A 119,868-nucleotide genomic window follows, 5' to 3' on the forward strand; every position below is an offset into this window, starting at 1 on the left:
GTGTACAGGAACGTGTTGCTGTTGTTAGGATTTGGACCTTCATGGGATCTTTCTCTCATTCACACTTCAAATCAAGCGCGACCATCGACACAAACAGGTGTTTCTTGTCCATTAGCATTGCCCCTTATCTTTTTTGCATCTATGATTGTCTGCTTTGATTGTGATTGGTAGCATAATATCCAACGCATTTGCTTAGTACCAAACATTAAATTCAATGTAATTTTTTGTCATAATCACTTGTCTAGATTTAAAAATCAAGCAGTCCGACTAAGCTAGTTTGACTAAGTTAGGTGTTAGAGATCTTCTCTTAATACCATGGGGAATGCCTTCCTAATAATCAATGGTTACTTAGGTTCTTAATCCGATTTAGGAAGCATTGTGTGAAATGTACTAGGGCTTTCTAGTGGGCTTGACCCTATTGACCTTTAGCTTAAGTATTATAAAGGGAGTTTACTAGTGTGATGAGCCTGGGGAGGTGTAACAGTGTTATATGACCCCCCAAAGTTACAAAATTAAAATGCTGAAAACGAACAAACAAAAACAAATCAAAGTGCCACAATGTAAAATCTTAAGCTGGAAGAGAAATCTCAGCTTGATTGGGTACTTCACTCACATGTATCGCCTATGGTACTAGAGCCCTAGAGGTTCCCAGTGTGGGCGCTTTTCCTTGAAAAGCAAAAAACCAAAGGCATACAAAATAATCACACACATCAAAATTGAATCACTGTGAAAAGACTTTGGGGGGTCAAAGAAAAGGTAATGAGTCAGGCGATGATTTCATGAGAAATTCCTTTTATCGTAGCTTAACTACAAGGTCTTCTAGGTATAGCCTCTAGTCAGCCCTCGAACATGAAATACTTGGCTCTCGCGATTAAACAACTTAATTGACTAGAGAAAATTAAGAAGCTTACCCATGGTATTAATAGTCGATCTCTAGTCCCTTTCGATCGTTAAATTAGCGACCCCAGACTTGTTTAATTTTTTACTTTTACATCTGTTTATGCATTTGGTTACATTGCAATTTAATGTTTATTGCTGACAAATTGTTAAAATTCTGTTACCAATCAATTTTTCTGTCTAAAACTGCATATGCTTTTTAATCGCTCATGAGAATGCAATTACTGTGTCAATGTTGTTTGATTTTGCAGTGACTGAAGAAGGCTAAGGACATTCATCTCAAATGCTCTTCCACCTCGACGAACGAGCTTCAACTCAATAGATTCCGAGGACGGAATCTACATCAGGAAGGGGGGCATGTTAACCCTCACGGCTCACGGACACCCTATCACCTACGACGGACGTTGTAACCTACGACGGACATTGTATTATTTATTTGGTAGAGTCAGGTACCGGGTGTTGGGGTTTAGGCGCCTGTGCCTTGCCCGGCCGCCCAGAGTCTGGGCGCCCACTGACTTGTATACCTTATACATAGCATAAGTGTATAGGGGGCTACTCACTCTTTGGAGTCTCCCCACCCACATCGTGTGTGTGTCTCCTTCTCTCTCTCTCACTCTCCGTCTGTGGTGCTCCCCGATCCCCTTCAATTGGTATCAGAGCGTAGGTGCAGAGGGAGCGCGTGTGTGCACAGTCACGACGACAGCGGAGAGCCAGTTTCATTCCCGAAATCGGGTCCGCGCGCGAGCGCACTTTCAAGAGTGCAAACAGGGTTTCGACTTCGGCATCGGCAAATTCAGCTTTTCGAGAGCGTTTCCACCATGTGTGCTGGCGTTTTACCCCTCTTTTGAAGCCATTCGAGCCATCAAAAACTTCATTCGAGCTACGGTTGAGGAGCTGCATTTTTCAGCCCTCTTTTGACAGTTTATGCTGTGTTTTTGGGTCGAAACTGAGGTTTTTTGGCATAGCTTTCACACCCGGACTCGGATACATGTGATCAAGGAGTCTACCTTGGGGTTTTGGCACGCTCCGGACGCGCTCGTCATATCAGAATTTTAAAATTCTGAACGCTGAATTTTTTGCAGCAGCAGTTGTTTATTGTGTGTCGAGGATTCCACATATGGTTTGCTTTCAGATGTGAGAGTGATATTTGCTGCAAGTTTCCTCACAGGTGGGAGGATACGATGTATGCCTTATGTGGTTTGATGCTCAGGGAGACTAATGTGATTGCATTTTGAGCTCGGCAATGTATGCCTCGAGCATGTTTTTTGGCAGTCACAGGTAGAGCAGATATTTGTGTACTAGATTTGCAAGTGTTTGCAATGATGTATGCAAAGTGTGGAGATTGGTGCATGCAATTGGAGTGCGGTTTGATGCGCTTTGGTTGCTCATGGTTTTGAGCGTGCAGTCAGTTTGGTTACTGGTTTTGTGGCCGTTTTACTGACGAAACTCTGGCGAAATTTTCCCAGGAGTTTTATGCGTATCATTTATGCGATCTAGGTAGAGATTGCGGGTTGCACTCAGCATTTGCGTGCGGTGTTCTCTGCAGGTGGGAGATTTGTGCGTGTGTATGCATCGATACTGCACAATGTGGGCTTGGTGATTAGCTCACAGATGTATGCTTTATGACGGAGTGTGTGCAGGTGATCTTCAGACCGAACAAGTCATAACTTCTTGGAGAAGTTTTGGGCTGATTCTTTATGCGCTACGGTTGGTAGTGTGGGGCTGAATTACGGACTATTTTTGGCCATGCAAGAGGGCTGAGAATTTTGTAATTTTGGGCTGAATTTCAGGGCTGATTCGGTGAAGATTATGCACAAGGTTATGGTCGTCATGAATGCGTCTTGTAAGTAGTGCGTTTGATTGCAGTGTGATACTAGAGCAGGCGAGGCTTGTATTGACATTGCGGGAGCTCTATTTTGGAGTGTGTCTCACAGGTTTTACATTGTGTTTCTGGCCATATTGGTAGACAGTTTCCAGGTGTTGTTGGTGAGGTGGTTTTGCTATCTAGCTTGCTACTTGTGCTCATGGCAGAGGCAGGTGATCGATCAGATTGTGACCTCTCACAGATGCGCGTGTTTGATGGGTCAGACTTTGCGGCATGGAGAGAGTGTATGCTTGATGCATTGACACAGCGAGGGTTGCATCGACCATTGAGTGGTGATGCAGGTAGACCTTAAAACATGTCTGACGATCAGTGGCAGGAGCTAGAGGAGATGGCATTATCTACGCTCTCTTTGCACCTTGTGGAATCTGTATATGCTCTTGTTATGTATGAGGCTACTTCGAGAGAACTTTGGCGCAGATTACATGATATGTATGATAGATCTGAGTCATCAAGGACTCGTGTGAGACATGTACATTCACGAGTATGCCGACAGGTGACATGTTGGTATTGTGGTCATTCTGGACACGTTAGACGGCGTTGTTTTCGTCGTATGCGACATCGTAGGAGACATGGCAGTCTCAGAGATGTATGTAGTGATGCCATGGACTCAGTTGCTTTGACAGTTGAGGCAGATGTAGTGTCGAAGTATACTAGTGACGAGGATGTCACTTTTACCTCGAGCTATGCACGAGATGCTATACATGTGGATAGTGCACTCCCTTCGCAGTGGTTGCTAGACGCAGATGCTATGTTTCATGTCACGCCGCATCGTGCATGGTTTTGTAGCTATTCTAGCGGGATGCTTGGCAGTGTACGTTTGACCGATGGATCGGTGCATGCGATAGCAGGTGCAGGAGATGTGAGACTGTCATTATCGAGTGGTGCATCTTACTTGTTACGACATGTGTGCTATGTACCAGATTTGACAGTGAGTTTGATCTCGATTGGTCAGCTTAGAGATTGTGGATGTCAGATTTCGCTACGAGAGCGAGATTTTGTGATGCATTTGGGTTCGCTAGTGATTGCGAGAGGTGCCAGGAGTGGTACAAGTTACCCATTGCATGTGGATCACGGGAGAGACGGTGTTGTCTCTGTGATCACGCAGCCAGGTAGAGAGCGAGAGAGCAGGTGAGTCTCGTTTGCTCATGGGTTGCAGGGTACTTTGCATGGAGTGCAGAGCAGTGAGCTCGTTGTGCACACAGTTGGGGCACGACTTGAGCCGTCACATAGAGAGGTGACAGAGTCAGACATGCATGCTTAGCAAAGCAGAGAGTTAGTTGTGCGAGATACTTCTATGCAGGATAGACAGGTAGAGAGGTCTTGCTTTAGTGAGTCACGACAGGAGGATGTTGTGCAAGAGTCTATGCATACGGAGTTAGAGCATGAGAGCTCTAGTGAGTCACAACAGATTGAGTGGTCATGTTTACAGTGGATGATTGCAGAGGAGGCTAAGATGTCAGCGATTATGCAGTCATTCCTTTCTATGCTCGACAGTGAGCATGGGGATATAGTTGTGCAGGATATGTCTTCCAGCCGACACCTAGAGCAGCTGGTTTTCTCTGAGGTTGCACGACAGGTTGATGCGTCTTTTGTGGACAGTCAGGAGATGCATGTGGCTGACACACCTTGTCAGTCAGAGATGCCTATTGCCAGGGATATATATGTTGATGCATGCTCCGTAGAGCTAGCAAGGCCCGCTAGCATTGCATCGGCATTCGGTGGTCTCATGTATGAGATGTTGATCTTGAGACTGGATATCGCAGCTGTAGTGGGAGCATTTGCAGTTGGGGTTGTCAGTCGTTTGTTGACTGATGATGGCATAGTGCACGAGGGAGATATGCAAGTATTGCATACATACTTGCAGTACGTGTGCGGTACGTCTGGTGGTGTATGGACTTACACGGGAGCAGGACAGCCGGATGCACACGATCACAGCCAGCCAGTGGGCATCGGTTGAGAGCGGTTTTCTCTCGCCTTTTGTAGTCTTCAGACTAGGTTCTCTTGCTTAAAGGCACAGTCGCCTTTAAGTGGGAGGTTGTTGGGGTATAGGCACCTGTGCCTTGCCCGGCCGCCCAGAGTCTGGGCGCCCACTGATTTGTATACCTTATACATAGCATAAGTGTATAGGAGGCTGCTCACTCTTTAGAGTCTCCCCACCCACATCGTGTGTGTGTCTCCTTCTCTCTCTCTCACTCTCCGTCTGTGGTGCTCCCCGATCCCCTTCACCGGGCTTGTCGGTCCAATAGGAAAAGGGTAAGAGTGATCGCCGATGAGAGGCGCACTCTAACTGGAACATTCAAGGGATTAGTTGGCTAAGCATGGGCACCCAAGTGTGAATGGGGCGAGCTCATATAAAAGTCAACTTAACCTAAAATTCACTGATTCTCTCATTTGTGCAATTGAAGAGTGCTCTTGCTCCATCTCCTTCTTCTTCTTCTTCATCTCTTTGTGTGTGTGTGTGTGAGAGAGAGAGAGAGTGAGAGAGGGAGAGAGAGGGAGTGTGTGGGCGATCGAGCATTACGAAGGCACGACGGCGGTGAAGCGGTTGAGCGCGGCACAACTGCAGCTTCTTCTTCATCGCGGCGAGGAATCCACCACGAAGCAAGCGTAGAGCGGTGAGTGACACACCATCGCCTTCTTTGAGCTTACTAGTTTAGGCTTGTTGTGTGCTTGGAGCCATTTGTGGCTCGCACACGGTGTATCGGCAAGTTCCTTGCATTGACACGTGCGACATACGTGCACAGTCTTTTACTGGGTTTTGTAGAGAGAAGGTTCAAAATTAGCTGGAGAGTGAAGAGAGAGGAGGGCGACGTCCGGGGGGGGGGGGGGGGGTGCTTTTTTTCATTTCAAATATTATCATGTTTATTTTTGCACTCATTACAATGATAGTTATCTCTGTTATTGCTACATAAATTATCGCGTTTATTCTCGAAGCCCAATTTAGCGCCTAAACATTCAAATTTTGACTTAAACATTCCCTCCCTCTTAATAAAAATTAAAGAACATTATATGAAATTTTCAAATAAAAAAAAGATATAAAAACGTGGAACAATAGACTTGATTACAACTAAACTAATCACTATCGCTTGATTAACATAATCTAACATGCTTCACGAAATTAGAGAAAGGAAGAGGGGGGAGAGAGAGATGAATGGATGACACGACCAAAAAAATTCATAACTTAAAGGATACAAAATGTTTATGAATCATCTTTCAAAAGATCCCCACAAAAGCCTCATCCAATTGTAAGCCCATGGCTCCTGAATCAATAAAGAGAGAAATAGAACTGTCGTTTGTGGATGGGTTGGCTTAATCATCTTCGAATTCGTCATCCCCATCTCATCATCATCATCATCATCATCATCACAATCATTTTCACTAAGACTTGCGGCCGCCGAACTTGAATCATTGATCTCCCTCTCCTCTGTCTCCCCCTCATCCAAAATAGGAGGCGGAAGAGGGTCGAAGATGGTCTCCACTTCATTAGTGGAAAAAATGGTTCTCCCCCGAGGTGTGACAACATTGACTATACTTGCAGTACAACTAGCAGGTTCACACTGACCCCCTTGAACATAACATTTCGTTATGTTGTATTTTTCAAGTATGTTTCATAGAACTATCTTATCATTTGAGTGGTGAAGAAGAACAAGTAGATTTCATTATCCATCTTTGTATATTGTCCTCTCTCTGGTGTGTGCATGTGTGCTTGCAAGAGCTCAAGCTCTCTCTTCTTCTCTATCTCATTACATGGAGGGCATCCTCTAGTATCTCATCTATATCTATACTATTATAAAAGGGGGATGGGTTCCCCCCCACCTTCCCTTGACACATGGCGTGAGCTCCTTGATCCGGCCAGTGTGCCATGTAGCTACCGACCACACAGAGCGACACACACACATAGAGACAGCTGAAGGCCACCGGCCAGACTAGTTTATGTAGAAACCAAACAATGTTGGGAGTAGACACCCTTGCTTCACAATGGTGTGAAGCAAGTGGCTATTGAGAGACCACCCGAACATCATACTTGGCTGGTCACCTATTCATATAGGGAGTATGTACCTTCATAATGTTTGATGTGTGTGTGTGTGTGTGTGTGTGTGTGTGTGTGTGAGAGAGAGAGAGAGAGAGAGAGAGAGAGAGAGTCCAACTTTCTGAGTTGCTTTCCTTTACCTCTTTCTCTACTCTTATAAATCAAACTTCCAATGACGTTTAGACCTATTGTTGTAACTTTCTCATATGCCTCCATACCTTGTCTTTCTATGACAACTAGCATAGTGAGCTAGTTGGCCATGTGATGCAATTCCTTGCCTTATTTTCCTTGAACTTGTTTCTCATGCTATCTTACTTCTTCGGTTTCCAGTGCAAATTTGTTGTTTCATCTTGCTTGTTGTGTGAACGGCACGGACGGTTCGTGTGATATGGCCCTATAGAAACGAGCATAAGAAAGAGAGAGACGTGTGTGTGAAGATTCAAATTCAAAATCAACATGTCCTTCTTGAATAGCTTTTTTGCTAATAACTATTTGCCCAGAATTTTACATGGTCGTGTCAATGGCAGTCGGGTTTCTGAGGAAGCTTGCGTCTTCAGGATTTACTTTTGCCATAGCCAACGGTATCTCTAGTCAAGGTTGGGCTGTGTAGCTCTCTTTTTATATGTGCATGGCAATGCAGTTGTACTCTTCTCCACTTCGCCGCCATCTGTAACGCAGCATCGCCATAGCCAATCTTCATCTGTACATATTGTAGTTATCCCGGCGAAAATCTCGATCTTGGTTTCTTCCAGGAGCTCCACCTCCTAAACGGTGTACATCATCGCAGTTGCGGAATTTTTGGCCCTCCTGCCGGCGTTTTGTATCCACCCTTATTGTATATAACTTACCTTCTTCATGGTGAGTCTGCGTATCTCCAGCTTAAAGAACTGGCTATGGAGGAGAGATGCTGTGAGGCAGGGGCAGGAGGGAGAGAAGGAGTCAGATTGCAAGGGCAAGAAATCCTTCAGGCAGGAAACATCTGGCAAAGGCCCTCAGCTAAGCCTAGGGTCTTCAAAGGAGCTTCAAAGGGCTGCGTCAGGTGCCTCTTCTTCGTTAAGCAGGGAATCATCATTGCAGGAGGCTTCTGACTGGTTGATTGGCTGGGAAGAACCCCATGGCCCTGGATTTTGCAGCGAGGGTAGCTTTGCTGTTTTGGTTCCTTGTTATGATTCACCCCCTGCATCACAAATGTCCCCACAGACCCCTCCTAGCATATCAAAATCCCAGCTTTGGGCTGATGTGCTCACAAAGGTAGCCATGGAGACTGAGACTCAAGCAGGTCAGTGTGCTTGGTGTTCTGCATTCATCTTTTGCATTCATGAGTTGTCATGTGTTGAGGTTTTTCACATGGATAGCCAAGGGTGAGTCACCTTGAAAGGGAGGGGGACAATTCAACAGATAACAAATAGATATTTTTTTGTTCCAATACACGTGCCCACAGACACCTTATTGGGGGATTGCCCATTGATTTTTGCTTGCAGAGAATAACAAAAAACCTTCACAGTGATTCTTCCAAGGAAAAGATTACTGCAGATGTTGCGATTTTGTTAGTAGGCGATAAGGTCAAAGTGATTTATTACCTGCAAAGGACTTGCGATGCAGACTCAAAGGTCTCTCTACTTAATATGATTTTTAATCGGCTAACCCATATGATGGGAAGCTTTCAGTTCTATTGGATATACTTGTACATAGGGCGAGTAATTTGTGCAGTGTGTCTAGCTAACTTAAGCCGTTTGCTCAATCATAGAGGTTCCGTGATCCCAATACCTACAAACATATGCTTAACTGATGTGCATTTTTTGCATTGTACTTGACAATGGAGATTCTCTACGTTTGAGGGTTTTTTGTGCTTTGTTGTCATTGTAAATACTTTTTGTTTCTAGTGCGAGGGCTTGCAAACTCATGCAGTTCACGTGTATGCAGAAGCTCCTCCATATATGTTGTCAATGCATGCTCACCTGCTCTTATGGTGTTGCAAGAGATTTGGTCTTGTGTGCTGGTGGTTACGAAGTTGTTGTCTGTAGACTTGGTAGTAGGTAATGCATATGAGTATATGTACAGCACGACTTTGTAAGGTTTAAGGTCTCATTGCCAAGATTCATTGATATTTACTTGTCAAACTTGAAGAGGGAATTTTTCTGTGGTAAATGCTATGAAAATCTCTCCCGCTTTCTCTTGCTCACTCTCTTTAAAAGAAAAATAGAAGTTCAGGAGTCAGTTGCAAGGAAACGGTTGTCAATCAGATGATATCAATGAGTAAGCAAGTTGGTCTTTACATGGAATGATTGAGCATGCGCAAGCTGCTTTGATCAAAGGTTGATCCTGCCTGTGCTTACGCTAAGCCAGCTTGCTTTCTCCCTTGTTTTGCTTCTTTTGCTTTTGGCTATCAATCATCATCACATGATGTAATTAAATTGAAATTAGAGGATGGCTGATGAGAAGATAGATTTGATTAACCAATTATGTGTAATGTCCAACCATGGAAAGTAGAGGAAAAAACAAAATTAAGAAGTGATCTTCGTCTATTTATCTTGTGCGGACAATGGTTTGATCGCTTTTTTTCCCTTTCTTTCTGCTCTGTGACTTTAAAGGTGAAGTGAGAGCAAAGGCAACGGGAGGTCCAAATAAATTCCTGTTCAGTCCATGAGGAAGTATGAATACCTTTGTTTTCTGTCTTGTAATGTTTTTTCAAGCTAGAAGATATCCTTCCTCATGTAGTTCCTGTTTATTGCTTCTTTTTAATATGCTGAACATCGAACATCATATTTAAAATGATTGGTTTCAAAAGTAGCTTGATTTTGTGGTTAGCAATCACATTACTATTTCTTGAGTTGGCTGCCTTTGCTAAGGTGATTAATTGAGTATGTTCTCTTTGATGTGCTGAGTATGTTCGATAGATTGAAAGCTGTCGCATACCTAGTTTTTGCCAATGTAGTGAAAACACTTGTATCCTCCAACAAAAACAAAAAGGTAATCTCGTTGCTACTACAACATATATAAAGGTACATTTTGAGAGAATAGCCATGTAAAGGGTTGTTAATGAACAAAGCTTAAAAAAGGTCATATATAAGAACAATGATGCATGCCTCACGAGCACACTTTGTTTTTATAATTTGTGTTTGATACCTGTTTCTAAATTTTGGAAATGTTTCCATATGTCCATTGAAATACTGTAGATTTGTGATTGCAATTTGTGGCTCTTGTGAAAAAATGTCCTATACAATTTAAATATTGGGTAGAGGCCAATTTGTTTTAAAGTAAAATGCGCTAATGAAGCATGGAAAAGGAAACATCACATCCTTGGGTTTTAAGATTTAATCACAGACATACAAATATCCAAATCCCCAATATTGCAAACCTACCTTCACTTAATTAATTGATCATATATGTTCAAAGTTCAAGGTTCCCACAGGAAGGGGTATAGAAACAACACATTGTCATGTATAATTAAATATTACCAACCTTGTAGATTTGACTGCAAAAAGCTACCATTGAGATTGAGGTGTGAAATAGCATAGAAAATCTGCAAAATACCACCAAATGGCAGAAAATATGATGAGTTATGGTGACATGGAATCAAAATATGTAAATATGTAATGATAATGGTGGTTGTCAAGGCAATTAAAAAAATCACACCACTTTCTAAAATGGCATGAAAAGAAATACAAACTGCAACCATATAACGAGCCCCAAAATGTCAAATGTTTTGGCAAACATTGAACAAAATACTCAATGGCATGATTATTAGTTTTCTTATGTGAAATGTATATTTTTGCATAGCATGGGTGTTAGTAATGTTGGAGTTGACCACTCGTCTACCTTTAGAAATTTTGCTTTAGTTCAAAGTCTATTGAAAGTCCTTCAAGTTATTTGACATCTATTGATTCCACATCCTATAATGTTGAATATCAACCTCAACCATGGTATGCTTAGATGACTTTTTGCCTACATTTATCATTGCACAAGGTAGCATACATGAGGATCATTGCTAGTGATACTATCGTTGGACTTCATAGACTTGTCTATTTACCAAGAGTAACAGCCACTTATCCTCTCATCTCACTCACTAGCGGTTTCACATTGGCCATTGTATATAGGCTCTTTTGTGATTCCACATCCTATAATGTTGAGATATCAAGCTCAACCATGGTATGCCTGGATGACTTCTCGCCTACATTTATCAATGGCACAAGGTAGCAGACACGAAGATCATTGCTAGTGATACTATCGCTGGACTTTATCAACTTGGTATATCTACCAAGAGCAATGGTCATCTTTCCATCTCTCTCACTAGCAATTTCACATTAACCGTGGTATATAGGCTCTTTTGTATTTCTCTCTTCTCTTTCAAAGACCTTATCATCATTTTGAGTAGTGAAAAAGAAGATGTAGGTTTCAATCTCCATCTCCATTGTGTGCTCTCTTGTTCATGTTTTTGCAAGAATTCAAGCTCTCCTTCTCTATTTCTTTACATAGTATCAAAGCTTGGTTGTGGCTAAGGAGATGTGAGTAACAAGCAACAGTAGTGAAAGAAGAGGTCCCTCATTCCATAGGATGTCATATTTGTCCAAAGCCATACAATCCCTTGCCACAAGCCTCTTTCTTAAAATAAACAAAGCATCTTTATCTTTTTCCAACTATTCAAGTTTTTGTAGCACTATCATGATCCTCCAACTCTTCCGATCTTTGAAGTATGTACCTACTTTCTATAGACTACAACACAAAGGTCACTTGAGGATGTTCCTCGATGACGGGCAACAAAATACTATTGAGAAAACAAGAAACTAGTGCACCTCTGTAGCTATTGTCAGGACAAGGGCAAGGGTGGATTAGGCAGTGTGGAAAGGGAGTCCAACTAAGGCAAAGGGCTAGGCGCTTGCTATATAGTGGGAGGTTGGGAGGTGGACTCCAATGCACTAGTTCCCCTAGTCTTGCACTCGTATCAAGAGCCACAGGTTGCCTTTTTGGGGAAAAAAAGGGCGTGGTGCTTTTTAGCCACACAAGGCCCTTGCATGAGTTGCATGCCGTGGAGCTTGTCTCTTGCAAAGGGAGGATGACAAAGTCAAACCCCGTGTGCAGGCGGGCTTGGCAAGGGGAGACACCGGGTGAGGGTGCACCAAAACGGCCGCTTGCACGCTCAACAAGAGCGCCCCGGGCTGCTGACAAAAATCCAACACAGCAGTGGTGCCCGCCTCGCATCACATCGACCCCCCTCAACCTTCCCATGCTCTCGCGCTGCCTGCTCACGGCTATGGCGTTTTTGAAGTTCTGTGTTCACATACAAACGCCTAAGGCCTAAAATTGACATTAAGGGTGATTACACACCCCGCAACAAGCAATAAGCTTCGTACCCGGATTTTGTGAGCACATATTCAAGTTGGATCGGAGATGGGGCCGGCAAGTACATGGCAATGACATAATTTTCCTGTGCGCTTGCTATAGAAAATGAGCAATTTGATAAGCTTCTCAAAGGGATTCATTGGCGACGGCATTTCTCAAATTAATTGCGGTTGAAAGCAATATCAGTCACACTCGATTCGGCTACGACATGTTCAAATAGAGTACCTGCACGGCTAGAATTTCGGATCGATTTCAACTTGCACACTCGACGTATTATCACAGCTAATTAACCTTGGCGGTGCCAATTACAACTACGGGATTTATTTTCCTCGACTCAAGGTATTTTTTCTTTTGCTCCTTCCATTGCACGGTGTTGCCATGGATCCAGATATTAATATGACTTTTGATTTTGAGCATAAAACGCCTGATCCTGCCCGTGATGGCTTGCGGCCGTATGCTCTCACGGAGAGTGCCCGCGACGCTACGGCGGGTGACGACGCTTATGAACTGCTTGATATTCAAGAATTTCGTACACTTCAGACACGAATACCAGTCATGGAAGGAAATTTTGCATCTTTAAATAAAAACGTCACTAAATTATCCACGTTAGTGATACAATTAATGCAATAGCAGTCCAAGGGTCCTGCTGACACACACATGCATGAGCACGTTGCTACACAGGGGCAAGGCCCTTCTGATCATAGACAAGGTCCATCTGCCGATGCTTTGCACACTCTCACTGCAAAAGAGGTGGATGAGTTGTTGAAAAACACCAAACCACTGACTTTTAAGGGAGAAGACTGAGATCGCAATAACGATGCAGTGAATATCTTTCTCAGCAAGTGGGATGGAATTCACGCCTTACGACGTACTCCGGACGTAGTCAAAGCACTACAAACAAGTTTAACTCTGGAAGGCAAGGCCTACAAATGGTGGATGTCTCTAAAGGAGAAGAATATCATATCAAAGAGTTGGACAGCTTTTGAAACTATGTTTCGCAAAGAATTCTTGCCAACAAATGAGGCAGATTGAATTGGATGGCTTGGGACATGTGTTCCATGCGCCAATACCCATTATATATCTCACTATCGGGATGTTATCCTCAAGTCGGAAGGCCTAGACACCTTTCAGCAAGTACGTGGGTTTATCCGTGGTCTGACGCCAGAGCTTAAGAAGCACATCAAGACTCAAGACCCTAAAACACTTGAGGAAGCCATAGTGAAAGCACATATTCACGATGATCCAGATGAAAAGAAATCACATCATAATCACGTGCCTGCTAATAGACATGGTAATATATGCACACAGTACGGGCACATTAAAAGGAAATTTATAATAGCCAATTCTGAAGCATCTAAAAAACCCAAGGGGTCCAGAGGTCCTCTCTCTCCTGAGGACTTTGATAAAGCTAAGAAAGAGAAATTATGTTTCCAATGCTTGGGAAGTGGTCATGGCAAAAAGGATTGTCCCAAGGGGAAATCTACTGCTCATGGCAACGAGAAAGCAGTGCACATGGTGCAACTGCTGCCTCTTGAGTCTTCCTCACGATTCTCTACATTGGAAGTAACACACACACCGAGGTGGTGCATGAATGCTGTCTCACAGCTTCCATGTGGCAACAGACCTTTGGACCACATGAGTTAGTACGTATGCATGGATCACTGCAAGGAAACAAGGTGCGCATCTTGGTAGATGACGGTGCTACTCACAATTTTATCAATTATGGATTGGTGAAAAAACTCAAATTGCCTCAAACTCCGAGTACCCACCGCTACAAGGTAGCAATGATGAATGGATATGGTGCCAAAATCTGAGATACTCAAGTCCGAGCTGTTCCGTTGGAAGTACAAGGCTACTCCACACCCTTGGATTTTCAGGTTATGAACATGGAGAGGGCAGACGTGGTCCTTGGTAGGGAATGGCTACATAGCTTAGGACCATCACTGAAGCGTAGCTATGAGCACAATAGCTGGATGTTTGAATCCCATGGCGCACATGTGTTGTTGTTAGGAGAGAAGGACGTACCTTCTTCACCATTGATATGTACAACTGAGCTTATGCAGCTCGTTTCTGATAATGAAATAGATCAAGTTTTATTGTGTTACTCATTGTCTCATTTTCTCTCTAACATTGAATCTGTTGAATATTCATCAACACCGCATGCTTCTCTCTCATCTCTTCCACCAATGGCTACTTCCCAACAAGCAAAAGTTGATAGTGAGTTAAAAATTTTATTAACGGAATTTCACGATGTTTTTCATAATGATTGGCCACCAGGATTACCACCGACACGATCGGTGCAACATACCATCGATGTGGTTGCAGATAGTAAACCTGTCAGTAAACCACCCTACCGCATGAGTTACTCTGAAGCTACTGAGGTGGAATGTCAGCTTGCTGACTACCTTAGCAGAGGGTTTATCCAACCTAATTCTTTACCATGGGTAGTATGCGCATGTGCGTAGACTATCGTGGCTTAAATGTGGTTATTGTTAAGAACAAGTACCCATTGCCACGCGTGGATGAGTTGTTTGACAAACTCACTCATGCTCGTATTTTTACGAAAATAGACTTGCGGTCAGGATATCATCAAGTACGTATTCGACTGGTTGATATACCCAAAACTGCATTCTAAACAAGGTTTGGACACTACGAGTTTTTGGTTATGCCTTTTGGGTTAACCAATGCGCCACAACATTCATGACACTTATGGATAGTGTTTTGAAGCCGTACTTGGGCAAATTTGTCATCGTTTTTCTCGATGACATTCTAGTATACAGTGCTTCTGAAGAAGAACACTTACAACATCTGAGACAGGTGTTCGAATTGTTACGAACAAATAAATTATATGCCAAGGAATCTAAATTTGATTTTTTGAAAGACGAAATTCACTATCTTGGGCATGTTATTTCAGCTACGGGCCTACATATGGATCAATCCAAAGTGGATACAATCCGGCAGTGGCCTTCTCCTAAAAATCTGGAAGAGTTACATATTTTTTTAGGATTTGCAGGTTTTTATCGAAGGTTCGTTAAAAACTATGCTAATATTGTCGTTCCCATGATGGACCAATTGAAAGAAAAAGGCAAAGCTTTTCAGTGGGGATCCGCTCAATAGCATAGTTTCGATACGCTCAAGGATGCATTAGCTACACCTCTAATACTAGCTATTGTGGATCCTTTGAAACCATTCATTTTGGAAATGGATGCCAGCGACCGTGCTATTGGAGCAGTCGTGTTACAAGACGGACGGCCATTGCATTTGAAAGCAAGAAGCTTAATGCAGCACAGCATAACTACTCTGCTTATGAACGTGAACTCTATGCAATAGTGTCTGCCTTTGTATGGTGCTCACTTTGAGATTGTGTTTGACCATGAAAGCATCAAATGGTTTACACAACAAAATGATTTGAAGGGTCGAAAAGCCAGGTGGACTGAGATTCTTCAGGAATATGATGCCAAGCTCCGGTATCGTAAAGAACGATACAATGTGGTGGCTGACGCTCTGAGTCATATGTCGGAGATCAATTCTCTCTTCTTCATGGAACTTCGTAGTGAATTTTTGGATTCTCTAAAGGGCAAATATGAGCATGATGACGCATATTCCAAAGTGTGGAGCTATGTACAAATGAGGGATCCTTCTCACTCGAATGATGGTAGTGTAGCGTTAACCTCCACACATAGTTCTCCTCTATCGAGTGATGAACTACAGCGATGGAAGTATTTCACCATCGACAATGGGTACCTACTCCATAAGGAGAGAGTTTGTGTACCGACGGACACAAACATTCGACACCAAATTCTTTATGAATGTCATGATAATCCAAGTGCAGGGCACCTGGGTATTAGAAAGACTTATGCTCTCGTACGACGACAATTTTACTGGCTAGGTTTACATGGCTTTGTTCAAGATTATGTCTTGCATTGCCAAAAATGTCAAGTTAACAAAGCGGAGCGCTTGAAAGTAGGAGGACTCTTACATCCTTTGGAAATTCCCAATGGTAAATGGGAAAGTATCTCCATGGATTTTATTGTGGGTTTGCCAACCATTGTACGAGGTCATGACTCAGTATGGGTGGTTGTAGACCGGTTGACTAAACTATGTAAGTTTATTCCAACCAAATCAACGATTAAGACTCCTAAACTAGCCATGTTATTTGTGGACAACCTAAATAATTTGTATGGTTTGCCAAGTAACATTGTGAGTGATCATGATCCCAAGTTTAACAGTCATTTTTGGAGGGCTGTGTTCAAACGATTGGGTACACAACTAAAACTCAGTACAGCCGATCATCCACAAACAGGTGGTCAGACTGAACGAGTTAACCAAGTGCTAGAGGATATGCTACGTGCATACGTTAGCAAGAAATAGCCAGACTGGGAAGAATATTTACCTATTCTGAAGTTTGCCTATAATATTGCTAAGCATGTCACAACTGGATTTAGTCCTTTCATGCTCATGTATGGTTTTCAATCTAGGTCACCTGTTACGGTGGGGTTGGCAACCCAACAGGTTAAGGATTTTCTCCAAGACCACATGGATATGCTGAAACTCGCTCGTTAGAATGTCCCGACAAGCGCACAATCGGTATAAGAAGTACGCTGATGGGAAATGTCAGCAAGTTACCTTTGAGGAAGGGGAGGAAGTATTTTTACGTGTGCCAGAACATTCAGAAAGTCTGAAAACTGGGCCAACACCTAAATTATCTCCACGATATTGTGGGCCTTTCAAAATACTCAAGCGAGTAGGTGATCGTGCCTACAAATTATCGCTACCTACACATTCTCGTATTCATCCGGTGTTTCATGTAAGCCATTTACGTAAGCGGTTACATGGGGACGACAATGTCATTGGCCAACAAATTTTGGTTGATTTCGTTGAACCTCCTACCTTACCGCATGAACCTGAACAAGTTCTTGACTATCATGATTTACGTACGTGTTATCATGTACGTCAACAAGCCTTAAGCAAGTGGAAAGATCGACCTGAGGAAGGCGCTACTTGGGAAAACATTAATGTTCTTAAAAAGAAAATTTCCCTCTTTTGTTTTCGAGGACGAAAACTCTTCTTTAAGGGGGGAGTAACGTCAGGACAAGGGCAAGGCCGGACTAAACAAGGGCAAGGCCGGACTAGGCAGTGTGGAAAGGGAGTCCAACTAGGGTAAAGGGCTAGGAGCTTGCTATATAGTGGGAGGTTGGGAGGTGGACTTCAAAGCACTAGTTCCCCTAGTCTTATAGCAATGTTATCCAAAAGCGTCAAAAGTTAAATATGAGAAAAGAAAAAAATCATCAAATATCCCTACAATAACCATAGTTCAAACAAGAACGACCTCTTGGAAATTTATTAGCCGTCACCCACCCAAGAGACCACCATGGAAGCTAGGAAACACCTTCCTTGCATGAAGTTACAAGACACAAAGACCAATGCAATGGAGGGGAAAAGATTCCCTTTTCACAAATTCCCTTTTCAAAACCACGATTTCAAAACATAGACCTTCCACAAAAGATATTGGCTACACAACTCTCTCTATGTAGAATTTTTTATAAGCTGCCATACCCTACACACTGCAAAAAATAGAATGTATCTTCAAACCATGACTCCCATTGGAATCTTTAAATATTCAAAATTTCTCTGCAATATCTACAACAAAAGGTCTTGCAATAGATGGAGTGTAGCAGTGTCAGGGAGTGATTGTATCATAGACAAATAACATAGCCCTTAACCAACAAAATTGTCAATGCAAATATTATGAGCCAGCTAGGGCTTGGAGGTATCACACATCAAAATGTGAGAGCTTTATTGGATACAATGAGTAAGAGAATTCAAGGGATCACTCAACACAAATAAAGAGAAGTCATGGATTATGATTTCTCTAATCATGATCACAAACCTACTTACAAAACTACCTTGCACACATCATGCCCATTGAAACTTGCATCTTCTTAATCTTCTCATTTACCACTCTACACAAGAAATATGTTTCACACGTTTCACATCACATTATCATTGGCATGGCAGTCAAATCACTCAATGCTAATCAACATGCAGGAACACTAACCACACACACATCGTGGAAGAGAAATCAAGAGTAAGACGACACAGCCTTCACACACCACAACCAAGTGGCATGAATGGAAGAAAAAACATTAGAGGGTGATTCAAAGATTTAATCAAGAGTAAGAAGAAATAGCCTTCACAAATCACAAATGTAATGGAAATGGCCTATGAACTTTGAGAATAGCAGAATTAAGAGAATTTGAGTGAGCATTTTTGTGAGATTACTTTGAGAACATGGAGGGTGAACTTAATTGATGGTAGCAACATAAACATAGTACTTACTTAACTTGGCATGAACAATACTTTTTCAAGAGAGAAAGTATTAGAGAACATGACAATAGTTGAGAACCGGATTTACTTGAATCCGGTCCCCCCTCCTAAAGGCGTTTGTATTATAGATTCTCCCATCAAGAGAGACTTGATACAATACAATCTTCGTGTTCTTTGTGACCTAGGTGATGCAATGAACATGGAAAGATTCATGCATCACAAGCATACCATAGAACTATCCCAAGCCTCAGTTCCAAGGCCTCAAACACCTTCGAAGGTGGAGAGAGCTAGCATGGAATGAGGGTAGGGAAGAGGAAGAAGAATCATCCATAGGAGAAAGAAATAGTTCCTCACTTATCATCACTCTTCTTGCTTAGCATAGTAGAATAGCATAGTAATGAAGATGAAGAAGATGGCATGCTTAAGCATTGAAGCATGGCTCTTGGTTGGATTTGCATTCCATAGCCAAGATTGTTGGTGTAGGCTCTCCACTTCTCAACAAGTTTGGGAGAAGGAGATGGAGCTCTTGTACTTTGCACTCCACATAATGAGAGAATGTGTGTGTTTGTGTGTGGGAGAGTATACCTCCCTATCATGCTTGGTCCACACCTCTCTCTCGCTCTCTCTCTCTATAGTAATATTTAATTATATCATTTGGGACATGTGTCCTCTTTTTCCTCTTCGAGAGAAAGAACTTAATTATTTATTTTTATGCATCCAAATTCTCACTGGACCCCTTTAAAGCCTATCCAATAGGATTCAAGCACATCATGAGAGCCACATGTGAAGAATTTTTTGAACATGTGTCTTTTGTGCTTCTTAAGTCATTTGGTTTGAATTGAACACTTCAAGCACTTAGTCAATCAAGCATGTGTCTTTTATGCTTCTTAAGTCATTTGGTTTGAATTGAATACTTCAAGCACTTAGTCAATCAAGCATGGAAATGTTGATGCCGCTTGAGAGTTTATCTTTGAATTGAACATTTCAAGAACCTTAGTCATTTTAAACATAAAAATCACCTCAAGCTTTGGGCAAGGTTCCCACAAACATTTTAAGCACTTTAGTTAGCAAACCGACAAGCACCTCATGCTTGGGTAAGGTTCGCACCTCAAGGTCAACCCTAGCTTGCCTAAGGTCAAATGACTTTTCAACACTAACTTTTGGAGGTCTTTAATGAAGCTAACCCTAAGGTCTTTAAGTTCCATTAGGTAGCATTGCTTTTTAACATACCATCTCTCATTTGGACCCCTTTAACCTTGGCCCCGTGTTGAGATAGATCCATAAGCAATGTCTATATTCTAACCCTTGTTCCCATTTATTCTCCCACATTAAATGATCAGTTTAACATGAGAAAATCATTTGGGTTGGATAGATATTAGATTTTATGACAACAACCAAGTGGCATGGTTGGAAGCAAAATTAATTAGAGGGTGATTAAAAGATTTAAAATGTGATTCACTTCAAAATATAAACAATCACAACCAAGTGCCATGGATGGAAGCAAAATTAGTTAAAGGGTGATTAAAAGGTTTAAATGTAATTCACTTCCATCCAAGTGCCAAGGATGGAAGAAAAATTAATTAAAGCGTGATTAAAAGGTTTAAATGTAATTCACTTCAAAATATAAACAATCAATGCAAAGTAAACTAATAAGAAGATATTGTGGTGTGTGGCCGGATGTCCTTGGTGTGAACCCTACTTGGGTGTGCCAAGAAGCCGGATAGGTCGTGGTGTGAATGCCCATATGTAACTACTTAAGCATAATATAAGGAGGTGCCCTCTCGTGGAAGGGATAGGCTCAATTCGGTCCTCACTCTTAAGGTAGAGACACATTGAGTTTGGTCCTCCTCTCTCTCTTGTAACGATATAGTTACATTGGTGAAGATGATGGGCACGTAGGAGGGTTTCTTGGCTCTCTTTTTATTGCTCTTGCGCTTCCTAGCTAAAACATTGGCATAGCTATGGCGAGCTTCGTTATTAACCCTGGGTAGTGGCTATCGTTTTGCTCACCAATCCCATCACTGCTCCCTTTCTTGATATGTCCCACCATCACTTCAAGTAGTGCTCGTGGCTCTCCGTGCACTTTTGCTGCCACCATGTCCAGTCAATGGTTCTCTTGTCACTCCTCACACACAGAACACTGATCATCCAGTTCTTGCTTCAACACAAACAAAGCCTGTGCCTCGGCATCAAGGATCCACCGCCAGACAACCTTATGCCCATATGTTGCTTGTCAAAGAAAATCCCTGTGGTTGCGTTCTTCTATTTTGTTGTTCATATTTGTCTAATAAGCATCACCACACTGGGCCTCTTTTGATGAGGGAAATCACGTCGAAGCATTGCGACAAATAGAGTTCCTGTAACATTCTTGCAAAGGTGCCTTTTGTCAGTGAGAGAATTTTTGAGGTGCAGATCTTAATGAAACCTGTCTTTTCAGTCTCCAATTTCATAGCAGGAGTTCGCGGAGCCATGTCTACTCCAGCCCGATGACCCCAACTGGGTTCACTCGGTGATCTCGATGCAGTGGGGCCTTTCAGTGTGTATCTACGAGGGAACATTCAGCAAGAGCATTCATCACACATCACCTTCAACTTCAGCTTCCAAGATTCAACAAGGAGTAGCAAGTTATTGCAATTTCTAAGCTTTGTTTATGTCTATTTTCTTCAGCACAATTTTCTTAGTATAAATAAAGAGCCACTAACCCAAAACCCCTTCGATGAGATTTGATGTATGTCGCAAAAAGATCACATCCTTGTTGTTATGATGCAGCCCCTAGTTGTGTTCTTGCCTTGTCCATTACATTGGGACATCAACCTAGTGTTTGCATAAGTGAGATGTACAAGTTCCATGCTTTGATGATGCTCGGCATGATGTTGAGTCTAGCCCCCAAGTTCAGTCCCTAGCCCTTAAGCCGTTGTATGATCACTCCCCTTGGATGAGGCGTCGGAGTCGATCCCTCTTGTCGAGTCCATTCTTAGCCCAAAATTCTAAACAGATGTCCATATTTTTCTCCCTAAGGGGGAAGGTGTGGTGTGTGGCTGGACGGCCTTGGTGTAAACCCATGTTGTGTGTGCCAAGAAGCCGGATAGGTCGTGGTGTGAATGCCCATATGTAACTACCTAAGCATAATATAAGGAGGTGCCCTCTTGTGGAAGGGACAGGCTCAATTCGGTCCTATCTTGCCTCACTCTCAAGGTAGAGACACACTGAGTTTGGTCCTTCTCTCTCTCATGTAACTATAAGTTACAATATGATATGAGAGTTGATTAGTCAAATCAAGAGTTACAAATGCATTGTAATCCCAAGAACATCCATGACCACCATATCTACAAGAGCTTTGCTCACCCAAGAATGCTAATCTCCTAGATTGAGCATTTTTTAACAAGCATGGACTCCAAGCCGCTGTACATTCGAATTAAATTAAGTCCATTGCCCTTAATCTTATACCAATTGGAACTCCAAATAAGTCAAAAACCATAGATTATACAGGGGAAATATTATGGCACATCCTTTGCTTGGTGTATGTTTGATGTAGATGCTCTCCCGCTAACAAGCAATTCTGCAAAATACAAGAAAATCACATGTAAGAGAGCAAACAAAGAATATCATACCATACAACATGAGAGCTACACCACATTCATGAAGACATATATAATCACGAGAGAGGAAAAGAGCAAGTAGGTATAAGTAAGGTGGATCTATGGTAGTCCATGTTTATATTTTATGGCCAACCTATTATTAAAGTTCCAAGCACCGCGCCATGGGTAGTCTACAAAAAAACCCCATCAAAAGAGATCACAAGGGGTCTATAACCATCAACTAACTTACATAGCTTCCATTAGTACACTCACTAAAGAGAGAGGCTTAATTTGACCACTATGTTTTAAAAAATCTATCATCAAATGTATGCAACTTTATAAGTGTATATGAGGAAAAATTGTGTGTGTGTGTGTGAGAGAGAGTGAGAGAGAGAGAGAGAGAGAGAGAGAGAGATTTAACGTCGTAGGAAACTATCCCAAGAGACCTTAAAGATCTATCCGACCGATGAGGAGAGTCGAACTCAAGACATGTTATTCAAGAGGAAAATGGCCTAACCAATCTTCCACACTTGGGTGATGAATTATACCATTTTCCTCCTTTTATTAGCACACACACACACACACACACACACCCGAAAAGAAGAGAATTTTAACGTCGTAGGAAACTATCTCAAGTGACCTTAAATATCTATCTGACGAGGAGAGTTAAACTCAAGACCCATGTTGTGTGTGTGTGTGTGTGTGTGTGTGTGTGTGTGTGTGTGTGTGTGTGTGAGAGAGAGAGAGAGAGAGAGAGAGAGAGAGAGAGAGAGAGAGAGAGAGATGGTGACCTCAAGGATGCACACACTATTTGGTGGGGCCAAGACATACCAAGTAGTGTGTCTACCCACAACCATGTTTGAATGCATGAGGAAGCTCTCTTTCACTGTTAAGCTAAGTCTAATACTAGGAAAGTTATCATTTCTATAAATTCTTGAAATAAACTAAGGAAATATTATGATGTTTGGAATGTAGAATCTCAAATAGGTGATGCAATTCCAGTAGAATTACCGCTACACGAGAAATAGCATAAATATTAGACAAGAATTGTGAATGCAATTGTTATAACAAAATTGTCAATGTGAATGAAGAGGCACTCTTAATAGGAAGCTTATCTCTTTTCCAAGAATTGATGAGTAGTAAGACCCCATGATGGGCAAGAAAGAATGTAGTTTGAAGTAACCCATTGTACTCAAAGGTGGGTTTAAGCTAATGGCACCAAGCGGACAAGTCCATTCATAGTGGGATGAGTGAGGATCAAGCCTTTTCATACTCTACATGTTATTAGAAAAATAGAGATATAATCATGAAGGGATAAGTAAATCAAAACATATTATAGACAATGAAAAATGATTATTGACGCAATCCAATTTACTTTTTATGAAAGAAATGACTTGGTCTAAAGAGAGAAAAAACTTTAGTAAATTTAGAGGACGATAATTGATTCAATGCTAATTGATGAGTTGATGATATGCAAATGAAAACGCATATTGCTAGATGTATCCACACTCGTAATAAAAAGATGACTTCATCCAAAATAGAGAAATTGAAAAACCATTGTGCTTGGTCTTTTTTATCTTATGATGAAATCTTTTTACGAAATGTCGCATTGGCGAACTATTAGCGGGTAAAGGAGACACATTTATCGATGGCAACTAAGGGATTGGTGGGGAAGGAGGAACTTGATTAAGCCCTTTACCAAGGATCTCTTTTAACAAGCGTAATGAAATATGTACGTGTCAATAGTGGACATGAGAGCCATAAGCCTACCACAACGGGAGCAAGCCCTTTCGATGAAGAACAAATGCAACTATCAAGAGCATCAAAATCATCATAAAATCAATCTTTTGCATTGAAGAAATAGAAGCCAATGGTAGGAGAAAATTTCCATTTAAATACAAATAAAACGAGTTTATAGGAAAAGAATTTATGCATAAAAGCAAAAAAAGAAAAAGAAAAAAAGAGGTGAGACAAAATCGAAAGGTTTGTTACAATAAAAGACATAAAAACAGACTCGAGAGAATTTCCTAGTAATGGTAAGTTTATAAAAACCAAATCTATCGGTAAAAATAGGTTTTACCACTTAAGAATTCTTTTGCATTAAAGAATAGGAGTCAATGGTAGGAGAAAATTTCCCTGTAAATGCAAATAAAACCAGTTTATAGGGAAAGAATTTATGCATGTAAGCAAAATAAGATTGAGATGAGACAAAATCGAAAGCTTTGTTACAATAAAAGACATAAAAATAGATTTTAAAGAATTTCCTAATTATAGTAAGCTTATAAAAACCAAATCCATCAGTAGAAATAGATTTTAGTCACTTTAGGAACCTCACATTTGGAACATCTTTTGTTCCTTGTTGAAATGTAGATGCACCATTGATTCTTCTGATAAATGTCGTGCGTTAATTATTAGGCTTGATAAGCTTATTTCGTTTGTTCTTAATAATTTTTTCGATCTCTTTTTTTGTCTTTCTTTCAGGACATTTCGATTTTATGCTTTCTTAACTTGGCTACCTTCCTTTTCTCTTGAAGCTTGCATGAATTTGGTCACCTTCTATCATTTTAAGGATCTATTTCTAGATGCTGCCAAGAATTTTGCCTCTGGAAAACCACTTCTTCCACAACACATGAGCTCTCTTGTTGCGGCTAACCTTATTGAAGGTATCCTAAAGTCTTCTATATCTTTAAAGGGAAACCCTTGCCAAAAGATTCTCCAACCAAGGTACTTCTACCTCGACAAAGGAATCGGTGGACCCAAGAAACCTTTGTAGCTTTGTCCATCACTTTAGTCTTTTGGAGATACTATCAAAGAAATGGATTTTAGTGGTGAATCATCCTGCCTTGACTAGGTATCAAGGTTGGGTGCCTTAGTACGGAAATAAACAAAATGATTATAATAATTGGTTCACTTGGTGGCTCTCCTTTGTAGGGCTTAAGTAGGCTCACATGAAAGGCATTGTGTATGAGCCAATGGTTGGGCAACTTGAGTTGGTAAGCTGTCTCATTGATAGGTTTCAAGATTTGGAAAGGACCATAGTATCTTTTTGCTAGCTTAGCATAATACTTTTGATGGCTTGTAGGATTTTTGCCGGTCGTTTGCCTTAATTGAGCCTTAGGAAACTTCAGTAAGACCCGATCATTTTCTTTGAACGTTAAGGCCCTTATGTGCTTGTCAGCAGCAGTTTTTTTGCCTTTGTTGAGATATGGATATAGCCTCCTTAATCTTTTGAAAAGATTCTTGTAGGTCACGGCTATACTCATCGAACAGTGTGTAAGCTAGGGAGGCTATAAGATAGCACAGTTAGGTGGAGACTAGCATACACACTACCACCGATTTTGAAGGGTCAATAGCTTTCAAAAGAAAAGAAGGGAGATCAAACTTAAGATTTTCACTAATGTAGTGACTAGCTTGGATAGCAGCAAGTCTACGTTGGTTAGCAATAGAAAGGTTGAAATTACAAAGAAGGATAAGAGATTCAATAGATAAAGAAGCATGGTGCTTTTTCATATCCTTTATCCAAAGCTTATGATCGAGCCTCTCACAATCCAATTCAAGAGAAGGATGAGATAAAGAGGAGAAAAAAGGACAAAAGTAGCTACAAAATCAAGAGCACTAACAAGTACTTTCTGATTGGAATTAAGTGTGAAAGAAGAAAGACATTTATTTTCTTCTTTGGAATGCGAATCAAAATCAGCTAAGAGATTTCAAGGAAGTTCAACTTTAGTAAAGGCTAGAGGAAGAGGGGGGAAACCAAAGGATTTACATAGAAGGTTAACTGAATTAGCAAGAGTGTTAACCAAAGATTTTAAGTCAATACGGTCTTGGGCATCCAAGCCTACTAGTAATGCTAAAAAGAATGGTCCAAGATAGAAGTAATGTTCAAACAAGCATTATAAAATCCTAGTTGCTAATAGGGGCAAATTCAAAAAGAGAAAAATCTTTCTCTCTTCCCTTTGTAGCTCCTTGGCTAGTCTCTCATGGAAGGTCTGATTTTTGAAGAATGAGAGCGCTATTGAAGTAAGGTCACTTAAACTGTAGTTCTACTACTTATAATAAAGCTTTGAGAATTGCATAGTGTGAGAGGGTGGAGTAGTCTCTAATTTTTCAAAATGATTTACAATTGAAAGAATCCTTTACAAAATACCCAATCAAAAAAAGTTAATAGTTAAAAGTGAATCTTCATGAACCATTAAAGAGAGCTAGTAAAATGTAGATAGGTCCAAGTAAAAAGGTATCGATAAGGAAATAATTAAGAAAACAATCAAAGAGAAGAGGGCAAAAAAGGATTAGTTAGTAGAATCTGAGATAATCCTAAGGTTTGAAGAGGATGTGAAATACCGAAGACAAGAAAACCTAAGAAAAATAACAAATAAAAAGGGGTATAAGGAGGTTACACCCTTATCATAGGATGAGGGATGATAATGTGTACCTTCTAAGATTTAGTATCCCATACACCTCAGCTTATACACAAGTCAAAATACATTAATAAGATTTAGACAATACTAAAATAAGTGAGACCAAGGTTGACAAAACCTGAGAATGATACATCAATTCATCACTTAGAGTACAATGAAGTCTAAGAGAAATTATAGCAATTGAAGGAGAAATCCAACCAATCTTGAAGTTGAACAAGGTAGAATATTTAGTGAAGAGACCATCATCATGATGCCATCCAAAGGGAAAAAGCTATACTTGCAACCATTTGCCAACACACAGAACAATATATTAAAAATTGTGAAGGTAGGTGTCACCACCGTTTCCCACTTGTCATTGATGTCATGTCTAACATCTCAGCTAGATATTTTGAAAATCTCATTAGCAAGGATAAAAGACGAGACATATGGGAATACACTTGCGGGCAAGTTAGCAAGCTATGATTACAGCTTGATCACATATTAAATTACAAATCTAGTGGGCAACGACATGTCACATGAGTAGTAAAACTTACTCAAAAATTTTAAATCATTAGCTTTATGGAGTGGAAAATCTAAATTTCATGAAGCATATCCATTAAGAGTGAGTGTGTGTGTGCACGCACGTGTGCATGTGCATACATAAGCAATAGATTGCAACTAACCAGGCTTGAGAATATGATTACCTTGGCAAAGAGTAGCAGGTATGTGTTTGTGCTTATGTACATATATATGTGGATGTGTGTATGTAAAAGCAAAAGTGTGAGGCACTTATTAATTCAAAGTGTGTAGATAATATTGCAAATAGTCATACAATCTATCACTCTCAAAATAAGCAGGCAAGCACTGAGCTAGCTTATTGTTAGTACCTTGTGCTCAAAAAGAACTTAACTACAATATTTATCAATAAAAAAGCAATAATATTGAGTTTGGTCTACTTGTGTTGGGAAGCCACTATCAAAGCCATGGTCTCCTCATTTACATAAAAGAACACCTTCACACTTCCCCTCGATGATGTGAAGGCGGTAGGGTATGCATCGAACGCCCAAGAAGTGTATATGAAGAAATTTATTTCTAAAGTATACGTTTATGTGTATGTGTGTATGTGAAATAAACATAGAAAAGGTGTGTGTGTGTGTGTGTGTGTGTGTGTGTGTGTGCACGCTCTTTTTTTATATATATACAAGAGCTAAAGCTCTCCTTCTCTATCTCTTTGTTACCATATATATGGTAGTAGTGCATGAACACACCTAGGATCCATCATCGCAATTTCTTCCCTCTCTAGGGAAAGTCTTATTTTTGTATTGGCATACTTAATAATACTATCTCTTGTGTTGTGTGCTCTTGAGATTCTCCTTCATCTTCTCCATTTTTTGATGTATTCTTGCGGCCGTATTTCCACAAATGGATATCAAAACAAGCTTCAACATTTAGGGAGCACAGCGATCAACCCTCTAGCTCATGCTCTCCGATTGAGGTGATTTTTGGTGAGTGTTTGCAACATAAACTTAGGGCAAATCTTTGACCTTGGGACTGTCACAATTTTGATTCAAGCTCATTTCGACCTCCATTTGCACTATGCTATTTCATCCTTTTGTGCATGGTTTTTGATAGTGCAACGTTTTTCCTATTGTGAGTTGTGATATATATAGCAGAGGTTGGTTTTGTGCATGTTTTTTTGAATATTGGTGGTCCTTGCATTAGGTGGAGTCATCACAATGATGTTTTCCGCATGCTACCTAGGGACAACTACCCAATTTGGACATATATGATGCAACATGTATTTGTTGCAAAGGGCGTTTGGAGCATTGTGTAGAGTTATGATGTAAAATCGGGTTATGTGGATGCACGTTCTATGGGTGACGATGCAAGTTCAAACAGTTCTACTGCTAGAGTTGTGTTGCATCTTGATAAGTAGGCAAGTTGGGATGCTAAGAAATCATGGGCTCATTATTAATTTTGTTTTTTTATAAGGGTTCCATTACTCCACATGTTCGCTCAACAGGAACAACAAAATAGACATGGGATAGGCTAGCTTCGTTGTATGTGGGTACAAATTTTGTGGAAGTTACTTGCTTGCATAAGGGTGTAAACTCCACGGCTATGCGTGAAGATTATGATATGGATGTATTTCTTATGAAGATCAAAGATACCAATGAGCAATGAATTATGATTGATGCGATTTATATCTCTGCAATACTCTTGTACAAACAATTCTTGGCGCTTTGTTAAACACTTATCAGACATTTGTCTCCATCGCTTGTGAAAGAGAGTAAAGATGATATGAAATTTCATGGACTTATCTTTGTATTCTTACAAGAAGCTCAATCCAAAAAAAAGGACTAAATAGCGTGCTACTGAAGAGGCATTCATTGACATAAAGTAAAAGAAGAATGACAATGTTGCAGGTTCCCATGTACAGGTAGTAAGTTTTCCCCCATAGCTATTGCTTCTTCAAACATAAATAGATTTGAAAGGTCTAATGATAAAGGAAACAAGAAGCTAAAATAAAGTATTATAAGGCGAATGATCATCTCATCAAACAATGCCCTCAACTTAAGGCTAAAGAGGCTCAAAAGAAAGAGACACTTGTAGACATTGTAGATGCTTCTTTCAATGCATATTTGGTTACTATTGTGCACAGCATATTACGTCTCATCTTCATTTGTTAACTTCTCTTGTGATTGTCCCTCACGAGAATATTGTCACGTGCACCAACAATGCCTCTTATTTAGTTCAAGGCCTTGGGAAGATTGTGCTTACTACTACATGCGGCAGCTCTTTCACTCACTTGGATGCTTTATATATACACCTAGGACCAAGAAGAATCTTTTGTTTATGTTTGCACTTGCAAAATTTGGTCTTGTAATCAAGTTTGTGGGTGAAAGATTTATTGTGCATGATTTCAATTTTGATGGGGGCAACATGGTTGGGAAGGGTGATGATGGGGCTTGGCCATGGCAAGAGATGAATGTGCATAGAGAGAGAGAGAGAGAGAGAGAGAGAGAGAGAGAGAGAGAGAGAGAGAGAGAGAGAGAGAGAGAGAGAGCATATTAACTTCTTTTCTCCTCTTTCTGCAATGAATTAATAATTCCATCCAAAAAGACAGTAGATTTTTCTCCTTTAAGATAGTGACAATTTGATAAAATTCAACAGCATGTAAGCTATTAAGTAAAGCAACTATGAGATCTTCATCAACTATTGGAGCTTAAACTTATGCGAGCTGAGTTCTGATGCTCTTCAATCTAATAGCTAATGATGCTATATTTTCATTAACACACCTGGTTAGAGAGTATAATTTTGTTTTTAGTCTTATCATGGAATATTTGGCTTTGACACCAAAAAGAGTTTATGATTCTATCCAAGTAGCACTAGAAGATGTGATATCATCTAAATAATGAATAAAAATGTATTCCAATGTAGTCAGAATAATACCCAATGCTTGCTCGTCTTTCCTTTGTTGTTCAGCAAATAAGGCTATAGTGACTGCAATCGTTGTACCTGCTTCATCCGTCGAAAGATTGCAACAAGGCAATAATATCTCTACCCTAGCATTTAAAACTATTGATGTGGAGCAATTGTTTGAGCTTTGGTGACAATTGAGCTTTGGCAACTTGAAGAGGGTTGCAAAATGCCATATCAAGAGCTAGGCTAACAAGCTCAACAGGGAGCTTTTTGAAACATTATAGTGGCCACGGTTTGACGTGACGACAAGGATCCCATGTAGATAATGCTGCTACATCGCTTACAACATTATAGTGGCCACGGTTTGACGTGACGACAAGGATCCCATGTAGATAATGCTGCTACATCGCTTACAACCGACAAGGGGTTTTCTTTCCCGAAACGTTGTCTAGACAGAGTAAGCAAGCTTTGCATGCTTGACAACAATTAGGCGATGGTGCTTGTTTAGCTTCCTACAACATATCAAAACACATTCAATTCTACGTGGTATCAAGCGATGATTGTATGAAACAACATGGCATCCAAATTCGACAATTTTGACAGATCTTGTTTTCATACTTGGAAAAGCAAAGTTAAGGGTTATTCGATGTGAAAAAAACTTTGGATGGTTGTCAAAATTCGTCGTTGGCTTCTCCACCTAGCCCCCACTTCAGGATGCACAGACTCAATTTGAGAACGTGTCCACACCATATTCTTCACCGCTGCTTCTCCTGCATTTTGAGATGCACGCCTAGTCACCTGTAGTGATGTTGCATTTTAGAATGCGTCCCGCCTAGGGATTGACGATGCTTGTGCTCTAGCACTAGTGTTGGGATAACATGGTTAGGAAGGGTGACAATGCGGCTTGGCCATCGCAAGAGATGAGCATGCATAGCAAAATCGAGATAGAGATAGAGATAGAGAGAGAACTTCTTCGACCAAGCAAAAACAATACGCTATATCTGATCAAAATCTCTTACACACACACACACACACACACACACACACACACACACACACACACACACATACTATACAAAAAGGGTGGTCTACAACTGTTTGTACCATAGGTATGTTTTTCACACGATCAAACACGACGACTTGGACTTGAAACCCAACAATATTGTGACATCTAGTACTTTGTTTCATGGGCTATATCAGCTCAATGCGTATAAGAAATGTGTGGACGATTCAACCTGCACAATTTTTTACTCGAAGGTTATTTCAGATGCAAAACTTTAGCATACTCATTGCGGTCATCTAAATTTTCCATGTTCATTGCATTTGCAAAATTTGATATCGTTGCTTCTCGTTGTCCCCTCTTGAGGTAGCATTGAAACATGCATATGAAAATTATATTTAAGGCAGAATACAACGCTCTAAGCATTCAAAGGATGATTCTATGTGGGTTACTCGCACATTGCAACTTGCACACAATAATGTTTGTGGTCCAATGTACACTCCGCCTTTCGGGATCCTTTATAATCTGTGATTTTCAGTGATGATTACTTGAGGCATGCATGAGTGTACGTGCTTAAGAAAGACCCTGAAGGATTTATGTACTTCAAGCAAACGTATCTTATATATGGTTGTTCTGAGCAAGGAGGGAGAGTTTATATCGAAAGTGTGCAATGTATTTCTAGCTAGTCATGAGATAAAACATCGATGTACAATGCCATATACCTCGCATCAAAATTGCATTGGAAAGAGGTAAAACATACATCAATGAAGATGGCACAATGTATAGCTTTTCCACATGTGTTGTAGATTCAAATTGTCATGTATGTCGCGTATGTATGATACAGGTATCCCACTAAAGCATTATAGTCTTGACATCGCAAGAAGCCGCTATTGGTCCCTTGCGTGTGTTTGGTTGCTTATCTTATAATTTAGTACCTAAGCAAAAACAAGAAAATTGGATGATAAGGCCTATGACATAAATTTTTGTTGATCACAATTTAGAAAGCAAAGGTTACAGGTTCTATTTGCAAACAAAGCGTACCTTGATTAGCAGAGATGTCTTTGTGGAAGATGCCATTGAATCTTATAAGCATGCACCAAGGAGACAAATACAAGCTCACAAAATATATATCATACGTTTTTGGCTTTATCTAGTGGTAGAAGTACAAACGTAAATCCTAATGAAGCAAATGTGCACCCTACGTAGGTTTCCAATGACATTTCATATCAACCATTTTCTAATGTAGATTTACAAGATGTAATATACTAAGAGCAAGGAGAATCTGCATAGATTTCGAGGTAATATACTATGAAAGCTGCAAATATGTATGTAGTAGTATGTGCCTTTGATTTTGAATTTGTCCTTCATGGAAGATTTTTAGCGCTCTTGCAATTTGTCTCCTTGACCCTGCATTCAACTCTCCTAAAAATCTCATGTGGCCTTTTCTTCTCCCTAGAGCCTCCTTGTATTGATTATATTTCTTTTATTTTACGACTGGTAAGGGGTATGTGCCTATGGTTTTGAATTTGTCCTTCATTAGGGGGTATCTTGGAAGAGACCCTCTTGAGATGAGACGGAAAAGTCGAATGGGAGCCAACAACAAAAGGACAACTATCGGTGCCAACAACAAAGGGTGCTTGTGGGCGGCAACCACAGTGGCATGCAGTAAAAGCAACCTCCTTGTATTGAAGTTATTTCTTGGAAAAATTACCAAAATACCTCTCTAATTTGTGGAAATTCCCAATATACCCCTCAAATTTCAAAAAACCCTTGTATCTATTTTCGTTGGATACTTCAAGATTTTCTAGTCTTTATTCTTGTTTGACAGTTGAGATCGCTTTTTGAGTGCTTAGCATGTAAATTGTCGCAAATTACCTTCGCAAAAATAAGGCAAGTATGTCTAAAATAAATGAAGCAATTCATCTCAAAGGCCTACATAACCAACTCAAATGTTAGTTGTAGCGTCCTATATGGTAGACAATCACTCTTCTTATGAAAAACTACAAAAAAAAATTATTTTTGGAGAAATTTACTCTCACAACCAAGGGTATTTTGGGGATTTTCAAAATTTGAGGGGTATTTTGGTAATTTTCCCTTATTTCTTTTGTTTTACCGACCAATCACGACACACCTATTGTGCCTTTCGTTAGGGGGTATCTAGGAAGATACTCTCTTTGAGATGAGAAGGAAAAGTCGAATGGGTGGGTCGGTCGGGTGGTTGGCGGAGCATGGCTACGTGAAGCAAGTTCCTGCAAAACATTGACTGGCTGGATTCGATGCATTGCATTCGCACTCAACGGGCTGAAGGTTTTAGGTGGCTAAGTAACAAAACGAATCTCGTAAGATTCCACCTCTTCCCTTCACCTATGCAAGAGCGAGGTGCTCCTTTGTCCATGGCAAGGGCTTAGAGCCTACACGACCGAACACACTCACTCACTGGGCTATGCTAACAAGGACCTGATTTGCTAAAGACAGGAAGCATGAGACGAAGAAGGTGGAGGTTTATCATGTGGGATCTGGGAATGGCTGGGAAAGGGATGTTATTTAGCTTACCAGAAAGATAGCTCTGCGTTACAGGAAAGGTGAAGACAGTTAACTTCACCACCAAGACAAAGATATAAGGTGCATTTTCCAAGGTGGTTATAGGTGAGTTGGTATTCTGCGAGCTCTGCCAATTTCCAAAGACTTGTAAGTCCTAAGAAATGAAAAACAACAAAAGGAGAAAATTAAGACACTATAACCATTCATCTCAGCTGTGCTCAAAATAGTTGTTTTCATTGAACTAATTGCCACTCCAACTATAGTGTTACATAGACGTAGACGTGCATCAAAAGTCCATATGGCCAGAATGCAAAGTGGCACAAGCAAATAGCGCAGCTGCAGAGAACTCTTCCAAAGTGATGATCCAAGAATGTGAGGAGTGACAAAGAACCCTTGGAATCCATACAGCGTGGACTCTCAGAGGAACTTGGTTGCATAGAGGTTTCAGACACGTGCCCTGCAATTTGTAGGCCTTAAAAAACCAGGCATTGGGTTCATCCCACTCAGACTCTGATGCGAAATGATTTGAAGAGTCGTCATATCAGCAAATTTCACAGTCTATATTTAGACCAGAGCATGCATGAAATAATCTCACTAGCCATGTCTATTTTATGACAAGGAGCACGCATGACGAACAAGACCTTGCCATGTGGTGACTTGTCAAGGCTAACTTCTAATCTACTTTGTAGTGTACAGACATATCACTCAATAATGCTTTGAAAAGAGCACTATGCAGTCCTGCAGCTGCTAATTAACATGAAAACCCAACATCATAACACGCCAGTAACATAACCACGACCGCCTGTCTAAAGCCAATCCTCATTGCAAGAATAAATGCAGCACACCTTATTTGTCCAACGTTCTAGTCTATCAATGATTAATTGTCCAAATGATCGATAGTGAGCTCAAAAAGGAGACTATACCAACTTCAAATAATGTGGTAATACATCTTCAAGATCGTGCCACTCTTAACCTGCTCACTGTTGCTTTACTAACTTAACACACCTCAAACAAGCCTGATCTTACAACTTAATGACGGAAATACCTACGAGGAAACTAAATCTTGTAAGAAATATAGCCATCTTCTTCCGAAGTCATGCCTTCATCCCAATCACCTAAGCGTTTTCCACCAAAGGTGAGCTCCTTGATTCCTACATGTCTGCATAACACAACTCTCTCTCTCTCTCTCTCTCTCTCTCTCTCTCTCTCTCTCTCTCTCTCTCTCTCTCTCTCTCTCTCTATAAAATTGGGGCTTGTGACCTTCCTTTCAATGTGTTTTGAACTGTGTTTTAGACCGAAACGTTTTTTATCATGCTAAACTAAGTTTGTAAAATTACTGTTTTCTATCAACACCATAAAATCATGCGCTATTGGTTTCGGATGATCCTATTACAATGAACTCCACACGCAGTAGAAGGGTAAGAAGAAAAGTAACACTTCAAAGAAGAGTGATGCTGAAAGGAAGCTTTGAAAGCAGATCGGCATTGGCAATCATTGTGGGGAAAAGTCCATTATTGGTGTAAGTGTCCAAAGCGAGTTGGCAATGCTTCGACTTCTTCAACAACGGTACAATCACCAGCCTTTGTCCATTTGGAAACGCTACCTTCAGAGGATTCTCTAGGAACATCGGAGGTTGAGACGACTCGAGATGCTCAGAATTGGATTCCTGATGGTGGTGCTTCACGGCACATGACACCTTCGAAGGATCAGTTATCCAACATGCGACAACACTGTGGTTCCATTTTCATTGACGGCAAATCGGAGGTTCCTCTTCACAACAAGGGTACCATGAAATTGATTCCAGATGGCAGAGGGGGTATGCACACCTCCAAGGTTCTTTATGCTCCAAAGCGGGTTTTCATCTCATATCTATGCACGAAGTGTGCTAGTTAGTCATGGAGGTGATTTTCATAGAGGATGCAGTGTCCATTCGGGATCGAGACTCCAGCAAGGAGGTCAAAGGGGGCACGGTCGCTACAGGCTCCTTGCTCTCTTCTTCAATGACTCGTACTCCCACAGGTGATTTATGGCATTATCAGTTTGGCCATTTGAGCATTGATGCTCTTCGTCGTGCTTTTCGTGAACAGTTGATTGAAGGCTTACCAGAACATCTTCATTCTGCGCTGCCTCATTGATGAGGCAAAGGTGCGGAAGAAGAAGCTTTGTTTTTTCGAGAAAAAGATCCTTCTATTAGTTAATGAAACTACCCATAGGGCTACAACCACCTCTACTAGAGAGGGCTACAACAATCATAAGGGGAGACTTTCCCAACGAAAAAACATCATATGTACAATGAAGGCTAAATCAGGAGATGGGAGGAGGGAAAAGCCATACAGGTGGACGGTAGTGCCATCTAAGCACACTCGGGACCATGGTGAAGAAAGGCAGAGGGCGCCAGAGTCGACAAAACGCCTCTCTACGCTCCTGCATGCAGTCGGAGTTGCCCTGAAGTCTCTCAACTGTCCCTTGAGAGTATGGATCAGCTCCAGCCAAAAATCTCGAACAGTCTCTGCTAGTGGCACAAGGCGAGCCTCAAAGATGCGGCAGCAGTGGGCCCGCTAGATGAACCAAAGTGTCAGGCCATAGACGAGCTCCCAACACACCTCTCTCTCACTGCAGCACTCCTGTGGAGTAAGCTCTGTAGCAGGTTGGAGTGAGGTCCCACCCCTGAGTGGCTCGCTCCTCCGAGATAGATTCACTCCTCCCACTCTGCGGTCCGAGTGAGAGAAGGCCAAGCTGCCTGGGGGCCTCACAAAGCGAGAGTGCTGCCAAACATCTGAAACCCTCAAAGTCATACATAGCCTCTCCCGGGCTGCCAACTCAGCTCCGTGCACGGTAGCATGGCTACCACCAATCCTATCTGAGGGGTCCTCCAACATGTTGAAGTCACCTCCAATGCACCATTGCTCTGCATGCAGCAGAGACTCTACAATGTGAGACCAAAACTTTGCACGTGCACTTGCCACATTGGGCGCATACATGTTCAGAAAACCCAAGAGGGAACCTTGAACCAGCATAGTAATCCACTGAGCCCTGCCAGGCACAATAATACCTCTGCCCACAATGACCTGCTGCCAAGAGTCCGCAATAGTCATACATACCCCTCCATGTATACCACCAGGTCCAAATGTCATAGAAACAGGGGATGGGGGACACAGCCCTAAATAGGCGAGACGTGACGGGGGACGCGGGAACAGGGGGCGGGACGCCGTTTTGAGACGCAAGGACGTCCCTCACAAGGGACGGCGGCGGGACGCGTCCCGGGACGCGGGTCCCTGGTGACGGGGCAGCATGGGACACGGGAAGGACGAGTGGCAAGTTTTGAAATTCAATTCAAACTTTTTCAAACGCCTCTTAACGGCCAGTTTTGGGGGCAATAGGTTGCTATTTAAGGGCACACAAGGGAAGGCCTTGGCAAGCCTACCCTTCTGAATTCAAAGTGCTCCCGAGTCCCATGGGCGGCGGGCCATCATCCATGCCACATGGGCCATCTCTCTCTCTCTCTCTCTCTCTCTCTCTCCCATCTCTCCTCCGAGCTTGAAGGCTTGAGCCTTGAGGCTTGGGCCCTTACCTACTACCTAGTAGCCCTTTCTCCTTCTCTCCGAGCTTTCACTAATATCTATCATCTATGGCATCTCAAGATGGATCTGAAGCTTCTCTAAGCACTCCTCCCCCTCCTTCCTCCGGCCTAGTGTTTTTTAAAGCGCGTCCCCCGTCCCAGGTTTTGCCACGTCCCCGTCCCCAGGACCCGCTACGTCCCCGTCCCCATGTGACTATGTCAAATGTAGCTAACCAAAATGTCTCAAATCGCCCACGCAAAAGCTGGCCACCTCTCACATAGATGATGCTCCTACAGCATTAGAATATCAATCTCTCCGTCCACAAGGCATCGTTGATGCTCCTGACAAAATCGACCCCGCTGGCGTTGAAACTAGGGCCCACCTAATCCCTGCACATTCCATGAGACAATCCTCATGGGGAACGAGAGAGAACTGATGTTGTAGCAGCAACTAACCGTGCTGTCTTCAAGACTAGTGTCACGAGGACGTGGCAAATGCTAACTCGAGATATTGATTTCTTTCCGATGATTTTTGTTTAATTTTTGGGACCCTCTTTTTGAAGTTGCAAATGGTCAGATATTATATGGACAATGTGAACAATAGTTTCACCCTCAAATGGGAAGTTGGTCGGCACAGGAATTCCGGTAGTAAAAGCATGTCTAGGCTCAGTTCAAAGTCATCTAGGTCCCCTCGCCGCAATTAATAAGTTGGTGGATACTAGGAAACTAACTCAATGGAGGCACAGTGCCAAGGTGGGGTCACCAGGAGAAAATCATCTGAGAACTGGGCTACCTTGCATTTTTGGACGTGGTCCCAACGGTGAGAGATGGTCAGATGACCAGTGAGAGTCCAATGGAAGCATCTCCCAAAATTTAGGGAACTACTATTTTGGGCCATGAAATCTGTTCGCGTCATTAGCTCCGTAATGACAAGAGGAACATTTCATTACTTCGCCGCTAACTCAACTGATGCACCAATTCAGAGATTTTTAAGTGGGAAGCTCAATGCGGGGAAATTGCACGCATGAGTGCCAAGTGGCACTTTTTGGCCAATTTACCAAGTCTAGGAGAACAGAACTCGCAAATGACTTTTTGGAGCAGTTTTGGAGGCTGACAACTCTGATTTTCAGCCATTTCTCTGCATTTTTGAGCTTCCCATGACTTTACCTAGGACCAAGGATCCCATATAAGATGCAACGGAAGTGAATGTTGAACTTTGCTCAAGATGAGTGCTCTAAACTGTGCTCAAGGTTCTTTTTACTTACGGAGGGAGAGCCTTCCGTTCCTTTAATGAGAGACTGCAAGTGATCACAAACAAGTGGATAAACACTGTGAATGAAGGTGCATGAGATTGAGAGATAGAGAGAGAAGAATACGACACTAGAATGTTGTCAAAACCTCCTCCGAAGGCCCCACTCTCTATGGCGAGAGCGGTCTACTATTGATTGCACAAATCTCTACAATGCTTTGGACTTGCCGACGATGTCGACGACGAGACGGGCTGAAATCTGAAAACGCTATGGGTTGAAATCTGCAAATCTTTTATCTATTGAATTCTGACTCTATGTCGATGACGATGATACAGCGACGACGCGCTAAAAACGCAGATGCTGAAATCTGTGTTAGATGTGCACATGACAGCTCATTTTCAGCATTGGAAGGAATCAGATGCGTGTTTACAAGGCTGTTTTGCTACGTTTTCAGTGATATGCAGGTTCTGGTAGCCATGTAACTCTTCCTCTTTTGCATCTATTTGTTCACAGATGCATTACAGGTCAAGCACAGAAGAGGGGGCACTCGATTTATGCTGGGGGGATGCTTCATAGAGAACCTGTCACAGGTTAAGAGCTATTGTGTGCAAGCTTTCCCTCTCATGTACAACGTAGTGCAAGAAGTGATGTCCTGCACACTCTACATTGCTCTCTCTCTCCCCCCTACATGCAGTAACGTGATGCCCCACAAGAGGGCTCTTCATTTGACCTATGCACAGTTGTGTGGTCTTATGCTTCTGTGCTGAGGCAAGAGCCTCTTTGAGCAGGAACAGGAGTAGCTAACTACTACTCCAATAGTAGGCACCAGTGACGGTGATAACCTCACCTTACAGGTGCATTTTCAGCACTAGTTATGTGCTGTTTTGAACTGTTTTGCAGCCGTATGGATGTCAGCCCCACTGTTAGAGGACACTACCAGGACTGTTTAGGGCTGAAAACAGGGTAAAAACCAGAAAATACAGCGAGCTGTAATTGCTGTTTTTGGGCTAAAAACAGAGAGTTTAAGTCCTTGGAAGTGAGTTGCAGCAGGGGGATTTGTTCAGGGCGCGTTTTGGGGCAGTTATGCTGTCGAAATTTTGCCAAAACAGGTGTAATCTAGTTGGATACAGATGAAGATCCCCAGGACTCTAGTTTTGTAACTTTACCCTCTTAAGGAATAAATAAATACCGAAAGGGACGCCAGTCTTTGGGGCCAACAGCATGTCGGCGTCTGCTCGGAGCATTCTAGCTTTCGAGCTGTGTGCGCTTTGAAGTGTTCATTCCCGTTACAGGTTCCTTCTGCAAGGTTTCTCTGTGTGTTAAATCTTAAAGTAAAGTTTCGGGTGAAAGCCACAATCCACCGCCCTACGGACTGGTATCATGGTTCCGTTGCCGGGACAAATCACTTTTTCCTCAAGAAGTGAACCTCGGTTGGTTTGGTGAAGACACAGAGTATAGGAACCTGGCATTACACTATGGCCGACAAAGGGAAGGGCATTATGGAAGAGGGTTTCTCTTCACAAGACACACAAGAAATTCCGCATGTTCCTACAAAACCTTTTCAGCGTTCGCCCTGCCAAAAAGTGGTCAAATAACGGCGAATTGCTTGGATTCTTTGACGCATTGGTAAATCATCTTGAAATTTGACCTTACTTGGTCATGGATAGTACGCTACACTGTTGTGAATTATGCTCGTTTGCAGATGCATACGTAAAAGTTAAGGGACAGGTTGCAAGATGCTATTGGGTGACGTTCAAGAACTATCCACCTATGGATGCAAAGTGGATGGAAAGAGTATGTACTGTCAGAGTCACGAAATGTATTGCAGCTTTATCTTGAGGCCTTTGGGTTACAGCCTACGTATGCCCCAACCCAACGTCTGCAAAGGAGGGGTAATGATAGAACTAGCACATCAAATGTACTCATGGATTCAGTGCAATAGTAGTATACATTGTTTGACAAAAGTATGATGGTCTCATTAAGTCATTTCTACACATGTTTTGACAGTCTTTCTTGCGGATACATGCGATGATAAAAGGATGCTTACCACACTAAATCATCTATGGCATGTATATATGGCACGCAATCGGTTTGCGATTTTAAAAGGGCCTAGTGTCACGAGGACGTTGCAATTGCTAACTCGAGTTATTGATTTCTTTCCGATGATTTTTGTTTAATTTTTGGGACCCTCTTTTTAGAGTTGTAAATCGTCGGACATTGTATGGCCAGTGTGAAACAATAGTTTCAGTTGCAGATGGAAAGTTAGTCGGCACTGGAATTCCAGTAGTAAAAGGGTGTCTAGGCTTAGTTCAAAGTTATCTAGGTCCCCTCGCCGCACTTACTAAGTTGGTGGATACTAGGAAACTAACTCAATGGACGCACAGTGCCAAGGTGGGGTCACCAAGAGAAAATCACCCGATAACTGGGCTACATTCCATTTTTAGACGTGGTCCCAGTGGTGAAAGATGGTCAGATGACCAGTGAGAGTCCAATGGAAGCATCTCCTAAAATGTAGGGAACTGCTATTTTGGGCCATGAAATCTGTTCGCGTCATTAGCTCCGGAATGACAAGAGGAACATTTCATTACTTTGCCGCTAAGTCAACTGATGCACCAATTGAGAGATTTTTAAGCGGGAAGCCCAATGCGGGAAAATTGCATGCAAGAGGGTCAAGTGGCACTTTCCGGCCAACTTACCAAGTCTGCGAGAATAAAACTCGTAACTGACTGTTTGGAGCAGTTTTGAAGACTGATAACTGTGATTTTCAACCGTTTCTCTGCATTTTTGAGCTTCCCATGACTTCGCCTAGGACCAAGGAGCTCATTTTCAGCATTGGAAGGCATCAGATGCATGTTAACAGGGCTGTTTCGCTGCATTTTCCGCGATACGCAGGTTTTGGCAGCCATGGAACTCTTCCCCTTTTTCATTTATTTGTTCATAGATGCATTAGAGGTCAAGTGCAGAAGAGGGGTCGCTCGATTTATGCTGGGGGGATGCTTCATTGAGAACCTGTCAGGTTAAGACCTGTTGTGTGCAAGCTTTCCCTCTCATGTACAGTGCAGTGCCAGAAGTGATGTCCTGCACACTCTACACTGCTCTCTCTCTCTCTCCCCTACGTGCAGTAACGTGATGCCCCACGAGAGGGCTCTTCAATTGACCTATGTACAGTTGTGTGGGCTTATGCTTCTCTGCCGAGGCAAGAGCCTTTTTGAGCAAGAACAGGAGTAGTTAACTGCTATTCCAAAAGCAAGCACCGGTGAGGGTGATAACCTCACCTTACAGGTGCATTTTCAGCGCTGGTTATGCGCTGTTTTTGGACTGTTTTGCAGCCGTATGGATGCCATAAGCATTGGGAACAGTGCCCCACTGTTAGAGGACAGTTCCGGGACTTTTTAGGGCTGAAAACAGGGTAAAAACCAGTAAATACAGCAAGCTGTAATTGCTGTTTTTGGGCTGAAAACAGAGGGTTTAAGTCCTTGGAAGTGAGTTCCAGCAGGGGGATTTGTTCAAGGCGAGTTTTGGGGCCGTTATGCTGTCAAAATTTTGCCAAAACAGGTGTAATCTAGTTGGATACAGGTGAAGATCCCCAGGACTCTAGTTTTGTAACTCTACCCTCTAAAGGAATAAAGAAATACCGAAAGGGCGCCAGTCTTTGGGGCCAAAAGGGTGTCGGGTCTGCTCGAAGCATTCTAGCTTCCAAGCTGTGTGCGCTTTGAATAGTTAATTCCCGTTACAGGTTTCTTCTACAAGGTTTTTCTGTGTGTTAAAGCTTAAAGTAAAGTTTCGGGTGAAAGCCACAGTCCACCACCCTACGGGCCAACCAGCTGGCTTGGATGGGGAGTAATCCGCATCTGAGCGTCTTCAAGATAGGCGTGATGCAAAGACTGTCTAGCCCAGGCCCAAGAAAAGTGTGCCATATGCAGGGCAACCTCCTCTCTCCAAGAGTCCTCATGTATGTATACATAGCATGATGGGCTCTGCGTGTCAGCAAAGAAGTGTACCACAATGTGTCTACATCCTGCCGAGTCTGGAGGGGTCACTGAAAACTTGGTCAACGGCCACAAGGTTTGTACCAGGTATGTAACCCCCAGGTCTCCCGTGTGGTGAGAGAACTCGAGGGCCTGTGCTTGCAACCACTCCATCACTGAGTCCAGCGTCCACTCAACCTCATCCCTGCCACATAAGAGAAAAGAGAAGCCAACCGCTGAGTCCAGGGCCTCTATCCCTCTAGCTGCAAGGAACAGTACATGAACTTTGAAACAAGCTCCCTCAAAGTCTCGTGAAGGGTCACCGAGAAACCACGTGAAGTCGTAGGCAAAGAAATCCCACCTACGACAAATGTCGAAGCACGTCAGTCCACAAGGAACTGCTGCAAAGGGAAATGTCTGCACCCACAGGGGGGTACGCAAGAAGGGATGTCCCTCTCTCGCCAAGCGACTCGTGGCAAAAGCGCTGCCAAGAGATCTCCTAGCAACCGAGGAAGGTCCTACCCCATGGGTCGGCTGCGAGGTAGGAACAGGAGGACATGTGGAAGCACGGGGACTGGGGAAGGAGGAGTGGGGGGGGGGGGGGGGGGGGGGGGCGGGGAGCGGCACTAGGAGAGGGGCAAGGTGGGGAGGGGGAGGGGGAGGAGGCGGAGGAAAACTCGGGGGGAGGGAAAGGGGAGGGCTGTCGAAGGTGAGGCTGAAGTGGAGGGTGGAGCTGGGACCTCATCCTCCTAAAGAGTGTCGAAGCGATTCCCTGTGGGAACCCACTCCTGCTGGAGCCTGGAGTCCACCCGACGCGCCAGGCTGGCGTGGTGGCCCCTGTTGACGTCGACCACGAACCTGTTGCCATCCCTCCTCTAGGCTCGGAGAGAGTCTGCCTGAGTATTATGTGACTCTGTCTGCTGTTGATGGCTAGCCGTAGGAGGCTGGGGCTGAGCCTGAGGTAAAGGTCGAGGCCTCCTCCGTGGACACGCCTTCGCAAGATGGCCCATCTGATGACAAATGAAACACTGATTCGGGGGGCCCGAATACTCTACGCTTTGGCGGAGCCAACCACCACTCACCCTAGGTCCGAGGAAGCAGACTGAGATGGGAAGGTCTACCTCCTCGACAAGCACGTTGGTAGCTGGGTCGAAACCATGACGCCACTGTTGAAAATAAGCTCGAACTGCTCGGATGGCCAGGGGACTCATCACAATGACCATGGACGCCATCTCGAGAGCCTCAAACTCTATCTGGTAAAAGCCACGTCCGAGAAGTTGAACGTCAAGTATCTTGCCACCTTTGCTAAAAGGCGGGCCTCGAGAAGATAACGCACCTCTCTGATAAAGCGGGTGCCAATGATCTTGCAAATGACGGAGGTCGCCTGGAGGCGCTCCACCTCTGTTGCGAGGCTCGCTTGCTTTGTCGGCGAAAGAGCAAGTCGGATGGTGGGCTCTGCAGGGTCCGACGAGAGGGCTTCTTGAGAGTCCCTCTCGGGTGGAGCATGAGCCTCCATCTATATCTACTGCTGTGATGGAACGCGAGAGGGAAGGAGACGGCCCTCTGAGGAAATCCCAACAAGCGATGTCAGGCGGTCAATCCCTTCGGAGCAAGTCGAGAGGTGCCTTCAGGAGATGGGAGCCAGCGAACGGAACAAGGAGGGATGGAAACGAGCGGGGAGGGGCAGTGAGAGGAGGGAGGAGGAAGCAAGCGGGAGGGGCAACACGAGGGGGGAGGAGGCGAGGGAGCAGCACGGCAAGGAGGAGGGTTGGAGGGAGGGTGGTGGAGCACGAGAGCGCGAGGGGAAGGGCTGGGGCGAGGGGCAACGCGTAGGCTGGTTGTAACGCACACAGCATGTTAACAACGGCGGGCAGTAGTGCACAACGCGAGGGAGAAATGGGGGGGGGGGGGGGGGGGGGGGGGGGGGGGGGGGGGGGGGGGGGGGGGGGGTTCCGCGCCGCGCTCACATAGGGGGCGTGAGCAGCAGCAGCGAGCGTGCAACCTGGATACCTCACGGAAAAGGAAGCTTTAATGCTGCTTTGTGGATTTCCGCAAAGCGTTTGACAAAATTACACGGGAGAGGCTCTTTCGACGACTTCAGAGTTTGGGGGTACCATCAGAGATGATATGGGCCATCTATGCTCTCTATGATAGAGTGATTGGGAGAGTTCGTTGTCCAGGTGGCCTGTTAGAGTCTATTGCTAGCACCATTGGTGTTAAGCAAGGATGCCCCCTCTCCTCGATGCTCTTTGGCTTCTACACCGACGAGATCTTCGACTACATCCTGCGAGCGGGAGGGGCAAGAGTTGACCTAGCAGGCCAATCCATGTTATGCTATATGCTGATGGCATTGTATTGATTTCAAATTCACCAGAGGGTCTACAGAGCCATTTGAGCGCCTTGGATGAGTTTTGTACAGACACAAGACTGACAGCAGTGAACCTTGGGAAGACCAAGGTCATGATCTTTCACATCTCCAAAACAGTCCCACAAGCAACCACATTTACAGCAGTAGAAGGACCAATAGAGGTGGTCACCTCCTACGTCTATCTGGGAGTCGCATTTACTAGCAGACAGGGACCCTTCTCCATGGCACAAGCCGCCACTGACAGACTCACCAGAGGATATGCAGCATTGGCCATGCTAGAGAGGAGATACCATCAGGCATACTTTCAAGAGCCCAACACGAAGGGGTGGCTATTTGATACATTAGTCACTCCGGCCCTGATGTATGCAACACTAGTGTGAGCACCCGGATTGACAAATAGCCAATGGGCACGAATTGAGAGACCACATATCCATATGATTTCTCGCTTGTTTCGAGGCAAGCACAAAGTGCCACAAGAGATCATGAGGGCAGAGCTTGTTACCCCCCCCCCCCCCCCCCCCCCCCCCCCCCCCCCCCCCCCCCCCCCCCCCCCCCCCCCCCCCGAAATGGTAGTGGAGGCACTCTTTTAGACAGTTTGTTTTATCCAGAGAGTGAAAAATCTCCCGACTAACTCACACGGCAAGCATTTCATTCAGTTATACAAATAGCAGAGTTTGCTACAACAGAGCATCGTAAACACAAGTTAGAGCATGGTTTGGAGCACATGGCCTTGATCTTGAGAGTTTGCCACCTTTTTAGTACAACCCCGACTCACCCTAGCTTCATCTCTCACGTAGTGAGAGAAACAGTGCTCCGACAAGATCTCTGGCAGCTCTATATCAGACAGACTTGAATCACATCTCCCCTTCAGCAGAAGATGTCACGCTACAGAGATAATTTTCTTAGGACGGGTTCATACAGCGACCACGCTATATGGACACCTACATGCCTCACAGCTCCCGGGTGGTGACTGGTCAACTCAGAGTATCATCACCGAGATCGAGGTGGAGAGAGCTCATGACATCCCCAAGGAGGAGAGAGTCTGTCACGTATGCAGAGAGGAGGTGGAGAGTGAGGAGCATTTTATTTGCAGATGCAGAGCTTATGCTGATATTCGAGGTCGATACGGGTCACTATTCAAAGGGCAGCCTACCCTCCGAGAGATCATGCACTCTGAAGTACATACTACAGAGACAGCAGGGATGCGGGGTGCTACTTGCTAGAGATACAGAGGCACAAGGATACACTTTTGCAACCACCTACAGAGACCAAGGGGAGGGGGGGACAATCACAGCTTACACATTTCTTCCAGAGGGCTACACCCCCTCCACTCCTCGATCCACCGAGGGGAGTGACTCTTCAGCAGGCTGAGACGAGTTGGGCTAGACGACGCCCGCATGTTACCGAATGCCAGGCCCCACAACTCCACCGGAGACAGATTCAGGAGATCCGGACCCGAGCGCGTCGAGCTGCTGAGGAGAGACGAGCCCAAATGATGGCTCACCCAACTGCGTTCATTAGGGCAGCCCTTGCTCTCGACCCTCCCATGTACCACATTTTACATCCCCCCATTAGCACAGAATGGAGCTAGCTAGATTGATGCATTTGCATGGTTGTACTACCCTGAGCATATAAACATGCACATATCACTAGTACTAGAGCTCCACCCACCCCCCATAGATCCCATCATCCACCAAAAGTTTTTTTCTTTTATTTTGCACCAGTTTGAATTATTTTGTCTTTTCCGATAGACGGAGGACATACACACATGTATACTTGATTTGTCTCATAGGCCGACTTCCGCCTCACATAGACGTTAAAAAAGCTCTCTCTCACAGAGCTTCACTACATATGCCACTATACAGCATACTATGAGATACGTGGCGGCTCTTGATATACACCTTTTACAACTCTAGTAGTGTTTCTCTTAAGTTTAGTTTCTTTCATTCTTTTTATTCAGACCTGTATCACATTCACCATGATGTAACCCTCTGGTCTCATAGGTCAATATGGCCTTTAGAAGACGTTAATATAGCATTTCATCTCATCTCTCTCTCTCTCTCTCTCTCTCTCTCTCTCTCTCTCTCTCTCTCTCTCTCTCTCTCTCTCTCTCTCTCTCCTCTCTCTCTCTCTCTCTCTCTCTCTGCGCACCTAGGGTTCGTGCCTGGCTTTCAACTGCTCCCCTTCACATCGCAGGGCAGCACCTGGTTGGGGGGGTTAGCCCACAACGGGGGGTTAGCCCACAACCCCTACCCTCTTTGCCTCCAACCGTTGAAGCCTCATCACCCTATTGGTGTTACTTGCTCACACAGTGTCCTTCAGCGCCACCAGCAACGCTAGCAGATGGAACCACAAAAAGGCCACTTTGTTGCCGATACATTGCTGCAACTCTAAAGTTTAAAGGTTGCCTCTCAATAAATTGAAGGAGCTTCCCACTGGTGTTATACTGCCCACGTCATCTATCGGCTCTAAGTGTTTAGAAAGGAGCTTCAGGTGTGAAACGCACCCTCAGCCTGCCTTAGCAGATTCGCCATCGGCACACCATCAACTTGCTTGAGTAGATCCAGCCCAACTTGAAACAGGTCCCAACTTGCTTTCTCAGAGGTCTGGTTGAGCTTGTCCCCGCCAGCTCACGGGTGAAAGACCATGTCCACCCCTGGTACACCGACACCTCACACACGAGTTTTCTTACTGTGGCAGCCGCACGCAAGAAGGACCCTACTACCCGCCAAGAAGCAAGAATCACGGCCCTTGAGGCCCAAATCCAAGAGCTCATCAAGGAGAATGCAACACTCAAGGAACGGCTACACAATCTCGAGAACACGAAGGAAGCTAAGAGTCAAAAACTACTTGCAAATGCGAGAGAGATTGAAGCCTTCCTCTCTGAGTACGTTACAGTGGTCCAAAAGAAAGTCCACAAGGTAACACACGGCATCACAATGAATATCGACACCAAAATACAAGCGGCCCTTCAAGAACGCCTACTACAAGAATCACTCAGTCTTAAAGTTAGAATCAACGGACTTCCATCACCATGGTGCACCGATGAGGACACTTGAAGATGCAATCACCAAGCTCAATGACATCCTCCAACCAATTATCGTCAAGCCCAGCACAATCTCATGGATCAACGACACAAAGAGGCACGTGCCACCTGAGCACTGCATCCTCACCTTCAAGAAAAAAGAGGAGTGGATGAAGCTATTACGCCAATCTCGCCTCCTCATGGGAACCACAATTTGGATCGTTGAGGAATTGATTACCAATCAACTCAAACTCAAAGCAAGCGCATGAAGCTCGCAAGCAAGGCAAATGGGCAATCCACCGAGGCGGTAAAGCGGTCGTCCAATAGTTTCGAACTCCCAGACTGACTCCCCTCTCACTTGATCCCCCTTCGGTTAGGTTTTGTATTGTTTCTTCTCTCTTTTACCCTCCCGATGGACCCTCAGTCCTTAACTGATATGTATCTAATACCTTGACCAATAAGGAACTGTTGTAATGTTTTGTTTTTGGTCCCATTCTCTCTCTCTCTCTCTCTCTCTCTCTCTCTCTCTCTCTCTCTCTCTCTCTCTCTCTCTCTCTCTCTCTCTCTCTCTCTCTCTCTCTCATAACAGGTCTTGAGTTCAACTCCTCGTCGGCTAGATCTTTAAGGTCTCTTGGGATAGTTTCCTACGACGTTAAAACTCTCTTCTTCTCGGGTATGTGTGTGTGTGGGTGTGTGTGTGCCAATAAAAAGAGGAAAATGGTATAACCTTTCTATCACCCAAGTGTGGTATTATTGGTTATGCCATTTCCCTCTTGAATAACAAGTCTTGAGTTCAACCCTCGTCGGCTAGATCTTTAAGCCTTAAGGTCTCTTGGGATAGTTTCCTACGACGTTAAAACTCTCTTCTTCTCGGGTGTGTGTGTGTGTGGGTGTGTGTGTGTGCCAATAAAAAGAGGAAAATGGTATAACCTTTCTATCACCCAAGTGTGGTAGATTGGTTATGCCATTTCCCTCTTGAATAACAGGTCTTGAGTTCAACTCCTCGTTGCCTAGATCTTTAAGGTCTCTTGGGATAGTTTCCTACGACGTTAAAACTCTCTTCTTCTCGGGTGTGTGTGTGTGTGGGTGTGTGTGTGTGTGTGCCAATAAAAAGAGGAAAATGGTATAACCTTTCTATCACCCAAGTGTGGTAGATTGGTTATGCCATTTCCCTCTTGAATAACAGGTCTTGAGTTCAACTCCTCGTCGGCTAGATCTTTAAGGTCTCTTGGGATAGTTTCCTACGACGTTAAAACTCTCTTCTTCTTCTTCTTCTTCTCTCTCTCTCTCTCTCTCTCTCTCTCTCTCTCTCTCTCTCTCTCTCTCTCTCTCTCTCTCTCTCTCTCTCTCTCTCTCTCTCTCAGTTATTCAAGTTGTTTTGAAGTACTAAAAGTGTTGCCAAGAGTGTAGATTGCAATTATCTCTGTGTTTCCGACCGATCCCTCGTCGGAAGTGATTACAGATTACTTTTCCCTTGCATATCTTGACTCAAAGAGGGGTTCCCTTTGCTTGGGGACCATCAGAAATTGTAGCAATCAAGACTCTTAAGGAAAAGTTGATGATTGGTCTTGTGTTGATTTTAACAGACTTGTTGTAACAAACTGCTGACGTATCAAAGCCTAAAGAATAGAGCCAACTTACAGATGTGGCCGAGGGGCCTAAACCAGTGCTCGAAAAAAACCTAGGTTCAGTGTAATCCACCTACAATTTTAAAATTTACCTCTAAATTGTATATTTGAAGGTGAGAAAACCTACAAAATTTTGAAAAAAATTGTGTAATTCGGTATAAACCTTCAAATTATGTCAATTTACCTCTATTGTTTCACAAATGTAGGTTTGCCAAGTTTTTGGAAAAAAGTTTTTTTCGAGCATTGGCCTAAACCCTAAGAAGAACAAGTAACAGAAGAAGTCCTACCAACTTATGGGGACCCCGTTCAATGGGGCCCCAAGTGACACAAAGGATTAAAATAAAGCAGGACCCGCACACACACATAAACTGATGACGTGGCAGATTTTTGAAAATTGTACTGACATGATGATGTGGCATGCTGTACGGAATTCCGCGTTTTGCACTGGTTGATGACGTGGCAAGCTGTACGAATTTCCTTAAATTACGCTAGCAGCTTTTGGCATTGCTTTTTGGACGAGAAGCTTTTGAGTTTTAAAGGCTTTTCACTTTAATTGGTTTTTAGGCCAAGGGCCTTTAAATATGAGGTTAGGGCTCATTCTCTGGCATGCTTCCTGGAGAAGGTGCAGAGTCTCGAGTACCGGCTTGTACTGTGTTCATGCAATATAAAGAAATACCGAAAGGGGCGCCAAGGTTTGGGCCAACACTCTCTGGGGTGGAATTCTGCCACTCCGTGTCGCGTGTCGTCTCTCTCTTTCAGTTCAATTGTTATTGAAGTGTTAAAAGTCTGTTCAATCTGTTTTTTTCTATTGGCACGTGGTGCCCGTTTTGTGACAGTGGTATCAAAGCATCAGGCGTGTGCTTTTCTGAAAGCATACCGGTCCTACAAAAGAGCAGACAGAGCTATTGGAATCTTATTTGAGGGATCTTCGGCCTCCAACCCGGACTTATTAGCCACTCCTTATTAGTTCTATTTGAGGGATCTTCGACCTCCAACCCAGACTTATTAGCTACTCCCACCCTTACTTCATCGCGCATCGGGCGCGCTCCGTCTTCACCGCTCATGTCTTACAGGGCATAAGCCAATTAAGATCACTTGCAAGAGAAGGATCCAGATTTGTTTCAAGTCACTGTTTTTCTGAGAAGCAGTGCTATGCAGATGTTGATGTCTACAACTACCAAGTAGCATACTCTAAGGACTTGGCAAGCTTTCAAGAAAATTTTTGCCCGAAGTTATATGATTTCTGACATCTTCCTTCGGAGTGCAACTTCTGGAAGAGTGGGGTATCCTGAAATGCTTGCCATGGAAACCCTAGCAGATTATATCTTGAAATTTCTCAACATCCCTCAACAGATGTCTCTTCTCGAGTTGATAACCTTGGAAGTTCGGTGCGATTGCTGTCTTGGGACTACCATCGCCGCCAAAGAAACACTATCTGTCCAAGAGCTGATGGACCATGCTGTGCTCGGCTACGACCTTACGGAATGAACCTAACCCTAATTCTTGGTGCAGGTTCCAGGATGGAAAGTCAATCGAATTTTCGATCTCGACTGATATCGAGATTGCTTTTTAAGTTTGAAAATTGTTTGAAAACTTGTTTGGTGATCCTGTTTGAAATTTGTTTGAAATGGATGGTATCTGTTTTGAACCTGTTATGGTGCCGATTGAATTGTTTGACTCCGGCTTTAATACTGGTTTCAATGATTGGTGATTTTACTCCCGGGTGGAGTAGTGAGAATGATGTTTGAGAATGCTTGTTCATACTCATGGCCCGGACCCTTGTGGTTATTTGCGGGGGGAGTATTGAATGATTGAAAAGTGTTGTTTTTACTCATGGCCCAAACCCTTGTGGTTAATTACAAGGGGAGTATTGTTGTTGTTACTCATGGCCCAGAGCCTTGTGGTTATTTACGGGGGGAGTATTGTTGTTGTTACTCATGGCCCGGACCTGCATGGTTATTTACGGGGGGAGTATTAAGAAGTCCGAGTAGTGGTTACTCTTAGCACCTCCAAACGACGCAGGCTGCGGTCTGGGGAGCGCTTGGTTGTAAAAGTGTTAGGTGCAGCGGAATGAATGTTTGCGCTTTGCTCAAGATGAGTGCTTCGAAATGTGCTCAAGGTTTCCTTTTGTTCTTATGGAAGGTAGAGCCTTCCGTTCTTAATGAGAGAATGCTATGATCACAAACAAAGTGAATGTACACTGTGCGTGCAAGAGTATGAGACTGAGAGATAGAGAGAGAAGAGAGATACGACACCAGAGACGTTGTAAAACCCTCCTCCGAAGGCCCCACTCTCGTCGGCAAGAGTGCTCTACTATTGATTGCACAAACTGGTACAAACAGTATGCATGAGACTGATGCAAGTCTAGGCTATGTCGGCGATGACAAGACCGACCTAAGGGCTGAAATCTGCAATCTTTCTACTGCTGTCCAAAAACGCTATGGGCTGAAATCTGCGACTAGTCCAAAAATGCTGATTTCAGGGGCTGTTTCTTTGGGTCTTTGTCGCTGAAAATCTGCAGGTCTTAGGCTGAAAACTGAGGTTCTTAAGGCTTGAATCTGCTACTCGTTAGGGCTGAATTTGATGGTCTTTCTACTCCTGAAAATGGCCAGGGCTAAAGACCGCAAAGGCTGAAGTCTGCAAACGATGGGGGATCCAAAAACGCTAGTATGTTGGGTTCTGCTGGTGATGGTAGCCTGATGCTAAAACGCTATCTGATGCACTCCAAAAACGCTAGGTGTTGAAACTTCTTCAAAAACGCTAGGCTTAGGCTGTTGAAGAAAACGCTAGGGGATGCTAATGGTTCTTCTTGCTTGGAGGGGGAAACCACCAAGGGGTCTTGTTGAGAAGTTGCCTGCTAAGCTTGGCTCCTGTTGCCTCTTCTGCCATTTAGTGCTAGTCTAGGTTTGCTTACATACAAACTTACTCAATTTGCCCTACCTACTTTCCAACAAAAGTCACTTAAAAATAATAAGTGAAAAATGTCAAAAATAGGTAAAATAGGCTAAATGTACTAGAAAATTTCCCTGAAGGATTCTGATGGGAATGCTTATGATCATGTTGTGTGCAACCAGAGGACATGCATCTACACTAAGTGACTGGGCATGCACGGTCTACGAATAGACTCACAAAAGTGCCAGATCACTTCTAATCTAGACTGACTCAACTGACTGAACCCTTGTCATGCTGTAGCTTGTCCACGGACACATAGGGTTGGATGTGTCACGTGACAAAAAGGCCTCTATATCTCATGGCACGGACCTTTTAGGTTATTTGCGGGAGGAGTGATGAGGGGGTCGTTGAACAGCTCATGGCCTGGACCTGGATGGTTATTTGCGGGGGGGGGGGGGGGGGGGGGGGGGGGGGGGGGGGGGGGTGTTCATCGACGATTATGTTTCTATGTCTTGTAACATGCATATGTGAGCATTTGTGTTGCATTGTGATGTGCCAATTACTAAATATTCCTAATTGGATGAGATTGCCTGGGTATGTAATTTTAGTACATTAAGACACCTGTGGAAGATCAGTACGGTCTGGGTGTGATGGCTAATTTTACTACGCCGGAATATCAAGAGTTCCGATCTGGACAAAAGAAGAAGTCAACTCCTTGATCAAAACAGCCGAAAGGAGAAGCTAACTCCTTGATCAAAAGAGCAGAAAGGAGAAGCTAACTCCTTGATCAAAACAGCCAAAAGGAGAAGCTAACTCTTTGATCAAAAGAGCAGAAAGGAGAAGCTAACTCCTTAATAAAAAGATCAAATTGATTGTCCCTCGGAATATTTTTGAGCTAACTTGAGTTGTTTTGCAGACATGCTGTAATCGCGGACGATTACTCTCTTTCAAGAAGGGGAGATGTAACAAACTGCTGACATGTCAAAGCCTAAAGAATGGAGCCAACTTACAGATGTGGCCGAGGGGCTTAAATCCTAAGAACAACAAGTAAAAGAAGAAGTCCTACCAACTTATGGGGACCCCGTTCAATGGGGTCCCAAGTGACACAAAGGGTTAAAATAAAGCAAGACCCGCACACACACAAAAATTGATGACATGGCAGATTTCCGAAAATTGCGCTGACATGATGACGTGGCATGCTGTACGGAATTCCACGTTTTGCGCTGGCTGATGACGTGGCAGGCTGTACGGATTTCCTTAAATTACGCTGGCAGCTTTTGGCATTGCTTTTTGGACCAGAAGCTTTTATATTTTAAAGGCTTTTCACTGTAATTGCTTTTTAGGCCAAGGTCCTTTAAATATGACGTTAGGGCTCATTCTCTGGCATGCTTCCTGGAGAAGGTGCAGAGTCTCGAGTACCGGCTTGTACTGTGTTGATGCAATATAAAGAAATACCGAAAGGGACGCCAAGGTTTGGGGCCAATACTCTTTGGGGTGGAATTCCGACACTCCGTGTTGCGTGTCGTCTCTCTCTTTCAGTTCAATTGTTATTGAAGTGTTAAAAGTCTATTCTTTTCTATTGGCACGTGGTGCCCGTCTTGTGACACTTGCAAATGCCAAAAACATTTTGAGGCTTACTGTGATGCATGTGGATGCAATCCGAGGATAGTCTTAATGCAGGAGAGCCATGTTGTAGCCTATGAGAGTAGAATGTTTTCTAGACCGGAGCAAGTTGCACAGATCTACAAGGAGTTGTTCTTGTCTCAAAAACAGCTTCCAGATAAGAAAATGAGATGGGCGAACATTTTGTCGTAGCTCCACTGTCATATTGTTTATGCTATAGGAAAGAAGAATTCAGTGGTAGACACGTTGTCTCGAAAGGCACAGGTATCGGCCATTTCGGCGATACATTATCAGAATTTTGAAGATATGATTCATCACTACCCTACACATCCAGATTTCGGAAACAATGGGGAAGGTTATTTGATGCGTAAGAATTTTGCGTTACACAGAAGTTGGTGTTGACAAAATGCCAAAATCCACCTTTTGTTAGGCATAGAGGCACCGAGAATACCTTGAAAGAAGTGGAAAAGTATTTCTACTTGCCTAGGCTCAGAAAGAATGTCGATGAGTTTCTACGCACTTGTTTGGTATGTCAGAAGGTCAAGTTTGACAGACACAAGGCACCGGGTCTACTCCAACCTTCACCTATTCTCAACGGACCTTTTAAGAGTATAGGAATGAACTTTCTCTTTGATCTTCAGAAGACTCAAAGTGGGCATGATGACATTTGGACAGTCATCAACACACTCAGCAAACAAGCTCACTTCATTCTAGTAAAGAGGACAATGAAAGCTGATCATTTGGCCAAGATGTTTGTCTCAGAGATTTTCAGATTACATGGTATGCTTGAATTTATAGTGTCCGATAGAGATCCCCAATTTATGACGTTGTTTTGGAGAGAAATATGGGAGAATATAGGGACACACAAATTCTCGTCCTCGTTTCATTCACATATAGATGGGCAATCGAAGATAGCCAACTCAGTAGAATGACTTTTGGAAGTTTGATCAGAAGACTCAATGGAAAAAAAATTTGCCCCTGATGAAGTTTTCTTACAACACACTTCATACGTCTATGAGAAGGCGCCATTTGAGATTGCCGAGGGTGTCAGACAGGTTCCACCGATTCTGAGCACCAAGGACAAGAATTTTTGAAGCGGATCAGTATACGCACGACCTGGACACTACATTTGCCAAGGTAAGGGAGGTTTTGCAGAAGTCTAAAGCACGACAAGCATCGACGTGACTTGAAGTTCAAGGAAGATGATTGGGTGCTACTTCGGTTTGAGAAAGCACGCCTGCAAAAGCGGAAGGGTAAGGAGAGACTTTTTCCAAAGCTATGTATGCGATCCTATGGACCCTTCTTGGTCAAAGAAAAGATAAATGATGTATCCTTCACACTGAAGTTGTCTTGAAGATTCATAAAGCATTTCATGTGAGTCTATTGAGACCTCAAAAGTGAAGTGCTAGGTGACAGGGAGCCAGACGAGCAACCAGAAGTGGGAGAGCTGGAGGAGATACTCATTCCAGAACAGGTCCTGGCTTAGAAGAAAAGGAAAGTGAAAGGTAAGTTGACACGACGGTATTTGAACAAGTTCATGAATTATTCGGCTCTTGAACAAGGATCTTCTCTTCACCCGAGTTCTACTCCTTTCCGTGGGCGCACCCCTTGGCGGCCTTGCGCTCACACCAAGGTTGCTTTTTCCCACCTCACGTCGATTGGCTGGCCGCTAAGTGCACGGTCCGCTCTCAATGAGTGAAAAGAGACACAAGGGGAGGCATAACAAGCCCTTCTTTCTTGGGATTCCTGTCACTCTTCAAAAACACGATTAGGAATCGACACGCCCAAGTGAACTTGGGTTCGTGCGACCGCAACAAGCCAAAAAATTCTTGTGATTCTTGTGGTTCTTTCCTTGAGTGATACAGAACTCTCCCAAAGCTCCGATACCAATGCTAGGTGCAGCGGAATGAATGTTTGCGCTTTGCTCAAGATGAGTGCTCCGAACTGTGCTCAAGGTTCCTTTTGTTCCTATGGAAGGGAGAGCCTTCCGTTCTTAATGAGAGTGTGTTATGATCACAAACAAAGTGAATGGACCCTGTGCGTGCAAGTGTATGAGACTGAGAGATAGAGAGAGAAGAGAGATACGACACAAGAGACATTGTAAAACCCTCCTCCGAAGGCCCCACTCTCGTCGACGAGAGTGGTCTACTTATGATTGCACAATCTGGTACAAATGGTAATGCATGAGACTGATGCAAGTCTAGGCTATGTTGACGATGACGACGGGGATGACGAAGTTGACCTACGGGCTGAAATCTGCAATCTTTCTACTGCTGTACAAAAACACTATGGACTAAAATCTGCAAATCTTCCATTTGCTGAATTCTGACTCTATGTCGATGACGATGTCGATGATGACGATGCGACGACGACGTGCTAAAAACGCAGATGCTGAAATCTGCGTTTTCCGGGCTGAAACTGTAAACCTTGCGGAAACTGACTGTGCGGCGAGGAACTGCTGCGGGAAGGTGAGATCTGCGAGGTTCGGGACTTTACCTGCGAGTGCTAACTGCTGAAAACTGAAAACGCTAATGTTCCTTGTTGTTCTGTCGCGGTAAAGCTGCAAAACGCTGGGGCTGATCTGCAAACCAAAAACCCTAGCGCTGAATTTCCGTTGTTGTCGCCAGTTGCTCTGCAAAATGCAAAAAGCTAGGCTACTATGAGGTTCTGCTGTCGCCGGAGTTTGCAAAGCAAATCGCTGGCTGATCTGTGATGAAAACGCTAGGTGATGGCTCTGCTCCAAAAACGCTAGGTCTCCTGGGGGGTTCTGTTGAGAAGGTGCCTGTTGAGCGTGGAGCTCCTGATGCCTCTTCTGCCAAATAGTGCTAGCTGTCACCAGCGTGTGACTACTATCTATCCTTTTTGTTGATTTCTTTCTTATTATTTATTTACTTTCACTTTTTGGAAACACCCCTCGGGAAATCTAACTGCCCTGCATTGCATAGCTAGTGTGCAACTGTTCAGAGGAGTCCAGGCCTGAGGACAAGAGAGCACTAAGGTTGGACAAGGACTATGGTTAGCCAAAGTGGGGTCATTGACTAGCCAAAGTGGAATCCTTTGCTACAGAGGCTACATTTCAATTCTGGGTGTGGTTGCAGTGTACAAAGGGGGTCAGATGACCTAGAAAGATACAATGGCAGCATCTCCTAAAATTTAGGGAACATTTTATTCCTCTGCCGTGAAGTCAACTGAGCAACCGGTTGGGAGATTTTTAGGCGACAACCCCGAAACAGGAAATAGGCTGTAAATGTGCCAAGTGGCACATTTCTGTGCACTTTCCTCATGCAAGAAGAAGTGGCGCTGAATTTATAGCTGGGAGGCTCATTTTGCAAGTTCCTGTCACAGGTTAAGAGCTATGGAGTGCTTCCTTTCCCTCTTATGTACAGTGCGGTGCCAGGAGTGATGCCCTGCACGCTACGCACTGCCCTCTCTCTCCTCTATGGCAGTATGTTATGCCCCTCTAGTGGGCTTTTCAGTTGTGTGGGTTCATGCACGATTGCCGAGGCAAGAGCCTCTTGCACAGACTGGATTAGCTAGCGGCTAATCCCCCGCAGGTACAGGTGAATTCGGAGAGGTTTCACGCCAGAAATCTCGTCCGATTCAAAGGGCAAGTAGCCCTACATTGCTACGGATGCGACCAGCATGCGAAACGGAGCCCGAAACAGTAAATTACAGCCTGCTGTGTATTTTTGCAGGTTTAGGGTTTTGGCCCTAAACGGACCCTAATACTCCCAGGAGGTTCCGGGACGCGAGGGGACCGCTGTACAGGTGATCTGGCGCATTTTCGGGGCTGAAAACAGAGAATTCAGCGTGCTGCAGATTCTCGCCAGGTTTTGCAAAGTGCCCGTATGCGTCAGGAAAGTCATTCAATGCGTTGGAATACTGACTGTGAAGGGTCCTAGTACAGTTATGCTGCCGAAATCGGGCCGGAACAGTTGAAATTCAGCCAAGCTTGTGCGGGGCAGCTTGTAAAGAACCACAATGTTTATTCCCTCTTTAAACAATAAAGAAATACCGAAAGAGGCGCCTAAGTTAGGGGCCAATCTGGTGTCGGTCTTCTCATACAGGTGCATTCTAGCAGCCTGTATCCCTTTCCCCTTTGTTGTGTCTTGAAAGTACAGGTAAAGTGGGCGACAAATTAAATGGGTGAAAGCAAATAAGGTTTAAGTCTAAAGTCTACCGCCCTTTTTGAAGTTAACAGGCCGGTTTCACGGTTCCATCGACGGGATTAAATCACTTTTTCCCATAGAAGTGAGCCTTGGTCAGTTTGGGCTTGAAGACACAAGGGATCATAGACCAGACACAGGGAATTGCAATTATGGCTGACAGACCAGATGATGTGACTGAAGAGGTTTCCTCTTCACAGGGTCAACAGACACATGAAGTGGGTGAGTCTTCAAGACCACTACACACGGATGATGATATATTCAGGACCCAGTTGGCTACTGTTGTGGCTATGTTCACACAAGTAATGCAGAATCCGAGGTTTTTAGCCTTTCTGCAACCTTCTCTTCCGTCTCAGCAAGTTGGGTCATTGGATCATATTCAAAATCCTGTTAAGGCTCGAGCACAGGTGATTCATACTGCAGAGTCAATGGAAACACTTGTACACTTGACGGAGAACATGCAGTCTCCACAACCTGTGCGTAAGGTGCAAGAACAGGTGGCTGAGATGCCAGTCTTTCAAGCTGTACCAGTTCAGCCAGCCACTTTTCAGCAGCCTATAGCTGGTTCTAATGGGCAGGGAAGCAACCTACAGGCTATGCAACAAGTCTTCCCACCACCTTCAGTACACCCTGGCTATTTTGGAGGTGAATCGGTATTCCAGAGCATGGCTGGTCATGCACCTGGAAATCGGTTTTACACGCCAGGAACAGTGTTCGGGGGTGCTCAAACGATGATGCCTAACCCCATGTATGGTGTCACGGGCATGCTACCAAGGTTTCAAAGCACTCACGGCCAATTTGGGATGCCACCGGCAAATTTTGGTATGGCTGGAATTACAAATCAGCAGCCAAATATGGCATTTCCAGGTCAACTTAATTGCGGTCAGGGAACAAAAATGAACCCTAACAGTGTTCCCATGTTTCAGTCACTTCCATATGACAATTTAACGCCGCTACAGAGGCCAGCTCCGTACAAAGAAGGTGGCAAAGGTGTGACATTCACGACCTTTACAAGGTTTGATGACAGGAAGAAGGCTCTCTCATTCCTCCAACAGTTTGACAAGGCCTATGCAGGGGGAAACTTTACAGAGGCTTCAAAGGTCCGCAAGGCAGCCACGTTCTTGACAGAGAATGCGGGACAATGGTGGACAACTTTATTGCTTCAAGGGCAAGCTCCGTCCACATGGATTTACTTCAAGTAGATTTTTGCAGCAACATGGTTATCTGATGACTTTGAAGCAGATGTCATGACAGAATGGCACCAGCTTAATGCTCCTACTTGCAAGAATCTGGGTGACTACAATTGGAAGTTTTGGAAAGCTCTACTTCCAGTAACTTCCTATAGGTTTGTGCCATTGACAGAACAGATTGAAAAATATTGTTGTGGCCTACCCAAAGGATTGAGAAAGTACTGCACGAAGACCAAAGTCACTACTTTGACGCAACTCATCGAGGTAGCAAACACTGGCAATGGTTTGCTCAAGGGAGAAGATTGTGAATTCAATACTAGCGTCAAGGAAGGATCAGCCAAGAAAAATTCAACGAAGAAGTATGTTCCCAAGGAGGTTCCTAAAGTGACTCAGGAGACAGCCAACGCAGGGAAAGACAAAACTACGGCTGAATCAGAAAAGAGACCAGCGAAGAAATGGAAAAGACGTTTTCCTCACAAGTCGGAAGAGCAAAAGAAGGTCCTGAGGTCAGAAAACATATGCTTCATCTGTGAGCAGCCTGGCCACATTGCTTACAATTGTCCTACAAAGAAAAGGACAGCTGATTCTGAAGACAAGGAGAACAAGAAAGGAAAGAAGCCCATGGCTGGTCTAGTGCCAGTGATCTAGTGCCAGATATGGTGGGCGACAAGCCAAATTCAGATACAAGTGAGCTTTGCAGAGCATGGGGAAAGGTCAGGGATCAAACAGTGCTTATCTTCTTTGATCCAGGTGCCAAAGCCAACTTCATTTCCCCAGAATTGGCTTCAAAGTTGGGAATCAGACCTGAAGAGATGGGGTGTACAGCAAAGGCAGGTTTGGCATGTCCTGGCCATACAGAGGCTGTGACACCCATCATCGGAAAGTTGCGCCTACATATCGTGTCCTATGCAGATGCTGACGAATTTTACATCAAGCCACTGGACGGATGTGATGTGTTGTTAGGTATTCCTTGGTTATTTCGTGTACAGGGAATCATGGATGCCTACAACAAAAAGATCATTGTACAGAGCAGGGGAAAGACTCACATTCTGGATGTAAAGCTTAAAGGGGAGTCAATTCCCACTGTATCAGCTTCTGCTATTACTTCTGTAATGAAAAAGCATCTTTCTGCCTACTTGGTTTTTGCACGTGAAGTGTCAGATTGTGATGAATCAAATTTATCTGTGTTAGATAAAGAAAGGTCAATGTTTTTACAACAGTATAGTGATTGTTTTTCCGATTCATTACCGTCTCGATTACCGCCAGAGAGACCCGAGGACCATGCGATAGATTTGGTGCCAAGCAGTAGCCCACCAAATAAGCCTCCGTACAGGGTTAGCACGGCTCAGCAGAAAGAGATAATGAGCCAAGTACAGGAGCTGTTAGACAAGGGGCTGATTCAGCCCAGTTCATCTCCATTCTGTTCTCCAGTGTTATTGGTGCAGAAAAAGGATGGCCCATGGCGTATGTGCATCGACTACCGTGCACTGAACAAGAATACCATCAAGAATAGGTTCCCTATACCTAGAATTGATGATATTCTGGACAAATTAGAAGGAGCCAAGTACAGGAGCTGTTAGACAAGGGGCTCATTCAGCCCAGTTCATCTCCATTCTGTTCTCCAATGTTGTTGGTGCAGAAAAAGGATGGCTCATGGCGTATGTGCATCGACTACCGTGCACTGAACAAGAATACCATCAAGAATAGGTTCCCTATACCTAGAATTGATGATATTCTGGACAAATTAGAAGGAGCAACTATGTTTAGCAGGATAGATCTAAAGAGTGGGTACCATCAAATCCGCATTAGATCAGAGGATGTGCACAAGACTGCTTTTAGAACAACGCTTGGCCTTTACGAATTTTTAGTGATGCCCTTTGGTCTCACAAATGCTCCTGCTACGTTCAATAGGATGATGGACAGAATTTTCCGTCCACACCAGCAGTTTGTTAGTACATTCTTTGATGACATGATAGTCTACTCAAAGAATGAAGAGGAGCATAGGCATCACTTGGCCATTGTGTTCAAAGAGCTACGCAGCCATAGGTTGCTCATCAATGCAAAGAAAAGTGAATTTTTTTCTGGAAGAGATTCATTTTCTCGGACACATTGTCTCAAAGGATGGTGTCAGAATGGATCCTGCTAAAGTTGAAGCGATCAAGTCATGGCCAGATTTGAAGACGGTGCACGATGTCCGAAGTTTCTTGGGACTATGCTCCTATTACAGAAGGTTTATCCGAAATTTTGATGAGATTGCTTCACCTTTACATGCTCTTCAAAAGAAGACAGTCACCTTTAGATGGACACAGAAAGAGATTTTAGCTTTTAATCTCTTAAAGGAAAAGATGACTTCAGATCCAGTCATTGTGTTGCCAGATCTTAGGAAGTCATTTGTGGTCCAGTGTGACGCCTGTGGTAGTAGCATTGGTGCAGTGCTAATGCAAGATAGCAGGGTAGTAGCCTATGAGAGTAGAATCTTGCAAGGGCCAGAAAAGACCATGCAAGTCTATGAAAAAGAACTGCAGGCCGTGATTCATGCGCTCTTAAGTTGGAAACACTACCAGCTAGGTGCAGACTTTGTTGTCCAAACGGACCATCAGACCTTGCGATACTTCTTGACACAGGCAAAGTTATCTGAGAAGCATATGCAATGGGCAAACATCTTGTCCATGTTCCACTTTCACATTGTGCATGTGGAAGGCAAGAAGAACGTTGTGGCTGATGCCTCGTCAAGGAAGTCACAAATTTCAGCTGTGTCAATTCCTTATCATCATGAACTTGATGATATGAGGGAACAGTATGCAAATGATGAAGATTTTGCAAGGGTCTTCGAGCAGCTAATGGATGGACAACGTCATGAACACTATCTTCTCAAAGATGGGTTCATGATGATGCATGGCAGATTGTGTGTCACAAAGCCATTGCGACGCAAAGGTATGGAAGAGAGTCATGTCCCACCGTATACAGGGCATCGTGGTATCGATGCTACAGTTAAAGCGGTTGAGACATTCTTCTACTGGCCTACATTGAGAAGAGATGTGGATGCCTTTGTGCGAGAATGCCTAATATGCCAGAAGGTCAAGTTTGACAGGCAAAAGGCACCAGGGTTATTGCAACCACTACCTATTTCAGATAAACCATGAGAAAGTATTGCTATGGATTTTATCTTTGATCTTCCGTGAACGCAGACAAGAAACGATGGTATTTGGACCATCATTTGCAGATTCACCAAGCAAGCTCATTTTATTCCTGTCAGGAAGAAGATAAAGCCAGATCAGATGGCACGCTTGTTTATGAGCAATATTTTCAAGTATCAAGGCATGCCACAGTCGATTGTTAGCGACCGTGATCCACGCATGACAAGTTTGTTCTGGAGAGGCTTGTTTGAGAATATGGGCACCACGCTCAAATTCTCTTCGTCATTTCATCCTCAAACAAATGGGCAGTCAGAAGAGGCAAATTCTACTGTCCTAGATCTGCTAAAGTGCTACGTGTCGGAGCATACAGGAAAGTGGAGCAGTATTTGCCATTGGTGGAGTATGCATACAATAATACAGTGCATTCATCAACTGGCAAGGCACCTTGTGAGATAGTTGAAGGTGGCAAGAAAGTTCCTCCCATCCTGTATACAAAGGACAAGATATTTGAAGCAGATAAGTATGTTCAGGACATGGATGAAATGTACAAGAAGGTCAAAGTGGCCTTGGAAAAGACTCAGGCAAAGCAAAAGAAAGCAGCTGATCGTCACCGTCGTGAAGTGGTATTTTCACTTGGTGATTGGGTGCTTCTACGCTTTGAAAAGGCAAGGTTAAAGAAGATGAAGGGCAAGGAAAGACTGTTTCCAAAGCTCAGCATGTGTTACAATGGGCCTTTTCAAGTATGCGACATAATCAATGATGTTGCATATAGGCTGAAATTGCCTGAGAGTTGGAAGATTCACAATGCGTTTCATGTGAGTCTTCTCAGACCCTATGTGGGTGATGTGCCAGAGGATATGCCAGCTTAAGATCAGCCGGACGTCAAGGAACTTGACGAGATCTTGGTCCCGGAACAGATTTTGGCACATAAAGAAAGAAAAGTGAAAGGCAAGGTTGCTAGGCATTACTTGGTGAAGTTCAGAAACTATCCACCAATGGATGCTAAGTGGATGGAAGAAGGTGAACTTGCAGAGTCACCAACTGTGTTATCACTTTACCTTGAAGCCTTCGATTTGCAACCTACCTTGACCCCTTGAGTTTCAAAGCTACATGGATTGTCAGTGTGACAATGGCTTTTGAAACAAATGATGTACATGGTATTTAAAGTGAGCTCAAATCAAGTACATGTTACATGAATGTTAGAGTTGTACAGATTGTCAGTTTGGCAATTGCTCTTATGGAATGTCCAAAAGTTTGGTTAGTGCTATAGAAGTGAGTATTTCTTGTCAGTTTGTCAAGGATACAATAATTGCTTCTATTAAAGGGTACATGTGTAACTGCATTCTTAAACTCTCGGTTTGGGTATGCTCGAAAGTGTTACTGGGCCCAACGTGTACTATAAGACAGTGGCAAAATGTGTAGCTACCATTTTGTCATTGGAAAGTTAGTGACTCAAAGCAATGGCAGAGTGCGAAGCTACCACTATGTCATTGGGACAAGGTTCACATGCAAGCAATACATGTATTGACGAGGTGTTGAATACACCAGGGTTGACAATGAGCATGTATGTGTCTTACATGTGTCGACAGGTGTTGAATACATCATTGTTGACTGTGAGCATGTACGACATAGATGCAAACGAGGACGTTTGAGATTTCAAGAGGGGGGTATGTCACCAGCGTGTGACTACTATTTATCCTTTTTGTTGATTTCGTTCTTATTATTTATTTACTTTAACTTTTTGGAAACACCCCTCGGAAAATCTAACTGCCCTGCATTGCATAGCTAGTGTGGAACTGTTCAGAGAAGTCCAGGCTTGAGGGCAAGAGAGCACTAAGGTTGGACAATGACTATGGTTAGCCAAAGTGGGGTCATTGACTAGCCAAAGTGGAATCCTTTGCTACAGAGGCTACATTTCAATTCTGGGTGTGGCTGCAGTGTACAAAGGGGGTCAGATGACCTAGAAAGATACAATAGCAGCATCTCCTAAAATTTTGGGAACTTCTATTTTGGGACCTGAAAATGTGTTTGCGTCATTACCTCCGGAATGACAAGGGGAACATTTTATTACTCTGCCGTGAAGTCAACTGGGCAACCGGTTGGGAGATTTTTAGGCAGCAACCCCGAAACGGGAAATAGGCTGTAAATGTGCCAAGTGGCACATTTCTATGCACTTTCCTCATGCAAGAAGAAGTGGCGCTGAATTTATAGCTGGGAGGCTCATTTTGCAAGTTCGTGTTCACAGGTTAAGAGCTATGGAGTGCTTCCTTTCCCTCTTATGTACAGTGCGGTGCCAGGAGTGATGCCATGCACGCTACGCACTGCCCTCTCTCTCCTCTATGGTAGTATGTTATGCACCTCTAGTGGGCTTTTCAGTTGACCAATGTACAGTTGTGTGGGTTCATGCGCGATTGCCGAGGCAAGAGCCTCTTGCACAGGTACTGGATTAGCTAGCGGCTAATCCCCCACAAGAACAGGTGAATTCAGAGAGGGTTCACGCCAAAAATCTCGTCCAATTCAAAGAGCAAGTAGCCCTACAGTGCGGGAGCTCGAGGACTTGCTACGGATGGGACCGGCATGCGAAACGGAGCCCGAAACAGTAAATTACAGCCTACTGTATTTTTGCAGATTTAGGGTTTTGGAACGGACCCTAATACCCCCAGGAGGTTCGGGGACGCGAGGGGACCGCTGTACAGGTGATCTGGTGCATTTTCGGGGCTGAAAACAGAGAATTCAGCGTGCTGCAGATTCTTGTCAGGTTTTGCAAAGTGCCCGTATGCGTCGGGAAAGTCATTCAATGCGTGGGAATACTGACTGTTAAGGGTCCTAGTACAGTTATGCTGCCAAAATCGGGCCGGAACAGTTGAAATTCAGCCAAGCTTGTGCAAGGCAGCTTGTAAAGAACCACAGCGTTTATTCCCTCTTTTAAACAATAAAGAAATACCGAAAGGGGCGCCTAAGTTAGGGGCCAATCTGGTGTTACACAGGTGCATTCTAGCAGCTTGTATCCCTTTCCCCTTTGTTGTGTCTTGAAAGTACAGGTAAAGTGGGCGACAAATTAAATGGGTGAAAGCAAATAAGGTTTAAGACTAAAGTCTACCGCCCTTTTTGAAGTTAACAGGCCGGTTTCACTAGCTTTGGTTTGCTTATATATTTTCTTACCCAAATTGCCCTACCTACTTTTGTTGGAAAGTCACTTAAATTAATAAGTGAAAAATGTCAAAAATAGGTAAAATAGGCTAAATGCACTGGAAAATTTCCCTGATGGATTCTAAAGGGAATACTGATGATCATGCTGTGTGCAACCAGAGGATATGCATCTACACTAAGTGATTGGGTATGCACGGTCTACGAATAGACTCACAAAGTGCCAGATCACTTCTAATCTAGACTGATTGGACTGACTAAACCCTGGTCATGCTGTAGCTTGTCCACGGACACATAGGGTTGGATGTGTCACGTGACATCTCCTCATTTTCAAAGTGAGGTACTGGTACCGAACTGTATGGCGTCGAGGGAGATCGCCAATAGCATCCGGAATCCTGGAAGGGATACTTCGCCGGCCCACTGTGATGTGTTGGTCGTGCGGTACTTGAACTTCATAAAGGTCTGCAAAGTCTTCTTCTTTGGGCCGCGCCGAAAGCGACACAAAGTCTTCGGAGACTCCTTCGATGCTTCAACTTTGTCGAGAGTCATGTTTCTTTCTTCTTCAAGAATCTCCATGGCTGAAAATTCCTGAAACCATTTCCAACACAAAACCATGAACATACCTATTTCATATAAAGTGAGTGGAAAAAATCTTGTCGTCCTAATAGACTGTGCATGCAATGTAGATGAACAAACAGACGGAGTGCCAAACCGTTCACCACACACACGCAAACAATGAGATCGAATCTTTCTCTTATGATCTAAAGCAATCAACTGTGGCAATTCACAATGGAAATGCCCATGCTTGGTGCTTATACTTTCATGTGCTCTTTCTACAAATGTGTCATGCCAAGGAAGAGACATGGAATGTGACTTTCTTACAAAAATACTTTTCAACTTTTCATGAATAATCCACATACATCCGACGTCCGTGCTCATTCATGAGTGAAACGTGCTCAACGTACAATACGTCATGCCTAGGAAAAGGGATCACATAAGGACGCTGACTAAAATACAGAAAAACGATCACGAATGAAACACTTGAACAATACGTGCGTATCAATCATATGAACACATAATACTTCCTGTGAGGGTTCTTGAGACCTAGGCTCGAGAGCCAAGATCGCTTCTTCTTGAATGGTCGAATCGTCCTGTGGGGGTTCTTTAGACCTCCACTCAAAAGACAAGATCGATTCTTCGTGATTGATCGAATCTACAACGAGGTTAGCTTCGCTAGAAAAAGCATCAACTAACTCATCATCCTTGTGAACAATCACGTCATCTTCATGCAAATCATCATGCTTGTGAGAAATCACATCTTGATCAAGCAAATCATCATGCTTGTCATTGTCATCCAAATCATCATGCAAATCATTATCATTCAAATCATCATCATGCTTGTCATCATGCTCACCATTATCATTCAATTCATCATGCTTCTCATAATCATGCAAATCCTATGTGTCATGCTTTGGAGAAGAAGAGACTGAGAGAGTCTCCTTTTCCCGAATCTCTTACATCTGTGCCGGCACGTGAGAAAAGAGTCGCAAGAACTCCTACATGTGTCGGTCTCTCTGTTCTTGTCTTGCCTTTCTTTTTGCTTCTCTTTCTGCTACTCTTGCCTTTCTTTCTGCTTTGTCTTCTGCGTGTCTGCGTTTCATTTCTACTATTCTTTCTGCATTTCTTGCTTCGCGTTCAAAATTCTGTTCCAGAAACATCAGCTCCAACTCCTCCATTAGAGTCAGTGCAATCTTTGACGTGGATGGGGAAGGGTCAGAAAAACCTCCTGGTGGGGAAAATTCTTCTTCGCCTCTCTCATGCTCATCACCTCCAAGCGAAGTATCCATTCCGCTTCAAGTGATGACCATTCTGAAGTAGTGGGTTCTTGTGGATTCTCGGGTTCTTAAGTTCACGAGGAACTTGGGTTCTTGGTTTCTTGAGGGTCTTGAGGTTCTTGAGGTTTTCTTTCGCTTGCAAACCGCGTTTGAGAAGGATCTTCTGTTCACCAGAGTTCTACTCCTTTCCGTGGACGCACCCCTTGGCGACCTTGCGCTCACACCAAGGTTGCTTTTTCCCACCTCACGTCGATTGGCCGGCCGCTAAGTGCACGGTCCGCTCTCAATGAGTGAAAAGAGACACAAGGGGAGGTTGGACAAGCCCTTCTTTCTTGGGATTCCTATCACTCTTCAAAAACACGATTAGGAATCGACACGCCCAAGTGAACTTGGGTTCGTGCGACCGCAACAAGCAAAAAAATTCTTGTAATTCTTGTGGTTCTTTCCTTGAGTGATACAGAACACTGCCAAAGCTCTGATACCAATTTTAGGTGCAACAGAATGAATGTTTGCGCAATTCTTGTAATTCTTGTGGTTCTTTCCTTGAGTGATACAGAACACTGCCAAAGCTCTGATACCAATTTTAGGTGCAACAGAATGAATGTTTGCGCTTTGCTCAAGATGAGTGCTCCCAACTGTGCTCAACGTTCCTTTTGTTCTTATGGAAGGGAGAGACTTCCGTTCTTAATGAGAAAGTGTTATGATCACAAACAAAGTGAATGGACACTGTGCGTGCAAGTGTCTTAGACTAAGAGATAGAGAGAGAAGAGAGATACGACACAAGAGACATTGTAAAACCCTCCTCCGAAGACCCCACTCTCGTCGGCGAGAGTGGTCTACTTATGATTGCACAATCTGGTACAAATGGTAATGCATGAGACTGATACAAGTCTAGGCTATGTCGACGATGATGACGAAGTCGACCTACGGGCTGAAATCTGCAATCTTTCTACTGCTGTCCAAAAACGCTATGGGCTGAAATCTGCAACTCTTCTATCTGCTGAATTCTGACTCTATGTCGATGACGACGATGCGACGACAACACGCTGAAAACGCAGATGCTGAAATCTGCGTTTTCCGGGCTGAAACTGTAAACCTTGCGGAAACTGACCGTGCGGCGAGGAACTGCTGCGGGAAGGTGAGATCTGCGAGGTTCGAGACTTTATCTGCGGGTGCTAACTGCTGAAAACTGAAAACGCTAATGTTCCTTGCTGTTCCGTCGCGATAAAGCTGCAAAACGCCGGGGCTGATCTGCAAACCAAAAACGCTAGGGCTGAATTTCTGTTGTTGTCGCCAGTTGCTCTACAAAATGCAAAACGCTAGGCTACTCTAAGGTTCTGCTGTCGCCGGAGTCTGCAAAGCAAATCGCTGGCTGATCTGTGATGAAAATGCTAGGTGATGGCTCTGCTCCAAAAACGCTAGGTCTCCTAGGGGGTTCTGCTGAGAAGGTGCCTATTGAGCGTGGAGCTCCTAATGCCTCTTCTGCCAAATAGTGCTAGCTTTGGTTTGCTTATATATTTTCTTACCCAAATTGCCCTACCTACTTTTGTTGGAAAGTCACTTAAATTGATAAGTGAAAAATGTCAAAAATAGGTAAAATAGGCTAAATGCACTGGAAAATTCCCCTGATGGAATCTGATGGATTCTGAAGGGAATACTGATGATCATGATGTGTGCAACCAGAGGATATGCATGCACGGTCTACGAATAGACTCACAAAAGTGCCAGATCACTTCTAATCTAGACTGATTGGACTGACTGAACCCTGGTCATGCTGTAGCTTGTCCACGGACACATAGGGTTGGATGTGTCACGTGACATGAGGGACACGACTATTCACCTACAGACATGTCTCTTGACCTATGGTCATGTCTCCAGTTTCTATATAAGAACGCCCTTGTAACACATTTCAAGCATTCAATCAATCAAACACGGAGTCTTCTGAGTCTTATCTCTAAGTCAAGATTAAGTTTCTTAAGTCTGAATCATGAGTTTAAGTACTTAATTAAGGATTAGTAACTAGAATCCTTACAATGGTATCAGAGCAAATTTTTTTACCAGGACCCGAAGGTTGTGAGCCTCTCACCCTTGCCGCTACCCTCTTCCCCCCTTCCCGGAGTTGCATGGAAGCAAAAGAAAGGTGGTGCACATACGCATACGCGTATAAGGTAACATGAATCCTTCTGTTTCAATCACGTAAATAACAGACAGACTACAGATGTGAGTGTCCGACGTACCCGAAGAAGCCCTGCACCCCTTCATTGGGTTGCACCCTTTCGCGCTTCATTGCTCGTACCCATTCATGTGAAAGGGCACTACCTGGCAACCCTTCTCCTCGCTCGCATCCCTTCCGACAACTACCCTTTGTGCGATTGCTGAGTGCTGGCTGAACACAATCACTGGCTTTCTACGCATGTTGTTCGTTGGCCACCTTGCACCCCTTCAGGCAAAAAGGCACAGTGCAGGCAGCCACTACTCTTTCTTTTCTTCTACGCTCGCACCCTTTCCAGGGGGTATGACCCTTGGTGCATCTTTTCTACCTTTGTTGGCGTGAAGCATCACGAGGATTGAAGCGGCACCTACTGCTCAGCCAGCCAACCCACATGCGCTCCTTCATTTCTCCAGTGCTGAACTTTCTGGAATACTCCGTTTATGCGCAACATGGCTGATGACGGACTTCCGGTACCCAAAAACCACCCTCCACGTGAGGTGATCGTTATGCAAGATACTCCAGAACCCAACGTCATCGTGATTCGAGATTCACCATAGCCGGAACCCGTTCCAGACGTGGGTGGTGTGGCATGTTTACTTGACGTGCGAGCCACTCCATTTGCCGCACTTCGAGTACATCCTTTACCGAGTCACCTCCTATCGACGAGGTCGACGACATTTCCGATTTCGACCTTGGATCAGATTTCTTGGCAGCACTTGGAGACGAGTAGGCATCCGCTTCGCTCGACTAAGTACCACACACGTTGCCAGCCTCCCCTCGTTATTCCCTTTGAGGAGTAACCATGCAGACGTCACAGGAAGGAGAAGGACAAATTTGGAAGACGCCCTCGCTCTTATCAAGGAGCAGATGGCAGCACTTTCCACGAGCCTCGCATCACTTTACACTCGCTTGGAGTAGATGCAGACGCAAACCTCTTCCCGGAGTTATATTACTTCTCGGACTACAAATGCTGCTTCTCCGCCATCTTCTTTTGAAGCTTCAGTCGTCGACCAGGAAGAACCACTCAAACCAAAGGCTTCGGAACTCAAAACTCGCCTCGTCACCACCCTTGCAGAATAAAGTCTCTCTCTCTGAACAGATACCAGATGCTATGGTGAATGATAATTCTTCAAATTTGAAGACTCAAGTCCTTACCTTCATTGGTGCAAAGGATAAAACAAATGCAAACTCTTGCAGCACGACTCTAGTCGCTGCAATTGAATCTTTTGACACAATTTGTTCCTCAGATAAACCTTTACAAATGGATATATCTCCAAACACTACTCTGTTTTAGTCTACGACATCCCTTCAAGAGGATTTTACTGTTCCAGACAAACCAATGGAATACCTTACAGATTTCCATCCAATGGTCATCACTCAACAAAAAACTCAAGTCAGTTTACCAATACTTTCACTCAAAGAAGATAAAGATTCAATCTATTTTTGGACAAAGCTCGAAGTTACAAATGACTTTGACAAAGGCACTAATCAAGTTGCAGATATGATCAGTTTTCAGTTTGGCAAAATAGTTATGGTCAATAACAATGCCATGACATGGGACTTAACAATTAGAGCTTTGGATGCAGAAGCAAGCATGAATACAATTTCCTTCTCCCAAGTTTCTACAACTACCCTTGGTTTTATTTTAAATGGGAGGGATTGTCAAGATTGTGACGTAGTCTTTGCCTTGGTATTACCTTCTTGCTTGATTCTTTTGCAGATACGAAGATGCACCACATCCAAGACCCCCGATTCTCCAAAGGATGCGTCCCTTCGCCCAAGAGTCGCACCTGTTCGGCGAATAGCCATGCCTCTTCAGCGAATGGCTGCACCTTTACACCGAAGGGTCACGACTCTGCAACAGAGGGACACGACTATTGGCCTAGAGTCATGTCTCTTCATCGTGTCTCTTCAGTTTCTATATAAGAACGCCCTTGTAACACATTTCAAGCATTCAATCAATCAAACACAGAGTCTTTTGAGTCTGATCTCTGAGTCAAGTTCAAGTTTCTTAAGTCTTAATCATGAGTTTAAGTATTTAATTAAGGATTAGTAACTAGAATCCTTACAGCTCCGCTCACGACAATCCAGAACAGAGAATTACAGTTTGCTGCGTTTATTTGCAGGTTTAGGGTTTTGCACCTAAACTGCACGTCAATGATCAAAGCAGAAAATTACAGCATGCTGAAATTCAGTTACAGCTCACTGGAAAGCTTCTAAAATGCAAGGGAATCTGTCCTAGACGTGTACTTTTGACCTACAGGGGTTTTTGTGCCGTTATGCTGCCGAAATTGGGTTGAAAACCTGCACTTTCAGCCCTTCATAGGTTTGGACAGCTTGGTGAGAGTCGGATCTAAGTGTTCGGATCATCTATTCTCAATTGAATAAAGAAATACCGAAGGGGGCGGAATAAAGAAATACCGAAGGGGGCCCCAGTCTTTGAGGCAATGTAACATGGAACGGGCGGAACACGGCCCAAACGTTCTGAAACGGCGTTCCAGGCAAGTCCCGTTCTCGAAACGGAGTCGAGAATGGAACGCCGTTCCGCAACGGGGTGTAACCGGAACGGTGTTCCGGAACAGGGGGAACATGAGGCGGAACGGCAAATATGGGACGGAACGGGTAAAAGTAGGCTTTTGGGGGCAGATTTGGGGTTGTTTGGGGAACATATTTGGTGCAATTTGAGGACAAGTTTGGGGGTAGATTTGGGGGCAGTTTTTGGGTTGTTTAGGAGTTTATTTGGGACTAAGCTGAATGGAGGTAGTTCAAGCCTTACTTTAGTCAACCGTTCCGGCCCCCCCTCCTCCCCGTTCCGGACCCTCCCGTTCCAGTTCCCCGTTCCCGTTCCGATAACTATGCTTTGCTGCCTACAAGGTGTCGGTCTTTGTATGCGTAGTGACAATCTAGTTGTTGGACGCATATGTGTTCTCTTCTTTTCTCAGTGCTCTGTGTATAATTAATAGGTATCCGAAGTTATACCACCCTCTACTGTGTAGAGGCTGGTTATACACAAGGCACAGCTTATTGCCAAGGGCTTTTCCTAGAGACATGGTGTGGACTATGACGAGACCTTTGCACCAACTGCAAGGATGGTGACTCTTCGGATAATTTTTGCCCTATGTTTCAGATGGATATCGTGTCGATTTTCCTCAACAATGACTTAGAGGAGGAGGTTTATGTGGAGCAACCTCAAGGATTATTAGATTCAAAATTCAATGACATGGTTTACACGTTATGGAAGACTCTCTATGGCCTGAAGCAAGCCTCTCAAGCGTGGTACCAGAAGATAGTCTCTTTCTTCATATGGCACTCCTTTCGTCGTTCTTCTGTAGACCCATATTTGTATATTTCTAGAGAGGGAGGATCGGTGACTCTTATTATCCTCTATGTGGGCAATCTTGTGATTACAAGTAACACATCCGTAGTACTATGGAGACCTTGGCTGAGGAGTTTGAGATGACACATCTCGGCTTGCTTCACTACTTTCTTGGATTGGAGATATAGCAGACATTATTCTTGGATTGGAGATATAGCAGACATAGGGGGGCATCTTTCTTTCTCAACAACGCTATGTCCAAGAATTGTTCAAAGTATTTGCTATGACCAATGCAAACTTATCTCATCCCTATGGATCCCAATCAAAAGTTGTCAGTGTATGACCCCTCAGATGTAGCAGATGCTACAAAGTATTGGAAGCTAATCGGTTCTCTTATTTGGGTACGAAACACCCGGTTTGATGTCAATTTCCCGGTGGGACTTCTCAGTTCATTTATCCTGCCAAATCACATATAGAGCAGCCTCTTCGGATCTTGTGGTATTTAAAGTAGTCAAAGTTGTTAGGCATTTTCTATGCAACCAAAGGTACAGACTCCAAGGTCATTCTTTGAGGATGGAGTGATTCAGATTGGGGCGGTGATCCAAATGGACAACCTTTTCTTTTGGCTCAAGAGCAATTTCATGGAGCATTAAGAAATAGCCTACAGTTGCCTTATCATCCACAAAGGCAGAGTATAGGGCTATTAGTGTGGTTACAGAGGCTACTTTCGGAGATTGGCTTGCCACAGCCTACATACACAATCTACTATGACAATCAGAATTGTTTAGCCATTGCGAGGAACCTGGTTTTTCATGCCCAAACCAAGCATATAGAGATACGATACCATTTTGTTCGTGAGAAGACCAAGGATGGCTCTATTCCACTAGAGTCTTGTCCTATGTCAGATAGCCCTGCTGATACCTTCACCAAACCGCTACCACAAGCGACCTTATCCTCTCATGCCGCCAACTCCCTTGGATTCACAAAGATTTGAAAAACTTCAACGCCATCACCAACCCAATCAGCCTTGGAATGGCCTAAAAACATCACACGCATGAGACCTTTTGACCAAAAGTGTCGCACAGACTGAAATCATTAATGCAAACAAAGAAATTTGGAGCTTTTCATACATCACAGGCACACAAGAATGAAGAACACATCCAGCTTAATGAGTAAATCAGACCTAGTAAGGAGAAAATCATACTCTGAGCTCACAACGGAAAACGAGTTTATGAATACATCCAACGCCAATGCATCAGCGGTACCCAAGTCCATCCTGCAACAACAACAAAAAAAAACCAATAAGACTTGCAAAATTGCAAAAGCTGGAACTTGAACTATTATACTGCATGACTATTTCTATACCATAGTCTGCCCAAATTATCTTGAAATTCCAAAGTTCCAACGTCATGAAAGTATGCCGGCAAGACTCCATCAAGGTCTTTTTCATTATAGCTCAGCGCTTGATCTGCTGGAGTGTTTGAAACCTGTTGAGGTCAAACCACAAGGTTAACATTAATTAAAAAATCAGTTGACCTCATTTTGACTTCTGCAATGCTGCACCGAAATCTACTTTTTTTTTTCTTACCCTTCCAAGAATATTTAAGATTTGTGTATGAGCGACCTGCATTACTGTGAATTTATAAATTTTGTAGACTCTGGCAATAATTTGGCGAATCTTCTTTCGAGTTCCCCTATGCCAGGTCAATGTTTGCTACTATCTGCTAAAAGTACTGTGTTGCAGATCTTCTTACACACGTCTATGATAGTGAACAGAGATGTGAATTCTAGAGTACAGAGGACATGACCAAATCAAGAAAGTGAACTTCATCCAACAAAAGAGAAAAGAGGGAGGAGATATTAACGTCTAGAGCAAATAAACTGGCCTGTACGACTGTAAATCTGAGAGTGGGATAGTGCAGCGGATGATGAATCTGACAGAAGAATCAGCTTCAACACTAGAAAAACACCACTGCTCTTTATTGTGTGGAATAGGTTCCTTAGCCCTTATCGAGAATAGAGAGACAGAGAGAAGTTAACATCACGGGGAGAATGTGAGAGAAAGCAAGAAAGAGATATACCTGGATGAATCCATGATAAGACCAGAATCACCCTTAACGGAAAGTGCGAAGGAATAGACCCATGGTAGTCACCCACAAGACAATATAACCATCAGCTCCATCATGCATAGTATTGACTAAATACCACAACATGCCCACTAACGTCGTCAGTGCCCAATAGTGGGCGTAGAACTAGGTACTAACATATGCTCCCAAACATAACACACACCACACGCGCACACACATGAGCATACATCAACACAAAGTTCAGCCTACTGAGTTTCTATCATGACTCCGGAGATCAAGGGCAGACTCAGCCATAATGAAGCCTAGCACTACAAGAAGCATAAAATTAGCACAAAATGAGGTAGTTGATAGGGCATACACACCACAAACAATAGAAAGAATTAGCACAATATCAATTGGTCGTAACTCGGACGAAAACTTCACAATATGCAATCTGCAAGTCCGCTATACGACAAAAAAAGTATGCCTAGATGAATCCAAGATAAGCCCAGATTCACCCTTAAAGGAAAGTGTGAGGGATATCTAAGGGAATGAAAAATCCACCTAAAGAGAAAACGCTAACAGCTATTTTTATCAAAGGCTAAGTACAGATATCATTGAAAGGTCTCTACATCTCTTCGTGTTTGAGATGCCTTGGCATCTTCCCAATAATAGCTCCAATCTGCAATTATGTCCATCATGTGGGTGTCTAGGTCTCCTCATGTGTTACGTCCCCAAACATCAAGATGGGCGCTTGAGCTATGTCCGGCCAAGTGTGAACATGGCCACTTCCTAAATGAGTCCTATAAATAGGACTCTGGTCTCATTTCTAAGACATCTTATGTGATCACCACACCTGGTCGGACATAGCTCAGACACCCACCTTGATGTCTAGGGGCATAACATCCCCAAATATCAAGATGGGCGCCTAAGCTACATCCGGTCAGGTGTGTGGCTTGCATCATATTATGCGTGTAAGATGAATCCATGAGGAACGAATGTTGCGGATGGGCACCAATGCTTTATCAAGTATTACTTCTCTATGAGATGACGCCTCTCAACGTTGTGTCATTGCCGACGTCATTGAGGCTCGCTTAAGATTTCAAGGATGGCGGCACAACAGTCAAATTTTTCACTTTTTCCGGGGTGAAGGATCGGAAGAAAGCATTGCAGTTCCTACAGCAATTCGACAACATTTATGCTTTAAGGAACTATACAAAAGAATCCAAGATGTCTTGAGCAGCGGGATTTCTTAAAGATAATGGTATGCAATGGTGGAGTTCAATCGCGACACAACCGCATGCTCCAAGGACTTGGCAAGCTTTCAAAACAGCTTTTGCACGTAGTTACATGACTTCTATGTTTGAAGTCCGGATTTTGGCAAAGTGGGGCAACTTGAAAATGCTTGCCACCGAAACCATGGACGACTATAACGAAAGGTTTCTCGAAGTGTACCTTCCGGTGTCCTTTAGGATCGTTCCCTTGGAGGCTCAATGCGAGCGATACACCATTGGACTACCATCACCATTGCAGGAATATTGTCTCTCCAAGCAAGTCTCCACCATGCAAGAGCTTGTGGACCATGCCACGGTAAGTTACAAACTGATGCTAGAGTTTACCACAGAAGAACCTCCAGCCACTGTAACAGGGAACGGGGGGAACACAGCCCAAACGTTCCGAAACGGCGTTCCAAAACGGGGTGTAACCGGAACGGTGTTCCGAAATGGGCGGAACATGAGGCGAAACGGACAAAAGTAGGCATTTGGGGGGAAAAAAGTGGGCTTTTGGGGACAGATTTAGGGATGTTCGAGGAACATATTTGGTGCAGTTTGAGGGAAGGTTAGGAAGCAGATTTGGGGGTAGTTTTGGGGTTGTTTAGGAGTTTATTTGAGACTAAGCTGAATGGAGGTAATTCAATCCTTACTTTAGGTGGACCGTTCCTGTTCCGGCTCCCCCTTCTCCTCCCCGTTCCCGTCCCGTTCCGGACTCTCCTGTTCCCGGTCCCCGTTCCCGTTCCCGTTCCGGATAACTATGCCTCCAGCCACTAACCACAACTCTCGGCAACAACGAACAAATTCTCGAGTCTCGTGAAAATCAACCGCAAAGGCCTCGTCTGACGCCTCAACAACGAGACACCTTACTACAAGAAGGCCGATGCTTTGGATGCTTTCAAACAGGGCATAACCATTCTAGTTGTCCCCATCGCACTGATAGACCAGCAGAGCCCACGCCCGCACCAACGGTCGACAGAACCCCAGCACCACCTCCAACTAAGAGAGCTAGACCCGCTATTGGATTGATTCCTGATATCTATGGCAAAGTCAATGGCTTCAAAGCCCTTATTTTCTTTGACCTCGGAGCTACAGAGAACTTCATCCATCCAATGAAATGTTGACTTTGGTTTTAATATTGGTTTCAATTATTGGTGATTTTACTCCCGGGTGGAGTAGTAAGAAATGTTGTTTTGGTATTGTTTGAATCTCCGAACGACGCAAACAAGATGTCTGAGGAGCGTTTGGTTGTATGCTTGAAAAATATTGTTGTTGTTACTCCCGGCTCGGACTTGGATGGTTATGCGGGAGGAGTATTAAGAAGTCTGAGCAGTCGTTACTCTCAGCACCTCCAAACGACACAGGCAGCGGTCTGGGGGGTGCTTGGTTGTAAAAGGCCTCTATATCTCCCGGCCCGGACCTTTTTAGGTTATGGGGGAGGAGTGATGAGGGAGTCGTTGAGCATCAAGAGTTCCGATCTGGACGAAAGGAGAAGCCAACTCCTTAAAAAAAAAAGAGCGAACTCATTGTTCCTTGGATTGTCCCTCGGAATAACCCTCGGAAATTTTGAGCTAACTTGGATTGTTTTGCAAATATGTTGTAATCACAGACGATTACTTTCTTTCAAAAAGGGGGGATGTCACAAACTGCTGGCGTGTCAAGTCACTGAAGAGTAGAGCAAACCTTCAAATCACAGCCGAGGGGCCTAAACCCTAAGAAGAACAAGCAACAGCAGAAGAAGAAGTCCTACCAACTTATGGGACCCCATCCAATGGGGCCCAAGTGACAAAGGAATTAAATTAAAGCTGGACCCTCACATACACACATAAAAGACAACGTAGAAACTGATAATGTGGCAGCTGTATGGACAGCCCAAAAATTGCGCTGACATGCTGACATGGCAACATGTGCGGATTTTTGCGATTTGCGTTGCTGACGTGGAAATTGTATAGATTTCCATTAATCAAACTGGCGGCTTTTGGGCATTGCTTTTGGACCAGATGCTTTTGAGTTTGAAGGCTTTTCATGTAAATTGCTTTTGGGCCTAAGGCCTTTAAATATGAGGCCACAGGCTCATTCTCTAGCATGCTTCCTGGAGAAGGTGCAAAGCGTGGAGTATTGGCTTGTACTTTGTTGATGCAATATAAAGAAATACCGAAAGGGGCGCCAAGGTTTGGGGCCAATACTCTCTAGGGTGGAATTCCACCACTTCGTGTCACGTGTCGTCTCTCTCTCTCTCTCTCTCTCTCTCTCTCTCTCTCTCTCTCTCTCTCTCTCTCTCTCTCTCTCTCTCTCTCTCTCTCTCAGGATTAGTGGTGCTAATCCTATAATTAAGACTCAAAACTTCATCCTTAAGATCAAACTGAGACTCAAGAGACTGAATGTGTGTTTGATTGATTGAATGAATGCTTTAAAACTGAGTACAATAGGCTCCTTATATAGGAGACGAAGAGACACAAATGAAAAGACACGTCTTGTGGTGAAGAGACCTAACTTTTAGACGTAAAGACGCATCCTTTCGGCGAAGAGCTGCAACCATTGGGCGAAGAGTCGCAACCATAGAGCGAAGGGGTGTGACCAGTCGTCGAAGGAGTGTGGCTTTTGGCGAAGAGGCATGTCTCTTGAGCGAAGGGTCGCGACCATCTAGGCGTAGGGGTTCTCCTTAGCATGGCACTTTACGTATCTGCAACTAGGGGTGTATGTAATATTGCAACATAGTCACAATCGTGACATTCCCTCCCATTTAAAATGAGAGCCCGTGTCAAAGAACTTATGATGTTGATAGAATTTTGGAAAAGCATTGAATCTACGAAAATCTTCGGTCTTTGAGTTATCTGAAACCTTTGTCTTGAACCTTTGCTTCTTGTGAAACCTTTTTGCTTTGACTGCTAAATCCCATGTCATTGCATTATTCAAAGACTTTTTAGAGGAATCTCGCATAATCAGGTTGACTGCAACAAGAGATTGATCTTCAAAATTCTCCATGAGATGTAAGACTTCTGGTTCAAAATCTTCCAATAACTGTGAAATATTTGGCGAAGAGAAAATCTTCTCAAGGCATTCTTCAGAGAGAGTAACTTCATCTTTACGAATCATTGGAGAGGATTTTGGCTTGAGATTGTAATCATCTTCTAATAATGAATTCCAAATTTCTTCAGAAACTGTCACTTCATGACTTGCAATTGGCATATCATCGTCCAACAAAGAATCAAAGAAAGCATAGTCATCTTCTGCCTCAGAATCTGCAGCTATGTCCTTATCTTTGTCTGGTAACGAAGTATCACTTGGAAAAACGTCTTCATCAATAATAATTTCTGCATCTGCATCAGAAATCATATTCGTTTCATAATCCACTGTATCATGATGTTTGACTTGTACACGTGAGGCTTGAATCACTCGTTCCGCATGATAAAGCCCGTGTAAAATCAATTCACGTCCATCTTTGAACAAATTGATAGTATGTCCTCGAAAGCTAATTGTTGGATCATATTGAAATAACCAATGCTAACAAAGAATCATGTCGTAGTAAGATAGAGGCATGACTTTGAAATCCAGTTGATCTGCATAATTTTGAATCTCGAACTGTAACTGTCCGAGTGTCTCATCAAAAGTCAAAATTGATCCATCTGCTAATTCCACATCATATAAGTGAGATGTTTTCTAAGTTGGCAAGCCAAGCTGTCGAACTATTTGAGTGCTGACGAAATTATTTGAGCATCCGCTGTCCACCAAAATGTTGATGGAGCGACCATTGAGAGTTCCAAGAAGGCTCAAAACTTGCTTTGAAAGAGGCTCCAAAACTGAAGAATTGCACTGAGCATGCTTCATAAGAATAGTCGTATCCGCTGACACATGAATTGTATTAACCACAGATTTTCCTTTATCTTGAGTAGAAGCTGATTGTTCAACATTCAATGATGTTTTCGCATTGGAATTTCTTTTCAAATTAGACGGATTTGGTTTCTTTGGACAATGATACCATCTATGGTCCCCACCGCAAATTGTATATAATCCTTCCTTCTTTGAAGTTGAAGATGCATTTGACGAAGAGCCTTGCCGAGTATTAGAACGCCGATCTTGAGAAAAATCGCGTCCTTTACCACGATCAAGTGGAGGAACATTTGTAAGAAGATCTGCTTTGAGATTGTCGATCTTGAGAATAGAACCTTGAAGTTGAATAAGGTGTTGTTGCTTCCCGTTTGAACTGAGATTGATGTTGTTGACTTCGGCTATAGCTTTCTTTGCGATCGCGCTGGGAAAAGCGAGCGCTATTTGAAGATCTGTCACCGGGGAGAAAATTCCGTGTAGGGCGCCGATTATCGCCAAGACGCTCCACATAGGCAATTGCAGCATCCAAGGTGGTAGGGTTGTATTTGTGCACATCGTCCTTCAGGTTGGGTTCGAGTCCGTCGATAAAGCTGTGAAGTTTATCAGAGGGACTAAGGGTCTCTCTTTCCTGAGTTGGCCTTTGGAACTTTGTGATGTATGCAACCAAGGAACCTGTTTGGCTCAAGCGGCAAAGAGAGGACCGGCCATGAAAATCCGCATTGGCAGGTTCGAACGCCTTGCGAATAGCACGCCGGAATTTATCCCAAGAAGGTGTGTATTTACCATCAACAACCAGTCGTTGCCACCAAAGAAATGTTGTGTCCTTGAGCAGAGAGCTAGCAAGTGCAACTTTTTTACTCTCAACTAAGTCTGTGTTGGACAAGTAGACCTCCATTTTGAATAACCATTGGTCCAACACGTGCTTGTCGTGACGACCATTATAAGGTTCCGGCAGTTTAACATCAAGCTTCTTCTTCTATGCAACATTAAAAATTTTATAAAGTAATTGAAGTCCGCGATTGTCTACCTCATCAGTTGGATTAGGTTTGTTTTGGTCGTCCACTGAGGCTTCGGAAGAAGGTGTGGAAGATGCTGCATGTGTAGTCCGAGAAGCAATAAGATGACTTCGTGAAGTGTTCTGCGTCTACATCTGCTCTAGACGAGTGTTGATTGAGGTGAGGCTTGTGGAAAGTGTTGCCATTTGCTCCTTGATAAGAGTAAGGGCATCGTCAAATTGACCACCTCCGTCCTGAGAATTCAGCATAGTTACGCCTCAAAGGGAACTCTCGAACAAGTGCAGAAGCAGGTGCTGGGACAAGTACTCCGAGAGCGGAGACTATGTTCAGAAACGAGTTCCGGCTCTGAAGTTCGGGAATCAAGAATACTTATCACTTCGAGTGCAAGGAAGGTTTTCCGAGAGAACACCTTCGGGAATCTCATTTACATTCGAGATGAAAGGGATGGGCACCCTGAACGTGTCATGTGCCATGGGTGCGGTGCCGATTGCGTATAGAGGGGAAGTAGAAGGCCAGCGCTGAAGTTAAATTAAAAGGGTGCTTTCACATGGGTTAAAAAATTATGGGTTCACATTGGCCAAGTTGTCCAACGCTAATGGGCTTTGCAATATATAACACTGGTGGGTTTTAATGTAGTGCGCTGCTGTTTTTAATGCATTGCGCGCTGCTGAGGTTGTACGTATAATAAAGGACAACGAAGAGGCATGCCAGTGAAAGGGTGTCACAAACCAACATGCCAACAGCAAGGCTGCGATTTCAGCCCACAAAGGGGTGCGCAAAGGGGCACGTCTCCTTGGGGAAAGGGTGTGAGCATGGGAGAAGGTGCGGCTGCCTGTCGGGTCCGTGCCCTTTCACATGATTGGGTGGGAGTGTGGGTTCGCAAAGGTATCACCCGAGGGAAGGGACACGCGAAGAGTCACAGCAGACATGCACCAGGTACGCCATACAGACATATCTATGTTCTGTCTTTTATTCATAACATTGGAAAAAAAAAATCAAGTTACCTCATATGGTCGTATCTACCATCTTTCTTCTGCTTCCATGCAACTCCGGGGAATGGGTAGAGTGTAGCAGCGAGGGTGAGAGGCTTGCAACCTTCGGGTCCCGGAAAAAAAATTTGCTATGATACCACTGTGAGGATTAGTGGTGCTAATCCTATAATTAAGACTTAAAACTTCATACTTAAGATCAAATTGAGACTCAAGAGATTGAATGTGTGTTTGATTGATTGAATGAATGCTTTAAAACTGAATACATAGGAGACGAAGAGACACAATGAAAAGACCCGTCTCATGGTGAAGGGACATGACTTTAGACGTAAAGACACATCCTTTCGGCGAAGAGCTGCAACCATTGGGCGAAGAGTCGCAACCGTAGAGCGAAGGGTGTGACCAGTCATCAAAGGAGTGTGGCTTTGGCGAAGAGACATGTCTCTTGAGCGAAGGGTCGCGACCATCCAAGCGTAGGTGTTATCCTTGGCATGGCACTTTGCGTATCTGCAACTAAGTGTATGTAATACTGCAACTAGGTGTATGTAATACTGCAACATAGTCACAAGCGTAACACTCTCAGTTCAATTGTTATTGAAGTGCTAAAAGTCTGTTAAGTCTGTTCTTTTCTATTGCAAGTGGTGTCCGTCTTGTGACACAAATCAATCGAACTAGAAAGTACGAAATAAAAAAGATATTTACATCTCTTAAAGGCCAAAATGCCCATACAATGTGAGGGAGAGAATGAGAGAATGACCCATGAGCAATCTCAAGAGAGTGGACATACGCAAGATGTGTGAGAATGAGATCTAGGGGTCAATTAAATACTGTAAAAGTTACCTAGAAAGAAAAGGGGGTGCCCAGTTTAAGGCTGACTCAGCCCAATGAATTGCCACATCATCAAAAATAATGACATGGAATAAAATGCTACTAAATATACCACATCGGCATAACAAGCTAATACATAGGCAAAACGGACTAAATTGCATATGGAGGGCCAGCCAGAACGGGTGCAACAATAGCCACCTCACTAGACTCCCAATCCGAATCTGACTCCTTCGTCACCTATGGTGATGTACAAAGTAATGTGTATATGCATGGGCATATGTACAAAAAGATGTAAACACAAGAATTTGGGAGCTTTTCTGTCACGTGACACATCTAACCCTATGTGTACATGGGCAAGCTACCTCATGACAAGGGTTCAGTTCAGTCAAGCCAGTATAGCTTAGGAAGAGTTCTGGCACTTTTGTGAGTCTGTTCGCAGACCGTGCATGCCCAGGCACTTAAGAGTAGATGCATATCCTCTGGCTGCGCACAGCATGATCATCAGCATTACTATCAGAAACCATCAAGAGCATTTTCCAATGCACAGAACCTATTTTTGACATTTTTTCTAGCACAGTCTGGTAGAAGAAGAGGAATGCACAGGCAATTCACTTTGCAGCAAGCATCTCTATCTCTATCTCAAGCAAGGACTTGAAGGCCTAGCGTTTCCCCAACAGATAAGCCAGTGTTTTCAGCAGTGATCTCCTCGCGTTTTTCAGCCCCACAGACCAGCGGATTCAGCCAACTATCAACAGCGTTTTCAGCACTAAGTCCACAGCGTTTTCAGCCAACTGTCCACAGTGTTTTCAGCCAAGCACTACAGCGTCTTTGGACAGCAGAGAGCAGCGTTTTGGGACAGCAGAGATCAGCGTTTTTTACAGCAGCCAACTCAGCGTTTGCAGCAGCATATACAACAGCAGATAGCATTCCCGGTAGTCGTCACCATCGTCTCCACACATTGCATCATAGCCTCTCAAGTTTGCATCAACATCTTGTACCAGATTTGTGCAATCAATAGCATAGACTTCTCTCGCCATCGGGAGAGGGGCCCTTGGAGGAGGGTTTGACAACTTTCTGGTGTCGCATTCTTCTCTCTCTATCTCTCAGTCTCAACACCTTCACTCACAGTGTTTATCCACTTTGTTTGTGATCACTTGCACTCTCTCATTAAAGAACGGAAGGCTCTCCCTTCCCTAAGTAAAAGGAACCTTGAGCACAGTTCGGAGCACTCATCTTTAGCAAAGTTCAACATTCACTTCCGCTGCACCTTACATTGGTATCAAAGCTTTGGCAGTGTTCAGTATCACTCAAGGAAAGACCACAAGAATTTTTTTTGCTTGTTGTGGTCGCACGTAACCCAAGACCTCTTGGGCGTGTCGATTCCTATTCGTGTTTTTGAAGAGTGACAGGAAACCCAAGAAAGAAGGGATTGTCCAGCCTCCCCTTGCTCTCTTCTCACTCATTGCGAGCGGACCATGCACTTAGCGGCCGGCCAATCAACGTGAGGTGGGAAAAAGCAACCTTGGTGTGAGTGCAAGGCCGCAAAGGGGTGCGCCCGCAGGGAAGAGTATAGCTCGGGTAAGAGAAGATACTTCTCTAACACAGATTGCAAGCTAAAGAAAAACCTCAAGAACCTCAAGACCCTCAAGAACCTCAAGACCCTCAAGAACCTCAAGAACTCAAGAACCCAAGAACCCAAGAAACCAAGACCCGCAAGAACCCAAGTTCCTCGTGAACTTAAGAACCAAAGATCTCAGTGTAAGGTCATCACCCGAAGCGGAATAGATACTTCGCATGGAGGTGATGGGCATGACAGTAGCAAAGAAGAATCTCACCAGCAAGGAGGTTTTTCTGACTCTCCTCCTTCCCCATCTACGCCAAGGTTTGCACCAAATCCTATGGAGGCTTTGGTCAAGTCGATGATGGACATGATGGCACAACAACAAGAAGCGAATCGGGTTGCCATGGAGCGTGAACGCCAAGAAAGACAGGATCGCGAGCGTGCGCAAGCGCGCTTGGCGGACGAGGAACGAAAAGAAAGAAAAGCAACAAGAAAGGCCGACTTGGAGCAAGCTCACTTGGCAGCCGAAGAAAGAAAGGCTACTATTGAGCGTGAGCTTGTGCAAGCGCACTTGGCAAACGACGCAAGAAAGAAAGCGGCCGAAGAACGAAAGGCTACTATTGAGCGTGAGCGTGAGCAAGCGCGCGAAGTGGCCGAAATAAGACGAGCGGCTTTGGAGACCGAGCGTGAGGTACAGAGAGACCAATGCATGCAAGAGTTGGTCCGACAAGTTCTCACATCGAAATCCGAGCCGACCACAGATGTTGGTGGTTCATCAAGTGGCGCAAGCCGAGATTCGGACTCCAACAACCTAGTCACAGAGAAGTTGACTTTCAGTAAGTATGATGGTAAGATGGATGCTACTGTTATTCATTCTTGGTTGCATCAATTTAATGCTTATTTTGCGACAACTACGAAGACAGGCAATAGCAAGGTTTTGACGGCAACCATGTACCTTGTTTGTGATGCCATTAATTGGTACCACGCATGGCAAGAGGCACAGTTGGCCGCGCACCTAGAGGAAGCCGACGAAGACATGCCCCTTTCTTTCAATTGGGCCGACTTCCAAGACAAGCTCAAGGCACGGTTTATGCCACCCCAGTACCTCGCACGATTGAAGGACGATTGGCACGCTCTCAAGAAAAATGGTATGCCAGTTATGCCTTTCTCTAATCGTGTTTTGCAGCTCGGCACTCAATTATGCAAATCGGTGCAGAGCGCAAGGAGGCCTTCATTTATCGATTGGATGAATATATCAAGTTTGATGTGGAGGTACTTGATCCAATCGATCTCAACAAGGCGGTAGCAATTGCTCTCGCACAAGAGATGAAGCACAATAAGGGAAAGCCTAAGGAGAACAAGACTTCTCAAGGAACCTCTCAGACTTCTCAGAACCCGCAAAATGGTAAGAACGGTAAGAATGGTAACTCTTCTAGCCCATCTTCCTCTAATCCTTCGGAAAAGAGCTCTCAAAATGAATCTAAGGGTAAAGCTAAAGCACCTGCAAAACCTAAGCTAACCCCGGATGAAAAAGCTGCACAAGGAATTATAGGAGGATACATCATGGCTGAAGAACAAGTGATTTATGCTAAGAAAGGTAGATGTTATCAATGTCACGTCAAGGGTCACATTAAGAAGGCTTGTCCTAAGACAGCCCCACCTAAAGAACCAAAGGCACCCACAGCAACCACAAGCACTTCAATGAGCCAAGCTGAATCTTCTCGTGTCTCTGACACACACATTGATGAGTCACTCATGAAGTGTTATGGTCATGTAAAGGGTCAGCGTTTTATCATATTGTTTTATCCAGGCAGTATGCATGATGTGATTAGTGCCTCTTGTTGAGCGAGCCCGCCTAGAGGTTAGTCAGAAATCTCCTCTCGAGCTCTCTGGCTTCGCTCCCGGTATGGACTCTCTCATCACAAAAGAGTGCCTTGATGTGTTGTTTACAGTTCAACAGGCTGCTTTCCGTAGGAAATTTCTCGTGTCTCCTCTTTCGGGATGTGATATGCTTTTGGGCATTAGATGGTTTCGGGAGCATAACCCTCATTGATTGGGAGGCCAACACTCTCACATTAAATGCCAAGACTAACTCCCCCATCATCATTCGTGCCGAGGAGAGTCTCCATTCTTTGCCTCTCATTTCTCATGTGCAGGTAAAGCGTGAACTACGACGAGGAGCACAAGCGGCATTCATCTATGCTGCGTCAGTTACCCAGAGCATTCAGGCTCCAGACAGGTATTCAGATTTGTTTACCAAATTTAAGCGTCTCCTTTTGCAGGATGATCTTCCACCCCGTCTCCCACCCGAGCGGCCAGAGGACCATCGCATCGAGCTTATGGAGGGGGCACAGCTTGTCAGTAAGGCTCCCTACCGTTTGAACAAGACACAGGAGGAAGAGTTAGAGCCGCAACTCACGGAGTTGGTAGCTAGAGGATTCATACGTCCGAGCTGTTCCTATTTTGTTTGTCCAAAAGAAGGATGGTTCGTTTCATTTGTGTGTTGATTACAGGGCATTGAACAAGACAACCGTCAAGAACAATTTTCCAATGCCTCGCATTGAGTATATCCTTGATAGGCTTAATGGGCAAAGGTTTTCAGTAAGGTCAATCTCAAGAGTGGATACCATCAAGTACGGGTATTCAAAGGCGACATCTTCAAGACCGCTTTTTGCACAGAGCGAGGACAATGGGAGTATGTTGTTATGCCTTTTGGATTGACAGGTGCCGTGGGTACATTTAATCGTCTCATGGTAGGCCGTTTCGGTGATATGGTTGGTGTATGTATGTTCATCTTTCTTGATGATATTCTCATTTTTTCTACATCGTGTGAACATGAAAAGGATGTCAAAAGGGTACTAACCCGTTTGGATGAGTGTCAGTTGCACATTGCAGCTAAGAAATCTGAGTTTTTTCTCACTGAAGTTACTTATCTGAGTTATATCATTTCTGTAGAAGGCGTCAAGCTAGACCCGTGAAGGTAGAACAAGTACGTAATTGGGATTTGCCTAAAACTGCATATGATGTGCGTTCTTTTCTTGGTTTATGTCAAGCATATAGTTCGCACATAGAGAATTTGCACGCATTGCCGCACCTATGACTGATGTTTTGAAAGGGGTAAAGACTCGTCGTCAGAGCGTATACTTGCCCGATGCAGCCATTGAGGCTTTCGCAGCTCTCAAGGTTGCAGTGACAGAAGCACCGTGTCTTATCCTTGCCTCTTGGGATGACCCCTTTGAGGTATAAACGGATGCAAGCAATGTCGCCATAGGCACTGTGCTTCAACAGCATGGTCGTCCTGTAGCTTTCCTTAGACGGAAGCTCAATAGTCGAGAAAAGAACTATTCAGTTTATAATAAAGAACTTTTGTCTGTCATTCACTGTCTTAAGCATTGAAAGCATTTTCTGTATGGTAGAGAGTTTACAGTTTACACAGATCGTCAAGCCCTCAAGTGGCTCCAGTCTATGCCTAGTGCACATTAGAGTGATCGCCAAGCACGGTGGTCACAATTTTAGCAATTTGGAGGTTTGATTGAGTATGTGTTTGGAAAAGCTAACCCTGTTGCAGATACGTTGAGTCGCAAAGGACAGATTTTGGCTCTTGAGTCAAGATCCACAGTTTCTATACAGGGGGTGACTTTTGACAACGTGAAGAATCAGTATGCGGATTCTGAGTTTGGTAAGCAATGGTTGCAGGCTCTTGCTTCCCAAAGGCCAAGCAACTATCTCATTCGTGATGGTGTGTTGTATTTTCGTCAACGTCTATGTGTGTTGCTCTCTCTCAGGCCAGCCAATGCACATGATTCTCTCATGGATAGGCATAGGGGAATGAACACCACTTTGAAAAAAATAGAAAGATTCTTTTATCGGCCTAAAATGCGAAAAGATGTGTTTCGTTATGTCACACGGTGCACTATATGTCAAAAGGTAAAAGCTCCTCGGGGTAAGCAGCAAGGCCTCTTGCTTCCGCTGCCTATTCCCGATGGACCTTTTCAAGATATCTCCATCGATTTTGTGACTAACCTTCCACCAAGTTTGCATTCAAGGAACACTCAATGTTTAACAATTGTTGATCGTTTCAGCAAGTTTTGCATGTTGATTCCTTGCAAAGCCACAGTCACCGCACAAGATGTAGCACGGTTGTTCATAAAGCATTGGTACCCCCTCTGTGTTCTGCCAAAATCGATTGTTTCAGATAGGGATGGTAAGTTCACGTCCAATTTTTGGAGCACACTCTCTGAAAATTTTGGCACTAAGTTGAATTTTTCATCGGCTTTCATCCACAGTCAGATGGTCAGACAGAGATTTACAATCAGTTGGCTTTTGATGTTTTAAAGTCATATGTGCATGATCAGCAGTCTCAGTGAGAGCTCTATCTCCCATTGGTTCAGGCTATTTTGAAGGACTCTTTTTCCTCTTCCATTGGTCGAACTCCGTATGAAGCAGCTTTTGGTCGTCTGTTCCAATCACTTTTGACTCGCTCAGTCAGTCAAATGCTTGATGCCAATGCTGAAAGTCAGTCATTGGATGAGATTTTTGAGAGAGTAAAGCTTCGGTTAAGCAAGGCTCAAGAATCTTATTCACGACATGCTAATAAGCATCGTCAGGATCTTTCGATCAAGGAAGGGGATTGGGTGTATTTAAGAATCATGAAGCAACGTCTTAAGCAAGTTGAAAAGAAGTGTCCAAAGTTGTCTTTTCGAATGTATGGTCGATTTCCTGTCATTAAAAAGATAAATGAGGTTTCAATGAAATTGCAATTGCCTAACTCATGGTCAATGCACAACGTTTTCCATGTTTCTTGGTTGAAAGTGTTTCAGGGAACACCTCCAAAGGACATTTCAAAAGAAGAAGAACCAGAGATCATCGATGAAGCTGAAGTCATGGAGCCGGAGCAAGTGTTGTTGCATCGGTTTCGACATGGTTCAAAGAAGCAAGTGAGACAGTACTTTTTAAAGTTCAAGGATCGAGGAACCCACGAAGCAATGTGGGTCGACGAAGAGTTTTTCAAAGATTACCCAGAGTTGTTGGCAAACTACAAGGAAGCCATGCAGCTCGGTACCAGTACCTCACTTTAAAAAGGAGGGGATGTCACGTGACACATCTAACCCCATGTGTACGTGGACAAGCTACTTCATGACAAGGATTCAGTTCAGTCCAGTCATTATAGCTTAGGAAGTGTTCTGACACTTTTGTGAGTGTTCGCAGACCGTGCATGCCCAGGCACTTACAGTAGATGCATATCCTCTGATTGCGCACAGCATGATCATCAATATTACCATCGGAAACCATCAGGAGCATTTTCTAATACACAGAACCTATTTTCCCTATTTTTGATATTTTTCACTTATTATTTTTAAGTGACTTTTATTGGGAACTAGGTAGGGCAATTTTGCTAAGTTAATATATAAGCAAACCTAGCGCTAGCACAGTCTGGCAGAAGAGGAGGAATGCACAGGCAATTCACTTTGCAACAGGCATCTCTATCTCTATCTCAAGCAAGGACTTGAAGGCCTGGCGTTTCCCCAACAGTTTAGCCAGAGTTTTCAGCAGTGATCTCCTCGCGTTTTTCAGCCCCACAAACCAGCGAATTCAGCCAACTATCAACAGCGTTTTCAGCACTAAGTCCACGGAGTTTTCAGCCAACTGTCCACAGCGTTTTCAGCCAAGCACTACAGCGCTTTTGGACAGCAGAGCAGCGTTTTGCGACAGCAGAGATCAGCGTTTTTTACAGCAGCCAACTCAGCGTTTGCAGCAGCATATACAACAGCAGATAGCATTTCCGGTAGTCGTCACCATCGTCTCCACACATTGCATCATAGCCTCTCGAGTTTGCATCAACATCTGTACCAGATTTGTGCAACCAATAGCATAGACCTCTCTTGCCATCGAGAGGGGCCCTTGGAGAAGGGTTTGACAACTTTCTGGTGTCGTATTCTTCTCTCTCTATCTCTCAGTCTAAGCACCTTCACTCACAGTCTTTATCGACTTTGTTTGTGATCACTTGCACTCTCTCATTTAAGAACAGAAAACCTTCCCTAAGTAAAAGGAACCTTGAGCACAGTTCGGAGCACTCATCTTGAGCAAAGTTCAACATTCACTTCCGCTGCACCTTACATTTTCAAAGTGGTTTCAAGTTTAAAAATGATGTAACATGTACATATTGTAAATAGCCATGCTTGCGTGCTGGCAGTCGTATTTCCAACATGATATCAGAGCAAGGCAATTCCTCCGAACATACCCCTGACTCTCAAGATCGACAATCATGGTGGTCAAAGCAGATTTCCCTCAAATATTCCACATGATCGTGGACAACGCCGTGAGTTTTCTCAAAATCAATGTTCCAATACTAAGCAAGCCTCTTCTTTGAATAATTCCCCAAACCCAAAGAAGCATCAACTTGGAAGTTTGCTGTTAGGTGCAGCGGAATGAATGTTTGAACTTTGCTCAAGATGAGTGCTCCGAACTGTGCTCAAGGTTCCTTTTGTTCTCATGGAAGGAAGAGCCTTCCGTTCTTAATGAGAGAGTGCAATGATCATAAACAAAGTGAATGCGCACTGTGCGTGCAAGTGTATGAGACTGAGAGATAGAGAGAGAAGAGAAATACGACACCAGAGACGTTGTAAAACCCTCCTCCGAAGGCCCCACTCTCGTCGGCGAGGATGGTCTACTATTGATTGCACAAACTGGTACAAACTGAATGCATGTGACTGATGCAAGTCTAGGCTAGATCGATGACGACGACGGTGATGACGAGACCGATCTAAGGGCTGAAATCTGCTACTCTTTATCTGCTGTCCAAAAACGCTAATGGGCTGAAATCTGCTGCAGCTGAAAACTGATGGTCTTTTAGGGCTGAAACTGCAGGTCTTCATTGCTGAAAATCGCCAAGGCTGAAATCTGTCCAAAAACGCTAATGGCTGAAAGTTGTTGGTGCTTAGTCTGCTTGGAAACGCCAAGTACTGAGAGGGCTGGGCGATGAGGAATCAAAACGCTAGGTGCTGGGAACTTCTGGCGATGAAGATCTTGCAAGAAAAACACCAGGTACTTGGAGTTATGGCGATGAGGAAGAAAACGCTAGGAGGCTCTGCTTGGGGTGGAATCGCCTAGGTTGGGGAGTCTTGCTTGAGAAGTTGCCTGTTGAGCGGTGGAGCTCCTACTGCCTCTTCTGCCAACTAGTGCTAGTCTAGGTTTGCTTATATACAAACTTACTCAATTTGACCTACCTACTTTCCAACAAAAGTCACTTAAAAATAATAAGTGAAAAATGTCAAAAATAGGTAAAATAGGCTAAATGCACTGGAAAATTCCCCTGAAGGATTCTGATGGATTCTGATGGGAATACTTATGATCATGCTGTGTGCAACCACAAGATATGCATCTACACTAAGTGACTGGGCATGCACGGTCTACGAATAGACTCACAAAAGTGCCAGATCACTTCTAATCTAGACTGACTGGACTGACTGAACCCTTTTCGTGTTGTATGTAGCTTGTCCACGGACACATAGGGTTGGATGTGTCACGTGACATCCCCTCCTTTTCAAAGTGAGGTATTGGTGCCGAACTGTATGGCGTCGAGGAAGATCGCCAATAGCATCCGGAATCCTGGAAGGGACTCTTTGCCGGCACACTCGGATGTGTGGGTCGTGCGGTACTTGAACTTCATAAAGGTCTGCAACGCTTGCTTCTTTGGGCCGCGCCGAAAGCGACACAAAATCATCTGTTGCTCCTTCAATGCTTCAACTTTGTCTATGAACGTAGGTCCATCTTCTTCAAGAATCTCCAAAGCTGAAAATTCCTGAAACCACTTCCAACACAAAAACATGAACATACCCATTCCATGTAAAGTGAGTGAAAAAAATCTTGTCTTCCTAAAAGACTGTGCATGCAATGTAGATGAACAAAGAGACGGAGTGCCAAACCGTTCACCACACACACGCAAACAATGAGATCGAATCTTTCTCTTATGATCTAAAGCAATCAACTTGGCAATTCACAACGGAAATGCCCATGCTTGGTGCTCATACTTTCATGTGCTCTTTCTACAACTGTGTCGTGCCAAGGAAGAGACATGGAATGTGACTTCCTTGAATGTATACTTTTCAGCTTTTCATGAACTCATGCTCATTCATGAGTGAAACGTGCTCAACGTATAATATGTCATGCCTAGTAAAAGGGATCACATAAAGACGCTGACTAAAATACAGGAAACGATCACGAATGAAACACTCGAACAATGCGTGTGTATCAATCATGCGAACACATAATACTTCCTGTAAGAGTTCTTTGGACCTAGGCTCGAGAGCCAAGATCGATCCTTCGTGATTGATCGAATCTGCAACGAGGTTAGCTTCGCTAGAAAAAGCATCCACTAACACATCATCCTTGTGAACAATCACATTATCTTCATGAAAATCCTCATGCTTGTGAGAAATCACATCTTGATCATGCAAATCATCATGCTCATCATTATCAACTAAATCATCATGCTTATCATTATCATGCAAATCCTGTGTGTCATGCTTTGGAGAAGAAGAGACTGAGAGAGTCTCCTTCTCCTGAATCCGTTCAATCTTGTCCTGCACATTAGCAATGAGAGAGAGAGAATAAACAACTTCCTCTCCACGAATGACAATGGGAGAGTCACTTTTGGCATTGAGAGTGAAAGTGTTAGCCTCCCAATCAATGAGAGGGTTATGCTCACGAAACCATCGAATGCCCAAAATCATATCACATCCTAAGAGAGGAGAAACTAAAAATTTTCTTCAGAAAGCAGCTTGTTGAACTATAAACAACACATCAACACACTCTTGCGTGATGAGAGAGTCCATATCGGGAACAAAGCCAGAGACCTTGAGAGGAGATTTCTGACTAACCTCTAGGCGGGCTCTCTCAACGAGAGAGGGACTGATCACATCATGACTCAGAGTTACAGGGGACCGGGGGGACGGGCCCTAGGGCCGGGGAACTGCCGTAACCGGGCCGGGAACGGCTGGGAACGCCGAGGGACGGACGGAAAACGGGCCGGACGGGCGGGTCGCAGGGGGGACGGACCGGGGACGACCGAGGCCGGACCGGGGTCGGACGGACCAGACGGGGACGGCAGGGGTCGGCCGGGGTCGGATTCAAAAAAATGGCCGTTTTTGACCGTTTGCAACGGCTCTATGCAGCCCCAACTCCCATATTTTTTAAGCCTTGGCCCTTGGGAGGCTATAAAAGGCTCCCTTGGGCCTCTTAATACTCATAGTCTCAATGCTCAATGCTCATTCCATTTCCCTCAAGCTCAAGGCTCAAGCTCATTCCATTTCCCTCAAGCTCAAGGCTAAAGTTTGAACTTTGAAGCTCTCCTCTCCCTCTTCTACCCACTTTGAAGCTCTCCTTTACTCTCTCTCCACACAAGCTCTCCTCTAACCCTTCTAACTTCTAAGCTCTACTCTCTCGAGTCTCTCCACCATCATGTCATCTCAAGCCAACTCCACTTCTCAAGCCGCTTCTTCTCGAAGGAGGCCCGCCGTGCAAACGTGGTCGTGGTGGGATGAAGTCAACTTTAGCTCGCGTGGCAAAGGTGGCGGTGCAAGACCATGGACGTGCAAGCTATGTCCATACAAGAGATCGGGTGGTTCAAACAAAGTGCGAGCCCATATTCTTCATGAACCCGGTCACGAGGTGAAGTTTTGCCCTCATGTAGCTCCCGAGAAGAGGTTGCATCTTCTTGAGAAACTCACGGTGTATGAGGTTGCGGAAGCGGCCAAGAGGGGCCGTTTTGTTGCCGTTGATCCCTCCGCCACGGCGACACCGCGAGAGCAAAGGGAAGCCAACCTTGACGACATCTCTCGAACCTTCAAGAGCCATGGATCTACACCGTCCTCTTCCCTTCCGCATCGCCAAACCACTCTCAACGAAAATTGGAATCCTAAATTGAAGGAAGAGGTAGATAGGTCGGTTGCCCGATTCTTCTTCCACGACCACATTGCCTTCCATGCTTCGCGGTGAGTTTCCCTTGGCATATGCACATTGCAATCTTCCATTTTGTATTCATAATGGGTTATAATTTCTCGACTCTCCATACTAACACAACATGCTCTATTTTGTGTGGATAGGTCTCCATACTTTCGAACCATGGTTACGAAAATAGGGGAATATGGCTCCTCTTATGTGCCACCTTCATCGGAGAGGCTTCGCACCACCCTCCTTGACAAAGAGAAGCTTGCCGTGGAGCAAGCGGCCCAAGCAACAAAGGATTTGTGGGAGACCAATGGCGTCTCTCTTCTTGTAGATGGATGGAGCGACACCCGCAAGCGGTCCATCTACGGGGTGGTGGCCTACTCTCGGGGGGAGATGTACTTTGTGGAGTCACATGATGCATCCGATAGTGGCAAGGCCGCCGAGATGCTTGTTGCGGAGTGGACAAGCACCATAGAGATCACCGGCCCGGAGAATGTCCTTTGTATGGTTGCAGATGGAGAGGCGTCAAATAGGGCAGCCGGAGCTATCATTGAGGGCATGTATCCCAGCATCCATGTCACATTTTGCATGGCGCATTGCCTCAATAACCTCCTCAAGGACATAGGAAACTTGTCATGGATTTCACCCACCATTGGTGACGCCTCTCGAATTGTCTCCTTTGTGCTCAACCATCAAAAAGTGCGCCATGAATTCTCAAAGAGGAGCCACTTGTCTTTGCTCAAATATTCAGAGACAAGATTTGCATTCAATTGGCTTATGCTAGGCCGCTTGTCTACATGTGGCGGAGCCTTAAGGGGCCTCTTTCTCAGTGATGAGTTCCAGGCCATGCCGGAGTCTACATCAGCAGTAGGATTGAAATGCCGAGAATGGGCCGACGACGCCGCTTGGTGGGAGGAGGTGAAGACTCTTGACGCCATGGTCAAGCCTATTCTACACCTACTTCGAGTGGTGGATGGCTTGCAGCCATGCATTGGCAAAGTCTACGAAGCCATGGATCGGATGATAGAGGCACTTGAGAAGCTTGTGCCTGACCCTGTTTAGTATGCGGAGATTCATGGCTTGTGTGAGTCGAGGTGGAATGGATACTACTCTCCACTTCATGCGGCAGCTTATGTGCTTGACCCTGAGTTTCAAGGAAGGCGTCAAGAGACCGACAAGGAGGTGAGCAAAGGATGGCGGCTTGCATTGGAGCGCCTTGAGCCTAGCAGTGACATTAGGCGCAAGATTAGAGACGAGCTACTCAACTACAGGCAAAAGAAGGGCTCCTATGGATGTGTAGATGCACAGCTTGATCGCAACAAGATTGGCTCGGTTTTGTGGTGGGAGGACTATGGAGGAGATGGCCCACATTTACAGCGCTTGGCTGTTCGTGTCCTTAGCCAAGCATGTACCACTAGTTGCTTGGAGCAACTATGGAGTGTGTACAGCCACATTGCCTCTAAGAAGAGGAATCGCCTTGGCATTCAGAGGGCCAATGATTTGGTGTTTGTGAGCGCTAACTTGCGCATGCTTGCCAAGAGCGTCACACACAAGGCAGATCCTTTCACTGAGTGGGAGATGGCACAAGAGAATCCATCTATGGCCGATACTCTTTTGGAGGAGCTAGAGGAGGATTTCGAGCCTCAATGCGAGCCTCCCGAGCCGGAGCCCTCATACGTTGCTGACGACCTCGACTACGACGACGATGTGGAGATTCAGCAGGCGAGCACTTCTTGAGTTTGATGATCATTGATCACTCGACTCTCGAGTCTAGACTCTTGAGTCTACGACTCTACCTACTACATAGCCCTTTGTACTTTTTGTTATCCTTGAGGCCTCAGGCTTGTCCTAAGTCCTTTAGGCTTTTTGACTCTTGAACCCTTGTGGCATGCACTTCTCATTTTGTATCCATCGATCATCGATGTTTTATTGGCACATTTCAGCCTATATGACTCGTGTTCTTTGGTCTATTTAGTGTAAATTTATGGTCAAAGTGATACTCTATGTGTGTGGCATGTGTGTAGGTCAAAAAATGCCAAAAAAACTCTCTTTTTTTTTTGCCGTTCCGACCCCGTCCCCGTTTCCTGACTTTTGCCGTCCCAACCCCGTTCCCGACCCCGACCCGCCGTCCCATGTAACTATGTCATGACTACTACCTGGGTCAAACAATATGACAAAACGTTGCCCCGTCATATGACCATACCATTTAATGAGAGAATCATCAATGGGAGGGTCGGGAGAAACTTGGGGCACACTCGTATTATCAGTAATTGCATTGCCAGAGGAAGTGGGTTCTGTGGATTCATTCGATTCAAGCTTAGAACATGTTCTTTTTATGTGACCCTTAATGTGACAATGAAAACAACGACCTTCCTTAGAATAAGTGCTTTGCTCTTCCGACGTGATGTATCCTCCTAAAATTCCTTGTGCTACCTTTTCATCTGGAGTAAGCTTAGGTTTAGCAATTGTGTTAGCCTTACCCTTAGGTTCATTGGAAGAATTCTTTTCTGAGGGACTATTGGAAGATTGGTTAGAAGAGTTACCATTCTTACCGTTCTGAGAAGTCTGCGAGGTACTTGTGGAAGTCTTGTTCTCCTTAGGCTTTCCCTTGTTGTGCTTCATTTCCTGCGTGAGAGCAATCGCTACCGCCTTGTTGAGATCGATTGGGTCGAAGACTTCTACATCAAACTTGATATAGTCGTCTGACCCAAAAAGGAATGCCTCTTTGCGTTCATCATCTTACTTGTGTAATTGGGTACCTAGCTGCAAAACACGATTAGAAAAAGACATAACCGGCATACCACTTTGCTTGAGAGCGCGCCAATCGTCCTTCAATCGTGCGAGGTACTGAGGTGGCATAAACCGCGCCTTGAGCTTGTCTTGGAAATCAGCCCAATTGAAGGAAAGGGGCGTGAATTCGTCGGCTTCCTCTAGGTGTGCGGCTAACTGTGCCTCTTGCCATGCGTGGTACCAATTGATGGCATCACCGGGAAGGTACATGGCTGCCGTCAAAACTTTGCTATTTCCTGTCCTCTTAGTTGTCGCAAAATAAGCATTAAATTGATGCAACCAAGAATGAATAACCGTAGCATCCATCTTACCATCATACTTACTGAAAGTCAACTTCTCTGTGACTGGGTTGTTGGAATCCGCATCGTGGCTTGCGCCACTTGAGGAACTCCCACAATCTTTGGCTGATTCGGACTTCGAGGCAAGTACTTGTCGAACCAATTCTTGAGTGCGGAGGTCTCTTTGAGCCTCACGCTCGGCCTCCAAGGCTGCTCGCCGCTCGTCTTGCTTCAGCTTCTTCCTGTCTTTGTGCTTTTCTTTCTTCTCGTTCATCGCACTCACGTTCCAAGGCAATGCGAGTCGCTTCTTGTTGTATGGAAATTCTTTCGTTTCTTTCTTCACGCTCGCGGTCCTTGGCTTCCATTCGTTCTTCGCACTCGCGGTCCTTGGCTTCCTGTCGTTCTGCTTTTCTTTCTAGTTGTGTCATCATCTCCATCATCGACTTGACCATCACCTCCATAGAAGTTGGTATAACTCGTGGTGTAGATGGGGAAGGGGGAGGGCCGGGAAAGCCTCCTGGTGAGGAAAGCTCTTCTTCGCCACTCCCATGCTCACCACCTGTATGCGAAGTATCCATTCTGCTTCGGGTGAGGACCATGCACTATGATCTTTGGTTCGGAACTTGGGTTCTTGTGGGTCTTGGGTTCTTGGGTTCTTGAGGGTCTTGAGGTTCTTGAGGCTTTCTTTCGCTTGCAATCTGTGTTTGAGAAGGATCTTCTCTTCACACGAGTTCTTCTCTTTTCCCCGGGCGCATCCTTAGGCGGCCTTGCGCTCACACCAAGGTTGCTTTTTCCCACCTCACGTCTTGGCCGGCCGCTAAGTGCACGGTCCGCTCTCAATGAGTGAAAAGAGGCACAAGGGGAGGCTGGACAAGCCCTTCTTTCTTGGGATTCCTGTCACTCTTCAAAAACACGATTAGGAATCGACACGCCCAAGTGAACTTGGGTTCATGCGACCTCAACAGGCAAAAAAAAAATATTGTGATTCTTGTGGTTCTTTCCTTGAGTGATACAGAACACTGCCAAAGCTCTGATACCAATGTTAGGTGCAACGGAATGAATGTTTGAACTTTGCTCAAGATGAGTGCTCCGAGCTGTGCTCAAGGTTCCTTTTGTTCTCATGGAAGGGAGAGCCTTCCGTTCTTAATGAGAGAGTGCAATGATCATAAACAAAGTGAATGCATGTGGCTGATGCAAGTCTAGGCTAGATCGATGACGACGACGGTGATGACGAGACCGATCTAAGGGCTGAAATCTGCTACTCTTTATCTGCTGTCCAAAAACGCTAATGGGCTGAAATCTGCTGCAGCTAAAAACTGATGTTCTTTAGGGCTGAAACTGATGGTCTTTTAGGGCTGAAACTGCAGGTCTTCATTGCTGAAAATCGCCAAGGCTGAAATCTGTCCAAAAACGCTGCCGTAGCAAAAACGCTAATGGATGAAAGTTGTTGGTGCTTGGTCTACTGAAAAACGCCAAGTACTGAGAGGGTTGGGCGATGAGAAATCAGAACGCTAGGTGCTGGGAACTTCTGGCGATGAAGATCTTGCATGGAAAACGCCAGGTACTTGGAGTTATGGCGATGAGGAAGAAAACGCTAGGAGGCTTTGCTTGGGGTGGAATCGCCTAGGTTGGGGAGTCTTACTTGAGAAGTTGCCTGTTGAGCGGTGGAGCTCCTGCTGCCTCCTCTGCCAATTAGTGCTAGTCTAGGTTTGCTTATATACAAACTTACTCAATTTGCCCTACCTACTTTCCAACAAAAGTCACTTAAAAATAATAAGTGAAAAATGTCAAAAATAGGTAAAATAGGTTAAATGCACTGGAAAATTCCCCTGAAGGATTCTGATGGGAATGCTTATGATCATGCTGTGTGCAACCACAAGATATGCATCTACACTAGTGACCGGGCATGCACTGTCTACGAATAGACTCACAAAAGTGCCAGATCACTTCTAATCTAGACTGACTGGACTAAGTGAACATTTGTCGTGTTGTAGCTTGTCCACGGACACATAGGGTTGGATGTGTCACGTGACATTTGCACTATTTGTGCAATTGATCATCGTTGGTATGAATGTCCCAAAAGATCAAATCTACGTAATTTAAAGAGAAGTTCTAATGCCGAAGCACTTGTGAAAAACCCTATTTCAATTTTCTACTGAAGATAAAGGACATTTCTATAGTCAATACAATTCATGTCCTAGTTGAAACTACCCTCCTGCTGAAGAATGTCTAGAGTAAATCCTCTGTTTGTGTGATCCTCTCCAACCAGGTCTGAAGTCTCCTCGGATGCCTTAATGGTCGCTCCATTGATATATTGATGGACAGTGGATGCTCTAATAACTTCGTTTGTACCAGCTTAGTTGATGTTCTTCAACTACCAAATCAAAGGACTCCTCATTTATACAATACAACGTGGAGATGGCACATGGATCGGTTTTAACTTGTAATGAGACAATTTAGAAGTTGCAGTTTGTCATCCAAGACTATGAGGATGACTTGGATTTTAAGGTGATGCCTTTGTCCCAATATGACATGATTCTTGGTCAACACGGACTATTCCAATTTGATCCAACTATTAGCTTTCGAGGACATGCTATCAGTCTATTCAAATATGGACATACGGTAACTTTACAAGGACTTCATAGGTCTTAGATTCCTTGTCTTCATTGGATGAGTGAGTTGTGACAAACTAAGACGGTGAAACAATAGAAAGATCTTCCAATGATGTGGTCTTGAAGGATAAAGACATTGTTGCAGATTCTGAATTTGAAGATGATTACGCTTTCTTTGATTCCTTGTTGAATCTACATTTGATGTGCCAATTGCAAGTTCTGAAGATACAATTTCTAAAGAAGATTTTGAAGGGTTTCATTATTGAATGATGATTGGAGTACTGGTGTGAAGTCCTCTTCATCGGAGTGATCTTGGCAGTGGTTTCCAAAGTGAAAGACAATATTTTTGAAGATTCCTTCGGAGGCCCTGACAAGACGACTTCTTCGTTGAATACTCTGCAACAGCAGCCCTATCTACCTAAAATCTCAAATTCTATTGTCACTCAGTCGGAACCTTCTCCTGTTGAAGCAAAATGAAGTCTTTGAATGATGCAATGGCATGGGATTTAGCAATGAAAGCAAAGCCGTTCAAGAAGCAGAATTTCAAGAATCTTGAAGTTCCTAATAGCTCAAATACTAAAGACTTTCAAAATTTTCACAATTTCATTCAGTCAATCGTTCCATTTGAGTTCTCAGTGTCTAAGTTAAGTTTGGTTCGTCAAGCTCTGAGCTTCAAGTCATGAAGAATAATAAAACATTAGATTTACCCTAAATCCTCACACATCAAGTGCTCAGAGGGGGTGTTAGTATTCAACACTCCTACTTCTTAACCTTGGTCTAAGACATACTTGTATAGCTAGTGTGTCTCCATTGCCACCCATTGCATAGCATTCAAGCTCCATCTTTGTGAGGCCAACCACTTTTGAGCTGGCAGGTCGCTTATTGTTCAATGCCCATTTATGGGTGATTTGCCCTACCTCCCCCTTTGACCCCTATATGGGTAGGGTCACCTAGGATGTTTAGGGTAGACTCTTGTCACTTGTATTTGTTGCCTATAGGCTGTCTATGGTTGATGGTGGTTATGGGGCCCGTCTCACATCACTTGCGTTCTTTGTCTCCTCCTATTGTCTCTCTCCTTTCTCACGCTTTTGCACATTCGCACTCACACTACCAATGTCCAAGCAAACATGGTCCCCCCTCATGGCGAGAGCCTTACAACAAAGCGCCATGGATCTTTTGTGATCTCACAAGGGTAGAATAATGAGCACATCTACCAAATAACTTCAAAAAATACTCAACATCAATATGTGTATGCTTAAAAAGTTGAGATACCTGCAAGTTGAGACTATTAAAAGCTCCTAGTCGCCCCAGCAAATACCATGATCGAAAGACCTGCACTAACGAGCAAAAAAACAAACCAGAATCACCTCTAAAGATAAATCGCATTTAACCGCCATAGAGTATAAAAAGGCCACTTTTGAGGAAGATTTCCATGCAGATAATCAGCAGCAAGACTTACACCACAAATAACCTCCATATCTTTTTGAGAGGGAGGCTTGTAAAGCTCAAGCCAAATGTATGCTTCAGTGGCGTTGAATCTACATAATCAAAGCACCGCATGTCAAAGAACCACATTAAACACAACTTTACATTAACCAGTTAAAGTCCTTGTAGTTTATCAAAAGGAGCTCTTCAGCACACAAAACCATGTGTATGACACCAGAACCTTCAACTTGGATTTACAAAGTGTAAGTCAATGCTAGAATTTGTAAAAGCTCAAATCAGAGGGTCTTCTACATCCTGCTAGGGAGATAACCTAGCATCAGATAGCAGAAATATAATTGCTGAAGAAACTATCCACATGGAATTACTGAAGATCCTCAAGAATGCAAGACATACAATATAGCTTGATCATTTAGGAAAAAGGAGAGACCAATTGATATCTTTGCACAGGCATGATATGTCAATACTTTGCATGGACATATTTCACTAATACCATTGTCAGTGATGTGTACAAGAACCTAAGGAGCTTGTTACAGGTATCATCCGGTGGTTTCCAGGTTTCCTAAGAGAACTATCATGTACAACTGCAATAAAGAGGTCATAATTTAGATAAGTATCCAAAAGAAAATACTCTAAATGGCAGAATTTGGGGCTCCAATCTTCTCTCGTCCACCTTGTAGCTTATTACAGAGTCGTTTTCTAGGCCTTTTCGACCCTTGGACCTTAAGGAGAGAGACCATGTAAAGTCCTGATTTAGTGTTGACTGAGAAATTAACCTTTCTTGAAATCTAAATGTAAGAGTTAAACGTACTCTCTGAAAGAGATCTTCATGGGCATAGCAGACCCCGAGCTTGAATGTAGAAAATCTTGTCCTTTTCTTAAAATCCTCTCCTCAACCTTCAAATGAGAATTTCAAACAATTAGAAGGGCAATGTGCCATACATTGAACATGACACAAGGTTCTACAAAACTACAAATGCAATAAAGACAGCTGAATCCAAGCATGGGCATTCTGAGTGACAGAAAGACAAAAGCAAAACCACTTCAGCTAATATGTCATCTACTTGTCGGGGAGTATGGATAATGCAACAATACGCGTTTCTTCATCTCTTCTGCATTGCCCGCGCTGTCTCCGATAACCTCCCGGAGCTCTTTGTCCAGCTTACATGCATCCTCTAGAATCCTAGGTCATAAAATTTTTCCATTAGTTAAGCTTTTGTCGTAAGATATCAAATACTGACATCAACCACCAATATCACACATACTAAAGCAAGTATTTAAACAAGCTAGTCGCGCACACGCACATAGACACTGCCCTGAGGAAAAGAGAAAATTCCTCAAAGAAAGAGAAGAATCTGCTAGAAAACTCAAACTTAAGTGTCGCTTGAGAGAGGTCGACGTTATCTCCAACTATTTCAAAAACACATATCAAAGCAATGCACTTCCCTTCCAAGACAGTGCCAACAATGAGTTAATGTAATGAGTATAATAAACTGATGGAGCTTAAGTTTCGTACATACACATGGGTCTAAAGTAACAGCTAAACAATGAAGGGCCATCCCTGTAACCATGAGTGCAAAGATGGAAGCCCATGATTCACCACTACTGCACTAACTTGAGTTGCTGTTTTCCATGGCATTGAAGAGTTTCACTCACAAAGAGTGCAAAAATTGACAAAAATAAACCAGAATGTACATAAGAGTGTACTAACACGTGTGTATGAAGTGTGTGGGTGGGTAGGTGGGTGGGTGGGTGTACCGAGCCCATTGGGGATATCTGCCTTTGGCTTGTTCTCTTCTCTTTCTGTCCTCGTATACTTTCTGGAGTCTTCTTTCTCGAGCACCAGAACGAGACCCTGTTGTTTGGTCCACCATAGCCAGTGGAGAAAGCATGCATGTTCTGGAAACATGAACCTGACGCTGGAGGAAGCCCACAGCTTTGGCTCCAAATGGGCAATGCCGGGACAACGCTCTCTCCATTAACACGGCTCAGCTTTCATTGCGAACTTCAAGAGCTAGAGGGAGGACATTCTTTCAAAGCATTCCAAGATTAAAGCAAACATAATAAGATAAGAAACTTTGAAATCAAAGAGGAGCTCCAAAACAAATGTCACATATGTGACAAGAACAAAAAGGTGAGGCCCCACGATTGCCTACTAAAACTAGTAGGTTTGACTTTTTTGGCCTGCCAAGTGGCAAAGGCTCTAGCTTTTGGGTAGGTTTTGTTGGCTTTGAAGATAAAGCAATTATACATTTTGATGGTGGGTAGTTATGGGTGGAGATTTCAAGAATAGAGGGGATGGGTAGGTAAGTCCTTATAAATAAACTCGTGTCCCAATCTAACACTCATGCACACTTTGATGATGGAGACAAGCAAAGACATAGGTCGTTGTCGTCATGGCCTTCTTCGGTAATTCTGAGGGGTGGTGTGTGTTTTCTTAGAGTACTTTGTGGTAAGCATGGGCTCTCCCTGTGAAGAATAGGGAAGACGTGCTAGTCGGTAATTGCTTTCATCTTCCCAATCTTAGGGATGGGGAACATGGATGTTCTAATTGCAAGGTTAGGGCTTTGGCCCCTACTTCTAAGGCTCTCATCAGGAGAGGGTTAGCTTTTTAACAGTATTGTAGATAGTCCACTTCTCTAGCATTGTTGCTAAACCGACAAGGGCTTTCCTACTTTGCATCATAGGTGTCAGAGCAATGAGGACCAAAGAGCATGTATAATCAAGGGGTTTCCTAAAAAGGGGCCAAGTGGCCTATATAGGAAAACGGTTGGGTGGAGATGAGCATGTGGTCTCACACTGGTATCACAGCTCGGAATCTCTCTCTATTGCACCTTGAGGAGGGAAGATGGAGATGGGGCGTGGCATGGGCAGGAGGTGGGAGATTCTAGAAAGGTACAACAACCCAAGAGAGCGCCATGCAAGATGCAAGGCAGAACGGTGCCATGGCTTCAGCATGCAAGGTACATGCATGTAAAGGGATTTTGAAGGAAGCTCGATAGAGAAGGGCCATAGGAAGCGATCCCAACAGAGACGAAACGAAGAAGAGTAAGAGTGGGAAGTGTAACTTGCAGGGAGGAAGGACGTTGGTGGACCTGCACCATTTGTGGTACCAACGGCATTGAAACGGAGCGCCCTTCCGGGTACAACAATTTTTGCTTTTTTTATGATGTCGTTCAAGGTCGGCAGAGGGTGACACAAGCGACTTTTCCCTGCGTGCGTTGTCTGTAGTAGCTACCATGGCTAGGCACAACAATCTCTTGTTCCCATTAGCTCTGTGGACTTGCACCCTCTATGCAAGAAGGCATATCTTAAACAAAAAATACCTAGTATGATTACTTTGTTTTGGGTTTTGAAAATCTTTCTCTCAATGGGGAGATATAATTTTAATTATTTAATGATCCAATTGTGAATAACTTGAGAGGATCTCCTACTTACTTTATAGACCATATTGTGCACATAGCAGCCCCATTTTTTGGGTATAGCCCAACTTATGAATGCTAAATCACTCAATGAGTGTGGGTGCTTATTTATTGGCCTCTTCACCTTTGTGCTTTCAAGGAAAGAAGCTCTCAACTACCAAGGGGTAGTAGCTAAGTGCACCATACCATTCTACTTACAATCACTCTTCATAGCAAGGTAACCTATGATGGTATCCTCCACTTAATGGATTAAGTAGTATCCTTTTGGCATATGACCAAGGGTTTTAGGTTACCCAAGCAAGACCAGGGGTTCTTCGACAAAATAAAACCAACAGTTTTTTCAGGTTGCACAATTTGTTTTGATGCAAGTGACATATTCATACATAGCTACATGGTAGCAGCTACGGGAAGGGTTAGAGGATTATTGTACTAGGTACTTCCTCTTATAATTTTGACCTATTCCTGTTACTTCTCCTTATGATGGAATCGAGGATCCACTATGGGTATTCTCTACTCTTTTCGTGGTTACCTCTCTTAAGATGATCATCAGCCTACAAGGTAGGGATCGTTTTGGCACATGTTGCCCAACACAAGGTGTACAACATGGTCTAGGAACTCATGAATTTGGTTTAGAAGAGTCCCTCTCACTCTTGTCGTTGAGTGTTTCTAGTTACCTTCACACACAAGTGCTTCTTGTACTTTACAGAGGTCACAATTACTGATCCGTATATGAGACATATTTCCACATGTATAGAATATAAGTCTTTGGGATTAACATTGACTAATTTTTCTTAATTATGTATCATGACAGAGTCCATATGGATTGGTCGATTCCGTTTATTAAAACATTTCAAGCATATGGTATCGGGAACAATTTCAGTGGCCAAAAATTGTCGGATATCTTGTACTTGACGGAGGTCACAGTTATTGACATCCGTATATGAAATGTATTCCACATGTGGAGAATATGAGTCTTTGGGACCGACACTAACTCCTTTTTCTTAATTATGTGTTGGGATTGAATCCCTATGTGCTAGTCAAGTCCCTTTATTAGACCATTTCAAACATGCGGTATTGGGAACAATTTTAGTGGCCAGAAGTTGTCGAATATCTAGTACAACTTGTTAATGTAACAAGTATTGTAAACAACATTAACGGATGGTTGTTTTAATTTTTTAGGTGTGGAGAGAGAAGGAGAGAAAGGGGCATAAAACCCACATGCAATGTACTAGTGTATGACTTGGTATAAAAGAGGCCCATCTATCAATGGAAATCATCCAAGTTTATGTATATGAAGTGCAATGCTTCTTATCAGCTTGTGATCACTTGCACTTAACTAAATATCGTGTTTATGAGTCCAAGTTGATCTATCTTGGAACCTAATTTTCTTGAGTCACACTACGTGCTTACACATCTTGCTCACTTGTGCATCATGGTAGAGTTTGCCTATTATGCACATATCAAGTCCATGGCATGTCAATGAAAATGATCATTATTTGTACCTGGATGTGGTTTATGTTCACATTCTATTATGGTTCAAATGTTTTGGCAGGGCTAACTAATCATTGTTCCGTTTAGCCTCTTATGAATTGCTATTGTTCAATGTGAGAAGTAATTAGTTCTTTCTATACGAGCTATTTACACCTCTATTCCCTCAAGTTTTGTATATTCTATGAGCATAAACTAAGCCACGGGCATTGGCAAGCACAAACCACTCCAACCATGGAAATGCAGGCTCAAATAAATTTTGCTAATGCATACACACTAGGTGTAGTGGGCCCTTGTGTTTTAGCAAACGCTTATCTGTAGCACCATGCAAATTCATGCATTTGACTAAATATGAAGCTTTTTCAGCACAATAAGTGCAATATTTCTATGGATTTTATTGTGGGTCTACCAATCATTGTACAAAGACATGACTCGGATATGGATAATTGTAGATAGGTTGACTAAACTTTAGAAGTTTATTCCAACCAATTCCACCATGAAAACTCCATACTTAGCCAAGTTATTTGTAGACAATCTTATAGGTTATATGGATTGCCCATAATAGTTTGTGAGTGATTGTAATCCCAAGTTTAATAGTCACTTCTAGAGGGATGTATTTAAACGATTGTGAACACAACTCAATGTCAGTATTATGGGTAATCCAAAGACGGATGGGTAGACTGAACATGTCAATAGAGGATATGATAAGAGCGTAATACGACTGGGTGGAGATGAGCATGCAAAATTTCTCTGGTCTCACATTGGTATCAGAGCAGGCTACGTGTAACCCTTGCCTTCTGATCTTCGTTGCTCATGTTCTCACTATTGTCCCCGACGGTGAACTCTTGATTTGTTGAGCTCCTCTTTGTTGTTTTCATTTCCATATGTGATAGGTGTTTGCAACATTGCTTCATTCTCATGTAATGCTTGCAATTCATTATCATGTATCTTGCAATTATTGCTTCCAAAAGCTTTTTTTTATATAAAAATCTTACACACATGCTACAGATGTTTCTATGGGCTAACACTCCTATTCTCCAACTCTCCCTATCTAGATCTCCCACATGGGAAAATGCGTGTGCGCGCACATACACACACACTATCAATCTCTTTATCATTTCATCTTTCTCTACTTGCTCGCTTGCGTTGATGTGCAGGTCCTTCATGACTCCCATGCACACACTTGTGCTCCCTCTTTGTGACATATACACACCCCACAACTATTCTACGTCCAATCTACAATAGTGCCTTTTGCATCTGAGTTTGTATGTATCATACAGAGAGTATGGTGAGGAGGGATTGGAGGAGAAAATACCAAATGAGATACACTTGCATTGTGTTTTACAAAATCTGTAATAGGTGATGTGCCTGCATGAAGGATGAAGGTGATAAGTTATGCCTAATTAGATGATTGGTAGTTGAGAAACCGCAGCTCCTTTGTGATTTATACACAAGGTTTGATGATAAAAAAAAGACTAAGCTCACTACTTATATGCACACAAGTTGTCAGATTCTACTTCTTCAATCAAGTCTAGAAGGCCAGAGACTGTCGGGTATTTGAGAACGTTCTCTCAATAGCTAGCTTCATGGAGATCTTATAAGGGAGCACGATGACAGGAGCAAGCTGGAGCAAAACACCTCTATTGCTTGGCCTCTCTACCACTTCAGAATCACAAACCTATCCACTCAAACACCTGCAACTACCACTTTAAAGACCGTATCCAGTTGTCAACCCAATCCCTAGTGCTTCACTAAACCACCAAACAATTGTGCACTCACTTGTGCTTGACCAAAACAGATTATGAATCCCTCTCTCTTAAGTTTTTTGTATAAACTTACTACAAGAAGGCTCTTGAGAGAATAGTGAAGCACTAAATTCCATGCTTAATAGCACAAGCATACTAGAAGACAAGATGTACAATGAGTGCATGAGAATAAAGACAGATGTTACTTCATAGCGGAAAGCCCATCTAGCTGGAGATTGTAACATGAAGAAAACTTTCCAAGCTCACGCTCCCTTGACCTCCCTGGCATGGAGCCTCGGGCAGCTTGTATATGGCAACCCCAACGTGTAGGTCCCGTCTCTCTGTAGCCCTTTCAAAGCTGAATTAGCCCGAGAAGATGCCTAGCATGGCCGCTCCCTGCACTGTCTTCCCAAACGAGGCTCTTGCTCCTCTCGCTCCTACAAGATGACGCTCCCAATTGGCAACCCTTCAAAGCTCCCTCAACCGCTCACTTCGGGTGTTCAGCTCCTGCAGCCGGCGTACCTCCTCCAAGACGACCACTCAACGGCGGCCCATGGCAGTCTTTCTTCTTTGCACCCCTCAACAATCCTCAAGGAGCCCCTCCTTCCAAGTTATGCACTCAGCCCTATATGACTGGCCCTCAGCTTCGGCCCTCTTGCTCTTCACTTGGCTGGTGGGATTTGGCCGCTCCCCCCTCGTACTGTAGCAGCCCGTGGCCTCAACTTGTTGACTACCCTCATTCAAACAACACTTGTGGCTCCTCTTCTAGATAGCGGCATCCTTCTTCTTGGATGGTGGCGTACTGGTTTTCCCTCTTGATCATGCCCCACCTTAGCTCAAACCATGCATGCATAACCCTTGCCTATGAAGCCTGCGCTTTCCATTGTCCCTCTCTCCAAGTTTGACTACTCGTTGTGAGTGCAGAAACCCCAATGCCCCTTGCTCTCGGCTCTTCCTCCCTCTTACACCCACGAACCTTTTTCCCCCTCTTCTTGCTTTGAGAGCCTTCTCACTAGCAGGGCGGTCTATCCTCCCCCTTTTCCCTCTGGTATGAAAGCCCCTCCTCGTTGGTGGCGGATCTTCACATGCAGCTCTTGCTCACCATCATTGCAAAATGCTCCAGAAAACCATTTTCTTTTCCTTATAATTTCAAACAGGGGTCGACTCCCACCAAAACATTGCTATCAACCCATTTGACACCCGAGTTTCCCGTACATTGTAGCCATTGAGCTTTGATCTCACCAACCTTGGCCCCTAACTTGGCAAGCTCATCAAGTTCACTCTATTAGCCCCACCAAATGCATTAACAATGTCGATGAGGCGTGTAGACATAGCTCACATTTAGGATAACCTAAATGACGCTCGACTTTCAATCACCTCTATCCGGACACAAACAATGGATAATGACATCGAGGTAAACATCCTCCATTGAGGCCTTCTATAGAGACTAAAGACCCTTGCCAAGCTTAAAGCGCATCAATTCTTTGCAAACTTGGTCAATGGCAAGATGTAGACCATAGCCAAGAGCACACATCCAAAATTGGAATTGCCCACCACTGTACAAGCAACCATAGCACACTCAAAAATGGAAAAAGCAAGTACACCATATGTACATGGGTTGGTAAACTTCGAACAAAAAAAACTCCTATCAACGAAAGTGCTTTTTTCCATTATTAAAAGGAAGGACTCGGACGAGTGGAGCAAGGCGATCCACGGTGTGCTGACTTCAACAAGCTTACTAATACATGGGCAACGATTTGCCTCTTGATGGGGCCTAGTAGATTATCGATGTAAAGCAACATCCCAAAGGACTCAATAGAAGCTTGAGGTTATTGGTACATATATTTGGATGAATTCAATACATCCACTCACTATTGTGAGTTTTGGCAAAAAAAAAAAGATGATCCTTTGCAAGGCAAATGAGGTTTCCTAGTGTGTGCCACCCTACTCATTTGTTGTTTCTGATAGTTGCAACTACTTACCTATGCCATAAGGGCTTAAAAATTCATTGTTGGGTTAATGGGGGGTGTGTGTGTGTGTGTGTGTGTGTGTGTGTGTGTGAGAGAGAGAGAGAGAGAGAGAGAGAGAGAGAGAGAGAGAATCATTAAATCTAATATCTAACCAACCCAAATGATTTTCTCATATTAAACTGATCATTTAACGTGGGATAATAAACGGGAACAAGGGTTAGAATTTAGACATGCGCTTACGGATCTATCTCAACACGGAGCCAATGGTAAAGGGGACCAAATGAGAGATGGTCTGTCAAAGAGCAAGGTTAACTAATGGAGCTTAAAAGACCTTAGGGTTAGCTTCATTAAAGACCTCCAATGGTTAGTGTTAAAAGTCCTTTGACCTTAGGCAAGCTAGGGCTGAGCTTGAGGTGGAACCCGACCTAAACTTACCTTTGACCTTAGTCAAGCTAGGGCTGAGCATGAGGTGGGAACCCGACCTAAACTTGCCTTTGACCTTAGGCAAGCTAGGGCTGAGCTTGAGGTGGTAACTCCACCTAAGGTGTTTGTCATGCTTGATGACTAAGGTACTTGAGGTACTTGTCATACTTAATGAGGAAGGTGCTTGAGAAGCTTCCCATGCATGGGGGGTAAGGTGCTTGAGTCAAAAAGAGACTCTACAAACTTAATGAGGAAGGTGCTTGAGAAGCTTCCTATGCATGAAAGTCCCAAAGTTAGGGGAATCTTCGACCTAACTTCCACTCACCCAAAGGGCACCCTTTTTCTCAAAGGGCACATGGGACACATGTCAGACTCTCCCTAAGCTTAACCACATGGTGTGCTTGAATGCTATTGGTTGGGCTAAAGAGGGGTCCAATGAGCTTCTAGTTCCATCCAACAAATATCTAGATATTTTCAAGCTCTCTCTCTCTCTCTAAGGGGTAAAGAGGACACTTGTCAAAAGACTACCCATGTACTTGACTGCATGCTGCATGTGATTGGCTAGGGGAAGAGGGTCCAATGAGCTTGAAGCATGTGGAAAATCAAAAACTCTCCCCAAGCAAGCAAGGAGGGTGCTAGGGGGATATACACCACACACACACTCATTTTGTGGAACAATTCTCACTTGGTGAAAGTTGAGTAACTCCACCTCCTTCTCCAAGCTTGTGAGAAGTGAGAGCCTACACCAACACTCTTGGCTATGGAATGCAAATCCAAACAAGAGCCATGTTTCAATGCTTAAGCTTGCCATCTTCTCCATCTTCATTACTATGCTATTATGTATGCTATAGTAAGAAGAGTAATGATAAGTGAGGAACTATTTCTTTCTCGTATGGAATGTTTCTTCTTCCTTTTCCCTATCCTCATTCCCCTCTAGCTCTTTCCACCTTCGAAGGTGTTTGAGGCCTTGGGATTGAGGCTTGGGATAGTTAATGCGTTCTACAAAGTTTATGTTATGCTTGTGATGCATGAAGCTTTCCATCTTCATTGCATCACCTAGGTCACAAGGAACACAAAGATTGTATTGTACCAAGTCTCTCTTGATGGGAGAAACTATAATACAAATGCCTATTGGAGGGGGGACCGGCCCTGTATGAATCCGGTCCTCAACTATTGTCATGTTCTCTAAACTCTCTCTCTCTCTCTCTCTCTCTCTCTCTCTCTCTCTCTCTCTCTCTCTCTCTCTCTCTCTCTCTCTCTCGCAAAAGTATTGTTCATGCCAAGTTAACTAAGTACCATATTTATGTTGCTACCATCGATTAAGTTCACCTGCTATGCTCACAAAGTAATCTCCCAAAAGTGCTTCACCTAATTTCCTAATTCCAATACTTTCAAAGTTCATAGGCCATTTCCATTACATTGGTATCAGAGCATTTGGTTTCTCTTTTCTTACTTAAGAAGAGAGGTCTTTAAGTATCCTATTAATGGTTGTTTTTGTTAATTATATTAGGGTAAGTGGGTCTGGGATCTATTATCGGTTTTGTTGAGCCCACTATGTGGAATATGGTGCACACCTCGGAAGCTTTGGTCTTAATAATGGAGTCTTTTTAGACTTGCCTACGGCTTTACCATTATTGGGCCATAAGAAGTCCGAAAGGAGCTATCCCTCGGCAACTTTGCTGTGTTAGACTCACTCCACTACTCTCTATAATTAACCAATTCGAGCCATGGGTGTAGATACTTAAGTGCTTATTTTCAAAGGCTAAAAGGAGTAGCAACTAAGGTTTTGAATTGCCAAAGCATACACTAAGTAAACACATAAGTTTAATTAGCATGGCTAACAATAACCAAGAGAGTAGAATGAACATTGATAACTTTCATTTTGCACATGAAGGTGCCAATGATGATGCCCCCATGTTTGTTAATTATCTTGTCACTAGGTTGCAACAAGCTATGGGCAACCCCGCTTTGCAAGCCGAAGTTACTTGACAACTTCGTGCTTATGGGGGTTCCTTTCCTCTCCAAGAGGAGAGAGAGCTTACGAGGCCTCTTGATGAGACCCTGAAAAGAAGACTCTCTCCCATATGAGAGGAGGAATCCAAAGATCAAGAAAGCAATGAATCCCTAAATTCCTCCTAAGATGTGGCTCCACAAAGAAGGTGGACTAAATGATCGCCAAATCCTCCCAAGAGGAAACGGTTAACCCATAGTCCTTCTCCTTGTCACTCCAAAAGGGAAGAGAGGAAACCAAGGAAGAAAAGGGCAAGAAAGATGTCACCCTCTTCTCCTTCTTCTTCACCTTCCTCCTCTACTGATGAAAGCTATGGATATTCTCCTAGAGAATATAAGAGGGGAGGACATCACAAATCTTACCCTGTATGGCGAAGGTCACAAAAGCTCAAGAGGTTCAAAGAGGGAGGAAAGAGTATCTCTTTCTCACCTATGATGGCACCTTTGGTGCTACCGAAAAAGTATTGGCCTTCATCCAACGATTTGATGCGGCCTTTGGACACGAAGGCTTCACGGAGTCCTCCAAGCTACGCCATGTAGCTACGCACTTCCAAAAATCGACTCATCAATATTGGGCTAGCCTTCGTGGCAATGGCGAAGCCCAAAAGACATGGAAAACTCTACGAGTGTCCATCATGAAGCAATTCCTTGCAAGCGATGCAAAGGACAAAGTGCTCACCGAATGGCGGAGTTTGAGGCTTCTCTCTCATGAGTCTATCCACAAATATGTGGACAAGTTTTGGGATTTACATCTCAAGGCTACTGTCTTTCAAAAGATAGACTTTGCTGAGCAAAAGCAACAATTCTGTGCGGGATTACCTGAAGATTTTTGTCAAAGAATCCCTAAAAGGCCCTAATGTTTCATCAAAAGTGAATGGTAGGAATCAAGAAGAGTTAGACTTGTCTAACTTTCTAAAAGGATTCCAAGATGTGTTCATCGATGATATCCTATGGACTTACCTCCAAAACGAGGGGATGATGACCATCGAATTGAGCTCCTATCAGGAAGCTCACCGCCTAATAAACCTCCTTATCAAGTTTCACAAGCTCAACAAGAGGAGATCATGAAGCAAGTACAAGAATTGGTAGACAAAGGGATGGTGAGGCCTAGCTCCTCTCCCTTTTGTTCTCCATTCCTTTTAGTGCAATAGACAGATGGTACATACCACATGTGTGTAGACTATCACGCACTAAACCATATCACTATCAAAAATAGATTTTCCGTACCTCAGGTAGAAGATCTGTTTGATAAGCTACAAGGCTCTACCTACTTTAGTAGGATTGACCTTAAAAGTGGCTACCATCAAATAAGGATAGTGAATGAAGATATCTTAAAGACCGTGTTTCATACAACATTTGGCCTTTATGAATATCTAGTCATGCCTTTTGGCTTAACTAATGCACCAGCTACATTCAATAGATTAATGGAGAAAATTTTTAGACCCTACGGCAAATTCACTGGAGTGTTCTTTGATGATATCATCATCTACTCCAATTCCTTGGAGGATCACAAGCAACATCTCCAAGTGATTTTTCAAGCATTAAGGGAGAATAAGCTTTTTCTCAATCAAAAGAAAAGCGAATTTTTCCTTCAAGAGATTCAATACTTAGGTCATATTATCTCTCGAGATGGTAATCGTATGGACCCATCAAAGTTGGAGGTAACAAAAGCATGGCCTAATCCAAGAAATCTACATGCGCTAAGAAGCTTTATTGGTATGTGTGCATATTATAGAGGCTTCATAGCAAAATTCTCTCAAATAGCAGGACCATTACATGACTTGACAGAGAAAAACGTTAAGTATTCATGGACTGCTAAGGAGCAAAGTGCTTTTGACAAGCTCAAAGAGAAGCTTACCTCCCAACCAGTCCTTATGCTTCCGGACCTCTCAAAGCCATTTGAGGTCCAATGTGATGCTTGTGGTGATTGCCTTAGAGCAATTTTGCTTCAAGAAGGGCATGCCATAGCATATGAGAGCCGAAGCCGAAGGCTCAACACGGATGAATGGGTCTTAGGCATTTATGAGAAAGAGTTGTTAGATGTTCTACATGCCCTAGACACATGGAAGCACTATCTATTGGGGACTCCATTCATTTTACGAATAGACCATCAAAGTCTCAAGTACTTCATGACGCAAACAAAGCTTTCCAACAAACAAATGAGGTGGGCAAATTTTCTTTCACAATTTAATTTCCACATTGCTCACATTGCTGGTAAGCACAATCAAGTGGCTGATGCACTTTCACGACGACCAAAAGTTAATGATGTGTTAATAGCAACTCACAATGATCTATCTTCTATGATAGATGAGTATGCTACTGACCTTGACTTTAAAGACATAATGTCAGCCCTTGCTTTGGGGAAGAAAGAGGAACCATTCACGTTGCAGGATGGTTATCTTCTCCATGGCAATAGGCTATGTGTTACCCACTCCCTTCGTGAGAAATTCATGTATGAATCCCATGCTCCTCGCTATGCGGGGCATAGAGGCATTCAACCTACCCTTCGAGGAGTAGAGACGTACTTTTATTGGCCTACCATGAAAGTGGACATACAAGAGTATGTTTCAAAATGTGTGGTGTGCCAAAAAACCAAGTATGATAGTGGGAAACAACCTAGATTACTCCAGCTATTGCCAATCCCTGATATTGTGGGATATTGGCAAGGCCGTATTTGCAGATACTGTTGGAGATTGGCAAAGCCATATCAATTGATCTGGAGTGCTCTTGACATGAAGATTTTGGAAAGGCTACAAGCCAAAATACATGCCAAATGTTGACAACAAGGTAATCAAGGATACGATAAAGTATTTGGTCAAGATGTTCTAGGATCAGGGTTTCAACTCCATGTGGATTTGAGCATTTTTATAGAATGGAGCAAGGTTCCATCCATGGCCTCTCACGAGTAGAGCTTGTACGGTGTGATAAATTTTCTTTTAGCTCAGTTGAGGCTTTGAGCATGGACACGAGCTAGCACATGGACATATCGACAATTGCTTCATATCTGACGGAGATGGCGATATAGACAAAGTTTTTGATGGCCGATAAGTACAATCAACTTAAAATTAATGTTTTTCATTTATTTCAATTTTTCAAAAGTTTTTGCATAAGTACAAGCAAGCTTCAAGGCCATTGCTTATTGCGGAGGGGGAGCTTGTTCCAAGGTATATTTGTCAAGGACAAATGTCAAGGTGTAAGTATGGTCAACAACAAGTACATACAAGGTTGTTTAGCATTACATGCAAGTACAGGCAAGGCCTGTGGCTTGAACGGTAATGCTATGACTTGTATGGTCAAAGTACTTGGCAAGGCCGACCATTAAGCACACTCCCAAGAAGCTATCAAGTAAGTTTTCTAGGGCATGTCTCCTAGGAAAGTTGTTTGCCAGTGATGCTTAGACAAGGATAGGATCCACCTATTGCCGACGAGCATCATTTGACGAGTTTTTATAGGTACGCTTTGTTTATGCAATTACTGTCCACATTTTTATGCTTCAAATGTGGTACACTATTCGACAAGGTCGATAATTGATGAGGTTAATTTTATTTTGCCTACGTTGAACCTGCTACTACTGCCATAAGATACATTACAGGAGCAAGGCTCCATATATCGATCCTCAAGACACTGGCTTGTGTATTAGGTTAACTCTTCTCTTTTCAAATGTCTCCTCCTTGTGCTACCCAGAGGCGGGAGGAAGCAAGGCTTTAAGGACCACGACTCCATGCATTGGATGCATAATCACTTCTTGTAGCTTGCCAGAAAGCAAGCTACATAAGTACATAAAGCACATTGGAAATCACATTGGCATCCATAGCTATGGGTTGAATCCATGCATTGGATGCATAATCACTTCTTGTATCTTGCTAGGGACCAAGCAACATAAGTACACAAAGCACATTGGAAATCACATTGGCATCCATAGCTATCAGTTGCAATGTTGACCACCACACATATGGGATGCTATAACTTTTGATGCCAAGGGTAGTCAGTAAGTATGTTAACTTTACGTTTCAATTTCGAACTTATTCACTTTTGCAGGAATGTTCACAATGCCACCTTGACAAGCAAATGCTTTGATCAAGAAGTGTTTGGCAATAGATGACACTTACTAGCTAAGCTGATGCTATCTCTATCCATATTGGGAAATCTCATGATTCTCAATAAGCTGCACAATTCGGCAAGGCCGATTCTCTATGAAATTTTGACAAGGTCGATTCTTCTCTGCTTTAACATATGTATGTCAACAGGAACACCTGCTAGCTATGAGCACTCGGGATACGTTCTGTCTCATCTTTTTGATGAACTTATGCAAAGCAAGGCTTCACTTCAGGGTATCTTGCATAGAAGTTTTGAAAGTTTGGAATATGCTGGTAGCATACGGACTTCGAGAAACTTGGCACAATGTTTATCTGATTTTCTCTTGGAGATCAGTATGACCCAAGCCACGATGGCATGTGGGGTACATCCAATAGCTCTCAATTTCTCAACATATACGGCTATGAGCCAACTTCAAGTGATGGCTACTCGCATTAGAGGGGCGACAAGGTTAGTAGATTTCAAGGTATGCTTGTTTTTTATGCAATGTAACCTTCCATTTCAAAAATATTTTTCTATGGTGCACCACAAAGTGCTTTGCTAGACTTCATGCAAAGCAAGGCTTCTCTTATGCGTCGAGGAACTACCACTTGCCTTAAGATCAAGGATAATGGCACATATATTTGGCATTAAGTGGATATAAGATCATAGTTGAGTATGGCAATGACGCACTGTGATGTATCCATGCCAGTGTAATTGTGCAAGGCACATATCGTAGTAGCTCACAAGGATGAGACTGTTATTGAAGCCAAGGGTCTACCAATCCATTTTTTTGATATGCATGCATGGCATGCAACTATGATGGTAGTACACCTACTCCATCATTGTATACGCTTCCGCAATAACATCAGCTACTCTATCCAAGCTGATTTTGAGAATGGTGGATGGGCTTTCAATCGTTGTATATGTATACAACGGTGGGCACTTTTCATTATTGGCTTTATGCAGAAGGTGCGGCCAATCCCACTAATAGTTTTTATGGGTAACAAGTAGGCATGGCCTAGCTATCTAGCAACTGATTCATGGAAATACATGGATACATTAAGAGAGCCTCTACCCAGGTAGTCTCTTCTGTAAACACCTGAGAAAATATATTATGACTATTTTTCTTCAGGGGTATTTGACATCTTTCTCCTCGGTTCATAGAGGGAGAATATTTTGGCAAGACTTAGTTGTGAATAAGATTCCAAATGTAGAAGATTTTTTGCTTAGTTGTAGCATTGATTATGTCTCTAGGAGTGGTTTTATCAGGAGTATGACTCCACTAATACACAATCACTCGATAGGTGTTGAGAGTCAGTATTTGAGCTCAACACAATTGTAATTTCAAGGAAGTAAGTCCACAATCTACCAAGGGGTAGTGGAAAAATTCAACTTTCTTAGTTGATTCCAAACATTTTCGACCATGGTGAACTATGTTCGTCACCATTGTGGATGCTACTTTTGCGCAGTTTCCATGCAAAGTCTAACCAAGCGGTTTGGCATTGTAGAAGCTAACCAAGGGGTTTGGATTGCAACGACAACACCCAGAAGCTAACCAAGGGGTTTGGATTGCAAAGGCAACAACCAAAAGCTAACCAAGGGGTTTAGATTGCAAAGGCAACACCGAGTGTTACCAATTCCTATTGCTTGTTTTTCATTAATCTTTCCTTTAGTGTTTAATAGGTAACCGATAACTACATCTTCAAGGATGGTTTTATGGTAAGGAACATTTCCAATTGTATGTTTTAGGTTTGCAAAAAGCGCATAACTACGAGTAAGTGAGCTTTATGTTCAACCTCCAGGTATGCATTTGATTTGGTTTATTTTCATTTTTGAATATGCTTTGCTTGCCTTTTTCAAGTTGGAGGAATAAGCTTGAATGCTTTCATCCATTTTTCTCTTCAGAGAGATGACAAGGTCATGTAAGAGCCAAGAATTTTGGATCGTAGTGTCCAAAATATATTTTTGCACTACGCAGTTATGGACCCATTTGTAGGTTTGATTTGGCACATGTTGTCATGCACATGGGATACATCATGGTCTAGGAACTGAAGGAGTTCAGTTTAGCCAGTGTGGAGCAAGGTTAATGAGGGTCCCTCTCATGCACGTCACAATGTGTTTGCAGTTATCTCCACACACAAGTATATCTCGTACTTGAAGGATGTTCTTTTTTTAGACATTCTTATTTGAGACATATCACAGATGTGGAGAATATGAGTCTCTGGGACTGACACTGGCATCTGCTATTTCAATTATGTGTCTGACAAAGTCCCTAAGTGTTGGTCAAATCCGTTTATAAGACTATTTTGAGCATGTCGTATTAGGAACAATTTCACTTTTTGGATACCTAGTCAAACTTGGTAAGGCACAAGTATTGCTAAACAACTTTAACAGATGGTTGTTTATACATGTAGTAAGGCTCTATTCTGTTGATGAACATGTTTCATTGGTACCTAGGTGTGATTGATTTTCACATTCCATTATGGTCCAATGTCAAGCCAAGGGCGGGGACGGACATGGATATGCAGGTTTGAATCTGTTTTTGCTAAATGCATGCACACTAGGTGTTATGGGCCCTAGTGTTTAGCAAAGGAGGCCTAGGGTAGAACCGGGTAAGCCAAGGGCCAGGACAAAGTATTGGATATGCAGGTTCGAATCTATTTTTGCTAAATGCATGCACACTAGGTGTAATGGGACCTAGTATTTAGCGAAGGATGATTTGGAGCGGCATGCATATTCATGACAATAATTTCTTATAAAGCATTTTGCACTCTATGTGCAATATCTATATGAGATTCCTTTTGGATCTACCAATTACCAATAGAGGTCATGGCACGATTTGAGTGCTTATGGATCTTTCAAGTTCACCAAGATGGTTATTCATGACATTGTTGTCTCCTCAACAATGTTGTGAGACATTGTGATCCTCATTTATCAGTCATTTTGGCAAATTGTCTGTAAACCATGAGAAACACACCTTAGTACTGTCAGTTATCCAAAGAGTATAGGCAGATTACAAGTGTGATCTTGTGCTAAAGGATATGCGAAGAGCGTACATTAGCACCAAGCAATCCAACTCCACATTGGGATTCAGGTAAATCTGAGCCCCGTGCTTCCTAGTTTGGTAGGAGGTCAAAATGTGTTTGAACCTGAGAGAGGTTCTAGTCCTTGATTGAGTTAAAAAGGAAGACATCTTAGAACTTGAGTTGGAGTAAGTGTCAGACACTTCTCTAACGATCGTCTCTAAAAGCCCCCCTTGGTTTACGCTCTCCTTTGTAGATACCCTACTCTGAATCTCTCTATTATAGCCCTGATTTGCTATGACACGGTCTGACCTAAGGTATATAGAGACTTGAAATACTCAATGGA

General features: G+C 43.7%; 2 protein-coding genes across 3 annotated transcripts; one reads left to right on the plus strand and one right to left on the minus strand.

The window, feature by feature from the left end:
- The first annotated feature begins 7,294 nt into the window (after window positions 1-7,294).
- On the plus strand, window positions 7,295-8,807 carry LOC147446822 (uncharacterized). The gene is made up of 2 exons (XM_086524188.1): window positions 7,295-8,091; window positions 8,294-8,807. Exons 1-2 carry the CDS (start codon window positions 7,668-7,670, stop codon window positions 8,317-8,319), a joined length of 450 nt encoding a protein of 149 aa, XP_086380314.1. The 5' UTR covers window positions 7,295-7,667; the 3' UTR covers window positions 8,320-8,807.
- Window positions 8,808-34,221: 25,414 nt separating this feature from the next.
- On the minus strand, window positions 34,222-103,413 carry LOC147446823 (uncharacterized). 2 transcript variants are annotated; one of them, XM_086522789.1, is made up of 8 exons: window positions 103,123-103,413; window positions 102,460-102,547; window positions 102,176-102,261; window positions 101,381-101,459; window positions 101,194-101,253; window positions 74,100-74,221; window positions 73,918-74,010; window positions 34,222-34,577 (listed from the first exon to the last, which is right to left on the minus strand). In XM_086522789.1, the coding sequence occupies exons 1-8, from the start codon at window positions 103,341-103,343 to the stop codon at window positions 34,475-34,477; spliced, it is 852 nt and encodes a 283-aa protein (XP_086378915.1). In that variant the 5' UTR covers window positions 103,344-103,413; the 3' UTR covers window positions 34,222-34,474. The 2 variants fall into 2 exon arrangements, with proteins under 2 accessions (XP_086378915.1, XP_086378916.1); XM_086522790.1 differs by having other exon boundaries at window positions 73,939-74,010; window positions 103,123-103,412.
- Window positions 103,414-119,868: the final 16,455 nt, after the last annotated feature.

Source organism: Adiantum capillus-veneris, chromosome 11, assembly GCF_014529385.1.
Source record: "Adiantum capillus-veneris isolate H3 chromosome 11, ASM1452938v2, whole genome shotgun sequence".
In the NCBI taxonomy this organism is placed as follows: domain Eukaryota; kingdom Viridiplantae; phylum Streptophyta; class Polypodiopsida; order Polypodiales; family Pteridaceae; genus Adiantum; species Adiantum capillus-veneris.

Excerpts from the sequence above, each read along its gene's own strand:
- LOC147446822 (XM_086524188.1), top strand. The coding sequence starts at position 7,668 with ATGGTGAGTCTGCGTATCTCCAGCTTAAAGAACTGGCTATGGAGGAGA. Across the intron at positions 8,092-8,293 it reads GGAGACTGAGACTCAAGCAG|AGAATAACAAAAAACCTTCA; the intron begins GTCAGTGTGCTT and ends TTTTGCTTGCAG.
- LOC147446823 (XM_086522789.1), bottom strand. The coding sequence starts at position 103,343 with ATGGAGAGAGCGTTGTCCCGGCATTGCCCATTTGGAGCCAAAGCTGTG. Across the intron at positions 102,262-102,459 it reads CAGAAGAGATGAAGAAACGC|GTTGAGGAGAGGATTTTAAG; the intron begins GTATTGTTGCAT and ends TCTCATTTGAAG. Across the intron at positions 74,222-101,193 it reads TTAATAGTCTCAACTTGCAG|GTTTCAAACACTCCAGCAGA; the intron begins GTATCTCAACTT and ends TGACCTCAACAG.